Source organism: Lissotriton vulgaris, chromosome 6, assembly GCF_964263255.1.
Source record: "Lissotriton vulgaris chromosome 6, aLisVul1.2, whole genome shotgun sequence".
NCBI lineage: Eukaryota > Metazoa > Chordata > Amphibia > Caudata > Salamandridae > Lissotriton > Lissotriton vulgaris.
This window is the reverse complement of record NC_141694.1, coordinates 1,266,931,156-1,267,075,334: the sequence shown is the minus strand read 5'-3', so window position 1 is coordinate 1,267,075,334 and position 144,179 is coordinate 1,266,931,156. Positions and strand designations below refer to the sequence as shown.

The 144,179-nt window shown below is 44.5% G+C and overlaps 1 protein-coding gene across 1 annotated transcript; it reads left to right on the top strand.

The window, feature by feature from the left end:
- The first annotated feature begins 25,659 nt into the window (after positions 1–25,659).
- Positions 25,660–135,703, top strand: LOC147708743 (uncharacterized). Its single transcript, XM_086925774.1, has 13 exons — positions 25,660–25,698; positions 26,046–26,135; positions 28,833–28,922; positions 59,245–59,313; positions 61,186–61,275; positions 61,760–61,831; positions 63,607–63,693; positions 88,638–88,709; positions 90,543–90,632; positions 99,267–99,338; positions 129,745–129,834; positions 132,635–132,724; positions 135,611–135,703. The coding sequence occupies exons 1-13, from the start codon at positions 25,660–25,662 to the stop codon at positions 135,701–135,703; spliced, it is 1,044 nt and encodes a 347-aa protein (XP_086781900.1).
- The last annotated feature ends 8,476 nt before the right edge of the window (positions 135,704–144,179 follow it).

The following is a 144,179-nucleotide window of genomic DNA, read 5'->3' as shown; positions in this document are numbered from 1 at the left end:
ATTAAACGGATTTACCCGCGGCTGATAACTCTCTCATTCAACGACATTACACGCGCCTGCTAACATCAACCAGGGCTGTAGCCGGGCTCAGGCGGCGGATCACTACACCAATTACAAGCGCTTGCTAACATCAACCAGGGCTGCAGCTGGGCCTTCTCCGTCCCTATTCTAATGAAACAAAAAACGTTGTCTACCACAAGATTTTTAAATAAATTGCCCTTGCCAAATACACACATTACACACATTCTATTTCATACCCGGACAACGTCGGGACGGACTGCTAGTACATCATAAAGCAATAGAATGTCAGAACAATATGTATATCCAGGGCACGCAGTCCTCATCCTCTTTAAGCTGCGACAAAACAGGACATCATCAAATATTAAGTTGTCTGCAAAAAGAATTAAAGTCAAGTCAAAAAAATATTTATTTTATTCTTTGAGGCCATAAAAGCACAAATAAAAAAGTACTGACATTGTAATGCACATGCACTTTATATCTGGGAAATTCAAATGCGTGAATTGGGCTGTACTTTTTATTTGTATAAAAAAAACTGAATTCAAAATTAATTCACAAGCACTTGATGCTATAACACTATCAATTATAAACCTGTTAACAAACATAAATAATACCTTTATCCTATTCATTCTTTTAAAAAATATATATATTTTCTCCTCATAGGGTGAGGATCGAGGGATAATGTTAGCCTCTGAAGGCTAACATTTTGCAAGTTTAAAGCCATTCAGTGGCGCACAACTCACATGTCCACAGGTCTTAAATAACATTTAGCAGAAGTATTCGCATTAGCTCAATCTGATGCTTTTAAAATATCTGTTAGCAAACTACCTGCCCAGAAAAACGTACTAGCCATTGCACCTCTCGAGGAATAGGCACCATATCTGGAAAGGACTACTCCTGCTTCACTCATTACTTTTGTCGCCCAACTAGCTAAAGTAGCTGTGGATACTGCCTTATAGGGTTTGATGTAAGACAGTAACATCTGTTCCTCACCATCTGCCCTAAACTCCAGCACCTTACTCTCATATGATCTCATACATTTTACCACACATAGCTTTTCAAACTCATGGCAAAAAGGATAAAAAGCAGGCTCAGACATTATTTTAGTCCTTTTCCATATGTTAAAATGTACCCCTTCAGGAGAATAGAATCTATTTGAAGTCTCCAACGCGTTAACGTCAGAAACCCTTCTAAAAGAAATTAGACAAAATAAAGTTGCTAACCTCAGAAAGAGGAGAGACCGCGACTCTGATCCTCCTAGACCTCTTGGCAGCCTACGTAATGGCTCCCACCACACACTTATCACAAGGCTGCACAACAGAAGCATCCAAGGAGCTGCTCTCACATGGATCGCCTCTCCTCACCAGAAGAATGCAAAAAGTAATTTTACCCTTCACCTTCGAACCAAAAAAATCATCTGTGGAGTAGGATCCTCACTCATACCTACCCTCTTTAAAACTTATATGACAACTCTGCCCAGCATCATAAAAAAAAACATGGGCTGGCATCATATCCTACGCCGATGACACACAACTCCTCCTCTCCCTCTCCGAAGACACTACCAAGACCAACTTCCATAACTGCATTACAAACATTGTCAACTAGATGAACAACAACTGCCAGAAGCTCAACACAGACAAGATAGAGGGACAGATCTTTGGAAACAAAAGCTCCCCCTTGGATGCATCATGGTGGCCCTTTCAACTCAGACCCTCATTGACCATGCTACGAACCGACTACAGACCATACAGAACACAGAAGGCAGACTCGCCGTGGATCTCCCTAGACGAACCCACATCACCCCCTACCTCAGGGAAATCAACTGGCTCCCTGTACAGAAAAGATACTGGGTATCAAGCTCCTGGCCCACGCATACAAGGCCCTACACAACTACGGACCCGCCTACTTGAACCATCGCCTGAACTTCCATCAGCCCACCATACATCTCCGCCCCACTTCTGTTTCTAACCTTCACCCCCGCATCTTGCGTAGTAGATGCAAAGGCCGCTCCTTCTCCGACCTAGCAAGGAAGACATGGAAAGAGCTACCCCTTTATCTCCGGACCTCCCCATCTCTTCCAGAGTTCTGAAGAGCTGGGTAGCCCCTAAAGACCTGGCTATTCAGCTAATCAACTGGACCCTGCCATCGTCTGTATACCCTCACAGGTGACAAGAAGTGCTCTGCAAATCTACTGATTGATTGATGCTGAGAGGCCGTATGGAGTGAATGCCTATTGTTCATGGCAACACATTTGAAGGGAATCGATGTCTAGCTAATTTGAGGAACATCAAAGTAAAGATGTTTATGCACCCTGTATGAATGTTTGTTGTTTTTATTCCTTTGTATAGACATTGAAAGAGCGTGCCTAGAAATAACCATTACCAAAAACCCATTTTCTATGCATGTTATCAAATTCTCAAGATTTTCATATTCAGCTATTGTTCCAGTGGATGAACATTTTTTGATTAATATAATTATTAGAATGCTCTCTGGAATACTGAAACTGGCTCCGCTAGTCCAAGGCAGTAGAATGGCCACACTAAGTATTCCTATTTGCCTGTGTTCCAAGTTCAGTGAAGGTCTGGAAGCCAGCAGTTGCAATTGGCTTTTTGGCTTTCCTATGGGGGTGCGAATAGATGTATTCTCCACATGCTCAGTAGTAAAAGCTCTTAATTGCCTATTCTCCTTGTCTTATCCCCTCACATATATAGTAGTCAATTAATGGGTTATGCTGTCAGCACATGGTATTAACTAATGTTAACAAACTTTGCAGTGGCCAATAGTGGATAATACCTTACAATCAGCTCTAGATGAGAACTCTCAGGACACTCTTCATCATTAGTGAACACATGCCTATGGGCAGTGAGACCAGACTGCAATTACAAAAAAGAATAAAGATGCATGAGTGTAGTACCAATAAATAGCACACACTGCATAGCCAGGCTGATGTTTAGGAAAATGCGCCTCACTTTGCACATGCCAAGATATACCTCACCTTTCTCTGCAAAATTATGTGACTTTAATCAATCTTACAAGTTTATGGTTGTTGTTCCGAATTAGTATATTTCACTAGGATCCACCTCTTTCCATTGGCTATGAACCTGCCCAGTCCCTTACATCCTAACAAGGTGAACATGTATCCTTGCTGCCAGAAAAAATACTTTATACAGTCTATTTATACTCATAGAATGTCTAAAGGCAAACTAGCCAAATACACTGCTCTGACACAGGAGATCTTTAAAGCCTTTAACCCCCTAAGGGTACCATGGCTAAAGATATGACTTTACAGCTAAATAATATTGTCATCTCCTAGGTCACATGTTTAACTAGAAAATAGGTTGCTGGCAACAAATTCTGAGCGATCATGGTCTACTTAAACTTTGGTGCCACTAAAAGGTTTAATGAGAGTATTTTATTGTGGTCGTGGAGGGGGAGTTTGGTGTGGAAAGTGAAAATGAGTATGTTTTGCCTAATGCAATTTTTACCTTAACAGCAGCCACAGTGGTTCCCCACAGACACAATAATGAGCGAGAGCCGAAGCCTCCTACCTTATTCTGGCGAAAGGGTGAGACGGGACATCAAAGGCCATCATGTGTTTGTGCATTTCCTTCACCATGTGTTTGAGTATTTCCTTTGCCTCAGTACATTTTATCTTTTGGTTTTCTATCAATGTGTAGTCGAAAAAACCTGTAATTTCTTGCCACATGTCCCTCTCTATAACTGACTAAACAATCTGCTCTATTGTACATTGTCTGGTCTTACTGCCGCATCCCAAAATGGATTTTAACCAAAGTGATTACATCTTTATCTGCCACATGCATCAACATTTAGATATGCGATTCCTAAATAGCGATTTTTAAGGAATCACTATTTTGGAATCACAAATCCCTATGCATGTAGGAATCTCAAAATAAATTGCGATTACTTAACATTACCTAATAGCGATTTGCAAATTGTGAAACGCTATTAGGGTGAAGTTACTCCATTCTTTCCTATGGACCTACAGGTCCATAGCAATGAATGGGAATGCATTCGCAAATTGCGATTACTAAATGGGTAATCGCAAATTGCGAATGCAATTCCAAGGGTTGCAGGGGGACTAAGGCCCCCCTGATGCACTCCCCAAAAAAGGTAAGTGTGCACATGTGGCGCACACACATGCCCTAAGGGAATGTTTGTTCGCTACATCCCAATTTGAAAAATTCACTTTTGTGCATTTTCAAGGAACGCGCAAATTACCATCAACTTGAAGTTGATGGTAATTAACATTTCCTAAAGGCACACTTTTCATTTAGGAAAGGCTTGATGCATCGCCTCTAGGGAATCGCAAATTGACATTCCCTAAATACATTAGCAATTTAGGTAATCGTAAAAATTTACGATTACCTAATTTGCAAATGGAAATGAGTTCATGCATCAGAAAAGGCCTTTTTCCGGTCGCAAATGGTCTAATTCGCTGAATCGGACCGTTTGCTTCTGGAAAGAAGGTTGTTGCATGTGGCCCTAAGTTCTTTGAGTTTTGGCATAAAGTTTCCATAGGTTTGTTAGCTTCAAGTGAATGCTGTTTCATCAAGGTTAATAAAGGCTACTAATTGATTCTTTACATAGATGACTATTTACAATGTATATTTCTCAAGGCAGCATAGTTTATGCAATAGTACTATATACACACAGCCAAAATGTATGAGGAAGGGTTTATGTGAATCACTGCTGCTTCTTTCATTTTTGATTCCAACATTACCAGCTAAACTAGCAGTAGCGGTCGGCAGTAGGTGTTTCTATAGGGCGGTGACGTGGGCAGGAGGAGGGGCAGGGTGGGGGGAAATAATGTATGGATTACGGAGTTTTACAGGTAAGTAAACATTTAAATACATGAAACGAATTTCGTTGCGCGCACTGCATCACATTTGGTGATGCAGTGCGCGCAACGAAATTCGTTTTATGTATTTAAATGTTTACTTACCTGTAAAACTCCGTAATCCATACATTATTTCCCCCCACCCTGCCCCTCCTCCTGCCCACGTCACCGCCCTATAGAAACACCTACTGCCGACCGCTACTGTAAACTAGGCATTCACACTCTCAAAATAAAAGATACCACGATCTTCTGGATAAATTATCAATTCCAAGCAAACCTTGGAAGCTGTTTATATCATCACCACCAGAAAGCAAGCTTTCTCTTAATGAAGTAGACCCAGACTGATGGCTTGTACAAACTTCAACTGTGCAAAAGTAAATAGTACTTTCCCTAGCTTTGTAAATGCATATTTAATGGAAGCACCCATCTTAATGTCATTCACAAGTAGAAATATGGTGTCCTTTACATATATTTTACAAACACGTCTAGGAGAATTATGATGCCTTTTGTGATACAAGGTTTGGAATACAACATTTTCAGAAATATATGCAGTTAATTCAATGCCCTCTGCCAGAGCCACCTAACTCTACCATCACTCTTACCAAGATCTACTGACCACATTTCAATCTTTGTACTCCTTAATGAAAAAGACCAGGACATGGTATTGACAGATCAGAAACTTGTCATGGACTGGATTGGTAGGGAGGTCGAGAATCAAGATTGCATTGAAGTACCAGAGAAGAAGCTCATTCCAGTGTACTCAACAACTTCCCAAAGTTTCCTGGCTATCGGATGAATGGTGTTTTAATTCTATTTATTTATTCGAGTGCTTGTGGATACACAATTTTTTGTTTTTCCGTCTGGTGCGTACCTCAGTATTCGAAAGATTCTGAGGGCCCTGGGGGGCCGATATTTAAAAAACATGTATGCCAGAAACCTTCGCGGGAGTGTACTCAACAACTTCCCAAAGTTTCATGGTGATTTTTTGTTTTTCCGTCTTGTACGTACATCAGTATTCGAAAGATTATGAGGGGGCTGATATTTAAAATAAATTTATACCAGAAACCTTCGCGGGAGTGTACTCAACAACTTTCCAAAGTTTCATGGCGATCGGATGAATGGTGTTTTAATTCTATTTATTTATTCGAGTGCTTGTGGATACACGATTTGTTGTTTTTCCGTCTGGTGCGTACATCAGTATTTGAAAGAATATGAGGGCCCTGGGGGGCCGCTATTTAAAAGAAAAGTTTGCCAGAAACTTTCGCGGGAGTGTACTCAAGAACTTCCCAAAGTTTCATGGCAATCAGATGAATGGTGTAGTAATGCATAAAGGACAAACAGACAGACAGACAGACAGACATACATTCATTTTTATATATATATAGATATCTATCTTTATATACATAGATATATGTGTGCATGCGTGTGTATGTATAACTTGATGATATACACATAATACATATATATATTTAAGCACTGCAGATGTGCATTCAGAATTAAAACTCTATGCTTATATATATATACTTCTCAAAATGTTGGTTATGTTTTTGTTGTAAAATGGTAGGACAATATTAATAATTTGCTATCCTCAAATACAAAGTTGTGGGCAGAGCAGGAATGTGAGCCTCATTAAGGGAGCTGGAGTTGGCCTAAATATTTGCTGAAGTCATTTTTGGATTCTTTACAGCTTCCTGTATGGCTTTCTAGAGGCCGCATGAGACAGAGGAGTTTTTCATTGATTTTGTGCACCCCACATCATATTGCTGGAAGAGTATGGGTAAGTGAAAAAGCATTTTAATGGAGTAATAGGAGCCAGGTATATGGGTGTTTCAGTTGCCCTCTAACATTGGATCCACCATAAATGTTGTTTCCCACACACTGCTCCCAATCTATAACTAACCTGACCAGCCTCTAAACAAAGCTGTTCCTAGCATTTCTCACCAACCAATAATACCTCTAAACCTTAGACGATCTTTTTAGTATCTCCACTTGTAGCGCTGTCATTAAGTCCACTTCACTGTTCGACTATGCTTCTTTTCTTGCAAATTATTTTCCCTTTCCTCTTCTTTCCCCTTATGTCTGGATTAGACGTCACTCTTCTTTTAGCTTTCCCATTTCATTTTCTGGCACTTCCTCCCACACCCTACCTAACCTACCAATAAAGTGTAAATAAGTTCAATGGGTATAGATTTTCATACACATTGGATATTTGTTGGCTCGCTAGTTTTAACCACATCCGTATTTCTACATTTACATGCACATGTTTTTCATATAATTCATAAAGATTGCATCAGGTAGATAAACTTGCCATTTAAAGGAGCATGTGACCACCTTCTTAAACGTGGGCGCTGCTAAACACTTTGATGAGGGTTTTTCATTATGGGTATGGTGTTATGTGGATAATGGAAGTGGGCCTTGGAGTAAATTTTGCCTCATGTAACTTTTCACGGCTTCAGCAGCCACGCTGGCCCACCACAGAGGCAATGATGAGGCAGAACAACAGCTTGATATTTTACTCTGGCGAAGGGGTAAGTGAGACAGTATTTCAGAGGCCACCATGTTTTTGAGTATTTTCTTTGTCCCAGTACATTTTATCTAGTTGGCTTCTAGCAATGGTGGATGGTCTACAAAGCCAATCTCATCCCATGCCCTCGGTCCCCGTCTAAAGCAAAACGGTACAATCTCTTCTTTACAGCATCCTAATTTTATTGGCCTCTGGGTTTTGAAATGACTGTTTCTTAAGGTTTATCAATGGCAAATGAATGTTGTTTTTGCAAGGATTAATAAAGGCCACCAATCAATTCTTTACATAAATGAATATTTACAATGCACAATTTGCAAGACAGTTTGTCTCTCATCCTTTAATCACAACCACTTTTCCAGGTGAGTTTGCAAATATTCTGCCATTGATACAGAGATTATATATATTTCTACTTGCTAGATCTGCAGTACGTATATATATCCACATCACCATTTACAACTGCCTAAGACCTCTTGTGACAGTTTTAATGATCACAATCCAAAATAAAAGTACCCCCTTAGTGCCCTGCAGTCACCTCATAAAATGTTACAGTTTTTTGTAAATAGTGACAGCACTTTTGACATAACAGGGACAATATGTTTGTCAGTTCAATGGGGAGTGCTAATCCTATTTCAGACACCAACTCATTGTTTGATGTTTGCAGATAACTTGCCCTCCCACCCTTCTTGGTATATGACGTCACCAGAACCCCTCTATAACATATCAGACCATATTACATGTTACCTTTTATGAATTTTTTATTTTACGTATTTACTTTGGGGTAATAAACCAGACAAAGATTGATTTCAAAGAGACAAATATTTATTGACAATAGTAAATAACATATTTGATTATACTGTTTAGTTGCCTGCAGTGAAATAAACAGTAATCTTTGATTATGCTGAATATGGAATTTTAATTAAAAAAACACTGTCTGTTAGTAAACACATTCTTCTTGTACGAGTGAGAGATTGTCAAAGCTGTTCTCTCAAAGGGACAGCTAACAATGAGATTTATTGTCCTTACACTCCTAAAATAACCCCATCTCAACCCTGTGGTAGCTTGGCACGAGCAGGAAGGCTTATCTCAGAGGCAGTGTGTAAAGCATTTGTGAACACAACATATACAGAAATACAGTGAAAACACTGCAGATGGACACAACACAGGTTTTACAAAAATATGTATTCTTTATATAGACTGAACACAAAACCCAAATGACAAAATTCCACAATTTAGTAGTAAGAAAATGACTTTAAAATGGTAGAAATAACTCAGTTCACTTTAGATGGTAAATGCAACACGTTTTTCAAAAAGTACCTTTGAATGCGTCACACAAGATAAACAAAAGGTTCGCAGGGAGAACGATGTGTTGGTTCCTTGCTTCCGGGGAGGCAATACGTTTGTTCCTCGGTGCTTGCGCAAAGTAGGCAATGTGTCTGTTTCTTACCGGAGAGGAGGTGATGCGATGATCTCGTGGTGTGTCCCGGTTGCAATACAACAAGATGGCGCCTTGATGCGATGCGACGATCCTGTGCAATATGAGAAGATGGTGCCCTTGATGCAATACGACAACGTGAAGAAGATGCATGCACCCCTGTCGGCCGTGCGGCGACTCTGTAAATTTGGAGCTGTGACAGGCCCTGTGACACACTGCTCCGGTATTGCGACGGCGCCCTTACGGTAGCGACACACTTCTCCGGTGATGCGACGACACACAGCTGCGACGGAGACACGCTTCTCTGGTGATGGGACGGCAACCCTTGCGGTGACGGTGCGCTTCTCCGATGATGCAACGGCAACTGCTGCGGATGCAACACGCTTCTTCTTGTTGAGTCAAGCTTCCGGCACCCAACAGCACACCGGCTTCTGCAGACAGAATTCCCAGGGAAGAAATTCAGGGAGGAGCTGGTGGTGAAGTCTTGTATCCCTAAGACTTCAGCAGGAGGCAAGCAGAGATCAAGCACTTGGAGATTCTTCTTCAAGATGATGAAAGTTGCAAATAAAAGTCTTTCTCCTTTCCTTGGCAATAAAGAAACCACTGCAGGCCAACCCCAGCAATTAAACACTGGCACAGGGGTAGTCAAAAACTCCTGCAGATTCTCTGGTTCTTCTCCTTGGCAAAAGGTCTGTCTGGATGTCCAAAAGTGATTTAAAGTTCTGGGGTCTGGGTCCCCCTTTTTATACACACAAATCCTTTGTCTCTGAAGGCAGAGAGTGTCTGTACCGAGTCCAAACCAGTTCTGGAAGCATTCTGCCAGTGCACAACTTCATCCTTTGTCAGGGTGGGCTAGGGTCATCAGATGCACCACAGGAGGTGGAAACGGCATTGTGGAAGGCAGGCACAGCCCTATTTAGGCCCAGGTGCTACTCCTCCCACCACTCCCAATGCAGATAGGTCTATTCAGCCGTGTGCTGACTCACACTGTCTCCTGGAGCCACACCCGCCCTTGTCACTCGTAAACCAGACATGGAATACACAACCTGCCAGGCTTGGATGGTTAGGCAAGAAAATACCTACTTTCTAAAAGTGGTATTTTCAAACACAGAATGTTAAAACCAATGTCACTAAAAGATGTATGTTATCATTCTGAGTTCAGGCATACTAAATTCGTTTTTCTACCATGTTCCTGGGTCAGTTAGGATTATAAGATGTTATAATCAAACTGCCCATTCTGGCCTATGGGGACAGGTAGCCTTGCAATAGTAAAAAAAGAAATTGTCTGTAATTCACTATCAGAACATGATACACACATCAGGGCATGTATTACCTTTCAAATACAATGCCCTAGGGCCTACCTTAGCGGAGTCTAACATGTAGAAAAGGGAAGGTTTAGGGACTGGTTGGTAAGTGGGTGCACTTACCAAGTCGTCATGGCAGTACTAGACTGCACAAAGGCTCTGCAATGGCAGGCCAGAGACACACTTTACAAGCTGCTTCTGTGGCTCTACAATAGGGAGCGCTTGCACTGTGGCACTGAATAGCAGTGCCACAGTTCCCAAAGCATCTAAAACCAGCAAAAACATATCAAAAACAGAGGAGAAACAGCAATAAATTGAAGATATATATATATATATATATATATATATATATATATATATATATATTACCTACTGGCGATAGCCAGTAGGTATATATAGTTAGGATTTTTTTCCTATGGGATTTTTGAAAATTCTATGTCGAATAACTTTGGCTTATGAGGACAGAATTGGCTGAAATTTTCAGGAAAATGGAACATTTTGTTTCTCAGCAGCCCCTGAAAATTTGGGGGGTTTTCGTCAAGGGGGGGCCGAGAAAAAAGGGGGGTCCCAAAACGTGTTTTTCCCATGCAATTTTCCATAGGGCGGTTGGCCTCACTTTTAGCCTGAACGGCTGAATGGATTTACACCAAACTTGGCAAAATTGTAGGGACTGGTAGCCCGATGTGCCTTTGCTATGTCTCAAGATATAGGCTCCAGTGGTTTTTACGAAAATTAACTTTGAAAAATATAAATTGGGCTACATTGGGCTATATATATGTTGGAGCCCAAATGTAGCCCAATGTAGCCCAATGTAGCCCAATGTAGCCCAAAGATGGCCACCAGAGACAAAAAAACAAATGTAGCCCAAATATCAGCCAGATGTAGCCCAACTATAGCCCAATGACAGATTGTCCCAGAGTGTTCTAAAGAACAACTAGAGTGCTAACAGTCCTACTTATTACAAAGGTATGGCACACCTGAAGCCATCTTGATTGGAATAAAGTGGTAACTCTTAAAACATTTAATTTAAAAAGGAACAAAATGAGGGGGTTCATTTTGCCATAGAAAGTATGATTAGCGAATATATGACGAAATCCCGCATACCATCAGTCCGCAAAAAAAATCCTGCATGTACTATTAGGCCGCAAATTAAAATAACGAAAACTTTTAGAACGAATATGCCTTTAGCATACACTAAACAACTAAACTACCCTAAACCCTAAAACACTACCCCCAGCATGACCCTACACTACACAAACAGTACAACACTACCCTAAACCCTAAAACACTACCCCCAGCATGACCCTACACTACACAAACACTACAACACTACCCTAAACCCTAAAACACTACCCCCAGCATGACCCTACACTACGCAAACACTACAACACTACCCTAAACCCTAAAACACTACCCCCAGCATGACCCTACACTACGCAAACACTACAACACTACCCTAAACCCTAAAACACTACCCTCAGCATGACCCTACACTACGCAAACACTACAACACTACCCAAAACCCTAAAACACTACCCCCCAGCATGACCCTACACTACGCAAACACTACAACACTACCCTAAACCCTAAAACACTACCCCCAGCATGACCCTACACTACGCAAACACTACAACACAACCCTAAACCCTAAAACACTACCCCCAGCATGACCCTACACTACGCAAACACTACAACACTACCCTAAACCCTAAAACACTACCCCCAGCATGACCCTACACTACGCAAACACTACAACACTACCCAAAACCCTAAAACACTACACCCCAGCATGACCCTACACTACGCAAACACTACAACACTAACCTAAATCCTAAAACACTACCCCCAGCATGACCCTACACTACGCAAACACTACAACACTACCCAAAACCCTACAACACTACACCCCAGCATGACCCTACACTACGCAAACACTACAACACTACCCTAAACCCTAAAACACTACCCCCAGCATGATCCTACACTACGCAAACACTACAACACTACCCTAAACCCTAAAACACTACCCCCAGCATGACCCTACACTACGCAAACACTACAACACTACCCTAAACCCTAAAACACTACCCCCAGCATGACCCTACACTACGCAAACACTACAACACTACCCTAAACCCTAAAACACTACCCTCAGCATGACCCTACACTACGCAAACACTACAACACTACCCAAAACCCTAAAACACTACCCCCCAGCATGACCCTACACTACGCAAACACTACAACACTACCCTAAACCCTAAAACACTACCCCCAGCATGACCCTACACTACGCAAACACTACAACACTACCCTAAATCCTAAAACACTACCCCCAGCATGACCCTACACTACGCAAACACTACAACTCTACCCAAAACCCTAAAACACTACACCCCAGCATGACCCTACACTACACAAACACTACAACACTACCCTAAACCCTAAAACACTACCCCCAGCATGACCCTACACTACGCAAACACTACAACACTACCCAAAACCCTAAAACACTACACCCCAGCATGACCCTACACTACGCAAACACTACAACACTACCCTAAACCCTAAAACACTACCCCCAGCATGACCCTACACTACGCAAACACTACAACACTACCCTAAACCCTAAAACACTACCCCCAGCATGACCCTACACTACGCAAACACTACAACACTACCCTAAACCCTAAAACACTACCCCCAGCATGACCCTACACTACGCAAACACTACAACACTACCCTAAACCCTAAAACACTACCCCCCAGCATGACCCTACACTACGCAAACACTACAACACTACCCAAAACCCTAAAACACTACCCCCAGCATGACCCTACACTACGCAAACACTACAACACTACCCAAAACCCTAAAACACTACCCCCAGCATGACCCTACACTACACAAACACTACAACACTACCCAAAACCCTAAAACACTACACCCCAGCATGACCCTACACTACGCAAACACTACAACACTACCCAAAACCCTAAAATACTACACCCCAGCATGACCCTACACTACGCAAACACTACAACACTACCCAAAACCCTAAAACACTACCCCCAGCATGACCCTACACTACGCAAACACTACAACACTATCCTAAACCCTAAAACACTACGCCCAGCATGACCCTACACTAAACAACCACCACAACTCTACACTACACTAACACAACACTACACTACACAACACTACACTACACTACACAATCACTAACCCACGAAAAAATTAACACAAACCCACTTACCTCTCTCGTCATCGTGGTTTTCACAACGCAAATGCATTTACCATACATGCCTTTAAAACGTAATTCTTTGTAAAGGCATGCGCGATAAATGCACATGCGTTTTGAAAAACTGCGGGATAATGGTATGCGAGCTCAATGACCTTGCGGGATAATGGTATGCGGACTGAAAGTCTGCGGGATAAAAAATGCGGGAAAATGGCTGCAAACCATGATTAGCAGCAGACTTCCCTGGTGAGCACTAGCTTTACTACAGTGATCTAATGAGCAACTAGAGTGCTAACATTCAGAATTTATGGCAAATGTGTGACACATCTGAATGCCTTCTTGATAGAACCAAAGTAAACAAGCATTGAAAATGCAATAGATCTCGCCCTCGTTTAAGTTAAAGCCATTCTGTTTGTAATGAGGTGGCTTTTTAGCTTTGCTTTTATTAGTGTTTTTAAAACTTTCATGTAAATAACATGCATATGTATGCATATATGTATATGTATGCATGCATTTATATTTATATAGATATGCAGATTACATATGTTTATATATAAATATTACCTACTGGCGATAGCCAGTGGGTATATATAGTTAGGATTTTTTCTCTATGGGATTTCTGAAAATTCTATGTCTAATAACTTTGGCGTTTGTGGAGGGAATTGGCTGAAATTTTCAGGAAAATGGCACATTTTTTTTCTGAGCAGCCCCTGAACATTTGGTGGGGTTTCGTCAAGGGGGGGCCGAGAACAAAGGGGGGTCCCAAAACGCGTTTTTCCCATTCATTTTTCCATAGGGCGGTTGGACTCACTTTTAGCTCGAACGGCTGAATAGATTTACATGAAACTTGGCAAAATTGTAGATATGGTTTGCCCGACGTGCCTTTGCTATGTCTCAATATATGTGCTCCAGTGGATTTTGAGAAATTAACGTTTAAAAAAATATATATATCTGTGACAGCGCTCCGGTTAGCGCCCCGGTTCGCGTACCTGACGCGTAACGGAACTTCGCGAAGCGAATCTGATTGGCTCTCCGGTGTCTGTCAACATTCTAAACAAACCGGAACGGCCGCCATCTTGTCTCTCGGTACGATCGAGAGACAAGATGTGGTGAAAAACGAAGGGGGAAATGAAGGAAAGGGGGCAAGGTAGACCACTCCTGACCCCCTAGGATTGATGAGGGGGATATTAAAGTGCCCCGCGGGGCAAAAAATTTTGCGATTTTACGCCGTAGAGGCGCGTCCCGGTACGCGAACCGGGCAGCTCACCGGGCAGCTAACCGGGCAGCTAACCGGCAGCTTAGCTGTCAACATTGTAAACAGTCCGGAGCGGCCGCCATCTTGTCTCTCGGTAGGTTCGAGAGACAAGATGTGGTGAAAAAAGAAGGGGGAAATGAAGGAAAGGGGGCAAGGTAAACCCCTCCTGACCCCCTAGGATTTATGAGGGGGATATTAAAGTCCCCCGCGATTTTTCGCGGTAGAGGCGCTTCCCGGTACGCGAACCGGGCAGCTAACAGGCAGCGTAACGGGAGTCCGCCATCTTGTGTTTTTGGAGCGTCCGGTTCGCGTACCGGGTAGCGTCCCGGTAAGCGTAACAAGGGGAAAACCAAGAGAAACAGTAAAAAAAAAATTAAGGGAATTGATTTCCAGCAAACTTGGCAAAATTGTAGGGACTGTTTGTTTGATGTGCCTTTGCAAGGCCTCAAGATATGTGCACGTGTGGATTTTGTCTAATTAAGGTTAAAAAAAATATATATATCTGTAAGCGTGCTCCGGCACGCTTACGTTACGGGTTTTGTTTGCGCTGCAGAACCGATACGTCACGGTTATGCGACGCGTCATGAGGCGTCTCACGTGGCTACGTGATACGTCACGTAATAAAGAATATATTTTATAGCTATAGATATTAGCTTTTAAAAAACCAATGAAATTCACTGAAAAAACCATAGGTTATAGACCATATATAGTTAGGAATTTGCATTTACAAAACCTTGAAAATTCACTGAAAAAACCATAGGTTAGAGACCATATATAGTTAGCTGGACATTTTATTGACAAAAAACCAATGAAATTCCATATATAGTTAGTTGCACTAACTATATATCGCGCACCCGCAATCCACTGCTGATGATGTCACATATTACATCATTCATGACATGGTCAGTGACATCACTGATGACATCACTGATGACATCTCAAATGACATCACTGATGACATCACTGATGACATCTCAAATGACATCAGTGATGACATCATGACACACCAATACCAGTTACTACATACGCACTCACTGATTCCTACGTCTACACACACATTCACTCATTCACCCATACAATCACTCATACATACAGTCACTCATTATTACACTATCATATGCACTCATACACCTATGCAGACACTCACACACTGCCACTCATCCATGGAGTTACTCACACACCTAGTCAGTCCTGTAAAGAATCAATCACACTTCCATTTCCTCATCTATACAGTTAAACACAGAACACCATACTTCAGTGACATCACTGATGACATCACTGATGACATCTCAAATGACATCACTGATGACATCTCAAATGACATCACTGATGACATCATGACACACCAATACCAGTTACTACATACGCACTCACTGATTCCTACGTCTACACACACATTCACTCATTCACCCATACAATCACTCATACATACAGTCACTCATTATTACAACACTATCATATGCACTCATACACCTAGTCAGTCCTGTGAAGAATCAATCACACTTCGATTTCCTCATCTATACAGTTAAACACAGAACACCATACTTTTCACACATATACTAACACATACTTACTCTCTTATACAATCACTGATACAAGTACACATTGATATGCACCGAGTCACACACCTCCCAGCCAGCCACACACACACTCAGTCTTCCATACATCCACTCATTCTTCAATATGTAAAACATATTTAAACTTTACAAAAACACACAGACACTAGATGATGTCATCAGTGATGTCATTTGAGATGTCATCAGTGATGTCATCAGTGATGTCATTTGAGATGTCATCAGTGATGTCATCAGTGATGTCACTGACCATGTCATGAATGATGTAATATGTGACATCATCAGCAGTGGATTGCGGGTGCGCGATATATAGTTAGTGCAACAAACTATATATGGAATTTCATTGGTTTTTTGTCAATAAAATGTCCAGCTAACTATATATGGTCTCTAACCTATGGTTTTTTCAGTGAATATATATATATATATATATATATATATATATATATGTGCCTCGGACTGAGTTCAAGCCAGCAATCAACGAATCCCGCCCTGCCGGAAAAGAAACTTCGGACACGGACCTCCAGATAAGTGGAGTTTATTTAAATTCTTGCAGAAATTGCCGCTTAACGTTTCGGCTCATATTTAAAGTGACAGTGCATAATTGTATTAGACCCCGTGACTTGTCATGGACAAGGAAGAAAGATTTGAAGCATCAGATATTTGGCTGACCAATCCATGCAATTGTTTCTTTCTTTTTTCTATTTTCTAAAAACGCATGTACATAAAAAATATGCAGTATGGCAAATATTGTCCCACAATTCCTGCTTATGTCGGTAATTACTATCAACCAATTAATGAAAATTTAACCTATGCACACCAACTGCTATATGTTGAAATAACCTTATATACAGCTTATATAACATAGGACCTTTCAGACCCCCACATTAGCGTTCTCTAATTATGTATGGAATTGCCAGGAATAATTCGGGCATATAGATGGCTGACCAAATTCCATTATAGATGCCATCCATTCAATATTAGTGATATATAGATATATATACTACACAATTAACTTACCCGTGACCAAGGCGGTTCACCGCCGAAACGCGTTGGGTTTTTGTTTTTGGCTTGATGTAATGAGTAATAAATAACTTTTCAAGCTTCAAGACATCTGTGTCGTCATGGTAGGAGTGCATTGCGTATGTGTACGGAGGTATTTGGATATATATATATATATATATATATATATATATATATATATATATATATATATATATATATATATATATATATATATATATATGTATCGCTGCTCGTGAGTTTGCCCTCTGGAGGGAAGCGCTCAGACCCTGTGGCTGGTAAAAACCTTTTATTAGGTGCAAAGGAAACGTGGGCATCGATTGCAATTGGTAGTTCAAACGCGCCCTCCTGACGCGTTCCAAAGTGAATCCTTCTTCTTCAAAGGCTAAGGCGCATATGAAAACACTTGTGTTTAGGACCGATGCTTTAATTGTTGCATGAGTGATCGCCCTAAATGAGGTACAGCGGAATGCTGGGTCTTGTGGTCCGCGCTGATAATCCTTTCCACCAGCGCACACTTAATACAGGATTTCTGCTAAAAAATCCAAACCCTCAGATGGAACTCAATGCTCGCGTTTTCTTTCTATCCTCACTGTGTCCCCAAATCGAGACCGTCGTTATCAGGTCCCGTGGCCCGCAATGTAAAAGAGGTGGTGCATTCCCGGCGCTGGACCTGCCGCCTAACATTGCTGCGCGTGAGTTTGCCCTCCAGAGGGAAGCACTCAGACACTGAGGCTGGGAAAAACCTTTTATTAGGTGCAAAGGAAACAGGGGCATTGATTGCAATTGGCAGTTCAAAGGCGCCCTCCTGACGTGTTTCGAAGTTAATCCTTCTTCTTCAGAGGCTAAGGCGCACATGAAAACACTTGTGTTTAGGACCGATGCTTTAATTGTTGCATGAGAGACCGCCCTAAATGAGGTACAGGGGAATGCTGGGTCTTGTGGTCCGCGCTGATAACCATTTCCACCAGCGCACACTTAATACAGCTGCCGCTAAATGTTCAAAGCCATCAGATGGGCCTTAATGCTCGTGTTTTCTTTCTATCCTCACAGTGTCCCCAAATCGAGACCGTCGTTGTCAGGTCCCTTAGCCCGCAATGTAAAAGCGGTGATGCATTCCCGGCGGCGGGACCTGCCACATAACATCGCTGCTCCTGAGTTTACCCTGCGGAGGGAAGCGCTCAGACACTGTGGATGGTAAAAACCTTTTATTAGGTGCAAGGGAAATGGGGGTATTGATTGCAAATGGCAGTTCAAAGGCACCCTCCTTACGCGTTTCCAAGTTAATCCTTCTTCTTCAGAGGCAATGGCGCATATGAAAATACTTGTGTTAATGACCGATGCTTTAATTGTTGCATGAGAGGCCGCCCTAAATGAGGTACAGCGGAATGCTGGGTCTTGTGGTCCGCGCTGATAATCCTTTCCATCAGCTCACACTTAATACAGGTGCCTGCTAAAAGTCCCAAGCCCTCAGATGGGCCTCAATGCTCGCGTTTTTTTCTATCTCCACAGTGTCCCCAAATCGAGACTGTCGTTATCAGGTCCCCTGGCCCGCAATGTAAAAGTGGTGGTGCATTCCCGGTGGCTGGACCTGCCGCCTAACATTGCTGTTCGTGAGTTTGCCCTCCCGGAGGGAAGCACTCAGACACTGTGGCTGGTAAAAACCTTTTATTAGGTGCAAAGGAAATGGGGGCATCGATTGCAATTGGCAGTTCAAAGGCGCCCTCCTGACGTGTTTCGAAGTTAATCCTTCTTCAGAGGATAAGGCGCATATGAAAACACTTGTGTTTAGGACCGATGCTTTAATTGTTGCATGAGAGACCGCCCTAAATGAGGTACAGCGGAATGCTTGGTCTTGAGGTCCACGCTGATAAGCCCTTCCACCAGCGCACACTTAATACAGCTGCCTGCTAAAAGTTCCAAGCCCTCAGATGGGCCTCAATGCTCGCGTTTTCTTTCTGTCCTCACAGTGTCCCCAAATCGAGACCATCATCATCAGGTCCCGTGGTCCGCAATGTAAAAGCGGTGGTGCATTTTTGGTGGCTGGACCTGCCGCCTAACATCGCTGCTCATGAGTTTGCCCTCCGGAGGGAGGCGCTCAGACACTGTGGCTGGTAAAAACCTTTTATTAGGTGCAAAAGAAACGGGACATCGATTGCAATTGGCAGTTCAAAGGCGCCCTCCTGGCGCATTTCTAAGTTAATCCTTCTTCTTCAGAGGCTAAGGCACAGTGCCTAAAGCATCTAAAACCAGCAAAAACATATTAAAAACAGAGGAGACAACAGCAAAAAATGGAATATATATAGATACACATATATATATATATATATATGCCCCAACACTAAAATGGACATCCCCAATTTTTGGATCGACCTATATAAATTTTGTCGCAAGGCGAAACTAAAGAAATATTTTGAAGAGAGACCGCCCAATAAACTCAACTCACGTTTATTACTAACTGAAACATCTCTGTTGACACGAAAGGAATTACCTGCCCTGAGGGTGATGTCAAATCTAGATAGTGAAACAACAGGAAATAACTCCCTTGAGTCTACAACCAATGAAACTGATCTCGACATCTGCAGACGGGAAGGCATCATGACCAACAAGGGTGGAGAAAGTGGACTTAAGTCATAATCAAAATTCTGCCCACGATTACCACCTGGCAATAAAATAGATCTTTTCCATGAAATTGTTGTAGAGGAAATGAACCAACTTACCAAACAAAAGAAAAAATATGAAAAACCATCATGGAATCTCACGAAAGGAGAACAAAGGGCCTTGAAAGAACTGAGAGACAATCAAAAAGTCATCATAAAGGCTGCAGATAAAGGCGGAAATATTGTTATGCAAGATCGAGAGCAATATATTACAGAGGCCTACCACCAACTGAATAACCAAGATCACTATACTAAGGTAGCGACTAATCCAACTGAACGATGGACTAAAGAATATCATTCGCTACTTCTGAATTGGAAAGATAAAGGACTCATAAACTTTGAGGAATTTATGTACTTGAAGGTAGAGAATCCCATCACAGCAACGATATACTTTCTGCCGAAAGTACATAAGTCTCTCATTTGTCCACCTGGCAGACCCATAGTAAGTTCTATGGGTTCGCTACTTGAGAAAACCTCACATTTTATTGATGTGTTCTTGATGGAGTACGTGAAATCTCTTCCATCCTATCTAAAGGACACAACAGCCTTCCTGAACAAACTAAAAAATCTTACTTGGAACGAGAATCTTACCATGGTTACAATAGATGTAAATTCATTGTACAAGTCCATCCAACATCAAAATGGACTTTCAGCTGTGAGGAAATTTTTGGATTTACGGTCACTCAGCTTCCTCGAACACTCAGATATGCTACTGGATATGTTGAACTATTGTTTAACCCACAATGTTTTTCTCTTCAATGGGGAAATTTACCTTCAAAGGCAGGGCACTGCCATGGGAACATCTGTAGCCCCAACATACGCAAATCTCTTCATGGCAGTATGGGAGGTAAACATACTAAGAAGCAAGTACAAGTCCAATATACGAACCTGGATAAGGTATATTGATGACTTATTTGTCTTGTGGGAAGGAGATCAAAACAATCTATCAGAATTTTTAGAGGATCTAGACCACAATGACTTGAATTTAACATTTACATCATCCTGTAGCAAAACTAGAGTGTTCTACTTAGATGTGGAAGTGTTTGTCAAAAACAAACGGTTCTGCACAAAGATACATAGGAAATCCACTGCCACTAACAGTGTTCTTCATGCTAGCAGCGGACATCCGGACCATCTAAAGTGGAGCATCCCGTATGGAGAGATGCTCCGCGTAAAAAGAAACTGCTCAGAACCAAAGGATTTAGAACAAACTATTGAAGACACTGGCCTCTGATTTTTGGCAAGGGGATATCCTATGGAGGTCGTTGAACAGGCTAAGACAAAAATTCAGGAAAGACCACGATCCACATTACTGGAAACAATGGAGAAGGTGGAAAATGAAGAAACAACCAGTATCATCATGGATTTCAATGTAGAACACCAAAGTCTTAAAAAAATCATAAAGAAAAATTGGAAAATCCTGATGTTAGACGATTCACTGAAAAAGACTCTTCCAACAACTCCCCAAATAACTTACAGAAAGACAGCTTCTCTGGGTGATATCCTCACACAAAGTCACCTATCCACCATCAATCCACAGAATGAGAAAGGCAACAAATCCTGGCTTACAACACCTTGCTTTTGGAAATGCTCTAAATGCAAAGCCTGTGAGCACGCCAAAAACACACTCTCATATGAACTACAAAACGGAAACATAGAAAAAATCACTGACCACATAACTTGTGAATCCAAATTTGTAGTATACGTCCTACAATGTCCATGCCAAAAACTATACGTAGGCAGTACAATAAACAAATTGAAGCTACGTATATTACAACACCTCAGGGCGATCAAGAATCAGGATCTTGCTCACCCAATGGCCAAACACTTTCAGGAGAAACACTCTAGCAATAACCAAGAACTCTAATTTTTTGGTGCAAAACTGGTAAAGCAGCATGAAAGAGGAGGAGATAGAACCTTAGACCTAAGAAGAGCAGAATCAAGGTTCATCTTGGCACTGGGAACAGAGAATCCTTTTGGACACAACCTGGACGCAGAACTATATGTACATTTATAGAATAACAACATCTCTGGATAACACATGTAAATATTGTTGATCGAACTAGATGGGAGAGAAAATAATCCAAGGTTTAAGAGGAAAAATGATTAAAAGTCCTATATAACTGTCCAAAAATTGTTTAAGCAAATAACGACAATAATCATATGAGCATTATATAGACGTTTATATTTAATGACATAATGTTAGGGTAAAGTATATTGAATCATTGAATGAGGTGGCTTTATTTTGTTGCTCAATATGTTCTGTTTGTGTAAGTCTACTTTAGCTTGAGTGTAAAACAGATAGTGGGTTACTTCGTACTTCCTCGGCTCCTCAATGTATATAGACTGATAGGGTAGACCTGGTTGAGAAGGGATATGTGAAAGGTCAAGGATAGGAATGCGCCTTTGCACATTAATGCTATTTGTACATAATATGTTTACATATGATAATTTGCACATTGCACTCGGCACTTTATTCGTAGTATAATTGATTGATTGGCCTGATAGATAACTGTTATCTCTCCCCTCAATCCGTCTACCCTTTACTTTTACTTTCCCTTATCTTGCCATTGATGATTAATTCCTTGATGCTTGCTATGAATTATTGAAATTGTTTGATATAGTTATTAGGAATACATTGTACCCCATACCTACTTCCCTTATTCTTATGCAACTCCTGAAAATTTGTATTTTAACTAAGAAGTAATGATGGGAGTGATGTTGCTCAAAAGAGGTTTAACTTGCCATTTTCTGTCATAGGGTACTTCACCTTCATGTTTCCTTGCTCATAAAACTGTGTACATAAATGAAAGTCTAAAATGGCCACTGAAAAACAAGTGATTAGAAGGGTTAACAGTCTAGTCTGTTTTTAATGGAAATGAAGAAGGGACTTTAAGCACTTTTCACTTTAAATGGACTGTTTGGACTGCGGGACTCTATGGTCCAGTCGAAGGCAATCTCAGAAACGCGTTGACCTTCCTCCTTGTCTGCACGATGGTGTTGAAAGAACATTAAAAACACTTACCTGAAAACGAGTGTTGGACCCTGTTTGTGCTGTGGTGCTTCTGACCCTCTGGTTGCGAATTGGAGCTGGTTGGGTCTGTTCTTCGCTGAAGATATATATATATATATATATATATATATATATATATATATATATATATATATATATATATAGAGAGAGAGAGAGAGAGAGAGAAAGAGAGAGAGAGAGAGAGAGAGAGAGAAAGAGAGATAGAAATTGAGATTAATTTAGATATCTCGAGCGAGAGACAGGTTGTAGTCTTCTCCTGACATTTGTGGATATTTATACTACAGAAAATTATAAAAGCTGCCTTTTCTAGACAAATCACAATGCAGATAAAAATATTCCATTTCCTAACGCATTGTAATTATCTTTTTATGTATCCAAGATTTGGGTCTCTAGACTGATCTGAGAGGAGAGGGGTTGTAATAATGTTTAGTGCAGTCAGCTTCTGAAGTCTTTTTTGCCTAATGCCTTTTTTTGGTATCTTTCGCAGCTACCCATTTGGCCTGCCTCAGGCGTAATGGAACATGGGAACACCCAAGTGGTTACACTCATACAGTATGCAGCTGAAAGAGAAATGGTAGGTGAGAGGGGATGCTAGTAATTGAGTTGAAACCATGTCTTGAATAATTCCCTTGTCCTCCCATGCTAGCGATGAAGAAATGGCCTCTAGTGTAGTTATTCAGCATGACACCTAACATTCACCTCTTAGTTGTCTTTCTAATAATGTCTTGACCAAAAGTCACTCATCGCTTTCATGCTCACTTATCTTGGGACACATTTTTCAAACAACATTTTTTGCAGTGACCTTGCCGTACTTTCTACCTGAAACATAAGATTTGACTTGATTGCTTGATTGTTCAACAAAAGTAGTTATTTTCTTATCACCTGCAGCAGAGCCCCAAATGATAGAAATTTGTGTTGGATAGGATAAGCTTCTAAGATTTCTGTTTTGCCTTGAACTTCATGTTGGCCGTTTAAAACGTTCCTGTCCCTAGTGACACCACATAAAGGGGACAAATGGAATGTCATGTTTGTGCTGGTAATATCCATACCTTCTAGGATACACTGAATGTTGCAGAACTGAAGATTTGACTGCAAAGTGATATTCTTGTCCCCTCTGCATATTTTGCAAATTGGAGCTTCAGTACCATCTCCCTTGAAGGTACTGCTATGAAGTGCAAAGGTCACGATAGGTGTGTTATATCTAGATGATGTGGGATTCTCTTCTAATGTTAAGATGTATTTAAAGTGAGTGACTCCTGAAAGATTCCTGATGCCAATAGCATTCCAGGTAAATGTTATTTCATCTGCTATTCCGCATGATGTAATAAAGAAAACTTTGATCATTTTGTACCCATTCCTTACTTAAGATGAGTGATTTGGGAAGTGTCGTCTAGTGATAGAAGAGGGATCATTTGTGGAGGGCAGAGATGGTGGTTACTGAAGGTGGGCCTTGTACTGGGTTGTGCCTGGCTCTCTTTTTTGTGTATTTACAGCTAAGAGTCTGGACATTCCAAGCCCGATTTATACAGTGGAGCAACTATGCAATGTTCAGTGTCATACTGTACAAATCTGAAGGAAACTGGGTAAGTAAGAGGGGATATTAGGGGGGGAATTACTTATAAACTTGTGTGTTTCCTTTATCCTCCATGGATGTATTTCTGTTACATGTTTTTTGTGTGGGACACATTAAAGCTGAAATCTGAAGGACAATCGTCCAATTTTGATTATGCAATTCAGGATGCTGAGTACCGCTATGATGGAATATCTTCAAGCTAAACATTCACAAAGTAAACTGCTGCCACAACAATTTAGAGATATGCAGAAATAATGAGATGCTTTGATGAGAGAACAGTCCTGTAGCAGGATAGCCATTCACATCTTTGCTATGTGTATTCAGAAGAGTGGCAAGATGTTTGCTTTTCATGAATTGATAATTCTCGCCTCGGTGCCTACTCGAATCATGGGTTCACACTCTGCAACTCTGGTCAATAGCTTGCTTAATCTCCACTACGGCCCCACAGCGATGGGATGCCTGGTCTTCACCTTGGGGATGCCCAGTAGGGGTTATCTCGCAGGGAAAGCCAGGACGGGTTCCCAAAGCAAGCGCTAAGTGACCTATCGGTGATTTGGCGCTATATAAATCGAAAATTAACATAACATTGTTCAACAACGTTCCTGTCCCTAGTGACACCACATAAAGGGGGCAATTGGAATGCCATGTTTGTCCTGGTAATATCCATACCTTCCAGGATACACTGAATGTTGCAAAACTAAAGACATGACAGCCAAGTGATAACCTTGTGCCCTCTGCATATTTTGCAAATTGGAGCTTCAGTAACATCTCCCTTTTTAATACCGATTTGAAGTGCAAAGGTCAACATAGGTGTGTTATATCTAGATGATGTGGGATTCTCTTCTAAGGTTAAGATCTATTTAAAGTGAGTGACTCTTTAAAGATTCCTGATGCCAATTGCATTCCAGGTAAATGTTATTTAATCTGCTATTCCGCATGATGTCATAAAGACAACTTTGATGATTATGTAGCCATTCCTTACTTAAGATGAGTGATTTGGAAGTGTGGTCTAGTGATAGGAGAGGTATCATTTGTGTAGGGCAGAGATGGTGGTTACTGAAGGTGGGCCTTGTACTGGGTTGTGCCTGGCTCTCTTTTTTTGCATTTACAGCTATCATTCTGGACATTCCAAGCCCGAATTACACAGTGGAGCAGCTATGTGATGTTTAGTGCCATACTTTACAATTCTGAAGGAAACTGGGTAAGTAAGGGGGGATGTCAGTTGGGGGAATTACTTATACATTTTTGTGTTTCCTTCATTCTCCATGGATGTATTTCTGTTACATGTTTTTTCTTTGAGACACATTTAAAGATGAAATCTGAAGGACAATCGTCCAATTTTGATTATGCAATTCAGAATGCTGAATACCACATGATGTCATAAAGACAACTTTGATGATTATGTAGCCATTCTTTACTTAAGATGAGTGATTTGGGAAGTGTGGTCTAGTGATAGGAGAGGGATCATTTGTGGAGGGCAGAGATGGCGGTTACTGAAGGTGGGCCTTGTACTGGGTTGTGCCTGGCTCTCTTTTTGTGTATTTACAGTTAAGAGTCTGGACATTCCAAGCCCGAATTACACAGTGGAGCAGCTATGTGATGTTTAGTGCCATACTTTACAATTCTGAAGGAAACTGGGTAAGTAAGGGGGGATTTCAGTTGGGGGAATTACTTATACATTTTTGTGTTTCCTTCATTCTCCATGGATGTATTTCTGTTACATGTTTTTTCTTTGAGACACATTTAAAGATGAAATCTGAAGGACAATCGTCCAATTTTGAATATGCAATTCAGGATGCTGAGTACCACTATGATGGAATATCTTCAAGCTAAACATTCACAAAGTAAACTGCTGCCATAACAATTTAGAGATATGCAGAAATAATGAGATGCTTTGATGAGAGAACAGCCCTGTAGCAGGATTGCCATTCACATCTTTGCTATGTGTATTCAGAAGAGTGGCAAGATGTTTGCTTTTCATGAATTAAAACACAAGCATGAATTGACAATTTTAACTCAAAATAAATATATAAGATTCTCCTGTGAAAAACAGATCCTCTAAGCCAGGCAAAAGGGCATAGCATGAGCAGTCTACAGAGCTTCTTTTTTGGGCAGCACATCTGTTTTCTGTCTGATTACTGGTGATACCAAATCAGTTGTCTTTCTAATAATGTCTTGACCAAAAGTCACTCATTGCTATTCATGCTCACTTATCTTGGTACACATTTTTCAAACAACATTTTTTACAGTGACCTTGCAGTACTTTCTACCTAAAACATAATATTTGACTTGATTGCTTGATTGTTCAACAACGTAATTATTTTCATATCACCTGCAGCAGTGCCCCAAATTATAGAAATTTGTGTTGGGTACGATAAGCTTCTAAGATTTCTGTTTTGCCTTGAACTTGATGTTGGCCGTTTAAAGCGTTCCTGTCCCTAGTGACACCATATAAAGGGGACAAATGGAATGCCATGTTTGTCCTGGTAATAGCCATACCTTCTAGGATCCACTGAATGTTGCAGAACTGAAGATATGACAGCCAAGTGATAACCTTGTGCCCTCTGCATATTTTGCAAATTGGAGCTTCAGTAACATCTCCCTTTTAAGTACTGATTTGAAGTGCAAAGGTCAACATAGGTGTGTTATATCTAGATGATGTGGGATTCTCTTCTAAGGTTAAGATCTATTTAAAGTGAGTGACTCTTTAAAGATTCCTGATGCCAATAGCATTCCAGGTAAATGTTATTTAATCTGCTATTCCGCATGATGTCATAAAGACAACTTTGATCATTATGTAGCCATTCCTTACTTAAGATTAGCTATTTGGAAGTGTGGTCTAGTGATAGGAGAGGGATCATTTGTGGAGGGCAGAGATGGTGGTTACTGAAGGTGGGCCTTGTACTGGGTTGTGCCTGGCTCTCTTTTTTGCATTTACAGCTATCATTCTGGACATTCCAAGCCCGAATTACACAGTGGAGCAGCTATGTGATGTTTAGTGCCATACTTTACAATTCTGAAGGAAACTGGGTAAGTAAGGGGGGATGTCATTTGGGGAATTACTTATACATTTTTGTGTTTCCTTCATTCTCCATGGATGTATTTCTGTTACATGTTTTTTCTTTGAGACACATTTAAAGATGAAATCTGAAGGACAATCGTCCAATTTTGAATATGCAATTCAGGATGCTGAGTACCGCTATGATGGAATATCTTCAAGCTAAACATTCACAAAGTAAACTGCTGCCATAACAATTTAGAGATATGCAGAAATAATGAGATGCTTTGATGAGAGAACAGTCCTGTAGCAGGATAGCCATTCACATCTTTGCTATGTGTATTCAGAAGAGTGGCAAGATGTTTGCTTTTCATGAATTAAAACACAAGCATGAATTGACAATTTTAACTCAAAATAAATATATAAGATTCTCTTGTGAAAAACAAATCCTCTAAGCCAGGCAAAAGGGCATAGCATGAGCAGTCTACAGAGCTTCTTTTTTGGGCAGCACATCTGTTTTCTGTCTGATTACTGGTGATACCAAATCAGTTGTCTTTCTAATAATGTCTTGACCAAAAGTCACTCATTGCTATTCATGCTCACTTATCTTGGTACACATTTTTCAAACAACATTTTTTTACAGTGACCTTGCAGTACTTTCTACCTAAAACATAATATTTGACTTGATTGCTTGATTGTTCAACAACGTAATTATTTTCATATCACCTGCAGCAGTGCCCCAAATTATAGAAATTTGCGTTGGGTACGATAAGCTTCTAAGATTTCTGTTTTGCCTTGAACTTGATGTTGGCCGTTTAAAGCGTTCCTGTCCCTAGTGACACCATATAAAGGGGACAAATGGAATGCCATGTTTGTCCTGGTAATAGCCATACCTTCTAGGATCCACTGAATGTTGCAGAACTGAAGATATGACAGCCAAGTGATAACCTTGTGCCCTCTGCATATTTTGCAAATTGGAGCTTCAGTAACATCTCCCTTTTAAGTACTGATTTGAAGTGCAAAGGTCAACATAGGTGTGTTATATCTAGATGATGTGGGATTCTCTTCTAAGGTTAAGATCTATTTAAAGTGAGAGACTCTTTAAAGATTCCTGATGCCAATAGCATTACAGGTAAATGTTATTTAATCTCCTATTCCGCATGATGTCATAAAGACAACTTTGATGATTATGTAGCCATTCCTTACTTGAGATGAGTGATTTGGGAAGTGTGGTCTAGTGATAGGAGAGGGATCATTTGTGGAGGGCAGAGATGGCGGTTACTGAAGGTGGGCCTCGTACTGGGTTGTGCCTGGCTCTCTTTTTTGTGTATTTACAGTTAAGAGTCTGGAGATTCCAAGCTCGAATTACACAGTGGAGCAGCTATGTGATGTTCAGTGTCATACTGTACAATTCTGAAGGAAACTGGGTAAGTAAGAGGGGATGTCAGTTGGGGGAATTACTTATACATTTTTGTGTTTCCTTTATCCTCCATGGATGTATTCTGTTACATGTTTTTTGTTTGAGACACATTTAAAACTGAAAGCTATAGGACAATCGTCCAATTTTGATTATGCAATTCAGGATGTTGAGTACCGCTATGATGAAATATCTTCAAGCTAAACATTCACAAAGTAAACTGCTGCCACAACAACTTAGAGATATGCTGAAATAATGAGATGCTTTGGTTAGCGAAAAGTCCTGTAGCAGGATAGCCATTCACATCTTTGCTATGTGTATGCAGAAGAGTGGCAAGATTCTTGCTTTTAATAAAATAAAACACAAGCATGAATTGACAATTTTAACTCAAAATAAATATATAAGATTCTCTTGTGAAAAAACAGAACCTTTAAGCCAGGTTAAGGGGCCTAACATGAGCAGTCTACAGAGCTTCTTTTTTTGGGCAGCACATCTGTATTCTGTCTGATTACTGGTGATACCAAATCAGTTTTAAATAAGCAAACTCTGATTAACTGTGAATTGCAACTGATCCATCATAAATAAAAGCAATATATTTCAATGTTATTCTCTAAAATACCTCAACATGATTAGATTTAAATTTATTCAGATGATCTGTCATAACTGGCGTAAGGTGTAATTTCAACTTTCCTTGTTTCTCTAAAAATACAATATGAGGCAATCATAATTTTCTAACAAATGCACCATAAATGTCCATTTTAGCATTTCATTTGATATAAGTCAGGATGTGTTTTTACTGAATTTCAAAATGGGTTACTATGCTATTTTCATTCCTCAACCACTAGATGCTGATTTTTTTCAAATAGATGAGGAATTCATTATCTTCCTTTTATAACAAATTATGGCAACACTAATGGCTAAATGGGTGTCACTATCTTTGAAGTTTCCAATACTGACCATCAAAATATTCGCATCAACTGGTCTACACTAAGGAGCACATTTAGTAATGACAGCAAAGCTCACCAATTTATATCTTCAATGTCCAATTTCCTATGCTGGAGATGCTTACATTTGTTTATGTCCCAATTTGTCAGGATGGACAAAAGAGTGAAGAGACAAAGAATTATGATCTGATATAACCCTATGGTTAAAGGAGATACCAAGAGGCTTCTTAAGAGTCTGGCAGTCCCTGGACCGCCAGACTCGCGAGGGGGAAATTGGTCTTCCGAGCGCACTATTACAATTAGGGTGGTCGGACCGCCAATGGCCCGCAGCGGCTGCCAGGGAACTGCTGTTCCCTGGCAGTGCTGTGGTGGTCGTGAGGCCACAATATTCTTAAAGGAACCGCTGCAGTCCTGCCAAGCATATTGCAAGTTTCTTCTGTGCCACATTTTTCATGGTGGTTCCTCCTCCTTGAAAACTGTTCAGGAGAGGAAACAAAGGGGGCCTTATCTAGGGCCTCCATTTGCCTCAGGGACATGGGGTGCATGCAGAGGGCACTTCATGTGCCCCCCTGTGTGCATGCACCCCAGTTCCTGCACGGCATGGTCATTACATGCCATACTGTGCAGGAACTGTTTTTGGCGTTCCCATTGTGGTGCCCATTTTCTGAGGCACTGCAGTGAGAACATCAAATAAAAGCCCGCCAGACACAAGAAATACCTGTAATCTGGCAGGCGGCCTGACCACAGGTTTGGCGGTGCGGCTACGGGTGGAACCACCGCCGTACAGCCAAACTTGTAATCAGGCCTCAATTTGGGACATAAGAGCTTGGCCCCCGTAGTTCTGCAGTGTTTGCTGTTTATTGTTATTGTGCCTGTATCCCTGTAAATTTGGTGTTTTTTTCCTTCTGTATTGCCTATTGCGCTAGCCCCTTCGTCCCCCTTCCCCGCTCCCCGCTTCCCGCCACCGCCGATTACCCCGCCCCTTTTGCCTTCTGTACCCTCCCCGCTCCCGCCTCCCAGCTGCTCCGCCCCCCGCGCACTTGGCCATATATGGCGACCGTGCGACGCAGGTGAGTGTGTCCTAGCTCTAGGACACCCCCGCGCCGCACGGCCACCAGCTGCTGTGTGCGTGTTGCTTGCCTTCTGCCTCGCCAGCCGAGCTCCGCCGCGTGGCCACGCCCCCTGCCTTCTTGCAGCGTGGTCCGCGACCTGCCCCCGTAGTTTTGCAGTGTTTGCTGTTTATTGTTATTGTGCCTGTCTCCCTGTAAATTTGGTGTTTTTTTCCTTCTGTATTGCCTGTTGCGCTAGCCCCTTCGTCCCCCTTCCCCGCTCCCCGCTTCCCGCCACCGCTGATTACCCCGCCCCTTTTGCCTTCTGTACCCTCCCCGCTCCCGCCTCCCAGCTGCTCCGCCCCCCCCGCGCACTTCGCCATATATGGCGACCGTGCGAACGCGCAGCGGTCACGCGCAGTGGGCGCGCCGATTGTGCGCCGAAGGCGCGCCAAAGGTAAGCCCGTCTGCGCCCGTCCGTGCCTGGACCGCGCCCAGTGCCAGGACCCCTGGCCCCCACCGACAGAGGACGACCCGACTGACCTACAACGCCACCGAACTCATCGCACTCAACACCGACGGCATCCCTGGATGCTACCGAGCCACCCCGAAGCACACCCACGGACCCTTCAGCTGCCACGCCTGCAAGTTCACCTGCACCCGGACCTGCCCTGCACCAGCACCCGCCAAGCCGAACACCAGCAGCAACCACCTCAAGTGCATCCTGCTCAACACCCGCTCCATCCACAGACACGCCATCGAACTCTGGAACCTCCTAGACGCCACAGCCCCTGACGTTGCCTTCATCACGGAGACCTGGATGAACGCCTCTTCAGCGCCCGACATCGCCATCGCCATCCCAGAGGGCTACAAGATTACCCGGAGGGACCGCACCGCCAACCAGATGGGAGGAGGCATCGCCATCATCCACAGGAACACCATCCGGATAACAACTAGCACCGACAACACCCTCACAACCGCCGAACACCTGCACTTCCAGATCCGCACCGACCCGAAGACCACCCTCAGAGGCACCCTGATCTACCGACCCCCGGGACCACGCACCCAATTCAGCGAGGACATCGCCGACTTCGTCAGCCCGCATGCCCTCCCCTCCGCTGACTACATCCTCCTAGGGGACCTCAACTTCCACCTGGAGAACAACAACGACCGCAACACCAGCACCCTGCTCGACAACCTCGCCAACCTCGGACTCAAGCAACTGGTGAACACCCCCACCCACCTCGCCGGACACACACTCGACGCCATCTTCTCATCCAGCAAAGACATCGCCTTCAGCCACGCCACGGAACTCCACTGGACAGACCACAGCTGCGTCCACTTCACCTTCAGAAGAACGCCGATCCACCACCACCAGCAACAGGTTGCCCGAAGAAACTGGAACAAGATCACAGCCGGCCAGCTCGCCGCTTCCCTGAGCCAGCACCCCCCTGCCAGCTCAGCGAACCCCAGCCAGGCCGCCGACAACCTCACGAAATGGATCAGCAACTGCGCGGACGAACTCGCCCCTCTGAGGACCCCGCCCAGCAGACCCGGCAGCAAGAAAGCCCCATGGTTCACCGACGAACTCAAGAGCTCCAAAAAGAACTGCCGAGCCCTCGAGAAAGTCTGGAGAAAGGAACCTACACCGGACAACATGACCGCCCTCAAACTCGCCACCCGGAAGCACCACCAACTGATCCGCACCACCAAGAAAACTGCATTCAAGGACCGGCTGGACAACAACGCACACAACTGCAAGGAGCTCTTCAACATCGTGAAAGAGCTCTCCAACCCCAACGCCGGAAACAACGACATCACCCCCTCGCAGGACCTCTGCAACTCCCTCGCCTTCTACTTCCACAACAAGATCGCGGACATACACAACAGCTTCAGCACCCATCCGACGAACGCCACAACCACAGCAACGCCGCCCACCACCACCATCCGAGCCTGGACTCTGATCAGCACCGATGACACCGTCCGCATGATGAACTCAGTCCACTCCGGATCTCCGACTGACCCCTGCCCTCACCATGTCTTCAACAAGGCCGACGCTGTCATCGCACCCCACCTGCGGGACATTATCAACACCTCCTTCCCCGAGAGCTGGAAGCACGCCAAACTTAGCGCTCTACTCAAGAAACCTACAGCAGACCCCACCGAACTCAAGAACTACCGGCCCATCTCGCTACTCCCGTTTCCAGCCAAAGTCATCGAGAAGACCGTCAACAAACAGCTGGCCGCCTTCCTCGAGACGAACGGATCCCTCGACCCCTCGCAGTCCGGCTTCCGAGCCAACCACAGCACCGAGACCGCCCTCATCGCCGCCACCGACGACATCCGAGCCCTGATGGACAACGGAGAAACAGCGGCCCTCATCCTCCTAGACCTCTCCGCGGCCTCCGACACCGTCTGCCACCGCACCCTAGTGCAGCGCCTCAGCAACGTCGGAGTCCAGGAGAAGGCACTGGAATGGATCGTCTCCTTCCTCGACGGAAGAACACAGAGAGTCCGCCTGCCACCGTACAAGTCAGAGGCCACCAAAGTCATCTGCGGCGTCCCTCAAGGATCCTCGCTGAGCCCTACCCTCTTCAACGTCTACATGAGCCCCCTCGCGGCCATCGCACGCCAACACAACCTCAACATAATCTCCTACGCCGACGACACCCAGCTGATCCTCTCCCTGACCAACGACCCCGCCGCCGCCAGAGCCAACCTGCACGAAGGGATGAAGGAGGTAGCCGAGTGGATGACGACCAGCCGCCTCAAACTGAACTCAGACAAGACGGAGGTCCTCATCCTGGGCTCCACACCCACCGCCTGGGACGACTCCTGGTGGCCCCCTGCCCTGGGCACCGCACCCAAACCGACGGACCACGCACGCAACCTGGGCTTCATCCTGGACTCCTCCCTCTCCATGATCAGGCAAGTCAACGCCGTCTCCTCTGCGTGCTTCAACATCCTGCGCATGCTACGAAAGATCTTCTGGTGGATCCCCACGGAGACCAGGAAGACAGTCACCCAGGCCCTCGTCACCAGCCGACTGGACTACGGCAACGCCCTCTACTCCGGAACCACCGCCAAGCTCCAGAAGAGACTCCAGCGGATCCAGAACGCCTCAGCCAGACTCATCCTCGACATCCCACGAAACAGCCACATCTCCGGACACCTGAGAGACCTGCATTGGCTCCCCGTCAACAAAAGAATCACCTTCCGTCTCCTCACCCATGCACACAAAGCCCTACACGATCAAGGCCCGAGCTACCTCAACAAACGAATCAACTTCTACGCTCCCAAACGTCACCTCCGCTCAGCCAGCCGCGCTCTCGCCACCGTCCCACGCATCCGGAGAGCGACAACAGGAGGAAGGTCCTTCTCCTACCTGGCCGCCAAGACCTGGAACTCCCTCCCGGCCGACCTGCGCCTGACCCAAGACCACCTCTCCTTCAGGAAGAAGCTGAAGACCTGGCTGTTCGAGCAGTAACGGCACCCCCCCCCCCCCCCCCCTTAGCGCCTTGAGACCCAACGGGTAAGTAGTGCGCTCTATAAATGTCACTGATTGATTGAGTGATTGGCTAGCGAGGAACATATCTATCCAAGAAAAAGATTTACGAGAGGCGGGAAATATGTACCCATGTTCTGTCATCTGAGATTATCGTCAGACATCCACCAGAGCATAAGATTCCTTTACTTAAAACAAAGCAGCCCTAGCCATTTCCTTTGAGCTATAGGTGCTTCTCGAAGAGGAGTTTAGCATCAACTACTAAAACAGGAGTCTATCCATGGGTTAGGGACAATGTTGAAGTCCCCACAAATAATCAATGGTTCCGACCATTGATGTAGCTCAGACAGTAGACTATTAAAGACCACCGGATCATCAGTGCTGGCCCCATAGAGTACACATGGCATAATGCGTAATTGGCCCCGCTTAACTGTTAATATGAGCCATCATCCACCCAAATCTATACAGTGGTTGATGAGCGTCTAGCTCTTATCCCGAGCCAGTAGGGCAATCCCTCTCGTAGAGAAGTGAAACAAGCTGAGGATAGTACTTGATCCCAGAAATCATCCAGAAGAGAGGCTTGTTTATTCAAGAGCTTTGTTTCCTGTAGGCAAACAAAATGTGGATGAAGATAGTGTAGCACCTCTTCAATTAATTTTCGCTTATAAGAGGCCTACATTTATTGATTTTCCATGAAAGAATATGAAGATGCTGGTCAAGACAACACCCCGGGCTAAACCTTGACTTTTTGTTTATAATTCTGTTTATTGTACAGAAACATAAATCAAAGAAAAACAATACTGGTGCAGTTACAAAACAAAATACAATTTCTGAGGACAACCGAAACTTAGACAAAAGGATACATTGGGTCAAAGAGAAAAAAAAATGTCAGTGATATCATCAACCCCCTCCACTGCCCGCCTATGGTGTACATGTTGTCAACAACATCAATTGTCTCATCAAGTGGGGTACAGATAAAACCTCTGCTTTTGTTCCAGTGCCCCCATACTTTGGCACATTTACCTGGGCAACCTCTGCCCTCCTACAGCGACCTCTCCACCCGCATGCACCAATCCAAGTCCTTCCCAAATCCGTGTCGGAGTGTAACCCCCTTCCAGGTTCTAGCAATAGAGGGTTTGGCGATCATACAGCCCAGTGTGATCCAAATACGTTCATACCTGGTTAGGTCAGAGGCCTCCCAAACATTCAAGAGACAGAGACGTGGGCAGACATTGATTGAATTATGACATATTTGGGACATGGCGGAACCACTCTACCCCAGTATCTCTGAAGGTCCGGCAGTCCCACCACTGGTGTAGGAAAGTACCTATCTGTCCACAGCCCCGGGGACAATCTGGAAAGGACAAGAGACCCATCTTAACTAGTGCTGTACTGGTGTAGTATGCCCTATGAAGCAGCTTGACTTATATCAGTTTAAAATGAGACCGAATTGCCACCTCCCAGGGCGACACTAGTGCCTCCCTCCACTCTTCGTCATCTAGCTCTCCCACCTCCTCATTTCATTTCAAACGTATTTTACCCATGAAGTCAGGCATATTATTAAGGATCTTGCGATATGTCAGGGAAATTGCTCGTTCTGGGAGGTAATCATCAAGTAATCTATCCTCCAATGACGAGGAAACCGGCAGGTCGAAGCCTCTAGGTAGTGTCTTTTGCAATACACTACGTACCTGTGGGTACCAGAAGGTCTCCCCCGCCTGAAGATGGTATTGTTATAAATCGCTGAACTGAACTACCCCCACCCCTAGTCCATAGGAGGCCCATCTTTGAGAGGCCAATTAAGTCCCATTTGTCAAACCCTGGGAACCTCAAAAGCATACCCAGCTGCGAGGACTCAAACAGCGGGGTGGCCCTAGTGATCCTTCCTTTCCATCCCAATGCTGCAGTGGCCGAGCACCATATAGAAATCGTAGTAGAGGTCGGGTGAACTTAGGCACATATTTTTTCCCTCCATATAGAGCTCTGAGGAAGTTACCCGGGGACATGTTATATCTGTCCATTGTGCATGCCAGATCCGCGATGGGCCGATGCCTCCAGTTGTTGAGTACCACCAGCTGCGAGGACCAACAGTAATATTTATTGGCGGGCAAGGCTATGCCTCCATCATCCCAACTGTTGGTGAGCTTGGCGAGGGCGATTCTGGGAGTGCCATTATTCCATAATAAGGAGCATACCTCAGACTCGATAGAGAGAAAGTATTGGGAAGACACCAGAAAAGGTAATTGTGTAAAGTTCAATTGGGAGGCCACTTGAACCCATGGCCTTCCCAGACTGCAGCTCCCCAATCGCTTTGGAAACCTCCTCAGAGGTCAGGTCAGCATCAAGATCCAACACCGCTGTCAAATCCAGTTGTGGCAAAGGTAACATGGAAAGCAATGCTGCCTGCTTGGCCTGAGTGCATGTGGACGAGGGGGCATAAACACCCCTGAAGGAACTGGCAAAGGCTTCTGCGATTCCGAGCCTGTCATAGTGATGCACACGCTGCAAGTCCAAAACCGCCGCCAACCACTGATTTGCCAACTCCCTCTTATCTAACCACGGCAATAGCTTACTGGCTTTATCGTGAACATCGTAAATACGGTGCTGAGTGGCACAGTACTGGAACCTAGCAGCCTCCTCCACTATGTCTCGGTATTCTTTCTGCTTTATTGCCAATTTATGGGAGACCTCTGAGGACGCGGAGGCGACCATGTCGGCTTCCAAAGATGTCACCTCCCTCTCCATATCCTGTTTATGTTTATGTTTATGTTTATGTGATTTTTATAGCGCGCAACTACCCATAGGTGTCTCGGCGCTTAGAGTACAGAGCCATCGCTGAGGCTGAAAGATTATAATGCAAAGAACCAGGTTTTTAGTTTTTTTCTGAAGTTAATGAGGGTGGGGGAAGTTTTGATGTGTAGGGGTAATGTGTTCCAAAGTTTAGCTGTAGAAATAGTGAAACATCTGTCACCCCAGTTAGCTTTTTTTGTACGTGAGACTTTCAGCAAGTGAGCTGAGGATGAACGTAGTATTCTTGAATGATGGAGCGGAGAGAGGGCATTTTTAAGAAACTGTGGGCCTGTATTATTGATGGCTTTGTATGCAATGCATAGTGCCTTAAATTTTGTCCGGCTCCTGATTGGGAGCCAGTGCAGCTGTCGAATGTAAGGGGAAATGGAGGTGAACTAGGGAATGCCCAGTAAAATTCTGTTTACACTTCTCCTTCCTATGACCCGCCACAGCTGCCACCCCAACTCCCCTGATCACAGTCATATATGCCTCCCACAGTATTATGCCAGAGGCCACCAACCATCATTTTCAATAAAGTAATTTTGAGTGGTGTCTAACAATTTGGTGCTTATAGCTGAGACGCGAAGATACCAAGGATGGAGCGCCATTTCACGGCCGCTGAGGGGGAAGCGCCTCCGTTGTGGAAATACCCCTTGGAAGAAAAATGATATCCCCAAATTGCAGTAGCTGGGTTGCCTTGCAGAACAGGTAATCAATGCGAGACATACTCCTGTGCACCCCGGAGTGAAAAGTGCACTGTCTGGACTGTGGATTGCATCCACGCCATACATCAATCAAACCCAAGGCATCTAAAAATTTCACCAATTGCTTGCCGGGTGACTCACCCGCTTAGGCGGCAAACGATCAAGGTCCCCAATAAGGGCCGCATTACAGTTGCCTCCAACCAACATATCACCTTCCGGTTAATTAAGCAGGTCTGTCAAAGTGGAAGAATGAATTTTGGGGGGACATAGACAGAAGTGACATTTAAAATCCTCCCCTCCCACTGCCTAGAGACCGAGACAAATATGCCCAGGGGGTCAGAAGTGACCTTGGAAACCTGGATTGGAAGAGAGGTGCGCATCAAAATGCCCACCCCACGGGTATACCCCGCATGTGCAATCAATTGATAGCCCCATCTATTAAGTGCACTGTAGGATGTGCCCTTAACATGCGTCTCCTGAAGCAAAATAAAATCCGGGGACTGTTGTTTTAAATATTGCAGGACTATGCCCCTCTTGATACGGTCACCCAGCCCATTCACATGCCATGGGAGTATTTTGAGGCGTCCCCTGGATGGAGTAGAGTTACAGTTTTGACTCATTAAAATCCGTAAACGAAATGCCCCCCACTCCCATTGAACGAAAGAGCGCACCACAACATTCTGTTCTGGCACAGGAGACACAATAATGAAAAGCCATCACAGGTGAACAGTGAATACAACTGAGGCCACGTACCCCGGAATCAATGAGACCCATCTCCCCCAGTAAACTTGGGGATCCAGACATGTTCACTGTTCCTACACAATGTGCACCATGAGAAACAGAAAACATCGTCGGGCATAGGAAAAGGCCAATACAAATACGGAAGACTCAAAAGTCACAATAAAAAAGGTTGTCCAATAAGATGCGCCAAAAAGAAGAAGAGGACCCACTAACAGCCCACACAAAATAAATTAAAAAATCCTCAACAACAACTCTGAAACCTCTCCCCAACCTGCCTCCCTGCAATGTGGTCTCAAAACTGCCCTCCCCCCAAATTTGCAGAGCGCCTGTAAACCCCATAAGACTAATCTAAGGAGGGAGTGTCACCCGCCAAACCACCCAGATAACTACTCTGTTGACCCACTAGTAATTATAATGAACCAGCCATATCACATAATGACAGAAAAAGGAAACCACGCCCTGGGCACAGGTAAACATATTCCCACCCCGATCATCTATAAATCAGCCAGCCAAACTAAAGAACAAATCCACGGCAGTCCCAATATGAAGTGAGGCCTCGGAGCAACTGTAAACCAAGAACCAATAACAGCCCCCCTCCCAAACCCACCCATTAGTACTAATTGTGTCCGGAGAGGGGCCAGGGACCAACATCGTTCCATTGGATAGCTCAAGAGTATGTCCCAAGTAACTCGTAGCAAAGATCAGCCACACCACCGTCTCCCGAGCGTTCCTGTTGACTATCAGAGCTATGCACTGAATGTGGGGAGGAACGTTGACAGAGATTGGAGGCATGGTAGTTCTCAAGCTAGTCCCAAGCCTCTTCAGGAGTTTGAAAAAAAACCAAGATTTACCCTCTGCCTGGACTTGTAGCTTTGCCAGAAAAAGCATGGCATACCTGAGGTCCTCATTGCGGAGAACACATTTGACTTCCAGGAAGGATCTCCACTTTTGCTGCAGCTTGAAGGTAAAGTCTGGAAAAAAGTAATGCTGGGATTTTCACATTTCAATGGTGGGGCAGACCTAGCCATCTGAAGGATTATGTCACGGTCTCATAAATTAAAGATCAGTGCCAACAAGGGTATGGGAGGGGACCTGGTCTTGGGGGGCTCCCTGGCACCCGATGCGCCTGTTCCAGCATAAAATACTTAGAGAGGAAACAAGGCTTCAAGTGCTTCTGTATTGACTCTTCCACGAACAGATCTGCGCCTGCCCCTCTGACTTTTCAGGAACCCCCAAAATGGAAACGTTATTTCTCCAAGCGTGCCCTTCATACTCCCCCAGCTTTGCCTCAAAGTCTGATGCCTGGGCTTGCAGGGGCATGACCGTGACTTCAAGGGACTTGGTTGAAGTCTGCAAGGTTTTGGCTGAATCCTCCGTGTCCTTGACTCTGTCCCCCATTTTACGTAGGTCTGCCCGGATAAAGGTAATCTCCATCATAGCTGTGTCAATCTTGGCCTCCAACGCAGTACAAACCCCTTTGAATAGCCTCCATCACATCAACCAGGGATGAGCCCTCTGCTGGTGTCGGATGCTACACCTCTGACTCCACCGGCTTTTCCTCAGCTACTTCAGCATTAGTAAGTGCATACCTAGATAGTTTGGCCAGGCCAGATTGCCTAGTTCCCTTATTGGTAGCCATAGTGCCAAAGTCCCAGTGTGGATTATAGGCTGGAAATAAGTTCCAAGGCGCCCTGCGACAAGAAGGGGGGGGGGGGGGATCCAGCACCCCACCCAACTAAGGTCCGTAGCCAATCCCGTCACCACACAGGACTCAAATGGCACTTACTGGCCTTCAAACATGTCTTAAACTGACAAATGCCTCTCCACCGCAAGTCAGTGATTCAAGAGGACACCACAGAGTTAAGAATAATCCAATGGGGGAGGAGCACCACTCCAGGCCAGAAATACAGGGAAAATGAATCCTCATCGAATTCCACCTTCAGCAATGTCTGATGTCAGCCTCAGCATGTGAACTAGCGAGGGGGAGAACAAGAAATCTCCCGCCTCAGTCCTACCATCTGGGACCGGAGAAATGTCCTAATGTTGATTCCCTGTGCTGCCAGGTATCAGGCGCGTGCCGGAGCCCACCCAGTGCAATGCCTCAATATGCAAAACTAGAGCGAGGGTTTATGTGGGTAGTTAGGAAACGGTGCCTCCCCCTAATGTGCGCTAATCACGTTCTGTCTTATCTTGGACGGTGCCAACAGGAAGGGGTTGACCCAGAACCCCCTTAATTACAGATTGAAGGCCTGCTGCAAATGAGAAAGAGCTTGTGCACATCTGTAAACACTATAGTTGAGTGAGTACTCTGTGTGTAACAAGCACAAAACACATATATACGTCATGCAAATATTTCAAGAAGCATAAACATTTCAGAAGATCTTTTTATGTTCTTCTTTTAATCTTGCAAGGTTGCCCAGCCAACACGTGTTTCGTCTGGGAAGTGGACCCAAGACTTCATTAGTGCTGGAGACAAAGTTGAAGATAAAGGGAATCTAATACTCTCAGCTGGTTGTAATTCGGTCCCAGCTGGAGAGTCGTCTTCCTTCGGCACTTGCTGTAGCGAGCTGCGTCGGGCAAGTAGATAGTCGAACTGCTCCGAACCACTGTGTCTTGCTAGAGCAAGTGAAGGTATATTTATACCTTGAAGGTGTTTATCAATGCCATCGTTTGAAATAAAGTCGGGCAAAAGAACGTCATAATGAACCCCTTGGGAATAGTTGTTCATTGTAAAACTTACTGAGTTCCTGGAGAAATCAATATTCAAGAAAGGGGAAGTTCCCTGACTGCTTAAGCCGATTTTCCAAGAAATATTTGTGACGTTTGGTACAGGTGGAAGTAGCCATGCCTGTATTTGCAAGTGCTTTACCACAAGTAGGCACAATATAGAGGCATTAAACAGACAAACAGCGAGCTTCAGCAATAACCTAAGGGCGTTGAGGAGCCAGCCCGATTGACCCACTGCAGAAGCAAAATCAAGTTTCCGGAGTCGATGGCAAAAAGGTACTTTGTAACACAGGACACAACTGTCGGAAACAGGACTTGAAAGACTCGCAGTTTGGCGGAGGTGGGGGCAGCAGGGGAGGGCGAGAAATGGGGGAGGAGGGGACCCAATTTTTAACTTTTTTTTTTGGGTGTTTTACTTTCTTGTTCTTTATTCTATTTCTTACTGTAATGATTTTAAATAATTGAACGGTCAACAATAAACTAAACTAAAGCATGGGCTTGATATCTATGCCTATATTAGGGCAATGTGAATTGTACCTATATAAGGGCACAAATCTGGAAAATTCACTCGGAGCCTAAAACGCCAAACAACAACGTGTCCTCGTGGCCACGGTCGGGAGCCGTGTTGCAGGATCACGAAGTCTGCGGGACGGATCCTCACCGGGAAGGGATCGGAGGAGTCCTCAGTGCAGCGGCTCCCAGGTCCAGGTAAAACTGCACGGTTGGACGGATAATTAATGGATGTGTGGGGTTTATAAATGATTCAGGGGCTCAGAGCATCGAGGCTATGCGGGCATCCTGGGTGCTGGCTAGCCAGGCCCCCCAAACCTCGACATTCTTTATCGAATAACTAGCACACCCTGAAGGAGAACAACAGCACAGAATAATTCTTGGTCCTAGCTTTACCATCCACAACCATAAAGCTTCATTTTTTTTCCAACAGCCTGACCAAACATTCCAACAAAAAAATCAGTATGAAGACAAATGTGACCCCAGACCCTGGCCCCGCCACCCGCCACGACCCCCACCATGCCCCCAACCCTATCCCTTCCATGCAAGGTTCAGAAAAAGGGCTGACTACCCCCTGTCAAAAGAATAACATTAGCACTGCATTAGACATGAGTACATAAACTCCTCTCCCCCCGGAGCACCCCAGACGGAGGACGGATGTGGGAAAAAGAACTAAAGGGGCAGGGCAGAGACTGCCCGAGACACCTGCCCAAAGGACCCAAAATGTTTTCACCCAGAGCCATAATTACTAAATAAAGAACCCTCATGAAACATTCATGAAATCAAATCTAGGTGTCAGCTGACCCTGCAGACCTAAGGATTCCATTAGCAGAGAGAAATAAAAAAAGAAAAGAGGGAAGGCGTACTCAAGAAACTAAGTAAACCACTCTGTAACAACCTACAAGACAGAAAAAAATCAAGAAGATAAAGACAAGACAGAATCAGCCAGATCCATTAGTCTCCTTATTCCCCCCTACTGACTTGGTCAAGAGTTCCTCAACCTCAGGCTTATTAAAACATGAATACATTTGCTTCTCATATTGGATGCACAGGATTGCTGGCTCCAGTAATGAAACCGAAGCTCCAAGCTTTTGAAGTGCCGGAATATGCCCTCTCAGCTGCCAACGCTGAACTACAGTCTCATGAGAGAAATCTGATCAAACAAAAAAGTCCACTCCAGCCGCTTTCACTGGTGATCTTGGACGAGCAGCCCTGTTTATCTCCTAATGGAGGAGGAAGTTGCCCAGATATATCGGGAAGGCCCGTGAATATCGAGGATGTGAGAATAGATAGCGATGGGCTCCCCTAAACAACCAAATTATATAGCCTCTAGGATTGTTCTTCTGACCCCTCAGGGACCCCCATTATCCTGAGGTTATTCCGGCAAGACCTATTCTCCAAATCATAGACTCTTGATGAGAGCATGGTCATCAGAACTTCATGTCAGGAGATCTGGGTCTTGACTACTCCGAAGACAGTTTGATGACTTTCCTGAACCTTCTCAACTTGCACAAGTTGTGAGTTTAGGGTATCCATATTTGTAGAGAGCTGCCTTAGGGCCCGATTCACAGAACTAACTTAAGACAAAATCCTAAACGTACTACTTTTGGTATTCACAGAATTTAGGATTTTGTCTTAAGACAAACTTAAGACAGACGTAAGACAGACTTAAGACAAAATCCTAACTTAAGTCTGTCTTAAGTTTGTGTTAAGACAAACGTAAGACAAAATCCTAACTTCTGTGAATACCAAAAGTAATACGTTTAGGATTTTGTCTTAAGTTAGTTCTGTGAATCGGGCCCTTTAATTCTAGGGTTATATCAGATCACAATTGTTTAGTGAAGAAATGGGCTGAGTGATATCTTTCCGGGTCCTTGATTGAGCTAATGCATCTGCTCCTTCTGGGATTAAGAACTCTCAAGGGGTTATAGTGGCCAATCCTGCCCTTATGCAAGAGGAGTTCCACAGCATTTATCAGAAGTTGTATGACTAGGAATTGGTCCCTTCCACAGACCAGATCATTCAGTTTCTTCGGGTCCACCATCATCGGAAACTGTCTTCTACACAATAGCATAAGCTAGAAAGTCAAATATCAGCCTCTGAAGTGAAAGACGCTATTGGCTAGCTGGCACGAGGCAAGGCCTGTGGCACTGATAAATTTAGCAGCTTACTGGGTCATGGACTGAGACCAACATTGTCATCTTTTCTAAGAAAGGGAAAGATCCCTTTCTCGGTGGTTCATATCAGCCTATTTCTTTGATTAATGCGGTTTCCAAGATTTATATATAGATTTCTAGCACACAGGCTTGCTATGGTTCTTTCTGATCTTGTTGGTGAGAATCAACATGGTTTTGTTCCAGGGTGGGATAACACTGCCCATGTCAATATTGTTATCACTGCTTTTTAGGCAGACTGTGCTCGGGTAAAGCTGATCAGAGCAAAAATGTCAGATGCTGAAAAGGCCTTCTACTGGGGTTCAGGACCGTTTTTTTAGGGTCATTTTGGCTGTGTAAGGGTTTGGGCACCCTTTATTGCTTAGATGTAACAGCCTTACCAGAAACTTAAGGCAAGGGTTTTATATTCAGAGACTTCTACCAACCTAATTTAGATAAATTGTGCCACCCGTAAAGTGATGTCCACTTTTACCTTTGCTCTTTGTGCATTATATTGAACCTTAAATTCAGGCCCTCCAGAGCCTGAGGAATACTGCTTTGCTGTGGATCCATCAACTTGAGCTCAAAGTTCTTGCCTATGCGGACGACATTACCATCATGACCTCTGCGCCAGAGGATTCTCTGGCAGCTATTGAAAAATTAGCTAATGCATGTGGGGCTATCTCTGGGTACAAACTAAACCTTGGTAAGACCCTGGTCCTCACCAGCAGTGTTCCTTCTTGGGATGATAGGCGGTTGGTCAAGACGGTGACCTACCTGAGGATTGAAAATTCTGTGGAACTGGAGGATGTAAGGGAATCTAATTATGGAGTACTATCCGGCAGGACGCAGGAGATATTGAGTAAGTTGCATCATGTTCACATTAGTCTAATCTGTCTGTGCAACTTAATCAAGATGATTATTCTCTCTTGCTACTTATATCTCTTTGTGGCATACCTTTTTATTTAGCCAAAGGCTTTTTTACACAGACAGAGGCTTATTATAAATTCATCTCAGGTTATAACAAGCCTAAGGCTAACAAACATATGTTACAGAGACCACACCTGGAGCGTGGACTTTAATTACCAGATTTACGTTTCTACTTTTTACAAGCATTTATGTCCAGACTAGTAAAAGCATTTGGGTGTGAACCAAGGGGGCTAGGTGGTTTGTTTCCAGAATTCCTCTCTTGGGGAACCGATATCACCCCACACTTTGGCGTTATCGATACTATCTATTTGAAGCAGACTCGTTTTAAGATTCTGGGGGTTCTTTCACTCTCTTTGGGCCTATCCGAAAATGCAGATATTGGGGTAATATTATTTAACACATATTCTTATATAGGTGATAATCCTACATTTTCCCGTCAACTGCACGAAAATGTCATCAACTACTGGCAGGCATCCTGCATACTTAATTTAGGCTCTTTCTTTGAGGGTGACCGTCTTTTCTCTTTCGAGATAACATCACAGCGATTTTCTTTTCCTTGCTTGTTGTTTTCTCGAGGGTGAAAGACATTAATTGTTCCTCTAACACCCTTTTAGAATACTTGAGGCAGGGCCCATAGAAGAAGGGTATTCGTTGGGTATATCAAGTGATCCAACACTGGGCTGACATTTTTCAGACATTAACACACAATCGATTGGCAACCAGGCATTGAAAAAAGACAACGGGCGCTCAGCAAACAGTATTGGGAGGTAGTTGTACTGCAGTAATGATGGTGCTACCAGGTGAGGAAGGGTTGGTTGCCAATTCCACCCCAAAAGTCTCTTCAATGAAGAGATTTGGAAATCTATACAAATCCTCTCTGAGTACACATTAAGTAATAGATGGTTAATGACAGTCTCAAAGTCTCCAATACTCTAGTCCACTTTTAATCCTTAGACATCCGTTCAGGAACATGATTCAACCCATATTCGATTTTCATCACTACAGCTTCATCAACAACATGGCTTAGTTCATCAACAATGCAACTTGATACAGTCAATTCATCAACAATGCAGGTTCCTACAGCCAACACGTGTTTTATTGTGTGTTATCTCACACCTCGACTTCTTCAGGGCTGCAATTCCAAATACACAGTGTCACAAGAGTTGTCTCTAGTCTCAAGACAAAACCGACACCCATTAGTGTATCATGCAAAGTGAATTTTCCTACCCTAAAGTAAAAAAGCTCAGATAGTGTAACTCTGATCAAATTAGACAGAACCGTCACCCAACATAGTGACATACTATGTATAGTAATAAAGGTTTCAAAAGAATAAGCCAAGGAAAGACATAAAGAACAAAGTATTTGCTGTGCTTTTTATGTGTTTCCTTAGCTTAGTAGTATAGTTGATGAATCGACCCAGGGCTCAGGGCCCAGGGCTCATGCCAATGTGCCTTCACCTTGCCTTAAGGCTATAAAGCCTGCTAGGGGAGTGGTTAATCTAGGCTACAGGCAGTATTTATATGGGCATGGCACACAGTGATGTGTGCCATATCGACTTGTAGTTTTAGGGTCTCCCCATGGCACACAGACTGCACTGGCTCTGTGTATGGGTCAGGGGAGGAGTTTCTAAAGGTGGCAAAATATATGCTTCAGCCCTCAGAGACTTTCTCTGGCTAAAAGGGCCTTGATGCCCCTTGCACCTTTTACTTGGGACTTATATGTAGGCCAGCGGAGTGCCAATTAGGGAGCAAAGGTTCAGTTTTGGGGAAAGAACACCGGTCCTGCGTACCTGATTAGCAGGAGGCCAGGGCACACTTAGTCAAGAAGCATCAAACATCAGACAAGAAGTGGGGGGCAACCATGCAAAAAGGGGCACTTTCTTAGACCCCCCAATGAAAGAGGATGGGACTAACCTTTCCCTAGAGATCCTTAATTGTCACTAATAGACACTAGTGAGACACACTTTGACTTTATGTTTCATTTTCACTTTTAAATATTTGTAAAGTATATTTCATTCCTGTGCACTTTTTAACACTTTTAAACTATCATTGGGGGTTGATTGTTGCTCTTGATACTCACTTCCACTGCAACTAGGGAGCATCTTACCGCCGATATTTTCAACCTGAATCTCTGGTCTGCTGCAGGTTCTCCCATTTGCTCAGAGAGAGTTCCCTTTTCTCTTTTGTTTGCTCCTTTGCTGGCTGCCATTTTGGGTGGGTGACGGTCTAGCGTTTGAATATTTCCAGTACCTGGGGGTTTCTAAAGCAGATGCCGGAGTGGGAGTGCCGCTGGTGCGCCGTAAGTAAGCCCGTCTGTGCCTATCCAAGCTCGGACTACGCCCAGTGACCAGCCCCCTGTTAGTTTGGCCTCAGAAATTAAGAGACCTATTACCTATTCTAGGGATTCCCTGCATTTTTTATCAACGCTCATGTAAACCTTGTCTGAGTCCTCAGTTAGATCCTGAACAAATGGCTCAAAAGGGCTGGTTTGTGATTTTTTCCTCACTAACTTTCATTGTACCTCTTTCGCTTCTACTAAATTGCCAGAGTCACCCCTAAACAATTTAAATTAAGTTGTAGTTGTACCCTTATCAATGCTTGTTAGCATGCACTAGGCTTTGCAGTCTTCATGAAGAGTCAGAATATTCATCTGGCCTTTATCACTGAAACCTGGGCAGATTCATCATCTGACCGAGACCAGTTATCTGCATTACCCGCGGGGTTCAGGATATTTAATTAAATTATCAAAAATGGAGGGAGAAGGAAGATGTGATCCGTTCAGCTTCCTTGAACTTAGTACGCAAAGATCAATAGGGGAAAGGATCACTTGTCCTGCATTACCTGGGTATGCATTCTCGGCGTGTCCCAATTAAAAAACCCTCATACACGTGTCTTTAAAATGGTATTGGCGGTATATCTTAATTCCCCTTCTATCGAACACGTGTCTGAATCATCATCGGGTTAGTGATTGTGCAGCCTCCACCCGGAGGATTACCCCTGGTAAGACAGTAGTGATCAGTGATGTGTTGTGAGTGATAAAATCAGATAAAATTTCGTACAGCCAGAGTGTGATTTTAATTGGTCTGGATTAGAAAAAAATGAAATAAAAACATATTGCGTGTGTTTAGGAGTTTTTAGGACTCTCACGCACTAGTTAAAGCTAGAATAAAAAAGGTTGACATGTTTCAGCCCTTGTTTGCACATGTGTGTCGGGTGGGCTTTCTTCAGGACCAGTGTATATTAGTGACCGGAGAGCGTGGGTGTCTCCCCAAGTGAAATCCTGGAAAGAAATTATCTTTTCAAGGTGCAAGCTGAAAGAATAAGATATATTAATCTTAATCTCGATAAGGTCTTGTAAGTACCTGTGAATATAAAAGACAAAAGGGAGGGGAGGAGGAATGGGGATGGGTTTGTGAGGACACATATAAGAAAACTTTTTCTTTATAATTATCAGCAACTGGAAAATGGCAATACTTTGTCAAACCACACAGCCCATCAATTGGCAAAGGTTCACTCTCTCACTCTATTGTTGATAAGGGCAAAATGTCTCTGCTTATTCTGTCGAATGCCTCGTGGTCTATAGCAGACATTGAGAAATGTATTTAATTCTTCCAGTCATGGTAGTGTCAATAAAGCTTGCAGGTTGCAGGACCTCTGTCAGGCAGCTACGTGGGCCTCGCTGCACACGTTTGCTAGACACTACTGTCTTGACAGCCAAGTCCGGAGGGACGGCTTTTTCGACCGTTCTGTTCTCCAGGACTTTCTGGTGTTATCATTGGTTCGAGACCCACCATCTGGGTTGGTATTGCTGGGGTATCTATTCTAAGGTATGGAATCTAACACTAACCTGTTTCTTTCAGATGCACAAGTTACTTATCTTCGGTAACGATATATCTATAAGAAACAGTAGTTAGTGTTAGATTCCTTACCGCCCCACCCATCCTCCCAGTTTCTGCGAAGGATCCTAAGCTGCACCTACCGGAGTTTCATGGAAATCGCCACTTCCAGAGGGGATGACACAGCTTCCCCCCAGTCCTCATCGTCCAAAACCAGACCATCAGCAGTCCATTGGTCCCGGATTTTTACCAGGGGATCTTCAATGTGATTGACCAATTTCTTATAAACCAGAGAAATTGCCTTAGTGGGAAGAAACCCATCCAGGACTCGATCCTTCAGCGGAGAGGCCACCGGCGGCTTCACATCGCGAGGGATAGCCGCCACCAGTGCATGCTTAATTTGCAAATAGCGATATTGCTCGCTCTCATTCAGTTGGTGTCTGGCCTGCAATTCCCAAAAGTCAACATCCCGTTCTTGCCCCACATATCTCGGACCTGCGAGATACCACTCAGGTCCCAGCGATCGAAACCCTTCGACTTCCACAGGCTGCCCAAAGCTTCCGAGTTCCACAATGGCGTGGCCATTGTTATCACACCCTCCCACTTGAGAGCACGGTTGGCCTCATGCCACACCCGCGCCAAAGCCGACGTCGGACCCAGCAGAGGAAATCTGCCCCGCCTAGCATACAAAATCCAGGTGTAATCCCCCCCGGCAGCTGGCCACGATCCATGGCAAACCCAGGGTCAGCCGGGGAGCCATAGATCGCATGATTGATAGGGGCCAACTGAGAGGCCCAGTAATATTTCCTAATGTTGGGCAGTCCGATCCCACCGTCATACCAGGGTAATATCAGTTTGGATAATGCGATCCGCGGCTTCCCAGCCCAGAGGAGCTGTCGCAGCAAAGATTCTATCTCGTTGAAATAAGAGGGGGGCACAGGATCGAAAAAGTTCTGCAAAGAGTATAAAAACCATCGCAGCGCCATCATTTTAAACAGAACCGCCCGACCCACTAGGGAAAGTGGCAGCTCTTTCCATTTTGCAATATCCCGGCGGAGTCTGCCCAAGGGGGGGGCCAAATTAGCCTCGAAGCGTACCTTAGGATCCCAAGAGATGTGAACTCCGAGGTAGCAGAAACCTACCAGTTCTACTTTTACCGGACAGTTCTCTGGCACTCTAGGGGGGTCACCGCCCAACACAAAAAGGACCGACTTCTTCCAATTAATGGCAAAACCCAAATATCTCCCGTAGATCGCCAAGATATCCAAGAAAACAATTAAGGACTGCCGGTGGGAGGTCAAGTACATAAGGACATTGTCAGCATAGAGCGAAATTTTGTCCTCCCACTCCGGAGTCCAACGCAACCCTTTAATTGATCTGTCCCAACGAACCCAAGCGGCTCCAAGGCCAGGGCATATAAGAGTGGCGAGAGGGGACATCCCTGATGGGTGCCCCTCCCTAGTTGAAAATCACGAGACTTGTGGTTGTTCACCACAACCCGGGCCAGTGGAGCCGAGTACAGGAGACGGATCCATCGTATAAACTACGGCCCAAATCCGAGCTTCTCCAACACTGCAAAGAGATAAGACCATTCCACTCTGTCGAACGCCGTCGTGGCGTCCAGCGACAAAAGCACCGCTGGCTCATGGATGCGATCGGCACCCGCCACCACTCCATGGAGTCTACGAAGATTAAGAGCAGTGTTACGGCGTGGCATGAAGCCGGACTGGTCCGGATGCACCAGCTCAGAGATGACCTACACCAACCTATTAGCAAGCAGCTTGGCCAGGATCTTAGGCTCTGCGTTTAAGAGAGAGATTGGAGGAGCAATCCGACCGAGGCTTGCCATCTTTATAGATCACAATAATATTAGCGATGCATTGGTAATAAGGGAGTACACCGTTTTCCCTACTCTCAAGATACATATCCTTCAGGAACGGAGCCAGACGGTCAGCGTGAAGTTTATAAAGTTCAACGGGAATACCATTTGGGCCCGAGGCTTTCCCGGAGTGAACCACCCGGATCGCCATCGCGACCTCGTCATTAGTTATGACAGAATCCAAAAATTCCCTATTCTCGGCCGACAAGACGGGCATTGGAATGTCTCGAATGACTTCAGCATTCTCTTCCACCGTGTACAACCCCGCCGAGGTATAGACCTCCTCATAATAATGGGCAAACTCGTCCACTATGAGCTGCGGATCCGTCGTGACCTCCGAGCCCGCGATCTGCAGCTCTGGCACCAGACGCGATCCCCAGTCACCCTTCTCCAGCCATGCAATCAGTTTCCCGGCCTTATCGCCGTGTTCATAAATTCTACTTTGGGTGTTAGCGTGCTGTTCTCTCGCCCCATCGCGCACCAGGCGTTTATACTCGTCTCGACCGAGGCGGTGTATATCCCCCGAATTCCCAGTAGTGGAGACCTCCCTTTCCAGGGCCGATAGCTCCTCCTCAATCCTGCCGATTTCCGCTCTACTCTTCTTTTTCTGCCCAGAGATTAGGGAGAGAGCCTCCCCCTGACTACAGTTTTGTAGGCCTCCCAGAGTGAGCAATTAGAGTCAACCGTCCCTGTATTCTCTCGGAAGTAGCTATCAGTTGTACGCACTAGAACTCTTTGAGTAGCGGGGTCGCTCAATCGCCAGGCGCTAATTGGGGAAACCCTAGCCACATTACTTGGCCCGACTTCCAGTTGCGGCCAAATCGGCGAGTGATCAGATACACCTCTGGCCAGGTGACGTACTTCCCGAACAAACATCGCCTGCGGTGCAGGCACTAACACATGGTCGATTCTAGAGAAAGAGTGGGGCGCTGCTGACACATGCGTTTACTCCAAGTCACCGGGGTGCCGGAGTCTCCATCCATCAACCATACCCATTCCAGAGGCAAAATCCGACAACCATCTGCGAGAGGGCAGTAACACACAGGAAGGGTACCTATCCAGCTCACCATCCATAACAGCATTAAAATCACCCCCTCTTACCATGATACCAATGGGTAGCGACAAAAATACTCTGCTCAGGTCGCGAAAGGTGTCTGTCTTCAGTGCGGGGGGAACATATACAGAAAGGAACGTGATGGTCCTACCCTTCCAGAGTCCCGAGATGCCGACATAGTGGCCTCGATTATCAGACCAGGTAGCTTGAATGGTGAACGGAAAGGAGTTTTTGACAAGGATCCCCACCCCTCTGGAGCCCGAGGTAAAACCGGCATGTGCAACCAGTTTATATGCTCCTCTATGTAGCTCCATACATCTCTTCCACATAAGATGAGTCTCCTGGAGAAGGACCACATCAGGCGACCGGCGTCTGATCAACTGCCCCACCATGACATTTAATCTTGTCTCCCAAGCCATTCACGTTCCAACTGAGAACGGACACACCCAAGCCCAATCTAGCTGAAGCCATACTCATCCCCGGAGAATTCTGAAGCATTGCGTGTCATCCATTGCATACGTTGGTCATAAACAAAAACAAATCAACAAACAAAAAACCCCACAACCCGACCTCCCAGCCCCCCACCCTGCACCCCTGCATGCAACATATGCAGATCCCCAACTAGCAGTGTGCCTGTCTCCCCAAACCTAACTACGGAATATAAATGTAGAAAACGGAGGAGAACCTTACAACAGGCCACCAACCTCCACTGTCCCAACTCGCATACAAACCCCATCAACAGTGTACCATAAGGAACCACAAAAATTGTTAGCAATGTCAATGGGGAAAAAGAGATCGCCCCGATCAAACCAGCGCCCCCCACCGTAGTCAACTTGACACACTCAAAGGAATCGGGGTGTCCCCCTCCGTGCCCGGCCCTTGGGCTCGATCCAGCCAGTCCGCTGCAGCATCAGGATGATCAAAAAACAAGCTTTGCCGTCGCGCTCTATCCGGAGGCTGGCAGGGAACAGCATAGAGTACTTGATTTCCGAGGCTCGCAACCGCCTTTTAATATCCATGAATCCCTGCCGTTGTTTCTGGACTGCCTGGGTAAAGTCAGGGGAAAAAAGCAAAGAAGCGTTCTCGTATGCCAAAGGTCCGGAGGATCTTGCTGCCTGCAGGATAGTGTCTCGGTCCCGAAAGTTCAAAATTCGGACAATCATAGGACGAGGAGGCGCACCCGTCTTCGGGCGTCCACCAGGGACTCTGTGGGCTCTTTCCACGGTGAAAAAGTTACTGAGGCCCTTGGGTTTTAGATTTTTCAGGATGAGATCCTCCACGAACAGATCCGAGCCTGTCCGTCCGATCTCTCCGATACGCCAAGAATGCGAATGTTATTGCGCCTCACTCGTCCCTCATATTCATCCAGCCCAAATCATTCAAAATTTCGCCCAGTGGCTCAGGCGCCGGTCCCCCACTCAATGGTGGGGCAAGGACTCAGGATGATGTGCCGGATGGCAAGTCAGGATGTGGCGGCTGGCGGAGCCGGTGCTCAAGCGGCCATCTTGGTCGCTGGCGCAGCTCCTCCCCTCTATTAAACAAAGATTAAACTCAATTTCCTAAAATCTTACCAGACCTAACTATAAATTGGAAGGGCGGTCCCACGCTATGACTAAAGACTAGATATGATCTTTAACAGCAATCAATAAGTAGCAACAGACAAAGGAATAGCAGAACTACTTATCTGCAACGAAGCAGCGAATAAAAGAGGATGATGACTCTGGACATACATATTGTCCAGACATTCTATTGCTTTCTGATGTATTACTGTTCTTTAAAGAGCTGACTGTTGGGGCAGCAATAAAAGGTTATTGCATAATGGTACCCTCCGGTCTTGTAATGAAATCAGCCGCCTTCCCATTGCCTTGTTCCACACATCAATAGCGAGAGCCACCTTCTCCAAAGACTGGAAACATGCAAAAGTCAACCCCTACTAAAAACCATTAGCAGATCCCACTGAAATCCAAAACTGACAACCAATCTCCCTGCTCCCATTCCTGCCCAAAGAATTAGAAAAAGTCCTCCACCAACAACTCTCCTCACATCCGGAACAGAACCTCCTACTTGATTCCTCTAATTAACTAGGAGACTGTGGCTCTGATCCTCATAAACCTCTTGTGTGGTGGGAGACCTATACAATAGGTCTTCCACCAAACACTCATCACAAGGCTGCACAACAGAGGCATCCAAGGAGCTGCTCTCAGCTGGGTCGCCTCTCCTCAACAGAAGAATGCAAAAAGTAATTCTACCCTTCACCTTCAAACCAAAGGAAATCAACTGTGGAGTACCAATAGGATCCTCACTCATCCCCACCCTCTTTATCACTTACATTACACCTCTGTTCAGCATAATAAAAACCCATTGACTGGCATCATATCCTACGCCAATGACATACAACTCATCCTCTCCCTCTATGTAGATACCACAAACATCAAGAACAACTTCCACAACTGCACTACATAGGTTGCCAACTAGATGAAGGACATCTGCCTGAAGCTCAACACAGGCAATACAGAGGTACTGATCTTCAGAAACAAAAGTTCCCCCGTAGATGCATCATGGTGGCCCTTTTAACTCAGACCCCCACTGACCACGCTAAGAACCGACTACAGACAATACAGAACACAGCAGCCAGAGTCGCCCTGGAACTCCCTGGACAAACCCACATCAACCTGTACCTTAGGGAAATGAACTGGCTCCCTCTAAATAAAAGATGCTGGGTATCAAACTCCTGGCCCATGTATACAAGGCCCTACACAACTGCGGAACCGCCTACTTGAACCATCGACTGCACTTACATCAACACAACATACATCTCCACTCCACTTCCTTCTGTAACCTTTACCCCCGCATCTGATGTAGCAGATACAGAGATCACGCCTTCTCGTACCCAGCAACAAAGACATTGAATGAGCTACCCCTTTATCTCCAGACCTCCCCATCTCTTTCAGAGTTCTGAAAGTCCCTGAAGACCTGGCTATTCAGCTAATCAACTGGACCCTGCCATCGCCTGTATACCCTCACGCGTGACAAGAAGTGCTGAACAAACCTACCGATTGATTGATGCTGAGAGGCAGTATGGAGTGAATACCTATTGTTCATGGCAACACATTTGAAGGGAATCGATGTCTAGCTAATTTGAGGAACATAGAAGTAAAGATTTTTGTGTACCCTATATGAATTTATGTTGTTTTTATTCCTTAGCATAGTCAGTGAAAGAGCGTTCTTAGAAATAAACATTACCAAAAATACATTTTCTATGCCTGGTATCAAATTCTCAAGATTTTCCTATTCAGCTTTTGTTCCAGTGGATGGACACTGTTTTGAATAAAATCATTATTAGAATGCTCTCTGGAATACTGATACTTGCTCAGATAGTCCAAGGCAGTATAATGGTCACACTAAGTATTCTTATTTGCCTGTGTTCCAGGTTCAGTGAAGGTCTGGAAACCAGCAGTTGCAATTGGCTTTTTGGCCTTCCTATAGGGGTGCTTATAGATGTATTCTCCACATGCTCAGTAGTAAAACCTCATAATTGCCTGTTGTCCTTGTCATATCCCCTCACATAAATGGTAGTCAATTAATGGGTTATGCTCTCAGTATATGGTATCAACTAATGTTAACAAACTTTGCAGTGGGCAATAGTGGATAAAACCTTACAATCAGCTCTAGATGAGAACTCTCAGGACATTCTTCATTATTAGTGAGCACACGCATATGGGCAGTGAGATCAGAGTGTAATTACAAACAAGCATTTGCAATGCAATCGGTCTCACCATTTAGTATTAAAAATGTATCCACGCCTGGCCCATCTAATGGAATAAAAGCATGAGCTTAACAAAGGACAGAAGTAAAATAAATATAAAGAATGGGAAAAGATCCAAGAGTTTGAACTGGATACAGTCAGGCCAATAAAACTCAACATGCTAAAGAAAACAGAAAAACAAAAACCAAAGTCCATACTCCAGATTGACTTTATGAGGGACACGTGAAGTGTAATGTCACTTCATACCACACCCCAACTTCTACAATACAAATTACATTGCTGTCCTAAGGTGCCACCACATCAAAATTAAAAAAAAATATTTCAATATGAGAGCTGCCACCACCTCACAAAAATAGACAAGTGCAACTCGGTACAAAACTGTGCACGCAAATAGGGTTGGCGTTTTTCAGACGTGATTTTTAAGAATATTTTTTTGGGTGAGGAGATGCTGAAATATTTACTCCTCTGCCACTACAACTTGCTACATGACCTGTGGTTAGGATTACCCTGTGGCTACTTGTCACCGTTACACCAACCAGTACTTAGAAAGGCTGCAAAAAGTAACTGATATCGAGTGCAATAATTATTTTTCTGCACGACTACAATTACTAGAATGCATGAGAAAGTCTCTTAAAAAAAGTGCATTTCTTTAACATGTAGAAGCTTTAACATTAATAGGTCACATTATAACAATGCACTGGGAAGCACTTTTTTATCTGACGGTTTTTAAACATGCACCTTTAGTGAAATAAGAAACAAGACAGTTGTCATATAAGCCTAAACGTGGCCCACAGTATTCTGGAAGAGGAACATTGCAGCGTATAAAATCATGCACAATAGGTTTTTCTACAGAACACACATATTTGAGAGTACTTTCTTACCCGATAATCAAGGAAAATAAGTTTTGATGAAATAAAATATTTACCTAAAATCAGTCGATTTACGAGGGGAAGCCTTGATCTATCCACGTGTTCTTGTTTCACTTTGTACCAAATACCCTGCAAATTGTCATCTATTTGTCTTCCTTTAAGCTAAGGCTTTGTTTTTTTTCTGAGTGCTTTTCAATAGTAACACTTGTATAGCAGAGGGAAGCCATTTATTTGGGGATGGAGATACGGGGTGTAATTGGTTTGGCCAGAATTACAGGATGTTGAGCAGACGCCGAGACTCAAACACGAGTCTGCAGCTCTGGCCGTAATGCAACGCCCAGGCAAAAGGGCCAAGGTACTTGAAAGCTTGACTCGTCATGGACTCGAGGTTCCAACAGGACCTCGAGCTGAGTGAGCCAGAGCCACGCTTTATTCTCGAGCCTGGCTCGACCTTTCAGTGGCTCGCTCACCTCTAAAGACATTACGATAATTTAAATGAAATATTTTAAAAAGACGCTTCAGTGCAGGAAAAAGAAAAACAGCAGGAAGAGAAAATCTAGTAAAATAAAATATAAAAGTCGGGGCAGTAATGCAATTAAATAAAAAAACAGGTCAAATTTAACCCCTTCGCAGCGGGGGTAATTCCCCCGCTGTGCTGGCGGGCGGGGGAGCGCCCACAGCGCCCCCTTGCTCATGACGAGCTGAGCTCGTCATGAGGCACGGTGCTCGTCTGCTCATGACGAGCTGAGCTCGTCATGACCACACCCGTTTCCGTGGAACGTTCAGCACAGCAGGAGAATTATCCCCACGTGTGAGCGTTCCACGGCTCATGACGAGCTCAGCTCGTCATGAGCACCTGAGCACCGTGCCTCATGATGAGCTGAGCTCGTCATGAGAACATAAGGTGTTAAGTCACAGGGCTTAGTGTGTCACATGAGAGGGAATGCCGTTTCTCTTTTGCAAGTACACGGATAAAGGCACAACATGCCTACAGGTTATAAGGTACACACATATTCTGTAGAAATCAATTTGAGTTACACTTTTATGTTGTAACACACTAAAGATGAATTAAAAGATCAAACCGTATACCGTTCAGACGTTTTTTCCTTTTATTTTTTCCTTTTTTTGTAATGGCACCCCATTGTAACAAAAGTAAGTAAACAGGGAAGAAAAATAAAGCATGTAATCAGTTGTCCCATTTCTAATTTGCTATCCATAGGTAGAGAGGCTGTTGTTAGGGGTTATAGCCGCCCACTAGAGAGCTGAGGGCCAGTGTTCGAGCCTCGGCATCGGCTCAACATTTGTTAATTATTTGCAAAGTACTATTTTGCAATTACAAATAAATAAACAGGGATCCCGCCACCCCGGGAGAAAAGAAAGACAAAACAAGCATCACTGGGCACCCCACTATTCTGCATTGAGCTGGATGTTGAGGGAGTTGTGTTGCACTGCTGCTGCCATAGTGAGGTGGAGCCCTGTGCCATGCCATGCCTGGTGATGGCGGCCGCAATTGAGAGCCATTGCTCGAGTGTCCAGCGAAAGGAAGTATTTGCGGGAGGGCAAATACTGGGACAGGCGGATCCTGCCAAGGCACGTACCAAATTCTGACCCCTAAGCAGGGCACAAGTGCTAAAATCAGACGGGATATATACTGACTGAAATGGGCCTCCTGCGAAAGGGAACAGCATCACCGAAGGATGCACACCCCAGCTCGGGCTTGATGCCATCGCGACCACGCACTACAGAATAAGACTTTTGTCGTGCATGCGCATGATGTAAAGCATTGCGCGCATGCGAGAGTCTAGACAGGTCAGGCAAAAGAAAGTGCGAATGCAGGCAGCCAATCATATGAAAAAAAGCATTTACAAATGTAATAGGACTCTTATTTACGAGAGTCCTATTGCATTGTAAACAAAATTGCAGGTGTCGAAGAAGGCAGGAACGGGAGTGGGTGGGGGTGGTGGTGGCCAGAGAAGTCACAGACTGCGGGAGGGAACAGGGGGAGGCAGGGGAACAAAAGAGTGTCTGAAGTAAAGGGGCTGATAGCCATGGAAGGATAAACATGAGGCCATGGCAGTAAGGAGGCAGGACTAATAAACCAGCAACCAATCAGAATGCAGCGTTTCGGATTTGAGCCAATCAAAAGCATGGGCAGAAAGTGGGTGGAGCTTCCCCCACAATACTGTATACAGCATCTCTCGACGAGACAGCGCATGCACTGCCTAGCCGAGACCTAAAAAGAATAAAGATGCATGAGTGTAGTACCAATAAATAACACACACTGCATAGCCAGGCTGATGTTCAGGAAAACGTGCCTCACATGTCAAGATAATCCTCACCTTTCTCTACAAAATTATGTAGCTTTCATTAATCTTACAAGTTTACAATAGTTGCTTTTAATTAGTATATTTTACTAAGATTCACCTCTTTCCATTGACTGTGAACCTATCCACTCCCTTACATTCTACAAGGTGAACATGCATCCTTGCTATTATTTCTCTTTAAACATATTTGTGTGTTTTATTTGTCTGCCCGAAAAATACTTCATACAGTCTATTTGTACTCATGGAATGTCTATAGGCAAACTAGCCAAAAACACTGCTCTGACATTGGAGATCTTTAAAGCCTTTAAACACTTAAGGGTACCATGGCTAAAGATACGACTTTACAGCTACATAATATTGTCATCTCCTACTTCACATGATTTACTTGCTGGCGACAAGCTCTGTGTGATCATGGTCCTACTTAAACTTGGGTGCCACTGAAAAGTTTGATGAGAGTCTTTCATTGTGGTCAAAGAGGGGGAGTTTGGTGTGGAAAGTGAAAGTGAGCCGTAAAGTATGTTTTGCCTAATGCAATTGTTACCTTTACAGCAGCCACAGTGGTTCCCGGCAGACACTAAAAGGAGAGAGAGCCGAAGCCTCCTACCTTATTCTGGCGAAAGGGTGAGACAAGGCACCAAAGGCCACCATGTGTTTGGGCATTTCCTTCACCATGTGTTTGAGTATTTCCTTTGCCTCAGAACATTTTATCTTTTGGTTTCTATGAATTCATAGTCGACAAAACCATTAATTGCTTGCCACCTGTCTCTCTCTCTATAACTAACTACACAATCTTCTCTATCATACATTGTCTTACTTACTGCCTCATCCTTCAATGGATTTTACCCAAGAATGATTACATCTTTATGTGCTTTGAGTTTTGACAATAAAGTTTCCGAAGGTTTGTTAACTTCAAATGAATGCTGTTTCATCAAGGTTAATAAAGGCTACTAATTGATTCTTTAAATAGATGATTATTTACAATGTATATTTCTCAAGACAGTGTAGTTTATGAAATACTACCATATACTCATAGCCAAAATTTATGAGAAAGATTTTATGTGAATCACTGCTGTTTCTTTCTTTTTTGATTCCAACATTACCAGCTGATCTAGTCATTCACACGCTCAATATAAAAGACACCACAATCTTCTGAATAAATTATAAATTCCAAGCAAACCTTTGAAACTGTTTATCTCATCACCACCAGAAAGCAAGCTTTATCTTAATGAAGTAGACCCAGACTGATGGCTTGTACAAACTTCAACTGTGCAAAAGTAAATAGGACTTTCCCCGGCTTGGTAAATGCATATTTAATGGTAGCACCCATCTTAATGTCATTCACAAGTAGAAATATGGTGTCCTTTACATATACTGTAAAAATATGTCTAGGAGAATTATGATGCCTTTTATAATACAAGATGTGGAATAGAATGTTTTCTGAAATATCTGGAGTAAATTTGACGCCCTCTGGCCAAACTCTTTCATCACTCTTACCAAGATCTAACGACTTCATTTTAATCTTTGTACTCCTTAATGATAGCACCCGGACATGGTATTGATAGACCAGAAATGTGTCACAGACTAGATTGGTAGGAAGGTCGGGAATCAAGATTGCATTGAAGTACCAGAGAAGAAGCTCATTCCAGTGTTGAAGCTTTGCACCCAAAGCTGCCAAAATAAATGGGACTACTCTTCCAGAGTAACTTTTAATGCATGATAAATATTCCTTGGTACATAAGAAGCCTCCTCCATCTCTGCTGACTTAGGCCCTGTCACCCGAGGAGCTTGTGGAATCCTGCAAGCTTCATAAGATGTCGCTGGACAACCAAGGTCTTACAGGAATGCTAGAGAAATCTAAGGAAAAAACACGCATGCGCACACCACGTAATGTGTATCTAGTCTGTAGTCTTTGAAAACTCTTAGATTATCATATTCAGAAGACTTTAGTGACTGTTGCAACTTCACACATTCGAAATATACATTCAGGTGAAAGAGAACACCTGCCATGGGATTCAGTGAGCTTCTGTAGCTCACTACCTCTGACATTCTCCAGACACGATGTCGACTCCTCAAAATCTGCAAAACTAAAAACATTCATGTGGACTTCATTATTTCCCAGGGAAGTTTTCCAAAGATGTATTCTGAACAGAGGGATACACAATCCAAAAGAAAGGGCCATACAGAGTGAATATTTGCCTAGCCACTGTACCCGCATGTACCCAGGCATATATAAATATATTTCAAAATGTATCTATATATAAATGTATATATCTATATATACACATATATATGTGTATGTGTCTGTGTATACATTTATAATATACACATAATACATATATATTAAGCATGTTTTTGTTACAAAATGGTAAGAGAATGTTAATAATTTGATATCCTCAAGTACAAAGTTGTGGGCAGAGCAGGAATGTGAGCATCAATAGTGGCGGCTGGAGTTGGCCTTAATATTTGCTGCAGTCATTTTTGGATTCTTTACAGCTTCCTGTATGCCTTTCTCGACACCGCACGAGACAGCAGAGTTTTTCATTGATTCTGAGCATCCCACATCATATTTCTGGAAGAGTATGCGTAAGTGAGAAAGTATTTTAATGGAGGAATTGGAGAAAGGTATTTGGGTCTTTCAGTTCCCCTCCATGCATGTTCTCTAACATTGGATCCACTATAAATGTTATTTCCCACACCCTGCTCCCAATCCTTATGTCTGGATTAGACGTCACTCCTCTTTTAGTTTCCCCATTTCGTTTCTGGCACTTCCTACCTTACCTACCCAGCCTACAAATAAAGTGTAAATAAGTTCAAAAGGTGTAGATCTTCATACACATTGGATATTTTTTGGCTCACTAGTTTTAACCACATCCATATTTCTACATTTACATGCACATGCTTGTCATACAATTTAAGAGATTGCATCAGGTAGATAAACTCACCTTCTTAAACGTGGGCGCTGCTAAACACTTTGATTAGGGTTTTTCATTAAGGGAATGGTGTTGTGTGGATAATGGAAGTGGGCCTTGGAGAACGTTTTACCTCATGCCATTTTTTACCACTTCAGCAGCCACGCTGGGCCACCCGAGAGGCAATGATAAGGCAGGACTACAGCTTGCTACTTTACTCTGGCGAAGGGGTAAGTGACACCGGATTTCAAAGTCCACCATGTTTTTGAGTACTTTCTTTGTCTCAGTATATTTTATCTACTTGGCTTCTAGTAATGGTGGATGGTCTACAAAGCCAATCTCATCCCTTGCACTCTCCTCCGTCTAAAGAAAAACTGTACAACCTCTTCTTTACAGTACCCTAATCTTATTGAACTCTGGGTTGTGAGATGACTGTTTTTGCAGGTTGATCAATGGCAAATGAATGCTATTTTTGCAAGGATTAATAAAGGCCACCAATCAATTCTTTACATACATGACTATTTACAATGCACAATTTGCAAGGCAGTCTATCTCTCATCCTTTCGTTCACTCCTCCAACCTATTCCACACTCCCTTCACATCCCTTTTCTGCACCTACGCAGAGTAAATATATTTATCAAATCACAACCACTATTCAAGGTGAGCTTGCAACTATTCTGCCATTGATACACAGATTATATTTATTTTTACTTGCTAGATCTGCAGACCGTGTATATCCACATCACCATTTACAAGTGCCTAAGACATCATCTGACAGTTGTACTGTTCACAATCAATTACAAAATAAAAGTACCCCCTTTTTGTTTTTTGTAAATAGGGACAGCACTTTTGAAATAACAGGGACACCATCTTTTCCAGTCCAATGGGAAGTGCCAATCCAATTTCACCCACAAACTCATTGTTTGATGTTTGCAGAGCACTTTCCCTCCCTCCCTTCTTGGTTTATGACATCAGCAGAACCCCTCTATAGCCTAGTGGACTATATTGCATGTTATCTTTTATGTATTTTCTGATTTTACATATTTACTTTAAGGTAATAAACTTGAAAAGATTGATTTCAAACAGACAAATGTTATTGGCAAAAGTAAGTAAAATATTGGAGTATACCGTTTAGTTGCCTGCAGTGAAATAAAAAGTAATGCTTCATTATGATGAATATGGAATTTTAGAAAAAACGCACTGTCTGTTAGTAAACACATTCTTCTCCTATGAGTAAGGGATTGTCCAAGCTATTCACTCAAAGGTCCAGCTAACAATGACATTTATTGGATTTAGAATATTTACCATTTTCAACTCTACTCTTAACTTTTTGTGCTCTGACAGAACTTTACACAGTTTGGCATGGTGGAAATTATCTTGTCAAAATTGACGCAGGTTCCAAGGTCTTGCTGGAATCTGTAAAAGCCTTTTCAAGGGAACATTTGCCTAAACCATAACTACATAATGGTGACTGTATTGTGTGATATACATGTGTGTGCGTGTATATGTATATATATATTTGCAAAACACGTCGAAAACAAGGGAGATAAATACGTATATATATATATATATATATATATAGAGAGAGAGAGAGAGAGAGAGAGAGAGAGAGAGAGAGAGAGAGAGAGAGAGAGAGAGATAGAGAGAGAGAGAGAGAGAGAGAGAGAGAGATGGACACAGAGAGAGAGAGAGAGATGGACAGAGAGAGAGAGAGAAAGAGAGAGTGAGATAAATTTAGATATATCTCGGGCGAGAGATAGGCTTTAGTCTTCTTCTGACATTTGTGGATATAAAACTACAAGAAATTATAAAAGCTGCCTTTTCTAGACAAATCACATTACAGGTTAAAACCATTCCATTTTCTAACATCCTGTGATTATCTTTCTACCTATCCAAGAGTTGGGTCTGTAGACTGATCTGAGAAAAGAGGGGTTGTAATAATGTTTAGTGCAGTCAACTTCTGAAGTCTTTTTTGCCTAATGGCTTTTTTTTGTATCTTTCGCAGCTACCCATTTGGCCTGCCACGGGTGCAATGACACGAGGGAGCACCCAAATGGTTACGTTCATACATCATGCTGCTGGGATAGAAATGGTAGGTGAGAGGGAACCGTGCCATGAATGTTTCCCTTGTCCTCCCATGCTAGCGATGAAGAAATGGTCTCTAGTGTAGTTATTCAGCATGCCACCTAACATTCACCTCTTCCTTGTCTTTCTAATAATGTCTTGACCAAAAGTAACTCATTGCTATTCATGCTCACTTATCTTGAGACACATTTTTCAAGCAATATTTTTCCAGTGACCTTGCAGTACTTTCTACCTGAAACATAATATATGGCTTCATTTCTTGATTTTTCAACAACGTAGTTATTTTCATATCACCTGTTGCAGTGCCCCAAACGATAGAAATTTGGGTTAGATAAGATAAGCTTCTAAGATTTCTGTTTTGCCTTAAACTTTATGTTGGCTGTTTTTAAACGTTCCTGTCCCTAGAGATACCACATATTAGGGGACAAACGGAATACCATGTGTGTCCTGGTAATATCCATACCCTCTAGGATACTCTGACCACATGGCAATTCATAGAAAGTCCTAGTCGTACCTTTAGCATCTACATAATAGACATCATATCAAACATAAAATAGAAATACTTAAGGACATACTAAAGAAAATTTTTAACCAATCCCTCTCAGACACATTCTAGTTTCATTTTCTATGGCAGACCCATCAGACCATGGCACTTTTCAATATGTCAAGAATACCCAGCATTCTCTAACGACTATCGTTATGCCAGAGATTTGCACCATCAAGGATGCCCAAAACATTCCAAGATGTATTGTCCCAGGGCTGTTATGTTACTAGGGGGTAGACCACAAGTTGCCAAGAAATATTGCCATTATGGGAGGGCAGTATTTTACCATGGGTGGCAATGTGAATCCTCTAATGGAAGTAGCAGGTTGCCAGGAATCATCAACACCAGTGTCTCCGACACATTGATTTTGTCCCCATGCTATAAATGCTAGCTGTAGAAACACTTTTTTAACCAGTTCCTGTTCAGGGAGCATGTTTCTTTCATCTATCTAAAAAGAAGCCCACAAAAAGGCACATGTAAATAAGCAGGATTGATTTGCAAAAAATAAAAAAACATTCATACACAAGCATGCACACTCACACGCATGCACAAATTAAAGTAGAATTAAATCCACAAAGAAAACAAGTAGAAAACATATAACTCCTGGTTTTTTTAAAACTAAAAATCCATACTTATTTTCCAGTTGTGGGCATCTTTCTCCACCAAGGTAGCATCACCCTACAGACATAGAAAGTACAATGGTCGTTTGAAAGTTTTTGAACTGTTCAGCACCACATTTGATTTGCTCAAATATATTCTGTAGAGTAGGGTCTTGTAAAAGGCTGACAAGAATCGGTTGACTAAACTATAAAGAAATAAGCAAGAGCCTTCACTCCCTCCAGCATTCCTTGCAACTCTCTAAATGATACGTGGCATGTACCAAAATACTTGAATCTTCCTCTGTGGATTGCTGGATCTCATGGGTCAAAAGAAAGATTCTACCAGGAGTAATACCAGATCACTGTCTCCATAGACGTATAGGTCTATTTGAACTGCCTTCAATGGCTTCTCCATCTAATGCATACTGAATGCTCCATTAAGAATCCTTAAAGATTACAGGAATTGTACTAGGAGTTCTGATACATGCCAGTGTTTACGGAGAAGAAGGAACCTCCGAATGTTGCATAACTGAAGATATGGCTGCAAAGTGATAACCTTGTGCCCTCAGCATGTTTTGCAACTTGTAGCTTCAGTAACATCTCCCTTGAAGGCACTGCTATGAAGTGCAAAGGTCAACATAGGTGTGTTATAACTAGATGGTGTGGGATTCTTTTCTAATGTTAAGATCCATTCAACGTGAGTCAATCTTTAAAGATTACTGATGCCAATAGCATTCCAGGTAAATGCTATTTCATCTGCTATTCCACATGATGTCATAAAGACTACTTTGATGATTATGTCGCCATTCCTTACTTAAGCTGAGTGATTTGGGAAGTGTGGTCTAGTGATAGGAGAGGGATCATTTGTGGAGGGCAAAGATGGCGGTTACTGAAGGTGGGACTTGTACGGGGTTGTGCCTGGCTCTCTTTTTGTGTATTTACGGCTATCAGTCTAGCCATTCCAAGACAAAATTACACAGTGGAGCAGCTATGCAATGTTCAGTGTCATACTGGACAATGATGAGGTAGACTGGTTAAGTAAGAGGGGATGTCAGTGGGGGAATTATTTGTACATTTTTGTTTTTCCTTTATCCTCCATGGATGTATTTCTGTTACATTATTTGTGTGAGACATATTTAAAGCTGAAATCTGAAGGAAAATCGTCCAATTTAGATTATGCAATTCAGGATGCTAAGCTTTGCTAAGATGAAATAACTTCAAGCTAAACATTCACAAAGTAACTGCTGCCACAAAAAGTTAGAGATACGCAGAAATAATGAGATCCTTTGATGAGCGAAAAGTCCTGTAGCAGGATAGCCATTCACATCTTTGCTATGTGCATGCAGAAGAGTGGCAAGATGCTTGCTCTTCATAAATTAAAACATAAGTTTGAATTGACAATATTAACTCAAAATAAATATATAAGATTCTCTTGTGAAAAAACGTATCCTCTAAGCCGGGCAAAGAGCCCTAGCATGACGAGTCTACAGAGCTTCTATTTTGGGTAGTACATCTGTATTCTGTCTGATTACTGGAGATACCAAATCAGTTGTATTAAACAAACTCTGATTAACTATGAAATGCCACTGATGCATTGTAAACAAAAGCAATATATTTCAATTTTATTCTCTAAAATACTTCAACATATTTAGATTTCAATTTATTCAGATAATCTGTCTTTACTGGCAGGCTATAAGGAAAAATTTTAACTTTCCTTTTTTCTCTAAAAATACTATATGAGCTAATCATAATCTTCCAACACATGCACCATAAATGCCCATTTTAGCATTTCAGTTTATGTAAGTCAGAATGTGTTTTCACCAAATTTCAAAATGGATTACTAAGCTATTTTCATTCCTCAACCACTAGATAATGAATTTTTTTCAAATAGATGAAGGATTCATTATCCTTCTTCTATAAAAAATTATGGCAAAACTAATGGCTAAATGGGTGTCACTAACTTTGAAGTTTCCAATACTGACCATCAAAATTTTGGCATCAACTGGTCTACACTAAGGAGCAGATTTAGGAATGACAGCAAAGCTCACCAACTTATATCTTCAATGTCCAAATTCCTATGCTGGAGATGCTTACATTTGTTTATGTCCGAATTTGTCTGGATGGACAAAAGTGTGAAGAAACAAAGAATTGTGATCCAATATAACCCTAGGGTTAAAGGAGATACCAAGGGGCTTATTAGAAGCCTGGCGGTCCACAGACCGCCTGACTCGCGGGGTGCAGGGGTCTTCCAAGCGCCCTATTACAATTAGAGTGGTAGGACCTCCAATGGCCTGCAGCAGCAGCCAGGGAACAACTGTTCCCTGGCAGTGCTGCAGTGGTCTTGAGCCCACAATATGCTTAAAGGAACTGTTACAGTCCCGCCAAGCATATTTCAAGTTTCGTCTCTGCCACAATATTTCATGGTGGTTCCTCCTCCTTTACATGGTCATTACATGCCATACTGTGCAGGAACTGTTTTTGCCATTCCCGTTGTTGTGCCCATTTTCTGAGGCGCTGCCGTGAGATTGTCAAATAATAGCCCGCCAGAAACAAAAAATACTCGTAATCTGGTGGGCGGCCTGACCACAGGTTTGGCAGTGCAGCTGCATGGCAGAACCCGCGCTGCACTGCCAAACTCATAATCAGGCCCCAAGATGGGACATAAGAGCTTCGCTAGCAAGGATCATATCTATCCGAGATTTGTTTTTACGAGATGCAGGAAAATATGTGAACCCATGTTCTGTCATCTGAGAATATCGCAAGGCATCCACCAGAGCATAAGATTCTATTACTTCCAACAAAGCAGCCCTAGCCATTTCCTTTGAGCTATAGGTGGTTCTCAATGAAGAATTTAGCCATTGACTACTAAAAGAGGAGTCTATCCATGGGTTAAGGATGAAGTTGAAGCCCTCTCAAATAATCTATGGTTATGACCGCTGATGTAGCTCAGAAAGCAGACTATTAACAACCACAGGATCATCAATGTTGGCCTCATAGAGTACACATGGTATAATGCGTAACTGGCTCCTCTTGACTGTTGCTATGAGCCATCGTCCACCCAAATCTTCAGAGTAGTTGATGAGTGGCTAGCTCTTATCCCGGACCAGTAGGGAAATCCCTCTCTGAGAGAAGTGAAACAAGCTGAGGCTAGGACTTGATCCCAGAAATCATCCAGAAGAGAGGCCAGTTTATTCAAGAGCTGAGTTTCCTGTAGGCCAACTAAATGTGGATGAAGGTAGCACCTCTTTAATTAATTTTTGCTTATAAGAAGCCTACATTTCATTGATATTCCACGAAAAGAATATGAAGATGCTGGTCAGTACCACACCCCAGGCTAAACCTTGACATTCTTGATCGAATAACAGGCACACATTGACAGAGAACAACAGCACAGAATAATTATTGGTCTTCATTTTACCGTCCACAACCATAAGGCCTCATTTGTTTCCCACAACCAGACCAAACATTCCAACAAAAAAAATAGTATAATGACAAAAGGGATCCCAGACCCTGGCCCCGCCACCAGCCCCGACCCCCAGCTTTCTCCCAAACCTATCCCTTCCATGCAAGGCCCAGAAACAGGGGTGACCACCCCCTGTCAAAAGAATACCCCTAGCAATGTAGTAGACATGAGTACATAGACCCCCGGAGCACCCCAGACCGAGGATGGATGGGGGAAAAGAACTAAAGGGGCAGGACAGAAACCGCCCGAGACACCCGCCCAAGGGACCCAAAATGTTTTCACCCAGAGCCACCATTAATGAATAAAGAACCCTCATGAAACCTTCATGAAATCAAATCTAAGTGCCAGCCGACCCTGCAGACCTAAAGCTTCCATTAGCAGAGAGAAATTAAAAAAGGGAAGGCATGTCCAAGAAACTAAGTAAAAAGAATCAAGAAGAAAAAGAAAAAACAGAATCAGCCAGATCCATTAGTCTCCTTATTTCCCCCCACCGATTTGGTCAAGAGCTCCTCAACCTCAGGCTGTTAAAAACATGAACACATTTGCTCCTCATATTGGAGGCACAGGATTACTGGCTCCAGTAATGAAACCGAAGCTCCAAGCTTTGAAAGTGCCGTGATATGCTCTCTCAGCTGCCAACGCCGAACTATAGTCCTATGAGAGAAATCTGATCGAACAAAGAAAGTCCTCTCCAGTCTCTTTCACTGGTGATCTTGGAAGAGCAGCCCTGTTTATCTCCTGACGGAGGAGGAAGTTACCCACATATATCAGGATGGCAAGTGAATACAGAGGAAGTGAGAATGGATAGCGACAGGCTCTCTGAATCATGCTCTTCCATGCCCCAGCCCCCCAGTGTAAGAAAGGCTTCCCTAAACAGCCAAACTATATAGTCGCTAGTATTTTTCCTCTGACCCCTCGAGGATCCCCAATATCCTGAGGTTATTCCTGCAAGACCTATTTTCCAAATCTTAGACCCTTGATGAGAGCATAGTCATGAGATCTGGGTCTTGACTGCTTCCAAGACAGTTTGAAGGTTTTCCTGAACCTTCTCAACTTGCACAAGTTGTGAGTTCAGGGTGTCCATATTTGTAGAGAGCTTCCTTTAATCCTAGGGTTATATCAGATCACAATTCTTTATCGAAGAAATAGGCTGTTACCGTTCCGGGTCCATGATAGATCTAATGCATTTGCTATTTCTGGGATTAAGAACTCTCAAGGGGGTATTGTGACCAATCCTGCCCTTATGCAAGAGGAGTTCTACAGAATTTATCATAAGTGGTATGACTAGGTATTGGTCCCTTCCATAGACCAGATCATTCAGTTTCTTCGGGTCCATCATCATTGGAAACTGTCTACTACACAGTAGCATGAACAAGATGGTCAAATATCGGCCTCCGAAGTGTAAGACACAATTGACTAGCTGGCAGGAGGCAAGGCCTGTGGCACCGTTCTTACAATTTCCATTGGATTTCTATGTTAGTTTGTCACATCTTGTAGTACCGGTTCTCCGTGATCTATTCCACTCTTTTGAATTACTTGGGCAGGTTCCTGGGTCATGGACTGACACCAACATCGTCATCTTTCCTAAAAAAGGAAAGATCCCTTTCTCGGTGGTTTATATCAGCCAGTTCTTTGATTAATGCTGATTACAAGATTTATACTTAGATTTTAGCAAACAGGCTTGCTACGGTTGTTTCTGATCTTGTTGATGAGAATCAACATGGTTTTGTTCCACAGCGGGATAACACCACCCATCTCAATATTGTTATCACTGCTCTTGAGGCAGGCTATGCTCGGGGAAATCTGGTCAGAGCAATAATGTTAGACACTGAAAAGGCCTTCGAAAGGGATTCATGAACTTTTTTTAAGGCCATTATGCCTGTGTAAGGGTTTGGGCCGCTCTTTATTGCTTTGATTCAACAGCTTTACCAGAATCTTAAGGCTAGCGTTTACGTTCAGGGTCTTCTACCAACCTAATTTAGATAAATCGTGGCACCTGTAATGTGTTGTCCACTTTCACCTTTGCTCTTTGCGCACTATATAGAACCTTAAATTCAAGCCCTCAAGAGCCTGGGGAATACTGCTTTGCTGCGGATCCATCAACTTGAGCTCAAACTGCTTGCCTATGCAGACAACGTTTCCATCATGACCTCTGCCCCAGAGGATTCATTGGCAACTATTGAAAAATTGGCTAATGAGTGTGGGGCTATCTCTGTGTACAAACTAAACCTTGGTAAGACCCTGGTCCTCACCAGCACTGTCCCTTCTTTGAAATATAGGCGATTGGTTAAGTCGGTGACCTACCTGGGGATATAAGTCTCTGTGAAAATGGAGGATGTAAGGGAATCTAATTATGGCGTACTATCTGGCAGAACGCAGGAGATATAAGTGGCATCATTTTCACATTGGTCTAATCTGTCAATGCAACTTAATTAAGATGATTATTCTCCCTTGCTACCTATAACTCTTTCTGGCATACCTTTGTATTTAGCCAAAGGCTTCTTTACACAGACAGAGGCTATCTGGCAAATATTTATCTGGGGGTATAAAAAGCCTAGGGCTAATATCCTTATGTTACAGCAACCACGTCTGGAGGGTAGTCTTTAATTCCCAGACTTATGTTTCTACTTTCTAGCAGCATTTATGTCCAGACTAGTAAAAGCATTGGGGTGCAAACCAAAGGGGCTAGGTGGTTTGTTTCCAGAATTCCTCTCTTGGGGAACCGATATCACCCCACACTTTGGGATTATCGATATTGTCTGTGAGAAGTTGGCCTGGTATATGCCATCCACTAATTAAAGTGGGCACCTTGCACCAGTCCAAACGACCCTTATGATGTATCAGGTCAAAGATAACCTTTAGAAAGCTATCCTAGTAGTAGCTGTGGAGAGCAGCCTTCAGGCTTAATCGTGAAGGAATGTAAAGCAGCTTGTTTTACTAGAATATCACCTTCAGTATTAATTAAATGAAAGGGAACCACACAGTAGTAATAAAAATATGTATTTATTTATATATCAATCTCTAGTATACTCTACACAAGGGTACAGCACAAAGCACACAATACTGTGCACATAATCAATCGTAAGTAGCAATAATACACAGTGGGTCCAGAGGGGAACAAACCATGTACTAAAATAGACCACGACTCGAGTCAAGACCAATTCTAGAAGGTGTATAATTGCTGGGACCACAAGGAACCACCCAAGGTGAGTATGTAGGGACCCCACAGAGGATGGGGGCAGTGTGAGTATACAACCGTTTGTGCCGTACAATTCAATGGGAGAGTTGCAATTGCACTTTTACAGTTTAAGGACCCTTCCCAAAGGACTAGGAAGAAACCCTGTGGAAGCTAGGAGGTTGGAGAGCTACCCCACCTGTGGATACTGTGGTACCTGAGTTACCTATGCCAGGGGAGCCTGGTGGATGGGTCTGAAGTAGCATTGGAAACCGCAGTCGATCTTAATGGGAGTCTTCAATCAACAGTCACTGCGGGGAAGGAGAAAAGTGTCCGGTGGAATCCAAATGTGGATTCATGATGAAGAGAACCTGAAACCAGAAGGGACAGAGTCTGGGTCACCCGGTTGTGACCAGGGGCTCAGTAAGCAGATGCCCACCGATGTGAGATGAAGGGTTTCTTGACTGCAGCCACAGGGACCATGCAATGTTGAAGGCAACCAGGAGCTGGATGCAAGATGTCCCACAAAGGATGTCGAGTACTGAGGGGTCGTGTCCAGCTGGAGCACCAACAAGCCTTGGCAACGGCAACCCATGCAGAAGCTAAAGAAAGGTTGCGGAGTGGACCAGCAAGGTCCAGGGGACTCACCAATTGCAGGGGAGTCAGGGTAAGCTGGGAGCAACCAGGGAAGCCACAAGAAAGTAAAGTTGACCCTCACAGGGACCCACAGGCGTCGCGAGAGGCCCTCGGGCAGTTTCAAAGAACAACAGCTTGCAGGGCACAGAGCGAATGGAGGCCGGAGTTCTTGATAGGAAATGTGTGCAGATCTGGGGGCGATCAACAGCCCAGTGCACGAAGTTCGCAAATGCCAACAAGCATATGCACTTGCAAAAGTATGCAGTACAAAGGGGTTCAAGTTATGCAGTCCCATGAGGAATACTGGCCTCAAACTTGGTGAGATGGCAGCTGAGCCTCAAGGAACATCGTAACCCACCTCCTGTGTTGCTGGAATCTTTGGAGTTCTCAGAAACACAGGAGTAGCAAACCGGTCAGATGCGGTGCCTGCAGATGCTGGGGAGTAACTCCTGCACTCCAGGGGGCTACTTCTGTTGTCTTTGATGCTCCACAGGTCCTACACGGAGCCTGTATGGTGCAAAGGCACAGACCAAGCTTTGGAAGGAGAGGGAGACAAAGTCGGTCCCAGCTGAAGTCCATCGAAGTCCAGAGTTTTCAGATGGTTGGTCTTGTTGTTTAATCTTGTCCAAGTCGAATCTAATGTCTCACAGCCAGGTAAGACCTTTAGTACCCATGGAAGAGGTTTGGACAGATTCTGGGGACCCACCCAGAGGAGGGTCTGGACAAGGGGGAGGATACTCCCCTGTCCTTGTCCAGTTTCGCACCAGAGCTGGAGCCAACGGCTCTCAGAACTGATTTGAACTGGACTATGCACAAGGACACCAAGTGGGGCCCCTCGTGCAGACTTTCAGGCACTTTGGAAGTGCACCCACCCAGCCCCAATACACTAAATCCTGTCTGGGAGGTGGTCACAGCTCCCTGTGACAGGATGTCTATTGTTCTGCCTTCCCCTGCTTGAGCTTGGCTCATCAGCAGAAGGACAGAAATGTGTCTACGGTTGGCAGCATCCATTTTGTGCTAATCGGGTTGAGAAGGCTGGTACAGAGAAGATCAGGGACCCCATGAAGCTTTCTTCAGAAGGGTGGAATCATACCTCCCACACCGGTTACCAGGGTGGAGGTATGATTTCAAGGTGTTTGATACCAAACATGACATGTTTTGTTGCAGCCGTTTTCGAGATAGCATTTGCTGCAGGGTTATAATCCCCCTCTACCTTTATGTCTGGCTGCGTCACAGACAATCCGGAAGAGCGGTCTCCGAAGGCTGCAGAAAGGCTCTGCTCATGCAGGAGCACCCTCTCACTTAAAACCCAGCACCCTGCGTTCAGGATTGTTAAGGCCTGCTGCAGGGGTGACTTACAAGTTTTAAATGTAGTGACCTATAAATATAGTGAACCTATATCTCTGACAAGAGTACCTCACTATCCAATATGGAGTGTACCTAGTACACAACATAACCAATTTAAGGAGAAAGCAGATAGACTGGAGTCCTGAGTAGCAGGATCCCAGTCAGACTAGTCAAAACAGTGTAACATCAAGCAAAAAGTGGGGGTAACCATAAGAAGCAGATCCTACTTTCCTACACTGTCTATTTGAAGCAGACTCGTTTTAAGACTCTCTTTGGACCTATCCGAAAATGCAGATGTCAGGGATTACATTATTTAACGTATTTTCTTATGTAGGTTATAATCCTAATTTTTCCGGGCAACTGCACAACAATTTGATCAATTGCTGGCAGGCATCCTGCATACTTATTTTAGTCTCTTTCTTTGAGGGTGACCGTCTTATCTCTTTCAAGATAATATCACAGCGATTTTCTCTTCCATGCTTATTGTCTTCTCGAGGGTGGAAGGCGTTAATTGTTCCTCTAACGCCTTTTTAGAATACTTGAGGCAGGGCCTACTTAAGAAGGGTATTAGTTGTGTCTATCAAATGATCCTGCCAATCGAGATCCACAACTGGCTGACATTTTTCAGACAGTAATAAACAATCGATTGGCAACCAGGCATAGAAAAAGACAACGGGTGATCAGCAAACAGTATAGGGAGTTAGTTGTACTGCAGTAATGATGGTGCTACCAGGTGAGGAAGGGTCCGTTGCTAATGCCCCCCCATAAGTCTCTTCAATGAAGAGTGTAGGACATGTATACAAATCCTTTCCCAGCACACATTAAGTAATAGATGGTGAATAACAGTCTCAAAGTCTCCAATATTCTAGTCCACTTTTAATCAATGGACATCCATTCAGGGACATGATTCAACCCATAATCGATTTCCATCAATACAACTTCATCGAACATCATAGCTTACTTAATCAACAATAAAACTTGTTACAGTTGATTCATCAACAATGCAGTTTCCCACAGCCAACATGTGCGTTATCTCACACCTTGACTTCTTTAGGGCTGCAATTCGAAATACACATTGCAAAAACAACAAGTGATGGACCGAATGTGGATCAATGTCACACATTCCCCCAGTCAAAAGACCTGGGCCCAAATCCATCGTTTTTTTGCACTCCACACCACCCTGGGTTAGACAATGGCGATATGCAAATCAGCTCTGACCCTGTTGCCCCATGGGAACAGTCCAGTCCGAACTACAAAAGCCATGTCCTTCCCAGAACGGAATCAAGCATCCGAGGACCGGACCGGTTTCGAGGTAACACCTCTCATCAGCCCGGCTAGCTTGACTCCAAGTGGTGTGGAGTGCCTGGGACCCACGTCTGGGCATCCCCAGCGCACTTAGGGCGGCAATTGCAAAAACAACAAGTGATGGACCGAATGTGGATCAATGTCACACATTCCCCCAGTCAAAAGATCTGGGCCCAAATCCATCGTTTTTTTGCACTCCACACCACCCTGGGTTAGACAATGGCGATATGCAAATCAGCTCTGACCCTGTTGCCCCATGGGAACAGTCCAGTCCGAACTACAAAAGCCATGTCCTTCCCAGAACGGAATCAAGCATCCGAGGACCGGACCGGTTTCGAGGTAACACCTCTCATCAGCCCGGCTAGCTTGACTCCAAGTGGTGTGGAGTGCCTGGGACCCACGTCTGGGCATCCCCAGCGCACTTAGGGCGGCAATTGCAAAAACAACAAGTGATGGACCGAATGTGGATCAATGTCACACATTCCCCCAGTCAAAAGATCTGGGCCCAAATCCATCGTTTTTTTGCACTCCACACCACCCTGGGTTAGACAATGGCGATATGCAAATCAGCTCTGACCCTGTTGCCCCATGGGAACAGTCCAGTCCGAACTACAAAAGCCATGTCCTTCCCAGAACGGAATCAAGCATCCGAGGACCGGACCGGTTTCGAGGTAACACCTCTCATCAGCCCGGCTAGCTTGACTCCAAGTGGTGTGGTGTGCCTGGGACCCACGTCTGGGCATCCCCAGCGCACTTAGGGCGGCAATTGCAAAAACAACAAGTGATGGACCGAATGTGGATCAATGTCACACATTCCCCCAGTCAAAAGATCTGGGCCCAAATCCATCGTTTTTTTGCACTCCACACCACCCTGGGTTAGACAATGGCGATATGCAAATCAGCTCTGACCCTGTTGCCCCATGGGAACAGTCCAGTCCGAACTACAAAAGCCATGTCCTTCCCAGAACGGAATCAAGCATCCGAGGACCGGACCGGTTTCGAGGTAACACCTCTCATCAGCCCGGCTAGCTTGACTCCAAGTGGGGTGGAGTGCCTGGGACCCACGTCTGGGCATCCCCAGCGCACTTAGGGCGGCAATTGCAAAAACAACAAGTGATGGACCGAATGTGGATCAATGTCACACATTCCCCCAGTCAAAAGATCTGGGCCCAAATCCATCGTTTTTTTGCACTCCACACCACCCTGGGTTAGACAATGGCGATATGCAAATCAGCTCTGACCCTGTTGCCCCATGGGAACAGTCCAGTCCGAACTACAAAAGCCATGTCCTTCCCAGAACGGAATCAAGCATCCGAGGACCGGACCGGTTTCGAGGTAACACCTCTCATCAGCCCGGCTAGCTTGACTCCAAGTGGTGTGGAGTGCCTGGGACCCACGTCTGGGCATCCCCAGCGCACTTAGGGCGGCAATTGCAAAAACAACAAGTGATGGACCAAATGTGGATCAATGTCACACATTCCCCCAGTCAAAAGATCTGGGCCCAAATCCATCGTTTTTTTGCACTCCACACCACCCTGGGTTAGACAATGGCGATATGCAAATCAGCTCTGACCCTGTTGCCCCATGGGAACAGTCCAGTCCGAACTACAAAAGCCATGTCCTTCCCAGAACGGAATCAAGCATCCGAGGACCGGACCGGTTTCGAGGTAACACCTCTCATCAGCCCGGCTAGCTTGACTCCAAGTGGTGTGGAGTGCCTGGGACCCACGTCTGGGCATCCCCAGCGCACTTAGGGCGGCAATTGCAAAAACAACAAGTGATGGACCGAATGTGGATCAATGTCACACATTCCCCCGTCAAAAGATCTGGGCCCAAATCCATCGTTTTTTTGCACTCCACACCACCCTGGGTTAGACAATGGCGATATGCAAATCAGCTCTGACCCTGTTGCCCCATGGGAACAGTCCAGTCCGAACTACAAAAGCCATGTCCTTCCCAGAACGGAATCAAGCATCCGAGGACCGGACCGGTTTCGAGGTAACACCTCTCATCAGCCCGGCTAGCTTGACTCCAAGTGGTGTGGAGTGCCTGGGACCCACGTCTGGGCATCCCCAGCGCACTTAGGGCGGCAATTGCAAAAACAACAAGTGATGGACCGAATGTGGATCAATGTCACACATTCCCCCAGTCAAAAGATCTGGGCCCAAATCCATCGTTTTTTTGCACTCCACACCACCCTGGGTTAGACAATGGCGATATGCAAATCAGCTCTGACCCTGTTGCCCCATGGGAACAGTCCAGTCCGAACTACAAAAGCCATGTCCTTCCCAGAACGGAATCAAGCATCCAAGGACATGGCTTTTGTAGTTCGGACTGGACTGTTCCCATGGGGCACAGGGTCAGAGCTGATTTGCATATCGCCATTGTCTAACCCAGGGTGGTGTGGAGTGCAAAAAAACGATGGATTTGGTCCCAGATCTTTGGACTGGGGTGAGTGTGTGACATTGATCCACATTCGGTCCATCACCTGTTGTGTTTGCATATTCGAAATACACAGTCACAAGAGTTGTCTCAAGTCTCGAAACAAATCCAACACCCATTAGTGTATCATGCAAAGTAATGTTTCCGACCGTAAAGAAAAAAGCTCCTGATAGTGTAATTGTGATCAAAAGAGACAGAACCGTCACCCAACATAGTGACAGACTATGTATAGTAATAAAGGTTTCAAAAGAATAAGCCAGGGAAATACATAAAGAACACAGTATTTGCTGTGTTCATTATGTATTTCCTTGGCTTAGTAGTATAGTTGATGAATTGACTGTATCAAGTTGATTTGTTGATGAACTAAGCCATGCTCTTGATGAAGCTGTATTTATGAAAATCGAATATGGATTGAATCATGTTCATGAACGGATGTCTAAGGATTAAAAGTGGGCTAGAATATTGGAGAATTTGAGACTGTTATTGACCATCTAATACGTAATCTGAGCTTGGAGAGGATTTGTATATTTTTTTCAAACATTGGCTGATAAGTGAAGCCGATATCTTGGGATCCAAGTTATTCCTGATGAAATGAGACATACAAATTTTTTATCAAATTCAGTTCTGAATGTCTTCCGGGTTAAAACTCATCAGTTCAAATTTATCAATGACTTCTATTATACTCATTATCATTTATTTATTATGAATTTGAGGCAGGACTCGAAGATCTATGTAGGGGAGGTGTTCTACTGTTTTTTTTTTAAATGTATTTTTATAAATTTTCATAACCCAATTCACATTGGTACACAGAGCAGAATATACATCACAAACGTACCTTCAAGTGGCTGGCAACAATTGCTGTCACATAACACAATAGCATTGTAGCATTATAATGTTTCAGTCAGGGTGAGCACAGTGGATAAATTACTTTAGAACCATATTATGACAGTCTGCAGAGTTCACTTTTCTGAGTGCAAGCGATTACATGTAGGATATTAAGCCGTCATATTCTGTTAGTGCGAGACTCATATGGCTTATTATTATTCTTTTTTTTGTTTGGGGGCCTACCTCTTACAACATATCTTCAGCCATTATCCCCGCTATCAGCTTGTCTCGCTAATAAATGTTGTGCATATAGAGACCAAAACTTTTTGGGGCAATTTTTGGGGGGCGTCAGCTCATTATAAACATCTGACTGGATATTGCAGTAAATCATATTGCGCTCCCATTCTGTCACAGTAGGTATAGGCCCCAGCATCTAGCGCATCGCAATTCTGCACTTAGCTAAGGGTAGACCCATGGAGACCAGTCTCCTGACTTTCTTATTCGGAGGCTTTGTGTACCCCAAAAGCCCCCTTAAAGGATCAGGTGAGAGGGATTGAACTGTAATCTCATGTAATAAATGAACATTTTGTTTCCAAAAGTCTGCCACTGGTTGGTATAATAACACCAAGCCTGCCTTTGCCTCCCCACAGCATTCACAGCAGTCTGTATCCCTAGGCCCATATTGGAATAATCTCAGTGGCGTGTAGTGTACTCTATTGAGATACTTGAAATGGACCAGTCTGTGCTGTCCATTAAGTGACATTTTTGAAGGCTTCACAGCAGTAATGCCAGATATCATTACTGAGGTCAACCCTTATATCATGTTGCCACTCCAGTCGAGCCTTGGCGTATTGCAAATGCTTTAATGCTTGTGACTTGGCATAAACATTGGAAACTAGCTTGAGGGGGTATACTGAGCGTATCACCTTCAAGAGAGAGAGGGTAACTCCGGAGGTTCTTGCAGTTCGTCTCCAAGTAAGGCTCGCAGTGCATGACGAACTCTAAAAAATGAAATTGTGTGCGAGGGGTAAGGTCGGTTATGCCCTACACTGCCTCCGCCCAAGTGCACATTCTTCCTTCCACGAACAAATCGCCCATCACGAGTATCCGTAAAGCCCCCAGTGAACGGAGCACCCCGCTCTCAGTGCTAATGCTAAGCCAATGGCACTATTCCACCGGCTGTAGCGGGTAATATAATAAGTCACCTGTTTTCTTAGCAAGACGTGCCAGACGTAAATAGTAGAGTTAACTGAGTCCAGTACACTGCAGCGCCTAATTGGCGCCTGAAAAAGACAACGAGTGAGGGGGTCAGGGCTTGCAGCTACCTTCTCTATTTGAAGATGTGGCAAGTTATGTAGACCATGGATCCAAGTGTGAGCGTGCAAACTCTGTGCCACACTATAATATAGCTCCAGGTCTGGTGTCCCCAGGTTCCCCGCCGAATAAGGCAAAGTAAGAATGTCTAGTTTAACACGCAGAGTTTTACCAGCCCAAGCCAATTTACTCAACCAGGTCCTTAGTGTCTTAAAAATTGGTTGGGGTACCACCACCGGAATATTAACAAAAAGAAAAAGGAATCTGGGAAGTATTCATCAGGGACACACGCCCCACAAGTGAGAGAGGAAAGGCTGATCCATCTGTTTATATCTTCCTCCATTTTAGTAATGGCTCCGCCATAATTTGCCTTGAGTACTTGTTCCGCATCTGAGTGGACCTGTATACCCAGGTATCGGACCGGGTCCGACGTCCATTGAAGGTGATAATCTAAGGCCGTCTGCACTGTGGCCTGGGTCAAAGGGAAGATAATACATTTATGCCAATTAATTTTTAGACCCGATAAGCCGCCAAATCGCAACACCTCTCGGACAACTGGAGAAAGATTAGTGTCTGGATCCCATATGTACAGTAGCATGTCGTTCGCGTAAGCAGAGACAATAAGATTATAGTTGTGGAAACGAATGACCCTATTGCTGTGATACTCACAAAAAGTGCAGATCAAAGGCTCTGCAGCCATTGCATACAGCAATGGTGACAAGGGGCACCCTTGTCTCGTGCCTCTATAAATCTGTATGGGGGAGGAAACAGTATCTCCCAAATGCACACGAGCTGTGGGAGGCTTATAAAACACTTAAATTAATCTTAAACACATTTCTCTAACTCCCAAATGCCTTAGCACCACCAGCATGTACTTCCACTCAACCGAATCAAAGGCATTTTCAGTATCTAAAAACACTGCTGCCTTGACACCCGGTTTAACATGCTGAAGAGCCGCAAAAACTTTTCCCAGATTGTAGGATACCGTACAGCCAGGTACAAAGCCCACCTGCTCAGGATCCACCAAAATAGGCAAAAACGGGGTCAGTCTGTTGGCCAATATTTTAGCAAAGATTTTAGTGTCGACATTTATCAACAATAGAGGTCTATAAGGTGAGCACTCTTGGGGAGTCTAGCCAGGTTTCAATATGGTTACGATCAGTGCCTCACGCATGGAGAGGGGCATTATGCCAGTCTCTCCCATCTCCTTGAACAGAGTGATCAAGTATGGGTCTTATAAATGGCCAGAGTGAGCCCACCTTTACCCAGTGCACTTCCATCCCGCATAGAGTTGAGTGCCATACGGATCTCAACAGCGTCAAGAGGTCTCATGAGATACTCTCTGTGGCTATCCGTCAGCTAGGGTAGTTTTATGAATTCCAGATAATTCACTAAATTTTCTTCGGCTGGGGTATTTATGGAACTGTACAGGTCCTGATAATCTAGGCCAAATCTATTTACTATTTCCGCCTGCTCTTTCAGGGCAGTTCCCTTCTCGTCTAGTAATTCTTGGGTGACTCCAAATTCATACCGTCGGCGGACAATCGCCGCCAGCACTGAGCCTGACCTATCTCCCTCACCATAGGATCTGGCCAATGGGTATTTCCCCCAATTCTTGATTTCGCTGTCAGCTTCCCTGTGGTACTCTTCCAATGTTATTTTTAATGGTTCTAAAATCTGAGGGTCGTTCCCTTTAAGTGCCTCTATCTCCAGCGCACTCAGTTGGTCCTCTAACAGGGCATCAACAATGGCCCTAGCAGCCACAGATGGGTGCCTACGGGGTCTCTTCGATCGATGAAGCGCTGGATCCAACACGCAGTTAAGATTCCCATCCCAAATTAGTGGCAATGGGCGGAAGCCCTTAATAGTCTGTTAATAGTGAATGCTAGAACTGAGGGTCATCATAGTTAGGCCCGTATGTATTTAGAATTTGAAAGTCAGCACCCCTACCATGACATTTTAAGATTAAAAATCTACCAGCAGGATGAGTCTTGCATTCTTCAAGTGGTATGCCAGACTTGGGATTAACCCAGGCAATTACACCCCTAGAGTGTGAGGTGAAGCCAGCTGCATGGAATGGCCCTGCTAGGTTAAGCCTTGCGAGCATAGCGCTATTAGAGGCAAGATGCGTCTCTTGCAGCAGCGCAATTTCAACCTCCTTTCTGTTCAAGTACGCCAGAATTTTACGCAATTTTCTCTGGTCATTTAAGCCCCTCATGTTCCATGTCATTAATCCCAGGCTTCTTCTGTATCCCTGCCCATGTTCACTGTGCTTCAGCAACTGACAAAACAGTGAGGATGCCCTCTTCCGGTGGATCCCCACCGAAACCAGGAAGACGATCACCCAGGCACTTGTCACCAGCCGACTGGACTACGGAAATACCCTCTACGCCGGAACCACAGCCAAACTACAGAAAAGACTCCTACGCATCCAGAACGCCTCCGCAGGACTCGTCCTGGACATCCCCTGACACAGCCACATCTCCGGCCACCTGAAAGACCTGCACTGGCTCCCAGTCAGCAAAAGGATCACGTTCAGACTCCTCACCCACGCACACAAGGCTCTCCACGACTTGGGCCCCAAGTACCTCAACAACCGCCTGACCTTCTACACGCCCACCCGCCAGCTACGGTCGACCAGCCTCGTCCTCGCCGCCGTTCCACGCATCCGCTGAGCCACCACCGGAGGAAGATCCTTCTCCTACCTGGCAGTCAAGACATAGAACTCCTTCCCCATCCACCTTCGGCTAACCCAGAACCACCTCTCCTTCAGGAAGCAACTCAAGACCTGGTTTTTCGAGCAGTAGCGGACCCCCCCTCCAGCGCCTTAAGACCCTTCCAGGTGAGTAGCGCGCTATACAAATGCCTTGATTGATTGAGGACACAGCCCTCTGCCCAAATATAACTTTAGCTGGTGCTTGTGCTTGTAAGTCACCGATAAGAGAAACCTGGTCCTACAAATTCATTGTTCTCCCAAATATAATACGTACAAATGAGTTAGAAAAATACATATATTTTTATTGTTATTAATGTTATTTGGTCCGTATTATACAAAAAACTTAAAAATTAATGTCAAAAGGAGTCAAACGAATTTACATCATGAATCACGCACACTCATTCATTCTGTCAATCTATCACACAACCACATACTCGCAACATACTCATACATCCCCACATATAGCTATTCATAGTTAATGGAATTACAGTACTGCTTCTGTAAAAGGTACCAAGAGTCTTCACCAAAGTATGTTAACACAGGTTACGGTGTCAGAACAGACTCAACAATTGTACAGGAGGGATATGTAATTATTCACTTCTCAGACAGTTCAGAAAAATGATTTCTTTTCCAGAAGAAAAATAGAAGTGGGGGAACACAGGGGCTTCAACGCCGATGAGCGTTTCGGTGTCTAACCTGGATCTGGGTCACACCTTCATCAGGGTGAATCAAAAACAGAGTGGGACTCATGAAGGGAGATACCTGTAGGTTAACATCAGACCCCAGACGTGGGTCCCTTGCTCACTGTGCCACTGGACACAAGAATGTGTCCAGTGGCACAGTGAGCAAAAGAATGATGGATTTAACCCAGATCTTTTGACTGGGGGAGAATGTTTGCATTGTCAGAATTACGTCCATCAATTGTTTGCTGTGACACTTTTTGCCCTAAGTGGGATGGATATGCCCAGGATGAAGGGTGATATACCCCAAAACCAGTCCCAGGCTGCTTGTTTCCAATACAGGGGGGACCTGGTCTGGCAGTTCGGTCTGGACTGTTCCCATGGGGCACAGGGTCAAGACTGATTTGCATATGGCTGGGTCCAAACTGGGTGGCATAGTGGGCAAAAGAACAATGGATTTAACCCAGATATTTTGACCAGGGGAGAATGTTTGCATTGTCAGCATTCCTTCCATCATTTGTTTGCTGTAACGCTTTTCGCCCTAAGTGGGATGGGTATGCCCAGACGTGGGTCTCTTCCTCACTGTGCCACTGGATTCAAGCTAGCCTGGCTGAAGAAGGGTGATATACTCTGAAACCAGTCCAGGATGCTTGTGTCCGGTCCAGGGAGGACCTGGCCTGGCAGCACGGTCTGGACTGTTCCCATTAGGCACAGGGTCAAAAATGGATTTGCATATGGCTGGGTCCAAACTGGGGTGGCGTACTGGGCAAAAGAACGATGGATTTAACCCAGCCCTTTTGACTGGGGAAGAATGCTTGCATTGTCAGCATTCCGTCCATCATTTGTTTGCTGTAACACATGTTCACTGTGAGTCTTTCTTCACTTTCACGTGTTTTGACAATCCTAGCGACTATAACAAATGTGGTGCCGTAATCACTCCCGACCAGTATGACCATGTGAACTGTAAGAAAAGTACCAGCCCTCCCAGCCATGCCATCGTCAAGGAGGGGCTCCGGGGGGCGGCTTAGGTCCCACCGATTGGTGCGCACGCTCCACAACGAACATAGGAGAAAAGGTGGCAGTGCCAAGCAGCGTAGTAAGCAATTTTTCTATAAAGGTCTCCATGTTGCCTGTTGTGGTATACTCGGGCAGGCCTATAATGCACAGGTTACTGCGCTGCGACCTGGCCTCCAAATCCTCTGACCTGTCCTCCAAAATAACCAGAGTTCTCTCCATCTTTTTGTGCGCACTATTAGAGTCAGTTTGCCCCACCTTAACTTCAATAATTCTGCATTCAGCCATGTCAAGACGCTCCCCATGCTTGTCTACTCTCTCGGTCATGCGGTTTATCCTGTAGGACAAGGTGTCTATTTTTGCATCAATCGCCGATAAGCCTTTCTGCATAGATGCAAGGATTGTTTTGTCTCCAATTCGGTCATCAGACAACCTGTCTGGTTCTGACGTAGTGGACTCCGCAGCGTCATCTCTATGCCTGTATTTGCACTGCTTGAAGTTCAGCTTAGGCTGTGATTTGTCTAGTTTTCCCGTGCTGGCGCCGATCAGGATCAATGCAAGGAGTGCAGGGATGGCGTTATCTGTTGCGTCAGCTGCTGCGCCTGTGAGTGCGATCACCCACCTACGCTGGATGTAGGCCACGCAAAGGGGAGTCAGTCAGGGTTTCACACTAGGCAGCTTAATAGTTCACCAAGAGGGCAGGCTCAGATCCACCCTGCCCTTCTAGGAGTGGCGCCCTCGCTTTGTTGCCATGCAATAGGACAGTGCTTGTCCGTGAACAGAGACCAATATAGTAGCAGCGCCACAATGGGAGATAGGGTCGCTCCCGCCAGGTGATGAGGCAAATGGTGTTGTGTTCACAATGAATTGAGGCCCCCCTGCTCTCGCCTAATGCCAAAGAATCAGCTCCGCAGGTAGTCTGCCAGCAGTAACCAGGATAATTATAGCTAATAGCTGCCGGATCGATGTGTGTGTGACGGTGCTCACTTAGCAAGCGACCATCTTTGAACCAGGAAGCTCCACCCACCTGTAAAGTCTGTTCCCTGTAGGAAGGCGGACCACCTCAAAAGTTTGGCATTCTCACCTCTCATTTGCATTAGCCATTTGAGAGGTCTGTGGTCAGTTTGAACTGTGAAGTGAGTACCAAACAGGTATGGTCTCATCTTCTTCAGGTACTAAACCAGAGCAAATTCCTCCCTCTCAGTGGCACTCCAAAGCTGCTTCCTAATGAGTACACTCCTAGTTATAAAAGCAACAGGCTGGCCTTGGCCATCTTCATTGGTCTGGTATAGGGCCGCTCCTATCCCTAGCTCAGAGGCATCAGTCTGCACAATTCACTGCTTGGTGTAGTCCGGAGCTTTGAGAGTGGGTGCTGAGCACATTTCCTCTTTCAGGGTGTCAAAAGACTTTTGACAGCTAACTGTCGAGTTTACTTTCTTGGGCATTTGCTTGGAGGTGAGTTCTATGAGGAGTCTCATAATGAATCCATACCCCTTTAACAAACCTCCTATAATACACAGTGAAGCCAAGGAAAGCCTTGACTTGGTTCTAGGTTGTTGGACCCTCCCAGTCCAGAATAGTTTGGATCTTAGGTTGTAATGGTTGCACTTGGCCTCCACCAACGCTGCCAGGCAACCTGCCTGAAATCTCCAATTGAGGATTTCTAGTCATCTTTGATATTCAAATACTTGCCCGATCACAGACCCAAAGCAGTGGAAAGCGAAGGTGTGAGATTGCTGAGGGCCCATGATCGCACTGAGGAGCAAGTGGTCTTACCGCTTGAAAAAAAGAAGCAGTTTGACTATTGGCGAAGAAGCCGATCAGGGACAAAGAGGCCGGATGTTGCAGGCAGCCAAATGACCAGCGGTCTTTCAAGCAGGTATTGACACAAGGCAAGCAGCTTTTGACACAATATTAAACAAAGGTTAAACTCAATTCCCTAAAAACTTATCAGGCCCAACTATTAATTGGAAGGGCAGTCCCAAACTATGACTAAAGACTAGATATGATCTTTAACAGCAATCAATAAGTAGCAACAGACAAAGAAATAGCAGAAGTACATATCGGTGAAGAAGCAGCGAATAAAAGAGGATAATGACTCTGGACATCTATATTGTTTGGACATTCGATTGCTTTATAATGTATTATTGTTTTTAAAGGCTGAATGTTGGGGCAGCAATAAAAGGTTATTGCATAATGGTAGCCTCAGGTCTTGTAAAGAAATCAGCCACCTTTTCATTGCCTTGTTTAACACCTCAATAGCCATAGCCACCTTCTCAAAAGACTGGAAACACGCAAAAGTCAATCCCTTACTAAAGAAACCATTAGCAGACCCCAGTGAATTCCACAACTGACAACCCAGCTCCCTGCTCCCATTCCGGGCCAAAGTATTAGAAAAAGTTATCAACCAACAACTCTCCTCACATCTGGAACCAAACCTCCTACTCGATTCCTCTCAGTCTGGATTCCGCAGCAATCACAACACCAAGACAGCCCCCATGGTGGCTACCGACGACATCCAAGCCCTACTCGACTGAGGAGAGACTGTGGCTCTGATCCTCATAGACCTCTTAGCAGGCTATGATAATGCTCCCACCACACACTCATCACAAGGCTGCCCAACAGAGGCATCCAAGGAGCTGCTCTCAGATGGATGGACTCTCCTTACCAGAAGAATGCAAAAAGTAATTCTACCCTTCACCTTCAAACCAAAGAAAAGCATCTGTGGAGTACCCATAGGCTCCTCGCTCATCTCCACCCTCTTTAACACTTATATGATACCTCTGTCTAGCATCAACAAACCCCATGGGCTGGCATCATATCCTACGCTGATATCACACAACTCATCCTCTCCCTCTATGAAGACACCACCAACACCAAGAACAACTTCCACAACTGCAGGACAGACGTTGCCAACTGGATGAAGGACAACTGCCTAAAGCTCAACACAGACAAGACAGAGGTACTGATCTTCAGAAACAACAGCTCCCCCTTGGAAGCATCATGGTGGCCCTCTTAACTCAGACCCCCACTGACCACGCTACGAACCTACTACAGACAATACCGAACACAGCAGCCAAAGTCACCCTGGAACTCCCTAGACAAACCCACATCTCCCCCTACCTCAGGGAAATGAACTGGCTCCCTGTTCAGAAAAGATGCTAGGTATTAAGCTCCTGGCCCACGCATAGAAGGCCCTAAACAACCACAGACCTGCCTACCTGAACCATCGACTGTATTTACATCAGCCCACCATACATCTCCGCTTCACTACTGTCTCTAACTTTCTTCACAACATCTGATCTAGCAGATGCAGAGGTCGCTCCTTCTCCTACCTAAAAACAAAGATATGGAATGAGCTACCCCTCTATCTCCGTACCTCCCTATCTCTTGCAGAGTTCTGAAAGTCCCTCAAAACCTGACTATTTGGCAAATCAACTGGACCCTGCCATCGCCTGTATACCCTCACGTGTGACAAGAAGTGCTATACAAACCTACTGATTGATTGATGCTGAGAGGCAGTATGGGGTGATTGCCTGTTATTCATGGCAACACATTTGAAGGGAATCTATGTCTAGCTAATTTGAGGAACATCGAATAAAGATTTTTGTGTACCTGTATGAATGTTTGTTGTTTTTATTCCTTAGTATAGACAGTGAAAGAGCGTTCTTAGAAATAAACATTACCAAAAATACATTTTCTTTGCGTGGTAACAAATTCTCAAGATTTTCATATTCAGCAACTGTTCCAGTGCATGGATACTTTTTGATTAACATAATTATTAGAATGTTCTCTGGAATACTGAAACTGGCTCAGCTAGTCCAAGGCAGTAGAATGGTCACACTAAGTATTATTATTTGCCTGTGTTCCAGGTTCAGTGAAGGTCTGGAAGCCAGCAGTTGCAATCGGCTTTTTGGCCTTTCTATAGGGGTGTTAATAGATGTATTCTCCACATGCTCAGAAGTAAAAGCTCATAATTTCCTGTTCTCCTTGTCATATCCCCTCACATACATGGTAGTCAATTAATGGGTTATGCTCTCAGCACATGGTATTACCTAATGTTAACACACTTTGCAGTGGGCAATAGTGGATAATACCTTACAATCAGCTCTAGATCAGAACTCTTAGGACACTCTTCATCATTAGAGAACACATGCATATGGGCAGTGAGATCAGTGCAATTACAAAAAAGAATAAAGATGCATGAGTGTAGTACCAATAAATAGCACACACTGCATAGGCAGGCTGATGTTTAGGAAAACGCGCCTCACTTTGCACATGTAAAGACAATCCTCACCTTTCTTTGCAAGATGATGTGACTTTCATTAATCTTACATGTTTAAGTTTGTTGTTTTGAATTAGTATATTTTACTAAGATCCACCTCTTTCCATTGGCTATGAACTTGTCCACTCCCTTACATCCTAACAAGGTAAACATGCATCCTTGCTGTTATTTCTCTTTAAACATATTTGTGTGTATTATTTGTCTGCCAGAAAAATACTTCTCTTCAAACATATTTGCGTGTATTATTTGTCTGCCAGAAAAATACTTCATGCAGTCTATTCATACTCATGGAATGTCTATAGGCAAACTAGCCAAATACACTGCTCAGACACTGGAGATCTTTAAAGGCTTTAAACCCTTAAGGGTTACATGGCTAAATATATGACTTTACAGCTAAATAATATTGTCATCTCCTACTTTACATTAGTTACTAGAAACTAGGTTGCTGGCTACAAACTATATGTGATCATGGTCCTACTTAAACTTGGGTACCACTGAAAAGTTTGATGCGAGTCTTTCATTGTCGTCATGGAGGTGGAGTTTGGTGTGGAAAGTGAAATTGGGCCTTAAAGTATGTTTTGCCTAATGCAATTTTTACCTTTACAGCAGCCACAGTGGTTCCCGGCAGACACTAAAAGGAGAGAGAGCCGAAGCCTCCTACCTTATTCTGGCAAAAGGGTGAGACGGGCACCAAAGGCCACCATGTGTATGGGCATTTCCGTCACCATGTGTTTGAGTATTTCCTTTGCCTCAGAACATTTTATCTTTTGTTTTCTATGAATGCATAGTCGATAAAAACAGTAATTTCTTGCCACCTGTCCCTCTCTATAACTAACTACACAATCTTCTCTATCATACATTGTCTTACTTACTGCCTCATCCTTCAATGGATTTTACCCAATAATGATTACATCTTTATTTGCTTTGAGTTTTCACAATAAAGTTTCCGAAGGTTTGTTAACTTCAAATGAATGCTGTTTCATCAAGGTTAATAAAGGCTACTAATTGATTCTCTAAATAGATGACTATTTACAATGTATATTTCTCAAGACAGCGTAGTTTATGCAATACTACCATATACTCATAGCCAACATTTATGAGAAAGATTTTATGTGAATCACTCCTGTTTCTTTCTTTTTTGATTCCAACATTACCAGCTGAACTAGCCATTCACACGCTCAATATAAAAGACACCACAATCTTCTGAATAAATTATAAATTCCAAGCAAACCTTTGAAACTGTTTATCTCATCACCACCTGAAAGCAAGCTTTCTCTTAATGAAGTAGACCCAGACTGATGGCTTTTACAAACTTCAACTGTGAAAAAGTCAATAGGGCTTTCCCTGGCTTTGTAAATGCATATTTAGTGGCAGCACCCATCTTAATGTCATTTGCAAGGCGAAACATGGTGTCCTTTACATATATTTTGCAAACAAGTCTGGAGAATTGTGATGCATTTTATGATCCAAGATTTGGAATACAACGTTTTCAGAAATATCTGCAGTTAATTTGATGCCCTCTGCCAGAGCCACCAAACTCTACCATCACTCTTACCAAGATCTACTGACTACATTTTAATCTTTTTACTCCTTAATGATAAGACCAGGACATAGTATTGATAGACCAGAAATGTGTCATGGACTAGATTGGTAGGGAGGTCGAGAATCGAGATTGCACTGAAGTACCAGAGAAGAAGCTCAATCCATTGTTGAAGCTTTGCACCCAAAGCTGCTTCAATAAATGGAACTACTCTTCCAGAGTAACGTTTAATGCATAATAACTATTCCTTGGTACATAGAAGCCTCCTCCATCTCTGCTGACTTAGGCCCAGTCACTTGAGGAGCTTGTGGAATCCTGCAAGCTTCATAAGATGACGATGGACTACCAAGGTCTTACAGGAATGCTAGAGAAATCTAAGGAAAAAACGCACATGCGCACATCACACAATGTGTATCTAGTCTGTAGTCTTTTGAAAACTCTTGGATTATCATATTCAGAAGACTTTAGTAACTGTTGCAGCTTCACACATTCTCAATACACATTCAGGTGCAAGAAAACACATGACATGGGATTCAGTGAGATTCGACTCATCAAAACCTGCAATACTAAAAAGGTTTATGTGGACTTCATTATTTCCCAGGGAAGTTTTCCAAAGATGTATTCTTAACAGAGGGAAACACAACCCAAAAGAAAGGGCCATACTGAGTGAATATTTGGCTAGCTGCTGTACCTGCATGTACCCAGGCGTATAAAAATATATTTCAAAATATATCTATATATAAATGTATATATCTATAGATGCATATATGTATATGTGTGTGTGTATAACTTGATGATATACACATAATACATATATATGCAAGCATTTTTTGTTATAAAATGGTAGGACAATATTAATCATTTTACATCCTCTAATACAAAGTTGGGGGCAGAGCAGGAACGTGAGCCTCATTAGTGGAGGCTGGAGTTGGCCTTAATCTTTGCTGAAGTCATTTTTTGATTCTTTACAGCTTCCTGTATGCCTTTCTAGACACCGCATGAGACAGAAGAGCATTCCATTGATTTTGAGCACCCCACATCATATTCCTGGAAGAGTATGGGTAAGTCAAAACGTATTTTAATAGAGTAATAGGAGCCAGGTATTTGTGTGTTTCAGTTGCCCTCCATGACTGTTCTCTAACATTGGATCCACTATAAATGTTATTTCCCACACCCTGCTCCAAATACATAACTAACCTGACCAGCCTCTAAACAAAGCTGTTCCTAGCATTTCTTTTTTTTTTTTATATAATATTTTTATTGTTTTTTTCCATACAAACATAAAACATATAAAATATAATCAATTAACGCTTTGTTGGTACTGGGTAGCAGCCCAGCCTGGTTAGGATTACTGGTAGCACTGGTTCACAAACTCTGCTCTTGTCTGCCCCCCTATCTACTGAACCAGAGAGAGGAGAAGGAGGGTATGAGAGGGGGAAAAGAAGGAAATTAAGATGGTAGCATACCTGAAGAATGGTGGTATCTCGGTAGAGTTTTGATCCAGTGGGGGGTGTGGCTGTGAGCCCCATATCAGCATTTTGATATGACTATTCAGGGCGTTTCGTATGGGTTTAGGATCCTGTCCAAGGACGCCCACATGCCCCCGTGTGGGTGTCTCCATGGTGTGTTACGTAAAGCAGTGTAGTCCGCTCCCCTGAGGTACGTCACCCAGTTGAGCCAGCACTTGAAATTTGCTTTGGAGATGTCCTTCCAGTTGGTGAGTACTATTTTATCCGCTGCGGTCAGCAGAAGGTCAAGTAGGTCTCTATCTTGTTGGGAATCTAGCTCTGTCATAATAAATGCGGTGGTAAGCGTAGCAAAGTCATCTTTTAGTGAGCATCCTAGTGTTTTGTTTATGAAGGTTAATATTCTACCCCAAATGTTTTTTAACCATGGGGCAGTGGTAGATAAGATATGCCAGGTCCCCCTTTTCCTTGTTGCAGTTCCAGCACTGGTTATTTTCCTTCAGACCCAGGGCCGCCAGGCGCGCCGGGGTCCAGTAAGTTTTGTGGAGAAGCCAGAATTTGGTCTGGGCTAGCACTGGGGAGATCTTGTTATGGGTGGGGGAGGTCCACATGAGCTGGCTTTCTTTCTCGCCGAGTGTGGAGCCAAGTTGATTCTCCCAGTATGTGGTTGCTTTGTCATTAAGCTTGGAGGCCCTGGGCCGTAATAGTCTGTACAGGTGGGATACTTGGTGGCCTACTCTGTTGAGATTCTCTATGTATTGTATGATTGAGGGCTTGTGTTTTGTGAGTTTTGTTTTGGCCAGGGCTGTTCAGATTTTTAGGAAGTTATGCAGTTTTATGTCTGGGAGGTTGTGCTTTGCTTCATCTGAGCGGGGTATGAGATCCCTAGACTTTTCCATGTGTCCATGGATAGAGTTTTCCACTTATATTTCGTCTTTGTGTTTGCCCACAGAGATTCCCACCTTTAGTTTTTTATGCTATGTTCCATTTTTTTGTCTATTTTGAGCAGGGCGTTTATTGTGTTTTTAAATATAGGGTTTGTATTTTGTGCCTGCTTGTTGGCTGTGAGTAGGGCTATTGGTTGTAGGTTGTTCAGTATGGCTTTCTCAATAGTAAGCCAGACCAGCATGTAGCCCTGGCTCGGCAGGACCCAGTAGGCTCCCTGTTTCGCTAAAAAGGCCGTTTGGAATGTTCTGAAACCTGCCACATTTAGTCCTCCCAGCTTCTTATCTAGTCTTTATTTTTTGAGGCTTATCCATGGTTTTTTGTCCTGCCATAGGAATTTATTTATCATCCTGTCCATTTTCCGGTGGAACTTGTCCGTGAGTATCAGTTGCAGCATCCCTGACAAGTAGTTGACCATCGGGGTTATCATCATCTTTATTGTCTCAATCCTCCCCCACCATGATATAAAGTTGGGTGACCAGGTCTCCAGCAGCGTTTTAGTCCTTTCTAGCATTATTTTCTCATTTTTTTCGAGGGTGCTTTTGAGGTCTATGCCGAATTGTATCCCTAGGTATTTAATGAATCCTGTTTGCCAGGCTAGTCCTGAGTACCCCAGTACCTCTCTAGTGGTATGGATGTTAAGTGGTTTGCATTCTGACTTATCCCTGTTTAGCTTGTATCCAGAATGGGTTGAGTATTTACCTATGGTCTCCAGGAGGGTGGTGATGGAGTTGTTGGGGCTCTCTGTGACTATGAGGATGTCGTCCACGTAAGCGGCTAGTTTGATTGTGGCCTCGCTGATGGTGACCCCCCTCATCTCTTTATTGGCCCCGATATCCCTGATCAGTGGTTCCAAGGCCAACAAAAACAGCGAGGGGGACAAGGGGCAGCCCTGTCTTGTCTCTCTCTGTAGTTTAAATGGCTCTGAGACTGACCCATTGATTACTATGCTAGCCCTGGGGTTTTCGTACAGTGCCATTGCTTTCCGTGTATATTGATCTCCCAAGTTGTACGCATGCATGCACTGTTCTAGGAAGCACCAGGATACTCTGTCAAACGCCTTATCAGCTTCTAGTGTAAAAGTCACCGCTTGTTTGTCGGTCTTGGCGGCTTGTTCTAGTATGTGGCACAGGAGTCTGGTGTTATCATGTGACATGTGAGTCTTTAGGAAACCTACCTGTGAGTTGCTTATCAAGTGTGGCAGCACCGTGTTGAGCCTTGAGGGCAGGATTGTGGCGTAGATCTTGCAATCTACATTTATTAGTGAGATTGGTCTATAGTTTTGGGGCAGCTGAATGTCTTTACCTTCCTTCGGGATAACTATTATGTTTGCTTCAGACAAGGTTTGTGACACCGCTCCCGCCCCCTCGCAGTGGTTGAAGACTGTTTTCATAGTTGGGTATAGCTGTGTACGGAACGTTTTGTAGAAGGAGGCCATGTACCCGTCTGGACCTGGGGCTTTATTGTCTTTGAGGGACTTAATCTTCATCTCAATTTCCGCTGAGCTTATTTTCCTTCTAATGTCCGGGCTTGGTCATTTTTTATTTTCGGGAGGTTTAGTCCTTCCGGGTATCCCGTGCAGCCTCCTGGTCTAGTGATTGGTCCTTTTTGTAGAGTTCTTGATAGAACTCAATGAATGTGTGTAGGATATCCTTGTGTCTTGTGTGTGTGTTATTTTGTGCGCCGGTGATCGATGAGATGGTATGGTGTCTTTGTTTGTGTTGCAGGTAGGAGACCAAGATCTTCCCTGATTTGTTAGGCTCGCATAGGTTAATTTCTTTATATTTGTTAATCCACAAACCGACTCTTTCACTCAGAATTTTATTGTATTCGTATATTTTCTTTATAAACTCATTTAGGGCGCTACTGTTTCTTGTGTCATTGATGTGGGTTGATTCTAGGCTTTTTATGTCCTTTTCTAGTTGAGTCAGCTGTAGATTAGCATTTCTATTAAGTTTGGCCTTAATCTCTATTAGCGTTCCACTGACTGTTGCTTTGAGAGCTTCCCATAGGGTCTTGGGGTCTGTGTCTTGTGTGTCGTTATATTTAACGTAGCCCTTAATGACTTCCTCTATCTTCCTTTTGTTTTCTTGATCTGCTAGGACATCATTGTTGAACCTCCACCTGCCAGGCAGGTCCTCATTATGGTGCCCTGTTAGCTGTAAACTGATGCAGGAGTGGTCAGACAGGGTTCTCAATGAGATTTCCAAGTGTTCTATTAGGTGCATGTGTGTGCCTGATATTAAATTGTAATCTATTCTACTGTAGGAGTTGTACGGTTTGGAGTAAAAGGTGTAATCCATAGGGTCAGGATGTTGTAACCGCCATGGGTCTTTTAGGTTGTATCTATTGCATATGTTCTTTAGAATGATGTGTGAACTTGGTGGGAGGGAGTGGGATTGCCTGTCTAGCATGTAGTCTAGTGCTATGTTGAAGTCACCTGCCAACACCGTTAGGGCATTTTGGGGAATTGATTCCAGTGTCCTTGGGACTCCCTCCCAGTATTCGGTGTCGTCTGTGTTCGGGCATAAATGTTCACTACCTGGATGGTCCCCCCCACCTTTTCAGTTGTGTGACTAGTAGTCTCTCTGCTTCATCATGTTGTTGGTCTTCTATGGTTATCTTGCAGTTTTTGTTTATCAGCGTGATCACCCCTCGCTTTTTCCCCGTTGCCGGACGTGGCTTGGACGCCAATGAGGCAAGTTGCCTGAATCCTGAGCTCCGCTGCACCTTGGGAGCAGCAATATTAATAATCGAACAACCACTGCACAAGTAGAGGAAAGAAGGACCCACCTGGGCATCTGAAAGGCGAGAGAAGAGAAAGGACAGTGAAGGTACCCCAGAAGAGGCGTTACATTTGAGGAAAACACCTTTAACCACCCACTGCATGGGGGCTCGTAGGATTCTAAGATGGTGCATGTGCTCTGATGACATCGCTGAGGAAGCAGCGGTGCAACAGCGGATAAGCTGTCCATCCAACACATAGCACATCTCGGAACTATCTCTGAGCTAGAGGTCAGTGCGAGACTCCCCCCTCCTGCTTGCCACCCCCCCAGACAACCCCCATGCAGAAGTGAAGAAACACTCCGGTCTTAGGAGGAAATAGAAACCGAAACTAAACGCACACAAGGGGCCGCCATCTTAGCAAACAAAGGGCTACACAGACAAATCAGGGAGCGTGCAGCACAGGGGGGGCAGACTGCACTGCGACACAAACAGAAAATCGCATAGTGGTAGCATGCGCTCAAACACAGACAGCGAGCGAGTGAAGGGCGAGAAACCGCACCGTCAATACTACGGAGGAGAGGGGCTCCTCTGGTAAAATCTAAAAAGATGGCGCCCATGTTCTGAGGATGAAAGCGAGGGGAGAGAAGGGGAACGCCAAGGAAGCATATACTCCTACAGCGCCTGGCTCATAGAGGTACATAAGGGCAGTGTCCCCCCAGACTGCGACCATCACCAGCAAAGCCCACGAGTGGGCAGGAAAAGGAGAAACAGCCAAGATCCCAGGACCCAGGAGTAACTTCAAAACGGAAACCTAAACAAAATTGAAACTACAAACACTCAGAGGGGGCCGCCATCTGTAACCGGTGAAAGGGTCTGCGGGAACAAAAAAGTGAACAACCACAAAGCGAGGGGCGTGACAGGGGATCAGAATGAAAGCGCATCGGGCAGAATCACACGCAGAGGAAGCGATCGGCTATGCCCAGAGCGCTCGACAACTGTAGCAGGCACCGCCTTGTAGATCTAGATCACCACGTCGGGCAGGGAGAGGTGCAGGAACAGGAAAGGCGCAGCAAAAGAAAGAAGAAATTAACAGAGCCACAGAGGGAGGTCCAACTGTGGGGAGCCGGGGTTCCACCGGCTTGAGGAGGGTTTGCATTCACAGCTGACCCATGATACGCCAGACAGTCTCGATCGGGCGGCACATGAGACAGCTGGAGATAAAAAAAACAAAGTGCGGGGTGAGACACTGCTGTGAGAGCAGATACACCGTAGGCAGTGTGAGCAACCTGAGGCGGACGGCCAGCTAACAACAGAAACGCGGACCCCCGGGAATCGTGATAAAATCGTGAAAGTCTGCTACAAGAATGCTAACATAGGGGCATGTGGCTGAGCTAACAGCGACTCTCGAGCAGGAGCTGTGGGAGGAAAGATGCGGGCAGAGGGCCTATAATATCTCTATAATATCCCTAATCTGAGCAAAAACACAGTAGACCAAACCATATCGCAAACTTAAAACGGGGCCCCAAAAGCTGCAAAAAATAGAGGTGGCGGCAATAAGATCAGCACGCAGACAAATAGAACTACAGAAGGCACACACCATCCCGGGACCAACTAAAGAAAGAGGAGGGTAGAGGATCCACACAGAGTTGTCTGGCGAAACAGATCAACAGGGGGTGAAGGTCAAAAGACCACCAAGCACGCTTCAACAGAAGGAAAAGAGCCAGCCCATAACTCAGAAGGAGGGCAGAAGATTTGAGCTCTTACAAACAAAAAGAAGGTTGGCAAATATGTTTGGGAATGAAGGGAAAAGCCAACAACAACAGCAGAAAAAGAACAGGGGAGACAGCCCCACAGATTCACCCATCAAACCAAGAGCAGTTATAAACGCCACACTTGACATGATCCTGAGAAAGCTAGCAGAGGTCCACGATTTAGCCAAATCTACAAAACAAACCACGGATGCTATTCAACTGGAGCTAGCGACAGTCAGAGCGGACATCCACGCGGCAAATACCAGACTGTCGGTGGTCGAACAGAGAGTCAGTGACATAAAAGATGGAGACCTACAAACAAACAAAGCCATTGTGGCCCTAACTAAGACCACAGCAACACTCCTAAGGCAGACAGCAGAGCTGGATGACAGAAACAGGAGGGGGAATATAATAATCCTAGGGGTGCCGGAGGGCAAAGAAGATAAAGCAGGTTCCTGCATGGCCCTGATCAAGGAAATGATACCCAAGCTCCCGAATGTCAAATTCGACCACCCTTTCTAGTTAGACAAAGCATACAGGGTACCAGCCTTCAAAACATCTAACAGAGCGGGCCCGCGCCCGATTATTTTCAAACCGCTTCGATCTCAGCACAGAGAGGCTATATTTGGGGTAGCAAGAAAAACAAAATATGCAGTGGAAAGGACACAGGATAATCCTCACTCAGGACTACATCAAGCCCACAGTGGATCTAAGAAAAGGGTTTCTGGCCCAGAGAGACAAGCTAAGAAAAGAAAACATAATTTTTTCTTTTGTGGGCCCGCAAGATTCAGAATCAGCTATAAAGGGAGAGCGCACGTCTTCGAAGACCCTAGGGAACTGTGCAAATACCTACAAGGACCATCACAACAAGAGACGGAGATCACACAACCAGGTACAAGCAAGAGAAGAACATCGCCGGAGTCAAGAGTGGAGTGAGCAGATGGTGGAAAGGGGAAAAAGTCTAATTCAAAGACAGCAACTGTATCTACCTCAGGTCAGAAAAGTCTACCTAAGACCTAACTGATTATCCCGGTGAAATACCTCAGTACAATGCCCTTCAACATCCACAAGAAAACTTTTTCGACCACTTGCGGAGTGAGCAGATGGACCGGATGGAGCAAAGGAGACGAAGACTCACTGGAGGACAGTAACCGCGTCTACCTCAGATCAGACCAATCCTACCCCAGAACTAACCGATTATCCCAGCACAACAATCTCAGGACAATGCTCCCCAACGCTGAAGGGTGAACAGACACAAGGATGTGCAGAAAACCACACGACTGGAGAATGAAGAGACTAGAATATCTGTATATATGTATATCCTTTTGCTGATATGGGGGTAGGCTCTGAGGAGGCTACTCTGGAGATCTAGGAGCAGGTGGATCGCAATACCCAGTCGTTGGAGAAACAGAACTAGAAAGTGGGGGGGGGGGTACTAATATTATCAAGCTTCCTAGCATTTCTCATCAACCCATAATACCTCTATATATCTATATATAAATGAATATCTATCTATATAAAATCTGTAAGGTAACCCTCTTGTGGGAAAAGCCTCGAGGTAACTGATTTTCTCCGCATTTTTATTTCAAGCTGCTGTGTATAGGGAACAAGCAGGTAACTGTCATCATAAATCACATCAGCCAGACCGGTTTCGGGACTTCAGTCCCTTCTTCAATGGCGTTCTGTTGATTCAAGGCAATTTTCTTTCGCGCACTTTTATTTCCGAAAGCCTGCCTCAGTGGGCGTGGCCATGTGAATGGCCTTCTGGTTCTCGTAGTGCTACGATATCCTTCTCTGTGAGTCTGTCTTTGTTCAATCAGCAGAATATTATTTATCTATATATAAATATATGTATGTGTGTGTATAACTTGATTATATACACATAATACACATATATTCAAGCATGTTTTTGTTATAAAATGGTAGGACAATAGTAATAATTTGATATTCTCTAATACAAAGTTGTGGGCAGAGCAGGAACGTGAGCCTTATTAGTGGAGGCTGGAGTTCGCCTTAATCTTTGCTCAAGTCATTTTTTGATTCTTTACAGCTTCCTGTATGCCTTTCTAGACACTGCATGAGACGGATGAGTTTTCCATTGATTTTGAGCATCCCACATCATATTGCTGGAAGAGTATGGGTAAGTGAAAAAGTATTTTAATGGAGGAATAGGAGCCAGGTATTTGGGTATTTCAGTTGCCCTCCATGCATGTTCTCTAACACTGGATCCACTATAAATGTTATTTCCCACACCCTGCTCCCAATCCATAACTAACCTGACCAGCCCCTAAACAAAGCTTTCCCTAGCACTTCTCATCAACCAATAATACCTCTAAAACTTGGACCATCTTCTTAGTATCTCCATGTGTTGCGCTGTCATTAAGCCCACTTCACTATTCCACTATGCTTCTTTTCTGGCAAATTATTTCCCCTTTCCTCTTCTTTCCGCTTATGTCTGGATTAGACGTCACTCTTCTTTTAGCTTCCCCATTCGATTCTCTGGCACTTACTCCCTCACCTACACACCCTACAAATAAAGTGTAAATAAGTTCAATAGGTATAGATCTTCATACACATTGGATATTTTTTGGCTTGCTAGTTTTAACCACAGCCATATTTCTACATTTACATGCACTTGCTTGTCATACAATGTATGAGATTTCATCAGGTAGATAACTCATCTTCATAAACGTGGGAGCTGCTAAACACTTTGATGAGGGTTTTTTATTATGGGGATGGTGTTGTGTAGATAATGGAAGTGGGCCTCGGAGTACATTTTGCCTCATACAAATTTTTACCACTTCAGCAACCACGCTGGCCCGCAACAGAGGCAATGATGAGGCAGAACAACAGCTTGCTACTTTACACTGGCGAAAGGGTAAGTGAGACAGTATTTCACAGGCCACCATGTTTTTGTGTATTTTCATTGTCCTAGTACATTTTATCTAGTTGACTTCTAGCAATTGTGCATGGTCTACAAAGCCAATCTCATCCCTTGCACTCTGCCCCCGTCTAAAGCAAAACTGTACAACCTCTTCTTTACAGCATCCTAATCTTATTGGCCTCTGGGTTTTGAAATGACTGTTTCTAAAGGTTTATTAATGGCAAATAAATGCTTTTTTTGCAAGGATTAATAAAGGCCAGCAATCGATTCTTTACATAAATGAATATTTACAATGCACAATTTGCAAGGCAGTCTGTCTCTCATCCTTTCTTTCACTCCTCCAAACCTTCCCACACTCCTTTCACATCCCTTTTCTGCACCTACGCTGAGTACACATATTTATCTAATCACAACCACTTTTCAAGGTAAGCTTGCAACTATTCTGCCATTGATACAGAGATAATATTTATTTTTCCTTGCTAGATTTGCAGAACGTGTATATTCACATCACCATTTACAAGTGCCTAAGACCTCACCTGACAGTTGTACTGTTCACAATCCAGTACCCTCTCTTTGTTTTTTAGGTCTCACCTAGGCAGTACACATGCGCTGCTCTAGGAGTACACCTTTACAAATCGGTCATCTCCTTTTCAAGCATACTCGTGCTTGTGCTGGCATACACCTTGCGGGAGCGAGCAGCGGCGTGTGTGCTAATTGAGAGCATATGGCTCTCGCACCACCGCTGCCAGCTCCAGCAAGGCGGATGCCAGCACAAGCACGAGTGTGCTTGAAAAGGGAGGCACTCTTGGTACTTTATCCAGTCACAGACTTTTACAGAAACTACAGCAGAAAGCAATGCCTCCAACTTAAAAGAGTTGGTCTTTTTTTTTAAAGTCTTGTTTAATTGCGTGATTTAATCTGTTTTACACAAACATTCGCCAAACCGACCAATGCATTTTCTGCTAAGTAACAAAAGTATATTTAAGCATTGTTAGTAAATTATTTTTATGTTGCCTTGTCCTGTGGCAGTTATTTATACACACAAATTATGCCTATGATATATTACTTCTATGACTGTTTGGGCTGACTGAATAATAAAACTAGGGGAGTGAGCAGATACGTAACATGTTTTAGTACAAAAAATGGCTTGGTTGTTTTTTAATGCTTGAGCTTGCGTGATGTCTTCTGGCCATGCCAAGAACTTCAGGCTTTTAAAGTCGATATCTGTTCCAGGTAAAGTAAATGTGTGAGTCACTAAAGTGATAGAGATTGAACGTGTGTTTGTAAGTGTTTGTGTGTGCTTTGGGTGGAAGGGGGGCGCATTGAGAGGTAGGGGGCTATTATCCATCCTTGTGTTAGGTGCACAGTCTCTGGTATGCTATCTGAAGAGCACCACGTCAATTTAATGGTTTAGATAATGGCGGGGTTTTCACTTAGTACCTTGTTTGGCCAGCACTGAAACGCACATACTACAATTTGTGACTTAGTTTGATGCTGGAATAATGATAATATTGGTAAAGTGTTTTTGGTATTTTACCTGAACGGAAACAATGTCCGAATGCATCGTTCAAGGCACAATAACTCTTTAAGAGAACACTTTGCAGTGAATATCCGAACATATTTCCAAGACTCTGCAACCAAGCGTGCGACTATGAAATATACTCATTTCCCGTAAATGTGTATTTCAATACAGGTTTTGAGTCGTTGGGGGTCTTACCAACAAATATTTATGTCCCTAACGCCAAGAGACGCTGTATGAAGTAACGCGTTATAGTAATGCATTCTATCTACTTAAAGCAGAAACATACTGTTTTGAGGGATGTGTGCCCCGCGACTGGAATTAATTTCTTTTGGTTTAGTAGTAAGGCTTTTTGATTGTATTCCTTTCGCAATGACAATTGTTTTTTAATTGAAGGCCAGTTGTCTCCCATTTGATGTCAGCCAAGCACACCTCACAGATCCCGCCTCTGCTGAACCCAATTACAGTGTGCTGGGCTTGATCGTGACCTGTTTCACACTTTCTTCATGCATGATTTTGTTTTCTTTTTCTAAATAAGCCAGTTTAAGGTGGGACTTTAAAATACCTCAATCATATCATAAAACCCATCATATCGCGCCCCTTTCATTATTCACTTGAAACGCAACAAGACTTTTGCAGAGACAGGTATGACTAAAGCGGCATGACAGCCTGGTTACGACATGCTGTGGCCGCTCTGCCCGCACGGCACTGATTCCCCGCCTGTGCAGGCGAATTAGTGAGTGGGCGGAGTCGTGACGGAACCACGCCGTCTTAAGCACAGTGCGCCGTGGCTCATGATGGCCCGGCTCCGCCACGAGCATGTCGGCGCCGTGCTACCCCCCCCCATCCCCCCAGCGCCAAGGGGTTAATTAAGTGGCATTATTTTCACATTGGTCTAATCGTTCGATGCAACTTAATCAAGATGATTATTCTCCCTTTATACCTAGACCTCTTTTGGGCATACTTTTGCATTTAGCCAAAGGCTTTTTTCCACAGACCGAGGCTATGTGGCAAAACATCCTCTGGGGTATAAAAAGCCTAAGGCTAACATACATATGTTACAGTTATCTGTGGGCGGAGAGTGTGCTGAGATTTGCCTACTCCGAGTTCCGCGGTGGGCGCGGATTAGGAAACTCGCTGCACACAGTCCGCGCGGAGCAGAGTTGGCCAGCCCCGCCACCCACCACTCTATTAACAATTGGTAAAAACTTTAAAAAAAGAGTTAAAAGTAAATAAAAACGGCTACCATAGCCGCTGCATCGCCTGGCTGCCCTCTTCCTCTTCATCACGTTCTTGGTGAAAACTGTGCATGAAGAGGAAGAGGGCAGCCCGAAGATGTTGCAGCAAAGGTAAGGCATTTTTATTTACTTTGTGACTTAGTTTGATGCTGGAATAATGATAATATTGGTAAAGTGTTTTTGGTATTTTACCTGAACGGAAACAATGTCCGAATGCATCCTTCAAGACACAATAACTCTTTAAGAGAACACTTTGCAGTGAATATCCGAACATATTTCCAAGACTCTGCAACCAAGCGTGCGACTATGAAATATACTCATTTCCCGTAAATGTGTATTTCAATACAGGTTTTGAGTCGTTGGGGGTCTTACCAACAAATATTTATATCCCTAACGCCAAGAGACGCTGTATGAAGTAACGCGTTATAGTAATGCATTCTATCTACTTAAAGCAGAAACATACTGTTTTGAGGGATGTGTGCCCCGCGACTGGAATTAATTTCTTTTGGTTTAGTAGTAAGGCTTTTTGATTGTATTCCTTTCGCAATGACAATCTTTTTTTAATTGAAGGCCAGTTGTCTCCCATTTGATGTCAGCCAAGCACACCTCACAGATCCCGCCTCTGCTGAACCCAATTACAGTGTGCTGGGCTTGATCGTGACCTGTTTCACACTTTCTTCATGCATGATTTTGTTTTCTTTTTCTAAATAAGCCAGTTTAAGGTGGGACTTTAAAATACCTCAATCTTTACACCCGTCATATCGCGCCCCTTTCATTATTCACTTGAAACGCAACAAGACTTTTGCAGAGACAGGTATGACTAAAGTGGCATGACAGCCTAGTTACGACATGCTGTGGCCGCTCTGCCCGCACGGCACTGATTCCCCGCCTGTGCAGGCGAATTAGTGAGTGGGCGGAGTCGTGACGGAACCACGCCGTCTTAAGCACAGTGCGCCCGTGGCTCATGATGGCCCGGCTCCGCCACGAGCATGGCGGCGCCGTGCTACCCCCCCATCCCCCCAGCGCCAAGGGGTTAATTAAGTGGCATTATCTTCACATTGGTCTAATCGTTCGATGCAACTTAATCAAGATGATTATTCTCCCTTTCTACCTAGACCTCTTTTGGGCATACTTTTGCATTTAGCCAAAGGCTTTTTTCCACAGACCGAGGCTATGTGGCAAAACATCCTCTGGGGTATAAAAAGCCTAAGGCTAACATACATATGTTACAGTTATCTGTGGGCGGAGAGTGTGCTGAGATTTGCCTACTCCGAGTTCCGCGGTGGGCGCGGATTAGGAAACTCGCTGCACACAGTCCGCGCGGAGCAGAGTTGGCCAGCCCCGCCACCCACCACTCTATTAACAATTGGTAAAAACTTTAAAAAAAGAGTTAAAAGTAAATAAAAACGGCTACCATAGCCGCTGCATCGCCTGGCTGCCCTCTTCCTCTTCATAACGTTCTTGGTGAAAACTGTGCATGAAGAGGAAGAGGGCAGCCCGAAGATGTTGCAGCAAAGGTAAGGCATTTTTATTTACTTTGTGACTTAGTTTGATGCTGGAATAATGATAATATTGGTAAAGTGTTTTTGGTATTTTACCTGAACGGAAACAATGTCCGAATGCATCCTTCAAGACACAATAACTCTTTAAGAGAACACTTTGCAGTGAATATCCGAACATATTTCCAAGACTCTGCAACCAAGCGTGCGACTATGAAATATACTCATTTCCCGTAAATGTGTATTTCAATACAGGTTTTGAGTCGTTGGGGGTCTTACCAACAAATATTTATGTCCCTAACGCCAAGAGACGCTGTATGAAGTAACGCGTTATAGTAATGCATTCTATCTACTTAAAGCAGAAACATACTGTTTTGAGGAATGTGTGCCCCGCGACTGGAATTAATTTCTTTTGGTTTAGTAGTAAGGCTTTTTGATTGTATTCCTTTCGCAATGACAATTTTCTTTTAAATTGAAGGCCAGTTGTCTCCCATTTGATGTCAGCCAAGCACACCTCACAGATCCCGCCTCTGCTGAACCCAATTACAGTGTGCTGGGCTTGATCGTGACCTGTTTCACACTTTCTTCATGCATGATTTTGTTTTCTTTTTCTAAATAAGCCAGTTTAAGGTGGGACTTTAAAATACCTCAATCTTTACACCCGTCATATCGCGCCCCTTTCATTATTCACTTGAAACGCAACAAGACTTTTGCAGAGACAGGTATGACTAAAGCGGCATGACAGCCTGGTTACGACATGCTGTGGCCGCTCTGCCCGCACGGCACTGATTCCCCACCTGTGCAGGCAAATTAGTGAGTGGGCGGAGTCGTGACGGAACCACGCCGTCTTAAGCACAGTGCGCCCGTGGCTCATGATGGCCCGGCTCCGCCACGAGCATGGCGGCGCCGTGCTACTCCCCCATCCCCCCAGCGCCAAGGGGTTAATTAAGTGGCATTATTTTCACATTGGTCTAATCGTTCGATGCAACTTAATCAAGATGATTATTCTCCCTTTCTACCTAGACCTCTTTTGGGCATACTTTTGCATTTAGCCAAAGGCTTTTTTTCCACAGACCGAGGCTATGTGGCAAAACATCCTCTGGGGTATAAAAAGCCTAAGGCTAACATACATATGTTATAGTTATCTGTGGGCGGAGAGTGTGCTGAGATTTGCCTACTCCGAGTTCTGCGGTGGGCACGGATTAGGAAACTCGCTGCACACAGTCCGCGCGGAGCAGAGTTGGCCAGCCCCGCCACCCACCACTCTATTAACAATTGGTAAAAACTTTTAAAAAAGAGTTAAAAGTAAATAAAAACGGCTACCATAGCCGCTGCATCGCCTGGCTGCCCTCTTCCTCTTCATCACGTTCTTGGTGAAAACTGTGCATGAAGAGGAAGAGGGCAGCCCGAAGACGTTGCAGCAAAGGTAAGGCATTTTTATTTACTTTAACTTTAAAAAAAAGTTTTTACCAATTGATAATAGAGTGGGTGGGAGGCGGGTGGCGTAGCCATGCTTCACGCAGAGTTTCACAGAGTTTGTCAACTCCATGGCACTCCGCGTAGCCCCACTACGCCCAGGGTTAGTTACAGTGACCATGACTGGGGAGTGCAATTTAATTACTAGATTTACGTATCTACTTTCTAGCAGCATTTATGTCCCGACTAGTGAAAGCATTGGGTTGCGTATGTCCTGACTAGTAAAAGCATTCCAGAATTCCTCTCTTGGGGAGCCAAGATCAACCAACACATTATCCATAATGTCTATTTCAAGCAGACTCATTTTAAAACTGAGATGTTGGGGATTGCATTATTTAATAGATATTCTTATATAAGTCATAATCTTAACTTTTCCCGTCAACTGCACGAACATTTGATCAACTGCTGGCAGTCATCCTGCTTACTTACTATAGGCTCTTTCTTTGAGGGTGACCGTCTTCTCTCTATCGAGATACCATCACAGCGATTTTCTCTTCCTTGCTCGGGCATTTTTTGAGGGTGGAAGACATTAAGAGACAGATTTACTACTTCTGGCGCATCTCGGCTAATCAGCAGGGATGTGCCAGAAGAGTTGCGATGCATCTGCCCACCCGTGCGCCACCACTGATGCGCTGCATTTACAATGCGGTGCATCGTGGTGCAGGGATGGGCAGATGCGTGTTACATCCCCCGTCTAAAGGCGGCGCATTGCTGGAGTTGCGTCGCAAGCGCGATGCAGCTCCAGAAAGGCTCGAGGATGCCCTATCCCTAATATGCTGCGTCAATCCTTACGCCTGCTTCAAGCAGGCGCAGGGGTTTGACGCAGCATGGCCTTAAAAGTAACTGAGTGAAATCTTGTAACTTTCACTGAGCCACTTTTAGGAGGCCTTCCTGCGCCGGAATGCCCCCCCCCCCCCTGCACCGGAACGCCTACATGTGACGCAGGGCTTTACAACGTGACGCATCTCCCAGATGCGTCAAGTTGTAAATAACCCGCAGCATGGAGCTGGCTTTGCGTCGCCGCTGTGTCACAAAAGTGACGCAACGGCGGCTTAAAAGCGGCGCAAGGAGCTTGTAAAACTGCCCCTAACTGTTTTCCTGTTAGGCCTTTTTAGAATACTTGAGGCAGGGACCACCTAAAATGAGTATTAATCAGGTGTATCAAATGATCCTGACTGCAGAGATCCAACAACGGCCTGACATTTTCAGACATTGGCTGATAAGTGAAGCCGACATAATGGGTTCCAAGTTATTCCTGATGAAATAAGACACACAAGTATTTTATCAAATATAGTTTTGAGTGTCTACCGGGTTAAAACTCATCTGTTCAAATACATCAATGACTTCTATTATACTCCTCATCATTTATTTATTATGAATTTGAGGTAGGACTCAAAGGGTTTTTAATGTTTTGGCGATTGGGCAGACTCAGTTAATATATTTGTTTCTTATCCTGCTATTTTTCACTACTGGTAGACCATATTTGTTTAGCAGAATATGCTTTGCATAACTATCACAAGGTGGGACCCTAAATTAATTGTATTGGGCCATTCACCTTGTGTACCAGCCCCACCTAAGTGGTATCTTTTTCTGAGCTATCTCTGTAGCTCAACTGATTCTTGCCCGACACTGGTTGCTGGCCTAGGCTCCTAACGCTATGGTCTGGTGTCATGAATTTATCAATATAGGCCTCTTGGAGTGCCTGATTATCGAAAATGATGACTGGCGTGATTGGCTTAGAAAGATATGGGCACCGTTTAGGGTCTATTTGGCGCAATTGCAGGCAGGTCATATTCACCCATCTCCACAGCTTATACTTTCCTTATTTTTTCTGTCATTGATCGTACTTCTTTTTTTCATACATCCAGCTACATTGTCTCTATGATCAATCGACTGTTAGGTCTTACAACTTTTGTACTAGTAACTGATGGATTTGTTTTGTAATGTGTTATTTTGTGTCTTACTTACGACCTCAATAAAAATATCGAAAAAGGTGGCAAGGCTAGATGGCCGAGTAGACGTGATCCACATCGGCTCTGCCGCCACAGTGCTGTGTCATTGAGACCCGGTGTGCTAATCAGCAAGGCGTTCAGCGATTCGGAGAGCTCACAATGCCAGAAACACAGCAGTGTCGAGAACGAACCCTACTTTGGCCAGGTTGTTACAGGATCGGAGCCTGAGTGAGCGTTCGCCGCCGAGACAAGATGGCGACGGCGTCCCTCCCAGCCACATAATCCTGAGCAAAGAAGGCAAGAAGAGAATCCCTTTAGCCAAGACCTGAGGGCAGAACGTCTCAATCACACCGGACGACTCACCGCAAGTGGAGCGGAAATGCAGGTACCCAGCAGCACCGTTGGTAGTTGGGGCCAGCTGGCAGAGGAAGCCGGAGAAGCGTGTAGGCCTGAAGCGAGGTGCCGACCAGGTGGGACAGGCCGCGGTGACTGGTACGGGCGGAGAGGCTGAGTCTCAACAGTGGAGGTGGGAGCGAGTCCCACGCAGTAGGCCTCAGAGCAGTGAAAGAGCATTGAGGTAACAGGGCGAAGATGCCTGACCCTACTATGGAGGCCAGAGCACAATGAAACCACGAGGCACTAGCCACAGCGAGAAGCCAAGCAAAGAGGGGAATATAGAGGCATCATTCACAAAGTGGGGGCAGAAGCCAGGATATAAAAACATGATAAAGAACTGGATGTTTATGTTCAACACCAGCCAATCCGGACCTTAAAATGGCAGCCAAGGGAACACAACCATGATAAAGTCCTTAATATAGAGAGCCCTGTCTCCAAACAACACAGAAGAGAACTACTGGAGCTGTGAGAAGTCTGTATCCCTGGGAAGGGAAACTAAGATACCTGAAGGGCCTGGGGGGGAAGCGGAGGGGAAGCTATGCACATGAAGGGACGACAAAAGTAGCGGAATATAGCCCCCAAAGAGAATAGTAACACAGGTCCTGGTGTAATACTTGGAGGGGAGCAGGCGTCCTCTGCTATAATACACCAGGTCACACAAGTGCTGCTCAAAGGCGAGGAACGGACAGCCAACAAGCAGGATAATCGGGCACAGTGACGACAGCAACCCTACCAGAAACGCAAACCACGGTGAGGATGGAGACCGCCCCTATGCCCCTGAGAAAATCTAGCAATAGTGTCTAACTATTTCGCCCCAACAGAGAAGAAAGACACAAACGTACGACCAGATACAGACAGAGAAATGGCGCTCACCAAGGAAGATCTGCTCACCTCCCTCAGGGACTTTAAAACAGAGCTGCGCATGCAATTGAAACTAGACATGGCGGCTTCCATGGATCAACTAAAAGCAGACCTCTCTGACCACATGGCATCCTTACAAAAAGATGTGGACTCTGTGGGAACCAGGGTCCTCGACATGGAATCCAAGACACAAGAACGAGACAAAAGTGCCTCAGAAACCAGGGAATCGATTCAAGAACTTTGCTCACAACTACAGGTAGCACTGTTGAAAGGGGAAGATCTCAAAAATAGATCCCGAAGGGATAACAAAATGATCCGAGACCTTCTAAGAGTGAGCAGAGGGCCCAGACCTGGAGGCCTTTGTTAGTGGCCTATTCGCAAATCGAGCGAGCCCATAGAGTAGGCCGTCTAACACCAGGGGCTAACAGGCGCACGAGATACGTCCTGGTCAAACTTCATTCCTTCAAAGTTAAAGAAGCAATCATGCAGGCGGCACAAGAAAAAGACAAGTTAACCTTCCAGGGCTTCACTTGCTCCCTATACCACAATCTCGCACAGGCTACTCTCCAGCGGCGCCACCAATTCAGGCCAGTCACCGAGAAACTAAAAACAGATAACATTCAGTACAGATGGACATACCCTTTTGGCCTTGCGTTTGAACTCAACAACAAAACACAACACTTCACAGACTTTAAGGAAGCGATGGACCTCCTGGAAATGCTGCCGCTGGACCCAGAGACCAATAGCGATCAAGCAACGAGATCTGGCGCAGACACAAAACAGAAGAATCCATGGCACACCCAATGGAGGGAGCACAACATGAAGAATTAGCAGAGACAAGGACAATTGGAATGCCGGACAGAGTCACTGTTGACACTGATGAGATTGTGCCAAATTTATATCTAAGAGGGGCTAGGGGTTAAGGAACTAGCACAAGACCCCCTCACTATCCGGACGAAGTCAGATGGGAGGTCCACAATCCCCAGAAAGAGCAGCTTTGGTGGTGACTCTCTGAGCTTAAACACTACGGAAGTATAGAGACAGCAACAGCGCATAACTATGGCGGCGGGCACTGGACGCAACGTCCATCGCAATGATTGCTAACCATCTAACTCACAAGGAGGGGGTCATAGGATCCCATTCCATTTGTGGGCAACTTTTCCACAGTTCATGTACTCAGGGTTCTTTCTTTTTTCTTTTTTCTGTTTTATTATTCGGGGAAGGAGAGACAGGTTCCATGATCATACAGTAAAGAACGGGTCGGGTCAGGAGGAAATGTTCTGAGGGACCGGAGGGGAAAGGTGCCGGGAAGACCAAATCTTGGGCCTTGAAAACTGTCACACAATAAGGGGACGCAGAGTAGGGAGAGAAGGGGCCCTTGGGTCTCCAGGGAGTAAGCAGTCATGGTCTCTTTAGTATCCTGGATTGTCTGAGGATTAATCTTGCCACCTAAATGATAGAAAGTCTGGAAATATATCTCTGACCAACAATTTGATGTGATGGGGTTACAATGAACGCATCTGAAAAAGAACGACACCCTTAGACTAAAGCACAGGAGTTACCCCTTGATTTACCGATCGGCAGTACACACAAAACAAAAGGGTGTGGCACTACTATTCTGTGCGCCTATTAAATTTCAGCCTGAAGGAGTCAAAACCGATAAGGAGGGGAGAGTAATTATATTGAACGGCAGACTAAAAGGGACACTATGCACATTAGTACCAGCATACACTCCAAACATTGGTCAACATGCCTTTTTAGACACCCTGTTGAACCTACTTGGGTGTTTTACTGAAGGCCTGATAATCATGATGGGAGACTTTAACCTCACATGGCACCCAGAGCTAGATAGATCACATTCACAGCGAGCCCACACAGGAATCCTTCCGAGGAATATCAAAAAGAATTGGGGCTTAGTGGACATTTATTTTTTTTATTTGTTATTTACTTGAGTTTTATATAGCGCTGGCTTGACCCGTAGGTATCAGAGCGCTTTACATGAGGAGAGTTACATAGGTTACAAGTTACACATTGTTACAGAAGGTATGTCAATTACAAGTTACATCCGTTTGTTCAAGGCGTGTAGAGGGTAAGGGGGTAATGTAAAAGGGCGACAGGGAGGGAGATTAAGCGGAGAATTGGCACGAGGAAAAACAGAGCAAGTAGGGGGAGGGAGCTTCAGGGGAGGGAGGAAAGGAATGGGGAGGTAAGCAAAGAATGAAAGAGGGAAGGGGTGGGGGGGTAGGAGACACAGTGAGGAGAAGAGGAAGTAACTGGGTCTGATGTCCGGCTGGGTGAGAGATGGCTCCCTGCGGAAAGGGGACCTTCCCAGTCTTCCAGTTAGTGTGATTCCCTTGTCAACGGTGGACGCTCTCAGCGGGGTCGCCGAGACTCCAGGGCATAGATGCTGGATCCCTCCCCACCAAGGGGACAGGAGTGTTTTGGTCATGGGCACACTTAGAAGAAAGAAGGGGGGAAGAGGAGAAGGAGGTAGAAAACCCAGCATGATCACAGTGTCCGACTTCCAGCAGGGTAGGAGATGGTTTCCAGTGGTAAGGGGATCAATCTCAGACCTTCACTATGTGAGACTCCCTTGTCACTGTGAACTCTCTCAGAAGGGTCTCTGAGACTCCAGGGCAAAAATGCTAGATCCATCCCCAACAAGGGGAGTAGGAGTGTTTTGGACTAGGGCATACTGAAGGGGACCATAATCTGAAGTTGGGCTGGTAGGGTAGACATCCATTTTTTTCAAGGTGTGCAGAAGGGTAAGGGGATAATGTAAAAGGGTGACGGGGAGGTAGGTTGAGCGGAGCATAGGCACAAGGATAAACAGAGCAGGTAGGGGGAAAGAGATTCAGGGGAGAGAGGGAAAGGAATAGGGGAGGCAAGCAAAGAATGAAGGAGGGAAGAGGTGAGGAGGGGGTAGGAGACACAGCAAGGAGACGAGGAAGTCCAGGCTAGACCCAGAGGTATCAGAGCGCTTTACATGAGGATTAAGGAGTGTTACAGTATTAAATCAATTGCAGTTATATTACAGTTAGATCCATTGCTAGTACATTCAATAAACATAGAAAAACAAGATGAGGAACAGAATAATGTCTGATGTCCAGTCGGCCCCTCTGTTCCCCTTTGGGGACCACACAGGGCGTAGACCTGAAATCGCCTGGCCGGCACCATTTTGAAGATAGGCGACATCACCCAGTATGTGATATTGGGCAAACATGGGTGGCTGATAGAATATTGGATGTTTTGGGCTACGAAGTGAGGCTTAAAACCCAACTTATCTCATTAGGCATTTGGGGTGAACAAACCCTGGACCGTTGTGCCCTATTTTTTTGCAGCTTGCCCTTGATGGGGGCTCGTAGGGATATCCTGGCATACTGGAGGGCACCCACTCTGCCTACTGTAGGAAGCTGACCCTGTATATACTATACCAAAGTAAGGTATAGTGTGTACAGAGTCTAGTGGATCCCCAAAGGCTTACAGAAGGAAAAATAGATTATACCTTACTCTCTATTTGTGGTAGTCTGGGCGAGCAGTAAGGCTTTATCAGAGGGCAGTGTTAAGCATTTATTGTACACACTCAGGCAAAAAATTATATAACGCACTCAAAGACTAAACTCAGACCAATTGTTTGTATAAAAAGTATTTCTTTAGTTGTATTTTATTTTTAGAACCAAGCAGGACTTGGTACAGATAGGTAAAATTGTACCTTTCAAAACAGGTTGATAAGAATATGCAAGCTTGTTAAAATTGACTTTGTTGCAGGTTTGTAAAACAATTAAAAACAATAGATATTTGTAATTACTTTGTGATTATTTTTGGATTACTCTTGAGAGTAATTTTTAGATTACTTTTTCTACTCAGTGTGGTGTGCCTAGATATCACACTGGGACATTTCTTAGACAAAGGTAAGTAAACCACTTTGACATTAAAACACAGTGGCTTAAGTTCCCGTACAAACAGAACTAAACACTTCAAACTTTTTCTGAAGAAAAACAGTCAATGCAATCAAATGGAAGAAAATGTGGTTATCGGCTTGCAGGTAAGCAATTGGTCTTGAGTGTTTCGTTTCTGGGGTTAGAACAAGGGTTCTCCCAGGATCTAGGATGCACTTAAAGAGCACCTTCAATGGCACTACGGCGGCCAGGTGCAGAGTGCTGAGGCCCAATTGGTCCATGGGGCTAGGGGCCATCGGTTGGTGGATGCACTCGGGCAAGCCACTGGGTTGAGGGAGCAAAGCTTCTAGGGTGAAGTCAGGGCAAAGGAGGATCCAAGTTAGCACACAAGGTGCACCCACAGCGGCACAGAGGCGGCCAGGTGCAGGGTGCTGATTTGGCATCAGGTACCCTGTTGTTTTCAATGGGAAATCTCTGGTTGGAACAACGACTACAGGTTTGAGCAGGGAGGGTTCCTGGAGGCGACCACCAGTTGGAGTGGTAAGTTTGAATGCAGGGGTTGCCTGGACACCATCTGGTGGGCCTCCCAAGGCCCTCTGGCGTTGGTGTAGGGGTGTCTTTAGGTGTCGGGTCTCCTCAAAAGCTCCTGTTGCGTTTGGGGGGGAGAGCTGGAGTCTGGTTCATGAGCAAGTCTGGTGCTCATGGGAGACAGAGTCTATTTAGGGAAGGTAGGGAGGTCCTCCAGGTTCTGGGGGGTTGATGGCTGCTGGGCATGCTGGGACTCTGCTGGAGCAGGTCGAGGTCGGGACAGACCGGTAGGGCTGGTGCCAAGGTGGCTGTGTCCTCCTCTTCTTTCTTCAGCATGGCTCTTCAGTGCTTCTTCTTGCTTGTCTGAGGAGGCAAGGTTCAGGGTCGCCCCTAAATACTAAATTTAGGGGCATTTCAGGTAGGTAAAGGTTGGAACCAATGAGTTCCTTCCTTGGGGTGGGTACACCCTCTATTATGCCACCATCCATTGGAAGGGGATATACGCCTCTCTCTGATGGGCTAGATCCCCCCAACCTCAAGATGGCGGGGAGAGTTGTGCTTCGCCTCGTCTCCTTCACCTGAGGGGTGGAGTTGGCAAAGGTGGGCACACTTCTCCTCCTAGCTTGGTTTCCAGCCGATTTGGCCTCCCAAAGTAGAGGTTAGAACCAGTGGGGGCCAGTTGCTGTGAGCAGCAAAAGGCAGGATCAGCTAACAGTGGTGGCAAGCCTTTGAAGCATCCTCTTGGTGGACCCTGCCCATCTTAGGAGAGGAGGCGTGGCACCTCTGCCCAGGATGTGGATTGTTTCAAGACCCCGAGAGCGGGCGGTTCTCTACCCAGAGGTCCAGATACATGTTTGTGGGTGGCAACTGGAGAGTAGCCGCTCATCCAGGAAGCTAAAGTTAGGTCTTTTTTTAGGGGGCATAGCTAAGATGCCCTCTGAGTGAATTTAATATCGAATTCGACACTGGTATCAGTTTTAATGGGCTGAGAAGTTTGATTCAAAACTTTTTATTCTTCAGTAACACCATCATGGACCTGTGGAGTTCGCAGTGACAAACTCCCAGCCCAGGGTCTAACGTGGCTTAACTGCACCGACAATACCTGTGAATGGTGCAGGTACTATAGAGGTCCAGGGTTCATGTCACTGTGCCCTCACCTGTGGTATACGGCATCCTGCTAGAGGGGTGGCTGACCTATGACACAAGCAGTGTTTTGGTGGACATGACACACATGGATGTGTGTCATGTTGACCTGTAGTTTTTAAGTCTCCCCCTGGCATACAGATTGCAGTGGCAGTGTGTATGGGTCAGTCATGCAAAAAAGGGCTCTTTCCTACACCCATCATACAGGAGTGGGAGGAAGGCATGAATTAGTGTATGGGAGCAGAAAAACTGGTGTACCAGGCAAGAGGGTGCCCATGCAAATTCGAGAAGATCAGCGGTCCCTGAAGAGAAGTGAGGAAAGAGAGACAGTGAGGAAAAGTGGGAGATTCTTAGCTGATGGAGGGTGGAACGGGCTTGAGCCACAAGTTGAACTGGTGGGTTGTCATGTTGATGCAAACAATGAAAGGAAAATGACTGTGTTGGCATCATGTTCCGGCCCGGGAAGACCTATATAATAATTGATGCATTTTCTGCTCAAAGTCCTCGACAGTTGGGGGATATGTTATGCTGTTTGTTTTTCTCTGTGAAAATTGAATAAAGAGATATAAAAAAAGAATAGTAATTTCAGAGTATATGGTCTATAGTAGTATCTTTAACTCGATGTTGCAGATTGATATTTTGTTGCTTAACATTGTGATATAGATCACATTCACAGGCAATCAATACCTAGTAGGATAAAGGTCACCTTTTGCTAAAACTTTGGAACTGTTTATCTTATTTGGCTCTGCAAATAAAAGACAGGCTTGCTCTGAATAAAATATAGAGAGATGTGCAATAAGGCTGCTCACTCCTAGAGAGGGAAAGTAAATATAGCATAATATATACAATAACACACCTCGTTGCAACATGTGAGAGTGTTCATATGGTGGTCTGTTTGTACATTGTTGTGTAATTTACAGTGCCCTGATGCAGGAGTGTGAAACGGCATGCTGACTATATGCAGTTCCTCAGACCTCCAAACTCACCTTTCAAACACCATGCCTTCCTTCAAACAATGTTGTAAAGAATAAATGTAAAACTGCACTTCTATAATATTATCAGCAATATCAGCATTATATTTCATGCACCTACTTCACCCTGGAAGCTTATATACCCTTTGGAAGCCTATGGCCCGCCATATGGCAATAGCAACCATTGCAGAGCATAATCCTCTATCTCACTGGGTAAGGGTAAGGGTAAGGTAAGTTTATTATGCATAGTTAATTAAAACCAGTGCAAAAACGTTTTACAAAAAAGTTTTAAAATGTCATAAAAAATGTGTTCGTTATAATCGTTTTCAGAAATCATACAGTAAAAGACCCAGTGTAATTGTCCAGGAGCATTTTTCTAGGGCCAGGGCAGCATGTTCCCTTGCGTCCTGATGTCCGCCTACTTGTTGCCTGTGTCGATGAACGCCGATTTTGGAAGTTTTAACAGTCTTTGCTCGATCATCGCAAGGAACTTGACATATCTGAAGTTCAGTTTAGTGTTTGCAGGATTCAAGAAGGCAAGCACCGCTTGCCTTCTAGTGCTAGTCCCTATCTGTTTGAACTGGTCCTTTAAGAGCTGTTGGCGGGCTTGCCAAAGCTCTTCGCAAAGACAGGTCATATGGAGGAATTCGCCCTTCTCTAGGATGCAGAGCGGACAGGCTTCATGGCCGTTGCTCCTGAGCCATGGTGGAAGATGCTCTCTACTGGGCAAAATCCCTAGTCTGTGTTTCAAAAACCTCAGTTTTATGGCTTTTGGATAACCCTGACTAAAATATGATTGTGATGTCAGGGATTTATACGAATTGAGTGTCATCCATGCATGGTTTCTTTTTGCAAAGGCGGCCTTGTCCTCTAGTAAGGAAAGAGATTTGACGTTTTTCCAGACTAGTTTTTCAAACGGGTTATGCCCGAGTTGCATGTCCCAGATCGCAGATAGTTTAATGGCCCCCAATGCTGCCTGCAGGTAAGTTCTTGCCTGAGATACGTTCCTACTTTGTATGTCTTGCAATAACAGCGAATTTAGTGCGTCAGTAGTGGCAGAGCGGAGTTTGTGGCAGCAAATGATGTAGGCTCCTTGTCTAGCAAGATCTTGTTTTTGCAAGCCAAACACTAACCTTATTTGGGCGGGCGAGGTGTACGGCGGGAGCGCAAACATTGTTCTGTAGGCTTTTACCTGGATAGTATCCAGGTTCTTGGAATCTCTTCCTCGTAGTGCCTCGCTGCCGTAGGAGATCGAGGGGAGTAGCTTAGCCTGAATAACTTTCAAGTAAGGGGTCAAAGTTGGCCCCGTCAGTTGATTGGGTAAATTTTTCAACGTAACGGCGATCAAATCCCCTCTCCTTTTTGTTTCCTGCTTCTGCTGTGCAAATGTACCTTCTCTGTCAAAAATGACTCCCAGGTATTTGTACTCGCATGCTGGCTCTATTTTTCGGCCGCCCAGGGTCCAGGACTTCTCTTGTTTATTGTTGGTGTTGATTGACATGGTGCGTGTCTTGCTCAGGTTTATTTTTAGGTTGTTTTCCGTTGCGTAACTGTGCATTTGGATCAGAAGCTGCTGAAGGCCGATATAGGTGTGACTGAGTAGTACGACGATGTCAGCGTACAAAAGGTTACCCAGAGTTTTCCCTCCCATCCTCGGGGAGTGGGAGTTACATGTGTTGAGTAGGCTTGGTAGATCCGCCATGAACAGATTAAACAATTATGGGGCAAGCACGCACCCTTGCTTGAGGCCTTTGGTGGTGCGAACTTTAGATGACAAATGGGTGCCGCTTCCTAGCTTCACCTGCACCCAGGTATCAGAATGGAGAAACTTCAGCATGTTTAGAGTCGGCTGCGGTATGCCCCATTGTGCTAGTTTCCCCCAGAGTCTGCCTCTCTCGACGTTGTCGAATGCTGCACTGAAGTCGATGTAGCACAGGTGCAGCGGCAGCTTTTTGGTTTTTGCTGCATCAATAATTAGAGAGATAGCCAGAATGTTGGTTGCTGTTCTGGTATTTTTCCGGAAACCGGTCTGGTTTAGTGGTATGATCTGGTTTGATTCCGCCCATAGCACAATCTCCTCTAAGATGGTTCCCGCGAAGTATTTTGCCTCATTATCAAGGAGGGCTACTAGGCGATAGTTGTTAGGGTCTGTTTTGTCGCCTTTTTTGTATATGGGGATGATCGTCGACCCCCTCCAAGATTCTGGGATTCTATTTAGGAGTCTAATTTCCGTGAATAACGGTTGCATGATGGTCGCCCATTCTGTGTTTTTTTCCTTAAACAGGGCTGGCGGAATGCCGTTGGGTCCTGGAGCTCCTTCTTTCCTGCCCTTACAAATCTGCTTTGTTATTAAGGCTGTAAGCTGAGCAGCTGATATGTCCAAGTTATTTTTGGGTGGGCCTTGCTCTCTCTTGATCAGTAACAGCGGCATGAACGTTGTGGAGTCTGGCTCTGTGTTGGTACGTCTTTGTGCTCCTGATTGCCAGAAGCGGGCACTATTATTGCTTTTGGTATCATATAGTAGTTTTGCCCAGGCCTCATTTTCAGCGTCTTTTTTTATATTCCATTTTGTGCGATTGAGCTCAGCCCTTTGATTTTTCAGCGCAGCTCGTAGATATACATTTTTGGGAGCTGATCTTAGCTTCCGTAAGGTCAGGTTTACTAATCTTTTTTGTAACCTTAATTGTGCTTTCGGTCCTCTCTTTAGGTTGGTTTTACTGCTCTCTTTATAGGAGTTATTTTTTGGGACGGTCTTAGTTGTCAAGTCTTTTAGCAGTGATCCTGTGTATTGCTCACAGTGAGAGATGTGCCCAGCTGCATTTGGTTTTTGTGTATTATATATTTGAAGGGCAGTTTCGACCAGAGTGGTTGAGTTGGCTGGCATGCATTTGGTCCTTTTTTGATTAATGGAATAAATTGCCCCAAGCGTTTTGTCTGGCCTAATTGCAGTTGGCGTCTTTGATGTCATGTGGCATTCCTGGGGACGATGGTCGCTTTCACCCTTATCCCCCATTCTGAACCCCAGGATGTGTAGAAATAATGCCAGACTGGCAAAGGTATAGTCCAGGATGGAGCTGGCTGTGTGTGAATAAAAGGTTTCTACTGGAGGAGAGTCAGTCGTAAATCTTCCATTTAATGCCCGAAGGTTTTGGTGTTTTAGGTCTTGGAGTAGACCATTGTTTTGATGCTTTCTCCTGTTTAGAGGGGCACTTTGTGATGGTATAGTGTAGATTTTATTTAGAGCCAAAGCCTCTTCTTCTACTAATGTAACGACCACCTTAGCCACCAAGAGAAGACCTTGGCACAAACTAACACAGGACACTTTTCGAGAAGCTTATCAAGCCCCTATGATTAATGAGCATGAGGGAATGATGTCAACTGAGCTCAATCGGTTTGTAAATGCTGTCAATGAAACAATTGATGGCATTATTCCGCTGAAAGTGTATAAACCCCGCCAAGCAGCCAGACAAGAAGTCTGGTACTCTGAAGACCTGAGACATATGAAACAAAAGTCCAGAAAGCTGGAAAAAGTGTGGAGACAATCCCGGAGTCAGGAGGACAAACAATGTTATCTAACATCCCTTAGATCTTATCATAAAGCCATAAGGATGGCCCGGAAAAGTCACATTGCTATGCAACTTGCAGAGGCTGGGAAGGACTCTAAAGTTCTTTTTCAAATCCTGCAAACTTTCACCAAGCCTGTAGCATGCGAGACGGTGGAGGTTGCTTCACAAGAATTATGTGATGGGATCTCACACTTCTTCATGAACAAAATCGATTCAATTTATGCAAAGATACTGGCCGCAAAATCGATTAAAGTTGCCGATCCTAATACCCCCTCTCACAAAAGTCCGCAGCGGGACACACAGGCCAATCAATTAAAAAACTTTCCCCCTATTTCCTTAGAGGAAGTCATCGCCCTTACAAAAGTGATTAAGAGCGGCAGTCCGCAGGACTCTGTTCCCGCCCGTATCATGCCCATGTTAGCTGAAACTCTTGGTCCTGGTATCCAGAAACTAATTAATCTATCGTTAAGTACGGGAGAAGTTCCGAGAGATTGGAAACGGGCTCTGGTAAGACCGCTAAGGAAAAATACCACCATTCCTTGGACGGATCTTGCCAACCTACGCCCCATCTCTCTTCTCCCTTTTATGGGTAAAATGATAGAGAAATATGTTAACAGACATCTGTCCAGGTTCGTTGAGGATACACATGGCCTGGACCCCTCTCAATCGGGCTTCAGGCCAAGCCGCAGCACCGAGACCACCTTGCTGTCAGTCGCAGACGACCTACATATGTACCAGGATGGGGGCTACTCCGTCATCCTGGTGCTATTGGATCTGTCTGCGGCGTTTGACACCGTGTCACATGACATCATGACCACCAGACTTGTGAACATCGGTCTGGAAGGTGGAGCTCTGGCATGGTTATGGAGTTTTCTGACTGACCGCACCCAGACAGTCATCCTGGGTCCCCACCGGTCAGAGGAGTTGGAGATCTCAAAGGGGGTGCCACAGGGTTCTTGCTTAAGCCCGACCCTTTTTAATATCTATGTGGCCCCCCTGGCAAACATCATGAGATCTCATGGGTTCATCCCTATGTCATACGCGGATGACACCCAACTCCTCTTTCCGTTCAAACATCTCACTGAGACGGTCAGGAACTCTTTCTCCTCGGGGATGAAGGCAGTGGCCCACTGGATGGCATCTAACTTCTTGCAATGCAACGTTGCAAAAACGGAAGTGATGCTGTTCGGTGAGGCAAAGCTCCTATGGTCCCCAGACTGGTGGCCGCAAGATCTAGGCCCAGTCCCAGAGCCAAAGCAGGTGGTAAAAAATCTTGGCGTGCGCCTGGATCAGGAGCTCTCCCTGAAACAAAACAGCAATCAAGTGGTGAGCTCATGCTTCCATGTGATCGCCATGCTGAGGAAAGTTTTCCCTATACTCCCTGACTCAACTAGGAGAACATTAGTGCAGGCCCTAATACTGAGTCGTCTGGACTACTGCAACGGGATGCTCCTATCAGCAAATGAGGGAGTTATTGCGAGATTGCAAGTAGTCCAGAACACAGCGGCCCGTCTTGTACTAAATCAGCCACCCCGTACACCATCGAAGCCTCTTTTGAACACCTTACATTGGCTACCCATTAAACAAAGGGTGAAGTACAAGATTGGATGTACTATACATAAGAGCCTCCAGAACAGAGGGCCTGAGTATCTAAACAGCAGATTCTCCCTCTATAAACCTGTACGGTCCCTGAGATCTAGTGACCAAGCCTTACTACAGGTCCCAAGAGCTAGAAAGACCAGGCAAGGTGGAAGGGCACTATCCATAGCCGGACCAAGGTTGTGGAACAGCCTCCCTCTCTCTTTGAGACTATGCCAGGACTATCTCCCGTTCAGAAAACTGTTAAAAACCTTCCTATTTTCCAATTAGTGATATCTGTGTACTTACTGCCACAAGCTGTAAAGGTGTTCAAGGCGCGGAGATACTCCTTCGGGAGGTGATCCTAGCGCGGTATAAACCCGTAAATAAATAAATAAATGAGCCAAGTAAGTTTGGTTAAAGTCCCCTGTCAGGAGGAAGAGTGGCTTTTCCATCTGAGTGACATACTCCGCCAATTGGTTGGAGATTTATATGGAATCTTTAACTATTTGGGGTGGACATATGCGTTGACAAGGCATATCTCTTCTTCTTTGTTCCCAAGCTGTAATTTTATCTTTACTGTTAGGGTTGTGGATGTAGATGAGTCCATAAGGCCTGTCGAAGGTATTGTTGTAGTGGATACGTATGCGGCCAAGCCTCCTGACTGGTGGCCAAATCTGTTAGTTCGGACCGCTGCTGTTGAATAGCAAGTGAAGCCTGTGATATGTTGTGTAGTTGTAAGCCATGTTTCTTGCAACATTATTATATCAAAGAGAGAGATATACTTTTGGAAGTCTGGGTCGTCCATTTTTGAGGTTAGGCCGTTTATGTTCCAAGAACAAATGCCTATAGTTGGTGCCCTTCCCCTTTTATCGTCTCTAATTTGTTGGTGGCGTCAAGCCTCTTCAGGACGTATGAAGATAGTTCGGGACAATCTTTCTCTTGTTGGTACTTGATTTTGGTGTGGTGCCTCCTTACACTAGCTTCTGCCCGTCCCCGGGGGCTGCGTGTGTTCCTATTTGGCGGACTTCCTCGCAAGGGCTTAGTAGTGGTGAAAGTGTGGGTCTGATGGTCCTTTAACCCCTTCGCTGCTGATGACGAGCTCAGCTCGTCATCAGCCACGGGTGGCGTGTGCTGATGACGAGCTGAGCTCGTCATGTAACGCAGCTTTTTAAAAAAAGCAGCACAGCGCAAAAATCGCCGCAGCAGCGATGCGGTTAAAACTGGGCTTCGCCTGCTCGTTGTGAGCGCTAGCTCGGAGCCAGTTGCCACCGTCGGCCTATCTGTTGATCGCTGCCAGGGGCTGTTCTCTCTTATTTTGTGCGAGCTTCCCAGGGCACCCCTGAGAACAATAAAGGTATTTACCTGTTATGTCTCTGATTCTGGTCTTGTCCTCCGAAGGAGTGGCGAGGGATAAGCTGGTCTTTGAAAGGGGACCAGCTTAATGCCCCAATTCTTGAATTGCTCTGCTTCCACTACAATTGAATCTGCAACATTACTAAAGGACCAAGTGGTCTTGGTCGCCTCCGGGCTGTTTTGGTTGGCAGCGGTTAAAAATTCTACAGAGATTAAGTCCTTTGTACTTATCCCCCCCAGGTTGGGAATGCATTCCATTAATTTGAGAATGTTACCACGATTTAGCAGGTCCTGCTGCCCTTGTGACATGTATTCTGGGTAAAAAAACAAGATCTCTGTTGATTGTTGTGTGCTTCCTACTGCCTGCTGTTTTATTGATATGTGATGTGCTCGGACTAATGAGCCACGACCTGCGTGAGCTTCGTGAAACGCCAGGTGGTTACCTTCGCCTGGCTTATTGGCGGTGTGTGTTAATGCTTTGGTTGAAATAGTTTGCTTTAGTGTTGTTCGCGTTTCGAATGGCCATTTTACCTGTGAATACTCTGAATGGCTAGGAACAGAATGAATAGTCGTGATTGGTGTGTCTCTAATTAGATCTTCGTGATTTGAGCTTAGCGTTGAGCCAATGGTTCTTTTCCTGGCCCCCTCCTTAGAGTTTGACGTAGGTGGTTGCTTGCTGTATCTTGGTTGGTCGTCTCATCGGGTGATTCCCTTTGGAAAGGGGGCTCCTTATTTAGCAGTACTAGGTCTCCCGCTTGGCCGTCGGAGACCCACTCTTGCTTGTTCTTGGTGCTGCTAGGCTGTGTAAGCGGTTTGGTCTTTGTTGCCTCATCTCTGTGTGCGTCTGTTTGTTCAATTTGGTCTCTTGCCGATGGATCTTGGGGCCCTTGCCCTTCTTGGTCCGGCAAGCTGCTGTTTAATTTTTGCTGCTGGATTGAGCTGCTGGGCACATGGTCTTCCCCATCTGTGAGATGGGCATTGTTTGTGTTAACCGAAGATTTTTCCTTTGTGCCAAAGAAGATGGGGAAGTATTTTGTTGTAGCTATTCGAGATTTTTGCTTACACCCTTTTCTTTTTTGTTGACGCTGTTGAGTTTTTGCGGGAACTCCAGTCCTGTCTGGGTTGTCTCCTCATTTGCAGGGGCATGATGGGCGGTTGGCTTTGTTCCGGGTGTTTTACTCCTGGAGTCTCCCTCTTCGGTTTTAATGGGGCCCATTTCTTTTATTGCATTTCCTCTGTGTAGATTCCTTATATCACCTATTAAGTCAGTTAACATTGAGGGCAGTGTGGCTAATTTGTCTACTGCCTGGCTGCAATTGCAGCTCAGGTAGGTGCTTGTTTGTGCTCTCATTATAATATTATTCATGTTACCCAGCTTGTCGTCGATGCCGGCTGTAAAAACTGCCAGTGTATTAAGAAGGGTGAGTTGTAACTCCATTTTCTCTGATTGATATTGCAGGGCATCTACTGCTAACTGGATTGTGTTTAGCAGTGAGTTCCAGGTTCTGGTGTTGTGTTCTTTCCCCCGCTCTTTCTCATTAGAGATGGTAATGGAGTAGTTGATGTTGTTGGCTACCAGAGGTGGATCGAGGGAGTGGGGCTCTTTGTGATCTGGTGTGTAGGTTGCTAGCATGTCTTCCCATTCTTGTGTATTAAGGTAAGACACTATTGCCCTGCCTTCAGCTTTCCGGCTAGAGTTGTGAGGACTTGCTGCCTCCCTGCCCGAGGTGCTTGTTGCTAAGCCTTAGGTTTCCGGATCTGTGAGTGGTGGAGCACATCCAGCCGTTGAATGAGACTTGATGGGTGTGCTGTGGCTGTGGCTCATAGATTGTATGCCCGGAGCCGAGCTAGGTTGTGTTTCCTTGGGGCGAGCCGGTGTTGGTGTCTGTAGGCCGGCCCCGGAATCCCTTTCGGTTGGACGACTGGCTAATTCATTGGCTAGTTTTGGTGCTGAAGTAGTTTTTGAATTGGCTTTGAGCTCGTTCAGTGGGGGCCGCAGGACATTGCCCCGACTGCATATAGCCTGATCGGCTGCGTAGGCGGGTGATAATTGCTGATTGGAAATTGAATCATGGGGCTTTCCTCTCACAATTGAGGTCTCCAGAGGTGTGCTGATGTTCCTGTGCTTTGAGGTACCGCGTTGATAAGGGTGTGCCGTGGAGTTTTCTAGGGACAAGGGGCTTACGGTCATTTCAAGCAATGGTGGTGGTGAGCATGTTGGTCTCAGTAGCGAGGGGAGCAGTGGGGTTTGCAAACCATGCAGATGTTTGTTGCTAGAAAAAATGGCTGAGCCTGCATCCGCATCCCCATCAAAAAGTGACGCACAGGCGGCATAAAAGTGACGCACAGCCTCATAAATGAGGCCCGTAGTGTGTCCGCTTTGCATTTTAGGCATTTTCCTCTCTTAGGCACTAGGCCTACCCACACAAGTTTGGTAAAATTTTTATTGAGAGACTTTGGGAAATGCGAGGTGGGTGGAATTTTGTGGATACACACAGATTCCAGAACTTTCTATCACAGAAATATGAGTAAAATGTTTTGTTTTTTTAAGTTTGAGGTTTGCAAGGGATTCTGGGTAACAGAACCTGGTGACAGCCACACAAGTCACCCCCTCCTGTGTTCCCCTGTGTGTCTAGTTTAAAAAAATGTATAGGTTTGCTAGGTTTCCCTAGGAGCCGACAGAGTTAGGGTTCAAATTCCACAGCTAGGCACTTTGCAAAAAAAGGGTCAGTTTTCACAGTAAAAATGGGGTATGTCCAAGTTGTGTTTCGGGCTGTTTCCTGTCGCAGGTACCAGGCCTATCCACACAAGTGAGGTACCATTTTTATTGGGAGACTTTCGGGAATGTGGGGTGGGTGGAATTTTCTGGACCCACGCAGATTCCAAAACTTTCCATTACAGAAATGTGAGGAAAATGTGGTTCATGTGACAAAGTGTGAGGTTTGCAATGGATTCTGAGTAACAGAACCTGGTGAGAGCCACACAAGTCACCCTCTCCTGGATTCCCCTGGGTGTCTAGTTTTCAAAAATGTATAGGTTAGCCATGTTTCTCCAGGTTCAAAATCCACAGCTAGGCACATTGAAAAAGAGGGTCAGTTTACACTGTAAAAATGTGGTGTGTCCACGTTGCGTTTTGGCATGTTTCCTGTCGCAGGCACTAGGCCTACCCATACAAGTGAGGTATGATTTCTATCAGAAGACTTTGGGGAATGTGAGGTGGGTGGAATTTTGTGGATCCTGCCAGATTCCAGAACTTTCCGTCACAGAAATGTGAGGAAACTTTATATTTGCGACACATTTTGAGGTTTGCAAGAGATTCTGGGTAACAGAACCTGGTGAGAACCACACAAGTCACCCCTCCTGGATTTCCCTGGGTGTCTAGTTTTAAAAAATGTATAGGTTTGCTAGGTTTCTCTAGGTGCCGGCAGGGTTCAAAATTCACAGCTAGGCACTTTGAAAAAAAAGGGTTATTTTCACTCTAAAACTCTAAAACTGTGATGTGTGTCCACGTTGCATTTTGGCCTGTTTCCTGTGGTGGGCACTAGGCCTACCCACATGAGTGAAGTACCATTTTTATTAAAAGACTTTGGGGAATTCGGGTGCATGAATTTTGTGGTTCCGTGCAGATTCCAGAACTTTCCATCACAGAAATGTTATGAAATTGTGTTTTTCTTTTCAAAGTTTGAGGTTTGCAAGAGCTACACAATTCACCCCTTCATGGATTCCATGGAGTGTCTAGTTTTTAAATAGTTACAGGTATGCCAGATTTCCCTAGGTTCCAGCAGAGCTAGGGTTCAAAATCCACAGCTAGGCACTTTAAAAAAAGGGCCAGTTTTCACTGTAAAGATGTGGTGTGTCCACGTTGGGTTTTGGCCCGTTTCCTGACATGGGCACCCACACAAGTGATGTACCATTTTTATTGGGGGACTTAGGGAACACAGATTTGTAGAGCAACTGACATTCCCTGTTGACTTTCTAAACATTTCTGCCTTTCAAATGTAAGACAATGTGTAAAAAATAAGTCACTTTGAAAAATGAAATATAATTCACGTGCTAGTATGGGTTTCCACAATTTCGGAGATATGCAAATAGCTAATGTTTCTAAACTCTATATTTTGTTCCTATTTTGTAAATACATAGGTGTCCTTGATACCTATTTTTCACTCTTTATATTTTACCAAATGAATTGCTATATACCCGGTACACAATGAAAAACCATTGAAAGACCCAGTTCAGTTATTGGCTTTGGGTTCCTCTGGTTCTTGGTGAACCTACAAGTCCTATATATCCCCACAACCAAAAGTGTCCAGTGGATGTAACAGTATATTGCTTTAAAAAATCTGAAATACATAGAAGAAGTTACAGGTGACCACGTTGGCATGAATGGCTGTTTTTTTTCATCTAATTTTCAATTTTTCCTATTTTTATTTGTTAGTTTCTATAAAAAAACCTTAAGGATCTACGCAAATGAGCCCTTGCTGAATTCAGAAATGTATCCACTTCAGAAATGTATAGTTTTTCAGGATCCATTATTGCTTTCATACCTATTTTTACCACTAACTGGAAGGAGGTTGATGCACAAAAACTAGCAAAAATAGGCTAAGTCCCAGAAAAATGCCAAAGCTATGTAAAACATATGGGTTTTCTAACAAAAGTCTGTCTGTCCCTCAAAGCTTGGAAGATGAAGATTTCAGTACCACAAACTGTTTGTTGATACCTTCTGCAGGGAAAAAAAACTGATACTTTCTTCTGCAGCACTTTTTTCCCATTTTTAGACACAAAAAAGAAATTTGCTTTGCTGTATTTTGGCTAATTTCTGGGTCCCCTCCAGAAGAATCCACAAACCCTGGGTATCTTTAAAATTCCAGAGATGTTGGAAGAAAAGGACGCAAATTTGGTGTGGATATCTTATGTTGACAAAAAGTTACAGGGGCTAAGCTTGAGCTACCCCAAATAGCCAAAAAAAGGCTTATAACCGGGGGGACAGCAGGGAAGACCTCTGCTATCACTTCACTTATGATTTCCTCAAAACAATATTGATCGTACTGGAGCATTTATGATCACCTTTTGACTTAGGCAGAGTGCTATGGGTGACTGAAGAGTTTTGAAATTAGTGGGAGAATGCAAATGCTTCTGTGGGCTGAAATGAAAATTTTACAACTGCATTGCACCACATGGGCGCCTTACATGCATTTTCAAAGGAAGAACATTTTAAGTGAATTAATGCACATATCAGTAGAGGAAAAATCTGAATAGTACACCCTCAGCACCCCTCTTTCTCATTTGCCTTCAATACATTGATGTTACCTACGTCCTCCAAAGAGCTAAGCTTTTCTTCTTCACAGCATGATTCTCGATACCCATGAACCCTTTACATTTATTTCTGGCTCAATGGGCTTCTCACATGCCATCAGTCTATTTTGTATTCTACATCTATTCACAGTAAACAAATTAATTAGGCTGCATATTACTCAAAATATTTTTTAGACTCTGCCAGATTTGCTAGAAGTAATCACTGGTTTTCTCCTCCGAAAATAGTCAGGTGTCTTCTAATACATGGATCAATACTTCTTTACTCTAGATCCTTGTTTTTGTACCAGGGGAAATGATAAAGCTAAAGGGAAAAAGACTCGTACATCAGCTAAATAAATCACATTTTTTTCTTTGTAATTTGCATATTTTCCTAGTCATTGCCTTCATACCTTCCAAGTTAGCTAAGTATATACCACCCTCTGCTGGGCTTACCAGTCTTCCTCCTGGAGAAGTTGCAAAGCCAAATCTTGCAGTCAGGTAGTTCTATATGGGGCAGGCAGAACGGTCCAATGTGATACCATGTAATTCTGTGGGATTACATTAAAATTCTGCGGAATTCAGCGATGGAGCGGAGTGTGCATTTGCCTCTATTTTCTTAGTGCTACATGCACCCTTGCACCCAAAAATGGATGTGAGGATGCATTTTGCTCTAAGAAATAGCGCTGCCAAATACCAAATTCACTGCAGTACCTTCCCATCGGTGCCACTGTTAAATACTCAGAGTACATAAGCCTTAAATACTCTGAGTATGCAAGGGCACCAAGAGGTATGCACATCAGTGAAGTCAGTGGTTTTTAAACAGGGACAGAAGAGGGAGCTGTCCCTCTATGCTTAAAAATAACTGCAGATTAAATTTTGACTGCTGATCATTAAACATGAAAGGTGACTAAATTGAAGAGTAAGTACTTGGATGGTTGTAGAGTAACTGAGTCCATGGATAGGTGGTTAGATGAAAGTACATGCATATGAATGGATGAAGAGGCTAGTGCCGTGTGTGGGATAAGTAAGTCTGAGGTTGAATGTGGTAGTGTGCAGGAGCATGGGTAGGCTGCGTTGAAGTGGGAACCCAATTGTATGGTGACATCTGGGTGTAGAAATCAGAGCTTAGGAGAAGTTGTGGTGGTAAAGTAGGAGAAGGCTGCACAAAGTCAGTGCATGACGGAAGGGAACACTGGGCAAAGAAGGGAGCACCTTACCTGGTTGAAGTGATACTGAGGTGTTGGGTAGCTGGTCATCTTTTGCTGCTGGGCCATGTAGTCCCAGACCAAATTTCTTATCTGCACCAGTTCTTCAGCTGCAGTGTAACTGAGGCTTTTTGCTGTGCTGCATGATTATCGCTGACCTGGAACACCCTTCTTTGTCTTTCCCTTTATATCTGGATAAATGGTTACTCATTACTCATGTTACCTTACCCTGAAATGTTTCTCCCAGCATACCAAAAATGTAATTTCCATTTTTAACCTGTTCACACTAAATAAATTAATTGGGCTACATGTTACCCAAAACTATTTTTTAGGCACTGTGCCAGATTTGCTAAAGTAATCATCGATCATCTCACAAAGTGGTCAGACTTAAACATAAGCCGTCTTCCCACTTAGGAGATCACCTGTAGTCTGCACACCAGTAAAAAGCAAAATGTATTTCATTTTGGAATGAGAGAGACTTCATGTGTGTGGATAGAGGAGATTGTCCTTGAACTGAATCTTGCCTAATGCTTTTAGTGGTATCTTCATAGCAAGAACCCAGCCCTTCCACACTTGAAGTGGAATAGACCGGGGGTCAGATGTATGACCGTTTTTAGCAGTCGCAAACGCGGAATCGGCCCATTTGTGTCCACAAAAAAGGGTGGTGGTATGTACAAACGCTATTTTGCGAGTTGGTGACTCGCAAAATAGTGTTTGCAAGTTGCTATTAGGAAGGGGCATGCAAAGGGCATCCCTCCCTAATAGCGAGTCAAAATGGAATGTACCATTGTTTTGCAACAGCATTTGTGGTGGCAAAACATTTGCAGTTTACAGCCTACTTCAAGTAGGTGGTAAGCCACTCCCAAACGGGCTGAATTTGGAAAAAAAAGTTGCTTTATTGAAAAACCAAACACAGACACTGGGGTCTGCTGTCCCCAATAGGCCACCATCCCTGTGTTTGCAGGCCATTCCCAATGGGTCACGAATTGCGACCTGCCTCTTGAATATTAACGAGGCAGGTACTTTGCGACCCATTTGAAAATCACAAATAGTGTCACAGACACTGTTGTACATTCCATTTTGCGAGTCGCAAAACGTCGCAATTTGCGATTCGCAAAACACAATGGTCGTACATCTGGCCCCACAAGCCTTGTCCCTTATGATAGAGAAAGTCAAAGAGTAAGTGAGAGGTAATCAGTGGATAGGGAATTAGCTTGTTTTTTAAATGTTTCCATGCTAGCTGTAATAGAATGGCCTAGATCAATATTTTTTTACAATATTTCACCACTGGACATTCTAAAACCCCATTTTCCATCATCTCATCTTTTGCCCATAAGGGTAACTACAGAGTGATCAAAGAAGCCAGTTTTAGGCACCCAGATCAGATTCCAAATCCTTGGCCAACCTTATCCTACTATAGTTGCCACATTGATGTCATCTCCATCCCTCCTAGCCCACTCTGGGTGCTTCATGTTTATGCCATGATTGCAAATGGTCAGGAATCATCTCTTCTGTTCTCCTGCATCTTCTTTATGGATCTCTGCACAGAAGGAAACAGTGTCTGAGTTTTCTCTACAAATAGCATAGACACATTTTGCTTGGCCACTCCACAGACACTTCAAAAACGCCATTTTCAGGCTTTATTCGATAGATGGGCATTCTAAAGCTTTCTTGCCATGCATTAAAGCATCAGCCCTATGCACAGAAAACAGCTTTACCAACCTGAATTAGTTTTTCTATGTAATTATTCATTCCTCTCTGCTATTTGCAAACATGTGTTTTGGTCCTGATATATCTGTGGGTCGTTATTTCGAAAGTCAATTACATGACAATAGAAGAACTACAGTCAGTTAAAAATAAAGGGCTCTGTTGTGGCTGTTGGGAGTTATCTTGGATGATACTTTTTTCGGACTCTTCACAGTTGCCAGACTTACGCACCACAGATGGAAAACAAGAGAGCAGCATCGCATTGGTGTGTCGCCTCATAAATCACACTTCAGGAAGGCAGAGGGTAAGTGATCAGTGGACAGACCCGTGTGTGAGTGTTTCCTTTTTCCCCACCCAGTGCCTGCTGTCACAATTCTCTATCAGTGAATTGTCTTTATATGTTCTGCAATCTTTTATACCCCCCCAAATGATCAAATCTCTAAACTATTGCTTTCTCATTCTGAAAATGCCATTAAGCTCTAAGGGGAAAATCTACTTTTCATGCAGCCCAGTGCGACAACCAAAGTTACTGTGGTGTGTTGCGTGGAAGGGAGAGAGCTGGCTAGTGTCACATCTACACAGATAGTGCACTGCTGCCATTTTCCCAGGTTCTTGTTCTCTGTAAGGTTGCCTAGCGCCATGCAGAAACTTTAGTACCAGAAGGTTTTGTACCGAAATGATAACCCAAACCCTCCAGTACAAAATACTTTGCTTAGACTTACTTTTAAACTTTGCCACTTTGTGCATGTTCTTTATACACATGCAATGAGCGAACAGTTTGGAGAAAAAAATTTTTTCCTTCTTTGTGCCTTTCTCATGGAGGCATATTGTTTTCTGTAAACCCCTGTTTACCTCCGTTAGTAGATGGGGCTCTGTGTTAAACTCCTTGGGTAATTACATGGGAACGCCCATGTACCACCCATGTAACACCCCTTGACACAAAGTAATGCAAAGTAACACAAACAGCTACTTTGCATTATTCTTAGTCAACCTTCCTCACAAATAAACGTTTGCACTGAAAATTGAAAACTTTATCAAGACGTTGGACCGGTTCTCATGACTTTTTGTGACGTTGCACCAACACAAAGCCTTGATAAATCTGACCCTACATTCTTATTTTATATAACTCAGACCGATGTCATCTCCATCCACCTAGCCCTAGATAACCACTTAATGCTGACACCATGATTCTTGACAAACTTTTATGTTTATTTGTTTAGTTAAGCACTCACTTCATGTCAACTGTTTCTAGGCTTCTGCAAGACACATGTTGTATAGGAATGACTGTTATTGCATGACATTCTTATTGTTTCTAATTGTATTGATAAGTGGTTGTGCAAGTAAGCAATAATTTGATCAATATTAGTTTTAATTCCTGAAGGTCAGGTTACTAGTACTATTATTAGTGTGTGGGCGGAGGATATTGAAAAATGGAAAGCCAGTGACTCTGAAGTGTGTTCTACAATTGGCTCCAGTAACCACTAAAAGGTTGATTGCTTAGAATCTTAGATGGTAAGCTGGTGGCGAATGATTTTATTCTGTAGGTATAAGGGTGTTGAACCTTAAAGGCAGTTGAAGGTTAGGCAAAGTGAGACTATTTTATTGAGGTTTGATTGGTCTATACTTTTGTATCTGGAAAAAAGTGTGAGTGGTGAACGTTGAACGGCTAGTTTCAGTTTTTCGTAGTACTTTGGTTTGGCAGGGGGAGTGATGTACAGGAAATAGCCGCAGTCACATTTACTGAGGTTCCTACCTCCAGGGGTGGTATTTTTTGGGATGAGGGACAAGATTTTTTTGAGGTTCTATATTTAGTAGAAAGTGGTATTGACACTGCTTCTGTCATTTGGGACTGGGGTTTGTGGCTATATAAAGACTATGACCCTGACTTTGGTTTTCATGGAACAATATCTCCAAAGAAGGTTGGGAATCAGAGTGCCAGTATTTTTTAAGGGAGATGTGGTGTCTCAGCACCAGGATTTTTGTTTTGGAGCCAGGGAGTGTCTGGCTGATCGGAGTCATCCACATCTCTATTGCGTTGAGGTCTTCTGTCACATTCATGAGTTGCTTCCTGTGACCTGCAAGTAAATCTACAAGTCATCATCTTAGGAGTGGAAGGTAAGGCTGTGTCTTTTAGGTCAGAATGAAGGATGATGCAGTACTCTTCATGTGACCTCGCAGGGTGGGAGATTTCAAACAACTGGAGCGCAGTGGTCAATGATATGTGCAACAGACCGGTGATAGTGTAGGAAGATGAGACAGAGTGGTTGAAAAGCATCATCTTGCTTAGGAAGCCTTAGCTGAATCTCACAAGCTGACCCAGATATTCACTGGTGCAGTTTCCGTTCCATGTTTTAAGCAGAAAACAGATGTCTTGTAATGGTCAAATAAATTCCTTATTCATTTTAAATAATGAGGAAGGTTGTCAATTTTTGCCGTCATATTTTGTTGCAGAGGGTGTTGCATTAATGAGCCCCCTGTTACTGAATGAGTCTTAATTTTCCTTGTTAGTGTGATTGCATATAAGGTAAGATAATATCGCTCTTGCATCAGAAATATCATTTCATTGATCAAGGTGAAAAATCACTGGAAAGAGGTGTAAACACTAAACACCGAAGGAAAAATTGTAATTGCTTTAGAGAGGGGCTTTCATTTCCTGTAAGGAAGAATACCATTCTACAGTGGTTCATTACTACTGGCCTACCCACATGGCTGGGTCCAAGGTCGGGTGGTGTGGTGACCAAAATAACGATCGATTTAACACAGATCTTTGTGACTGGGGGTAAATGTTTGTATTGTTCAGCATTCCGTCTAACATTTGTTCCTTTTGCCTACCCAATTAAGCAGTCATAGGAATGCTTATGTGCTAGAAAATCAACTGGCATTGCGCAGGTTTACTTCACTACATACAATCTAAAGTGGGTTCTGGCAACAACATGGCAACAGAGAGTCTACTGAAGCTTACAATTCTTCTGCAGCTTATGCAGAGCAAACCAGGGAGACTAGAGAAAAGAAAGTGATTTTTGGGGTGGACAATATGCTTATTGACAGGGGCACAATACTTTGACTGAGTGTTTGCATCATTCTCTTTTTTTGTGTCTTCGCAGCACTCACTGTGGCATGGCACATCGGGAATGTTTCAGAGGAGCAGCCCTATACTTTTAAACCAGATCTGCTACGTTTCTGAGAGAGAAAGGGTAAGCAACAGGGAATATCAATGGAGGGGTGTGAGCCATTTAAGCAACAGGGAATATCAATGGAGGGGTGTGAGCCATTTAAGCAACAGGGAATATCAATGGAGGGGTGAGAGCCATTTAAGCAACAGGGAATATCAATGGAGGGGTGGGAGCCATTTAAGCAACAGGGAATATCAATGGAGGGGTGTGAGCCATTTAAGCAACAGGGAATGTCAATGGAGGGGTGTGAGCCATATGGTTGAGTATTCATTTGACCCCCACATGCATGGTTTGTTGTTGTCCTTCAAAATGGGTGTCCAATATCCATCCTCATCTTCTACTACCTGCCCCTCCTTCTACAGAACTGATGTGTCTAATCTCTAAACTAAAATGGCTCCATGACAATCCTGGTACCCCATTGACATCTCTTCCATCCTTCCAAGCCCTGTGTATTTAGCTCATCTTTACATCAGTTCTTGCCTTCCAGCGCCCACTTCTTCCTCTTCTTTCCCATCTTCCCACATGATAGACAGACTTATTGGCTTTGCAGGTTATGTTGAGGTTTGTGTCCGTATTACAGACCTTATTTTACATATGTATTGTTTATACATCATTTAAAAAGCACCAGAGAAAGTTCAACTAATGTTAATCCATAATTGCCTTTTATTTATTTTTTTGAAACTATTTTTACACTATCTTTGATACTCCTGTAAGAAACTATGGAGCAAAATGGCTTTGTCTCAAACATACTGTGATAATTTCCATTTAAATAGTAGTCAGAACATATGATCTTCACAAAGAGAAAAATTGTGTGGAATCAGTTTTCACTAGTGCAAATTTCTGTGGCATGGCACTGAGGGCCAGATGTAGGTAATTCATATTTACCGACTCTTAAATACCGAATTTTACCGATTCGGTATTTAAGAGTCGGTAAATATGAAGGGGGGAGATGTAGGTATTACAGATTCTGTAAATACTGAATCGTTAAGATTCGGTATTTACCAAATCTGTAAATACCGAATCGGTATTGCCCATTGATTCCTATGGGCCTTATAGCCCATAGGAATCAATGGGCAATACCGATTCTGTAATTACAGAATCGGTAAATACCGAATTTTGCAAGGGTGCAGGGGGTGTCACTTTGACACCCTCTGGCACCCCAAAAATAGGCATGTGCGCCATGTGGCACACAGACATGCCCTAAGGGCATGTCTGTCTGTCACATGGCTAGGTGTGCATGCACACATGTGCATGCACACCTGAATTCGGTATTTTAACACCCAATTGGATTGGGTGGTAAAATACCGAATTTGTAGGGCCTTTGGGACTCAGAAGAGTCTCACCTACATCTGGGAATTACCGAATGGGTAAAAATACCGATTCAGTATTTTACAGATTCTGTAAATTTACCGATTCGGTAAATTTACAGAATCTGTAAAATCTGGCCCCCTACATCTCAAGATGCCAAATACCGGTCGGTAACGGCCGAATTCGGCCGTTTCCGACCGGTATTTGCCACCTACATCGGGCCCCTAGGGCCCGATGTAGATGAATGTCATTTACCGATTTTTAAATACCGAATTTTACCGATTCGGTATTCAAAAATCGGTAAATGACATGTAGGGAAAAATTCGGTATTTTTTACCGAATCGGTAAGATTCGGTATTTACCGATTCGGTAAATACCGAATCGGTATTTGCTATTGAATCCTATGGGCCTTGAAGCCCATAGGATTCACTAGCAAATACCGATTCGGTATTTACCGAATCGGTAAAAATACCGAATTGCTAAGGGTGACAGGGTGTCACTTTGACACCCTGTTGCACCCCTGTAACTGGCTTTTGCGCCATGTGGCACACAGTCATGCCCTTAGGGCATGTCTGTGTGCCACATGGCACAGGTGTACATGCACAGATGTGCATGTACACATGAATTCGTAATTTACCATGCAATTGTATTGCATGGTAAATACCGAATTCTTAATGCCCTGTAGCACTGTTAGACATGCTACCTACATCTCAAATTACATATTCGGTATTTTTACCGAATGGTAAATTTACCGAATCGGTAAAATTTACAAAATCAGTAAATTTACCGATTCTGTAATTTTACCGATTCGGTAAAAATACCGATTCAGTAAAATTGCCGAATATGTCCATTTTCGGTGCCCCTACATCTCCATAGCCCTTTACCGGTCGGAAACGGCCAAAAATCGGTATTTTCGGCCAATTCCGATCGGTAAAGGGCTACCTACATCTGGCCCATTGTCTTTAGCACTTTCTGAGATTAGAAAAGTAAGCTGCTGAATCGTGAGATCGGGTATCTCCGCCCATCCCAATCCTTTCAGCCCCTTATCACCCTGCTATTTCCTTGTAACTCCCAAGAATCCTTGGTTCAGGCTTCACTAGCTAATCCGGAGTTTAGTCTTTGATTTCTGGGAATTTAACTCCTGGTTTTATGTGGATAAACAAAAACGACAAATCCCAGAGTGGAAAGTCAAAAACCCACACCATTGCAGTTAGTTATGCATGGATCTGGGAAACTTGGCAAGGAGCCCAGAAGCCTGGGGAGCTCGGCTGTGCAGGGTCTACACTTTTATAGCGTAAACTTTGGTCCTGAGTTATTGTGCAACTGAGCACTTCATAACAATCATAAGATGTTAACGCTTATCCTGTTTTTTACTTGTGTAGGAGGTGTACTGAAAACCACATTAGTTATAATGCCTGTATGTATTGAAATGTAGGTAATGTAATTGTTCAATGCAGTTTATGAATCACTATTGCTGTTTGGTCATGATTTGCTTATGTTTAGGGTTCAAGCTACCTATAAATGTAAAAATGTTTACTATTTTTCTTTAACCCCCAACTGTAATGTATATTTATATATGTGTATCTTTTTCTTTTCCAGGCAACACAGCCTTTTCTCCCAAAACTAGTCAGATTCTTGAAAAAGCATGCTACACAGATAACTAACACTGTTGCCAATATTCTTATTGGATAATAAAAATAAGACTGTCATGTGCATATTGTAAAATTAGAAATAGTGTCAAAGACCTTATTGAAAAATAAAATAGTTTTTTTTGCTTTCTACATGGGATTTGTGCAGCAGATTCAATTTGGTGTATGACTTCATCTTGTGTAATGTTGCCCACCCTAGCTGTGCACTGTACCTACACTTACTGACAAAGTATTTGAATAACAGAGGAAGTTGATGAAAATTGTTTATGCTTTTGAAGAACACTTTTGGTTAAACTATTGTGCCTGATATTTGCCAGATCCAGTAAGTGGAATGACAGCCAAAAGGTTGGGCATAGTTCCTTCTAAAATGACATATATAGTGTACAAACTGTGCTAGTACAACGGAAGGTGGTTGTCTTTTGTTTGTGTGGCTATGTGCAGTGCACGGCTACTTCAAGTTTAGTACTCTTGCCTAAGCCATGCTAACAAAATACCTCCACCAGGTGTTTTATCTATTTCAGGCATGTCAGACTTTTTTATGGGGCCTGATTTGAGCGTCCCATGAGTCGGACGGCCCCCGGCTGTCTGACGTCATGGTGGGCGTGTGCGTCGGCCGATTTCAGCACGTGTAAAATCTGCCCGCACAGTGGGGAAATTTGCGCCGCAGTGAATGGGTTAAGCAAAATGAAGAGGAGCCCTTAGGACAAAGTTTAATTTTTTTTTAAGTTTAAAAAAAGATGTACTACATAGATAGAACAAACTCCAGGATTGAGAGCAAATTAGGAGAAATTATTGATATTTCCGCTCACAGCATCCACCTGGCCTATACAAACAGAATTCCCGTTAGTGTGGACCAATGAACCGGTGCGATACCTATGGATTCAGATACATGCCTACCCTGACGTGGTAATAAGAGGGAATTATGGGAAAGCAGTGCAGCTTTTGACAGAGGTGATAGAGAGTTGGATACGGTTACCTCTCTCTTTGATGGGCTGAATAGTTCTCATGAAAATGATTGTCCTCCCCAGATTTATTTTCCTGTTTGTCAATATACCGACACTATTATCAAAAAAAGTGTTTTTCACTTTGCACACACTTATGACTCGCTTGGCCAGGGCTGGGAAATAACCATGCGTGGGATGGGGAACATTAACCCTCCCTTATATGATAGATGGGCTGGATGCACCAGACCTTGAAATATACTATAGGGCATCTCAGATCATGCATGCATATTATTGGATTCACAGGCTGCCAGTTTTCCCACACTTGTACTGGAAGAGGGAAGCAGCTGACCCGTTATCGCTCCCATGCTATCTGCTAAGCATAGCACAGCGTAAATTCCGCACAATTGACCCTATAGGCTACGCATTACCTACTTAAGAAAACGGCGGATGAAAGGCGGATTCCGCTACTGTATTCGCCAAAGCTCCCAATAGAGTGGTGCACATGGTTTCATGTAAGTGCAGATAGGGCAATAACGTGGACACTGCAAAGGGTAAAAATGCACAACATGGGAGACTTCTTCAAAGAAGGAATCCTGATAACTTGGGAAGTGGTCTAAGACTCGATACCTGAGGCAACACTGATCACCAGATATAATTGCCATAGAGCATGTCAGTCACTGTGGCCGCTGTTAGGGGCAGACAGAGCAGAACTGCCTGAAAAAAAACCTGACATATTTGCTCCAGGCAACCTGCACAGCCCGCGGGATTTCAACCCTATATAAATGTATGCAACATAGTGATGATCCACCAAATAGAAAGGCGCAGCGGGAATGGCAGGAGGACTTGGGATTAATAAAAACAGACAAGCAATGGGCATGGTGGTGCTCAATCACTAAGAGTATATCGCAAAATGGCAGACATCACCTGCTGCACTTTAAATATCTCAAAAGAGATACAGCCTGAGAGGTGATGAGAAATGTGTAAGATGCGGTGCTGAGAATGCTGGGTTCGGCCATCTTGCTTGGTCCTGTCCTGAGATACACGCATTCTGGTTAAAAGTGGCTGAGGATTGTGAGGCAACCAGTTCCAGACTCTCCAATGCTAGCCTTACTGGGTCTAGACTGCAACGTACCAAAACAACATAGAAGGTTAGTGGCAACAGGTCTGCTGCTGGCAAACAGAAGCGTTGCGATGCACTGGATGAGAGGCTCGGTGCTGACGATCTCGGAATGATACGCAGATATGACATATTGTAATACCAATGCAGACACATTTAATGCCTTGATGCCAATTCGTAGCAGACCACGTGACACAAGGAGACCATTTAAGACTTACCTACACAGTAGAGCAGAAACCCAGAATGATACAAATGTCCAGCGACCAGAAGAACAGGAATGGGATGGGGGAGGTGAGGATATTAGATAAGGGAATTGGGGCCCATACATGGTGCGATAGCAAGGCCACAGCAGTACTAAAGCCAGAAGTTTTATCCCAGTAAGCAGATTGTTTAAGAGACCCAGGCACGCACTGACAAAGTACAAAACCTGATATAGTTACGAGATGTATATGTGAAGATTGGAGTTGCAACCCTAACAATGATTTTTCAGAGATGCCTGTTTCTGTTTCCATGGAGAAGAGTGCTACCCCTATGCCGCATGTAAATGATTGCTTTATGTTTATACTGTAAATTGTGTCAACAGCAACAAACTGTACTTTATTTGAAAATGATAAATATATTTTCTTTTTTTTTAAACATAATCAATCAGTCATTTGTTAAGTGCACTACATACCCGCGAGGGTCTCAAGGCACTGGGGGGGAGGTGGGGGCCGCTACTGATCGAACAGCCAGGTCCTTAGTATCCTCCTGAAGGTCAGCGGGTCTTGGGTCTGTCGTAGGCTCAGTGGGAGGGTGTTCCATGTCTTGGCGGCGAGGTGGGAGAAGGATCTCCTGCCGTTGGTTGGTCTTCGGATGCATGGGACGGTGGCGAGTGAGAGGTCGGCGGAGCAGAGCTGGCGGTTGGGGGGCAGAAGGAGAGCCGTCTGTTGAGGTAGGCTGGGCTGGTCTTGTGGAGTGCCTTGTGTGCGTGGATGAGGAGCTTGAAGGATATCCTCTTGTTGACGGGGAGCCAGTGTAGGTTTCTCAGGTGGGGGTGATGTGGCCGTGTCGTGGTACATCGAGGATCAGTCGTGCCGAGGCGTTATGGATGCGTTGTAGTCGATTGATGAGCTTGGTCGGGGCTCCCGCGTAGAGGGCGTTTCCGTAGTCGAGTCTGCTGCTGACGAGTGCCTGGGTGACTGTCTTCTTGTATCTGTCAGGATACATCTGTAGATCTTGCGGAGCATGCGGAGGGTGTTGAAGCAGGAGGAGCAGACGGCGTTGACTTGCTTGGTTATTAAGAGTGTCGTAGTGGTGGCGGGTGTGGGGGCTAGGGGTTCTGACGCTGGGCGCGGTCCAGGCGCGGCCGGCGCAGACAGGCTTGCCGCATGCCAGCGGCGCAACCATGCAGCAGCCAGCATGTGTGGGGAGGTGGGAGTGAGGAGCAGATGGGAGGCGGGAGGCGGGGGCAGCAAATGGGCAGTCAGGGGGCGGAGCCACAGGGGACGCAGTTGCGGGCGGTGAGGGGCAACGAGGGAAACAGAAGGCAAAAGGGCACAACAATAGAGGGGGAAACGAGTGGCACAGAGGGCAGAAAGGTCGCAAAAAGGGCAAAAAGGTCACAGAAAATGGGGGAAACGAGTGGCAGAGAGGGCAAAAGGTCACAAGAAAGGGCAGAAATGTCACAAAAAACAGGGGGAAGCGAGTGGCACAGAAGGCAGAAAGGTCACAGAAATGCAGGGGCAGCTAAGCAACAGAAGGCAAAAACGGGTAGAGAGACATGGGGCAGCGAGAGGTGCAGAAGGGAAATCGGGCAGAGAGACATGGGGCAGCGAGGGAGAAAACGGGCACAGGCGGTGTTGTGCGGAGGGGAGTGACCTACCTGGAAGGGTTAAGGGTCGCTCCCCTCACCGTGCAGAGGCCGGCCTATATGTGGAGGTGGGAGGGAGAAGCAGCTGTGAGGCGGGAGGTGGGGGCAGCGAATGGTCAGTCAGGGGGGCGGGGAAGCAGCGGCGAGGGACGACAAAGAAAACAGAAGGCAAAAGGGCACAACAATTGAGGGGGAAATGAGTGGCGCAGAGACAGAAAGGTCCCAGGAAAGGGCAGATAAGGTCACAAAATATGTGGGGAAATGAGTGGCACAGAGGCAGAAAGATCCCAAGAAAGGGTAGAAAAGGTCACAAAAAACGGGGGGGAACGAGTGGAACAGAGGCAGAAAGGTCCCAAGAAAGGGTAGAAAAGATCACAAAAAATGGGGGGAAATGAGTGGCACAGAGGGCACAAAGGTCACAAGAAAGGGTAGAAAGGTCACAAAAAACAGGGGGAAACGAGTGGCACAGATGCACAAAGGTCACAAGAAAGAGCAGAAGAGGTCACAAAAAATGGGGGGAAACGAGAGCCACAGAGGGCACAAAGGTCACAAGAAAGGGTAGAAAGGTCACAAAAACAGGGAGAAACGAGTGGCACAGAGAACAGAAGAGGTCACAAAAAATGGGGGGAAATGAGTGGCACAGAGGCAGAAAGGTCCCAAGAAAGGGCAGAAAAGGTCACAAAAAATGGGGGAAACGAGTGGCACAGAGGCACAAAGGTCACAAGAAAGGGCAGAAGAGGTCACAGAAAACGAGGGAAAACAAGTGTTACAGATGCACAAAGGTCACAAGAAAGGACAGAAAAAGGCCACAAAAAACGGGGGGAAAGGAGTGGCACAGATGCACAAAGGTCACAAGAATGGGCAGAAAAGGTCGCACAAAATGGGGGGAAACGAGTGGCACAGAGGCAAAAAGGTCCCAAGAAGGGCAGAAAAGGTCACAAAAAATGGGGGAAACGAGTGGCACAGAGGGCACAAAGGTCACAGGAAAGGGCAAAAAAGTTTACAAAAACGGGGGGAAACGAGTGGCACAGAGGGCACAAAGGTCACAAGAAAGGGCAGAAAAGGTCACAAAAAACAGGGGGAAATGAGTGGCACAGAGGCTGAAAGGTCCCAAGAAAGGGCAGAAAAGGTCACAAAAAACGGGAAGAAACGAGTGGCAGAGAGGCAGAAAGGTCCCAAGAAAGGACAGAAAAGGTCACAAAAACCAGTGGGAAACGAGTGGCACAGAGGCACAAAGTTCACAGAAATGCAGGGACAGCTAGGCAACAGAAAGCAAAAACGGGCAGAGAGAAACGGTGGCCACGAGGGGAGCAGAAGGAAAACCCGGGCACAGAGACACGGGGGCAGCGAGGGGAGCAGAAGGGAAACCGGGCAGAGAGACACAGGGCAGCGAGGGAGAGAACGGGCACAGGCAGTGCTGTGCGGGGGGGGAGCGACCTACCTGGAAGGATCAAGGGTAAACATAGACAGAACTAACTCAGCACAGCCAGCATCTGGCACAACTTAGTTGTATTAGCCATATTTGTTGCCTCGTATTTAATAAACAAAGCTAATACGTCTAGCTTTTATGAAGTAATTATTCAGCACTGGCTTTGCAACTGCTGGATTGTAAAGAATGCTTTCAAAAGGTAAAAGAAATGTTAAAATATGTTATAGTATGTTATGTTATGGATATTTGTAGAGCGCATGGCTACCCAAAGGCGTCCCAGCGCTAGCCGAGAGAGAGGCAGGTCACGGCAACTTAGTAGGAGGGTTTTAAAAAAAAACACGTTTTCAGAAGTTTACGGCAGGGAAGGAGATTTGTTTCAGATTGTAGGTAGGGAGGGAGCGTGTTCCAGAGCTTGGCGGGTGTAAGGCAGAAGGAACATTGAGGTACTGGGTTTTTCAGAACCGGTACTGATCCGGTAACCCAGTGGTGTCAGGGATAACACCCGTAGACCTCGAGTACTTTCCTGATTCAGACCACAGAAACACGAGTCTTCTAGGTGAAATCAAGGATCAAATTTATTGGCTGCAACCGGGTAACAAGCGTCCTAGAAGTACAACAGCATGTATGTTCCCAGGAGACTGCTCAAATGTACAAAGCCTGGTCTCTTCTTTTATACATCTTTTTAGGCTTCAGGCAACATTCTTAAGTTTACGGTTCAAACATTCTAGAATTTACAGTGAGCTATTCACATATTTTCATTACAAGAGAAAAAGCAGTCATGGTGACATGTATACATTTAGTGTGTCCAGTTTGTGATCAATTACCCGGCCAGGCCCAATATTTCCATCAGATATCGGTGTACCCTCAATAAAACCGGCTCCTCCTCATCATAAAGAAAAAGAGAAGAAAAGAGCAGAGCCAGGTGTGCAGGATTTGGGCAGGGTGTGTGTGCGATGTACGCGATTTATGGCCTGTTGTGTGTTGATGCTATCTTGTTCGGCCACTGGGAGAGGGACTGACCAAACAGGTTTGGCTTGGGGCGATGGCTTCAGCTTGACCAGGTCACAGGTAAGTCGATTAAGGTGCACGTGTCCTTGATATCAAATTCAGCTGCAGTTGCAAGCGTATGTGAAGGGCAACATATAAGATGGATGCCAAAACGCAAAATGGCGGTCAAGGGTTCAGAAACGAAAATGACGATTTTGTGGTGAAATCGTTACCTGATTGTGACGCAAATGCTTGTGCACAATGTACTAGTCATTATCGGTATTTTGGCATAAAAATCGTCAAAATACGACAAAGTTTATTTCACGGGTTCCAGAAATTTTCAGGAACTACAAACCCTACTTTTGCCCTAACATAGGCAATTAAACCTAATCTCATGCTAGTCTGAGTCCAGGTCGATATTCCTAAAGTCATTGAGATGTTGCTGCAGCATCATTCTGGTGCTTAGTTCATTTTGTGACACAGGCTTCCTTACACATGATGTAGCACAGAGGCCACATATTGCAGGAGCGCACTGCACACATAGACAGAACAGGAAGAGAATGGCTAGAACAATCCCAACGACCATTAGAATTTTCCATCCCCAGCCAGATATCAGTTCCCAGAACCATCCCATGAGAGACCAATCTCCTTTATCTACATGAATCGATTCGGAAATCTTATGCAGTTTGGAGATGGCCTGGTACACTGTTGGAGCGTTATCTGGAATAAATATACAGCAACTCGATTGGATCAGCTTACATACCCCACCTCGGTCTGCAAGAATGACATCTAATGCGACCCTGTTCTGAAGGGTCATGAGTCGGTCCGACTGAAGCTCAGCAGTCAGATTACTAAGGGCACCAGCCGTTTCGATCACGGTGGATTCAACTACTCTTGTCAACTGGCAAATGTTCCTACTGTTCACCATGGGCCCCCAAAATGGCAGAAAACCTTTCGCGAAATCACCAAACTCTTGTTCCGCGGTGTCGTCTTTACTCACAACACCCCTAACTATCCTTGTCCTATGGTAATCTGCCGCGGCCGTGTAGGTGGGTGGCAGCAGGAACGAGATGAAACATGTGCCCGAGAAGTCAGGGGGCAGCCATGTGTATGCTCTATCTTGGCAGATGAAATACGTGCCCTTAGCTGCTGAAAATGAGGGGGAGGTCTGAGACGGGTAGACATATGTTTCGGTACAGACACTATTCCCTAGCTGAGCTCTGGGATTTTTGCCATTTCCTTGCAGACATAGGTGACCTTGGTGGGGCACTATCCAGATTGGGGTGGATTTCTTTGCTCGCTGGCTCTCACTTAAAAAAATTCCATACTTTGTTACATTCCATCTACGGTAGGCTTCTAGTTCGTCTCTAGGGAGAATTCTATATGTGTCCATATTTTGGCTCATATTTCTGATCCCCACTAGTAATGCCCCGTTGACTGAATTGCTCCCTGTGGAACGTGGGGAATATGGTTCGAGGGAGAATAAAAACAACGTTTGAAATGCCCACAAAGATCCGTAGTAACTAAAAGGTAGGACAAAATACGGGATACCCTTATCAGTCGTGTGTGGCATAAGTCCACATACCCAGCAATTTGTCGTGTTTATTACAACCTGGTGCTGGTGAAGAAGTTGAATGAATGAGTTATTAATAAACTCCAATCTCCTAGCTGACTCATGTTCAGGAAGGGGTTGAAAAGAATGTGCAGAAACAGTAGGAGGAGGTATGGGCGATGTGGTCGGGGCAAAGGACACTTGTAAAGAAAACAGTGTGTAACCTATTAAAAACATCATTGTACTCAGTAATAGGAAAATGCATAATAATAGAAAACTTTTTCTTGTCACCAATCCACATATTTTCGTTTTAAAATTTACAGGTTTGGCAGGTCTCTCCATGTTGAAAAACTCCATCCTCTATGTTGCTGCCCGCGGTGGGAGGTTGCTTCTGTCAAGGAGGGCCTCTGTTCAGTCCAGGGTAATTCCCTTAGACCAACCAGAACTGTAGACCTAATCGTCTCCAGCTGCGCTCCAAAGACTGCTTCAACCGCGGCCCTAGCAGCAGAACCTGGATGGCGGTTCGAAAAAACAAAAATGAGCAAGTTTCTCGGGTGGAGAGAGCTGCGTTTTCAAAAATAGTTCTTAAAGGGAAAAAAATGCTTATTAGTTTTTTATTAGTTCGTATTTCTCGGCCTCAG

What these genes read in the sequence shown, in the direction of transcription:
- LOC147708743 (XM_086925774.1), top strand. Translation starts at nt 25,660, where the DNA reads ATGTTTAGTGCCATACTTTACAATTCTGAAGGAAACTGG. An exon ending in ACAATTCTGAAGGAAACTGG is followed by an intron (nt 25,699 to 26,045) that starts GTAAGTAAGGGG and finishes GTGTATTTACAG; the next exon opens with TTAAGAGTCTGGACATTCCA. An exon ending in TACCTTATTCTGGCAAAAGG is followed by an intron (nt 88,710 to 90,542) that starts GTGAGACGGGCA and finishes GATTCTTTACAG; the next exon opens with CTTCCTGTATGCCTTTCTAG.